Genomic DNA, 144,179 nt, shown 5'->3' on the forward strand with positions numbered 1-144,179 from the left:
TACTGTTTATGTGAGCACAGAGAGTAGGAGAGAAGTAAACAGATAAAGGACGATATACTAGGTTTTTACCAAGTCTTGTTTAAAAGGGCTCAGTAATTTCATAAAAAAGCTGGGCCCTATAATTCTTAGAAAATGCTAATCATACAGGAATAAATAGTGGCTTGACTGGGGAATAATACATGCTGGTACTTTGGTGAATGTGGGATTTACTCAAAATAAACTAGAGTGTGTGTGTTCATAGTAATGAAGAAATGTGTCACCCAGTGCAACAGCGTGGCTCAATGATGTGTGTTTAATAGTTTTTGGAAAACAGTGGAGGTCTACGGAACAGAGAAAAAAACCGACAGTATATCAGATTTTTGACATATACACAATACTTGTTAGTATTCATTGTTGTATTTGTTCTAATCCCATGAAATCCTCCTTTAAGCAGTGAAGGATGAGGGAAGATGTACATGTACTGTATCTTGTTCTGTCGATGATACATCTACCCAACTACAAATGGCAAAAAAAAAAACAAAACCCAACATGTCAAAGAGAAAAACACTCATGAATGATATTTACCCGAGCATCAGCGGCACCTCTTTTTATTTTTTTTTACTCATGTTAGACTCACTTGCTTGATTGTGTTTTTAAACTTGACACAGTGTTTTGCCATCATTAAAGCCACGTTGCTATTCCAGATCCATTTTCCACAACAATTATGATGGATATTAACTGACAACAGAGGTCTGCGATGTCATTTATAATCAGGTGGGTGGTGAGGCTGTCTCTGCTCGTAGCGCTGCGGTCTCATCAGATCACTAATCAGGGAGCGGGCCACTGGTAATTACCCAGCCCACCGCCAGAATGCGGCAGGAGGCAGCGGCAGAAAGTCGCCGCTCTCTTCACGTGCCTCCTCTCTTCCTACCGATTGCTGCTGCTCTATCTGCGCCCAGGGGCATTAATCAACTCTCTTCATTCAGGTTGAGTGCCGGTTTATTCACAACACTTGACACCAGCCTTGAGTGAGCGGTGTGTTAAATTCAATTATCAACCCAGTGACTCATGGAATGCTTAAGCCCACATGTTACATTAGAGATGAGCAGAAGTAGTGATGGTATTTAGGTAATTTTGAATCACGTAAGCATGTAGTGACACTGATACAAAACGGTTATTCAAAAAATGACGGCAGCTGTGAAGGGAGCTCTGAGGGATTGCAAAATTATCCGTGACGGGCACGTCGATTGAAAAGCCAAAAAAAAAATCCAGGAGGTCCTGTTAGAGTGCTTAGATGGAAAAGAACTTTGAAACGTTAAAATGACCACATCTGAGGAACAAACTCAAGCAATGACACGCATGGAATACACAGAGGTCCACTTTTCAAACTTCAAAAAAATGAATCCAAAACCTCTCTCCGTGTCAAGGAGACAGGGTTTAGTTTGTTGGTGGATTACCAGATGAACAGCCCCAGAGAGTCGAGAAGCAGTGGAAGGCTTAGACTCCCTCCTTGATTAACATTCAACCCACTTCTTTAGTTCGGTGCAACTCAAATGGCTCCTTAATTGTAGAAAACAATGAAAATGAGCAATGAATTGATAAAGAGATTAAATAAAAGAAATAATTTTACACACTCCTTTTAAATTGGTCACTGTCCAAGTTCCTTTGCCTTCAGTGTCTAAGAATAATAATTATAATGATTAAAAAAAATAAACAAATGTTAATTACTATGAATTTAAGAAGAATTCACCTCTGGATTTTTGGCCAGTTCTGTTCACTGCCAAGGACACCGCTGATGAAAAGCTGGAGTTACTCACTCGCAAATAAAATCCCCGGAGATCGTCCGATCGCAGCGGCCCCGCATCATCTGATGAAGTCCAGAGGGAGAGCGGCTCCTGCGCATACTAACCACAAGAGAGATGAATGAATGAATGAACAAACAGTGACAGGCAGGGGGGCAGTAGTGCAAGTCTGGGCTCCCTCTCAACAGGTCGCTTGCCCCCTGTGAGACTTCACGGTGTCTGTCACATATATGGTATGGTTTGGCTACACAGCAAACACATCAGGCTACTGTGGTAAATTTGAACACATCGATTACCCTCTGTCTACCTCACGCGCCCTTCACCTAACCCCCGTGCCCGCTGGACACGGATGTGTTGCGACTACTGGAGGCAATCCGCTGTGCCAGCAGGTGTGCCAGTGTCCACTGAACCAGTGTGCATCATACCGGTGGCTTTTTAGTTTGCGACGAGTGAAATTCACTTGTAAAGGTGCGTAAATGCCAACAGGTGAAGGCTATCTTCTCACCGGGCAGAAATCCGTCAAACTCTACCCTCTCTGGTTGAAAGTTTCAAGTCTGCCGCACCTCCGACCACACCCAGCATCTCACATCAGGGTGGATTTTCCTCCCGCTGATATCCAACGCTCAAGAAACACAGACACAAGAAGGCAGATTGCATACGGCAGTTGAAACGAGCATTTGCTGTAACGTATTGATCAACAGATGAGCTGCAACATGCTTGTAAAAAAGTGCTAAAGCAGCATTGGAAATGTGGCTGCTTAAGACAAAAAAAAAAGACATTTGAACCAGGATGGAGATGCGACTTCTTATTGGCAGTTCAGATTTTTATTTTTTATGCGTACAAAAACGAATGGCGATATAACTTACAGAGTTGAAAAACAACTGATGCGACACCTGGGGGGTGTTGCATTGTCAAGCTGATCCCACTTTGTCAGTCCCGGCCCTCCAAAATCTTCCTAACCTACCAAACTGCCAGACTCACAAAAGTACGCAGACGGAGTTCAGCGGGACAACCATGCCGCATCTGATATCACTTGATGCCCCCTTGATGGCAAGTTGTCAATTTTTTTAAGTGCGTTCTATCAAAATCATTTTTCCCACCCAGGAAGGTCACGATTCAGTTTTGCTGTGTGTAAATATCGGAGTGGGTGTGTTAGAAAAAGCTGAGGTTAGAAAAGAAGAAAAAAACAAAAGGGTGGAGGTCAAGCATTTGGAAACACACAGCATGTCCATTTCATTTAGTTTGCTAATACCATGGGTTCAAATTACCCATTGAATAGGATTTTAAATACCTGTGGGACTTATGGAGGATATTGTACCACAAGAATGAATGATTTTCTTATTTCTTTCTTTCCTTATTTCTGCTACATTGGACTCTATCGGACCCACAGTCCCCAAGGTGCCATTACTGGATAATTAGATGTCACCTCGCTCTGTACAACTCCGCTTTACGTCTGCCCTCTTCAAAGTTTGAGGTCCTATTAATCTCATTCGCACAATAGGAAAAAAGGGTAAAATACTCAATCTACGTTTTTGCAGGCATCTTTGCTTCAGTAACAATCCAATTCATGAAGGATTCTCCGGAGATGCTGCAGATTTTTTTTTTTTTTCCACCCAAAATAAAGTTGTAGAGTTGAGTCCCGGGTGATGAACTCAAACTGAAAGGTGAAATGCAAACAGCAGCAAGAAGTGCTCCTTCCAGACAAGGCTGCAATATTTATCAGGGATCGATCTTTTCTCTCTCTGCTCCCCTTTGGTTTTCACTCATATAAAGCACCGGGTCAGTTAAGTGAACTCGCTGTGTGCTGTTTACTGATGTCATGTCGGACGGTATCAGGGTAGTGAAGATAAGGTGCTTGACAAAAATGCCACCGAAAGCCAGTGTTTGGCCCGCACACTTTGGAATAGAATACGTAAAATAAAGACTGCAAGGAGAGAAAACACCTCATGGAAACAAAGGCGATAGAATAGACTTGCTGTATTGGCAATTGGATAAAGTCGTCCACCGCGTTCTGTGTAGAGTTAGTTAATTTCCTTATTAGTTAAAGGACGTTAAAGTCAAAAGCTTCATTTGTCACGATTTATTTACAACGACTGTTTCTATTTCACTTTGTTGTATTTTGATTTTATGCACACACAGTTTGTTTTTGAGTTTTTGGTGTTTCCCCGCAGATTAAAAAAGAAAAAGCAAAACGTTATGTGTAAGTTGAAGATGCATGTGAAACAGCCGGGCGGTTATGCTCGGGCTATCTGCTCCGAGTCAGGAGTGGTTCACTGCTACCGACAAGAAAGGAAGAACGTGGAAGAATGGTTGTTTTCACAGAGCTTTACACACCTATACAGCAGCTGGTCCACACAGGCGTTTGCACTTTGGCCGACTAAACCTGCTGTCGGGGCCGCCCGCAGAGCTCCAGCCAGCTTCAAGGTGTTCAGGTCTCAGCGGAACCGGTGAGAAGGAGCTTTGTGAGTGTGCAGTGCAGGACCTTTCCCTTGCCCGTCAATTTGGACTCAAGCCAGAGCAAGTTTTTGTTTCTCATTCTGTCCAACTGTGATGTCGTTGACCTGTGGGGCCAGTTGTGGAAAGTAAATAGGTACATTTACTCAAGTTCTGATCTTAAGTACAATTTTGAGCTATTTCTACTTATTTTTTTAGTACTTTACTAGCATTTCAATTTCATGCTACTTTGTAATTTTACTTCACTACATTTCTAAGGCAAATGTTGCCCTAGATTTATTTAGCAGACACAGTCAGTTACTATGCAGCATAAGATTTTTCAGACAAAACATATGAAAATAAAATCCATTGCTTTAGTTTCTAATTGAGTCTTATTTTCTTCAATTAAAGTGAAAAAAAAAAAAACCTGACAGAGTAGTAAGAAAATTCCAGCCCGTTTTTAATACAGTTTTTGAAAGTTTGAAGTATGCTTTTGAATGCATGACTTGTAATGGCGCATTCTTCACGGTGCGGCACTGCTACTTTTACTCAGCTAAAGGAACCGAGTGCTTCTTCCACCTCTACATGCTGCAGAGCATGACTGAAATCGGCTGAATCACGTGGCGTCTGGAATGAAAATACAAATCTTATCTCGGATTGACGACATGGTTATATTCAACTCTTTCTGATTCTGATATTCCACAACTACTTGGAAATAACTACACACACATTTTTGCAGAGGATTATTGTTTGACCTTATATTATTATAATAACAATAATATAATATTACCAAATACAATGAACTCTGATATAATCTAATACGAGGTACAGTAAGATATTTGGTCATTCGGGTCTATAGTTTCACATTCAGGTCACTAAATGCACTCAGTAATTGAGCGACATTGTTCTGAATACTCTGCTGAAGTGATTTTGACATTGTGGTTTACTGCTCACAAGCTAATCCTCCGGCTGCCTCTAAATTCGGGGGAAGTGTCGCTGCCTTTTTTTCATTGCAGAGTTGTAAACAGTTCAAATTGATTGGGGCAAATTTCTTGGTTTCCTGACAATGTAGTCTGACTTGGTCTTGATTGTGTGCCCTTAATTAAAAGCGGGTCTGGCTCTTTGTTGGAGATTTCACACTACTGCAGTGGGTTTGCTTCGGCTTAGAAGTTATTGTAGCTAATAAGTTCTCGTACTGAAGTTTTATCGGTGATTAGATTTATTTTTTCATTATTTGCTGAGGCTGAGATGAGATATATATTCATTTCCGTAAAGGGAAATTCTTGGTGCGAGAAAAAAAGTTTTAGCTGTTTCACTTGTTTCAATTTAGATATGACTGAACTGTGAAAAAAAAAAACCTCCCTGGAAAATGTGGCTGAACTCCGCTCTGAACTACAAACATCAACTCGGCATTTATTTCCACTGTCAGAGCTGTTTCTCAATCAGTCTATAACTTCCAGCTTTTGAAATTGGCAGGGAATTTCGTCATCATAAAATAATGACCCTGACATTTCCATCTCCTGGATGTTTCAGTTTTAGTCATTTAGTCGGCCTCCTTTATCTACACTCCGCAGACAGAAGCATATTAATACCCATCAGTAATTTCATGTAGTGCATAAAGAGAAACCTCCCCTTAAAAGTTTAGGAGGAGCAATAATCTGTGATGTAAATTTATGTTAATTCAATTTGCTCTAGAGAGGGAAAGTGTTGCTGTGTTTCAGCTTCATTTAACAGGGAAACAAAAGACCCCAGCTGCCTCTCAACTATGTTTTTCCACCGCATTTTCTGCTAGTAAGTAATGATCCTTTTTTTTCCCTCTCTCTCTCTCTCCACGACAGGATTTAAATTTTCCCACAGTCCATGAAAGTTTACTCTAAGGCCATCAGTGACGATTATGGGTGAATCCACCGTGCTGGCGGGGTAAAATGTGACGCATCTTAAGTAGTTGTTAAAGACCGGCTACACTGAAAGACGGAGACTCCACGGAGGAAGCGAAACACCTGTAGAAATAGACGGGAAGAAGTTAAGTAGCTGTTATGCCAGTTATATAGTTCATATCATCTAATTTCTTCAGTTGGACCCGGGAGGAAATGTATTGCCCTTTACCCTCTTTAGCCGCCAGCGAACAAGCCCCTCAGCAGACTCCTCAGTCATGTGTCTGAACCATCCGATTCGCTCCCAACATCTGGGCCCACGGTAACAACAGCCAGTCCTACCGGACATTCATAATGAAAGAAATACTACGTGTTTCCATTTACTCGTGTATGTCTTGTACTCTCTCTCTTTTTGAGTTGAAAATTTGAGTCTACGATCTTGAGATTGAGGGCGTTTTAGGGAAAATAGGACATTTAGCCCCATCCTCACTTTCTCAAGAGCTGTGTGGGGGCAAAGTTTACAGTTTAAGGTTAACTAGGGTCACTGTTAGGGTGGGAGTAAGGATTAGGGCCAGGCATGTGGGTGCGATAGTTAAGACCAGGTTTTAGGGCTAAAAATGGCCTTCTTGGCCTTTTTTTTGCAAGTACTCACAAGTAAAACATAGATGCTATGAGTGTGTAAATGTTTGAGGACCTTCATTGACATATGGCATTTCTGAGACCTTAACCCTAACGTAACCCTGACGTAATTCTAACTATAGCTCTAAAATCAAATGTTAACGCTCAAACAGACAAAGAAAATGTAAAAAAAAAAAAAAAAAAAAAGCACACTCACAAATGCAAACACATTCACAAACCATTCAGGAAAGTGAAAATTCAGCAACAACAACAACAAAAAATAGAACCTGAATATACGATGTGCTGCTGATGATGATCATGCTGACTCGATAATGTTTTGGTCTCTGCAGCCACGTCTTCGTGAACTACACGGTAACCCCCTTATTGTTACTTATTGCTTGTTGTACAATATGGCCCTTTACAATATACCGCATTTTAGCCTGATGCTGCATTTCAGCGTTTTCATAACGATTAAAACTGCACCTGACGTAACGACCAATGGGCATTCATTTTAAACACCCAGTTTTGGCTGTTACTCAGTCCAAAAATCTTTCTACGTAAATTAAAAAAAAAAAAAAAATCAATATCTCACTGTCACATTTCAGTATCTCAAATTCTTTTCAACCAATTCTGATTTCAATTAATTAGTTTCGAGACTTTTCGAGAGAAATGCCATTTTCAGCTGCATCTACTTTGTCCTGTCATGTTTCGAGATACAGGCTCTTTTCTTGAAATCTCAGGTGAAATGAAACACATCTCATTATTTGGAAAAAAAAAAGGCTTCTTTATTATTATTGAGCAGAGATTTGCAATTAATCAAACCGACTTAATAGAGAAAACTTTAGATTGATTTACAGAAAATCACTCAATGTCACTAATAACTATTACAACTGTTCACAAATACAGCATTGTTACATTATTGGAGTTGCAGTTTTTCATTTCTATGCTAACCAGGAGCGCGTCAGCACAGGAGGGTATTCGAGCGTCCGCCATAAAGGAACGTGACTCCATAAATGTTCAGGAAACAGCAGCAGTTCAGATTTCAGTTCAAATACGAAAAACCGCTCCCTCATCCTTGTCCTGGCCGCTGACAAGGCTTTGACAGATGCCGTCGAGGCTGCCGTGACATTTCTGACTGAAGAATGCCTCACGTGAGCAACTTGGTCGCAGACTCACAGTCAGTAAGACGTGCAGAGTGAAACGTTAGTCACATTGTAGGGCAGTTTGTAAACACCATACTCGTTGCGTAGTTGTGTTACCCGAAGAAAACATTTTTTTTTATACTAAAGCCAGCGTGTCTTCAGTGATAGCTCTGAATAGATTGTGTTTTACTGTACCGATGTTCCAACAAGAGGGAATCCTTTGCTCAAGACAAGACATTAATCCAACACTATCGAGTCAGTGTTGTAGCTGCAGTTCACATATTTGTGACTAGGATAAAAAGATAGATATATGCATACAAACATAGTCGCCACGGCAGGTTTCCGGGTGCAGGGTCATTGTACTCTCATTTATTGATTTACCGCTGCCTACGAGCATTAGTGAATTCCACATGGGGAATTCTCTCATAATAAAATTGATCGGACATGGTTTTAGATTCATGCTCTGGAAATTGCTGACAGAGACACATTTCCCTTTTAGAACAACTGAAGCATGTCACTGTCGATATGTAGCAGCATTTCCACGTTGACACTGACCAGAATGACAATTTTGGCAGGAGAAAATACTGCCTGTACTCTTTTTCATTGCCCATCGCGACACGGCAGATGAAATCAGCCAAAATGGGGCCAATCAAACATCCTCTCTGCTCCTCTTTTTTTTTTTCCCTCCCTGGAATTTCTATGATAAAGTTTGGATCTGTTATGGTCGTGCTCTTTTCTTCTTCTTCTTTTTTTTTTTCTTCACCCCCAGTGTTATTCTGTACTCCTGTTAACTACACAGGAAAATGAAAAATGCATCTCTTTATCTCTTCGCCATAGGAATTTAGCAGACAGCAGGTGTTTAGATGAGCAAAGGTAAATCTTTTCATGAACCGTATATCATTAGTGTGTGGGATTATTCTGTGCTGAAGATTATCAGAAAAGATAAAAGACAATCAGTTAAAATCCCAGCGCATGAAACATTATGAGATGGGGAAAAAACTACTTTTTTTTTTTTTTTTTTTTAATTTTTTTTCACAACTCCTGCCTTTAAATCCCAACCACAATCCAACGTATTGCAGAGACAGTGAAGTATAAAGATCCAACTTTCATATTTGAGTGGCTGGATTTCATTGCATCATTTATATCTCACTGTCAGCTTCTTTTCAGTCCTTCTTCTATTTCATGTTCTGATTATCTCGTGTTCCACCTGGTAGGCCAAAACAGATTAGTGCTTCAGCAACAACACATTAAATGTAGGAAACAAAAAAGAAAGAAAGAAAGAAAGGATGACAGTCGGTGTTTTATAGCCCGTGCTTCACTGTTGAAAGCTACTTTCAGAGTTCTGGTGTTGGCTGCTCGTGCTCATGATTTAAAGAAAAGCACAGTGAGTAACATAAAAGCTTTCTGACTAACTCAAAGACAAAGTGCGGAAGTAAAGAATTTTGTATTCATATATACAGCAGGTGTTGCAATTATGTTCAGTTGGATTTGAGTTGATTCTGGGACTGTGCTTTGGCTGAGATTTTACAAATGAAACGCTCATGTCAGTCTTCCGCTCGGCTGAATCCATCTCTTCATGTTTTGACACATATGGCTCTGACATCTCAAATTTCACAGAAGGTTCATCATCCTCGTAGAAAAAGTGCTGCTTATAAATCGAGTCCAAAAGTCTGGCTTCACTGGAACAAAGTTGTTTCGATCATCACATCTATTTGCATCTGCATTTTGCCTTTTAATAAATTATTTATAACTTTTCCGTATGGCAGAGAAATATAGTGTTGTAAGCAGACAAATCAACATCTACATTTTTTAATATTTACATTCTCAAAATAACATCATTGACAGCTCAAAGTTTTAACACCTTTGCCAGTTTGTGCAAAGTGTACAATATGTACAAACAGAGGGGAATAAATAAAATTGTGAATTGCTCTGTTTCTGACTTCACACCTTGTTGATGCACTGGTACCAGTGGCCGAAGGGCTCTGCGCTGTCTTGTAAAGCAGAGCGCGCTCTGTAAGTCGTCCCGCGCTGTCCCGTCAGGTCAGGGGGAGGTCGGGGCTCCTGCTAAATGAAATACTCCTTTTGGTTTTCACTAGGAGCGCTCCGAGGGCCCGCCTGGCTGCTGAAGGGGAACTCCTGGCTGTCCTCGGGCTGTGCTGCTTTGACTTCTTGGTTCCGGTACGTCTCCTTTCTGCTGCAGAGGAATCTGGCCGTGATCGCCAACGCGGACACAGTGACAAAGATCACCACGGCGATCACCCCTAAAAAAACAAAATACGTAAAAAGTAACGTGGAGTTTTTGACCTGCAGTTTCGCTATACAGCAGTTTTTAATTAGTGGGTTCCCTTTTTGTTTGTCTTGTGCACTTGCACGAGGATGCATTTGCAGTCTTGCCAATGGTTTAAATCTGTTCCACTGATTGACGGGTGGCTGTAATGTGCCGAAGAATGAAGCAATGAAGGAAGAAGAAAACCGCCATCAAGTAAACAATGCAGGTTTTCAAACTTTTAAGTAAAAACAAGCTTTACAAACGTTCTATACGGAAGGACATACTGCACATTCGATAAGTTTATTGGACCTCAAGATAACAGACTATGTGTTTTGATGTGACACAATCATTATAAGCATAAACTGCGTCTGTTTACAAGAAAACTTTACAAGAAAAGGTCAGAGGGGACCTAAGTATGGAGCCATAGGCAGGAGGCAGTTATCCTTGCTCAACATGAAGACTAGAAGCACGGTGAAACAGTTAGTCTGGCCCTCTGCAAAGTTCAAAAATAACCACTTCTAAATCTCACAAATGTACATGTTGTATCGTGCTTGTTTAATCCGTACGCAAACAGAAATGTAAATTTGTGCTTTTAGAAGAGTTACGTGCTTCGACTGTTTACCTGCCAACAGCTGGCCCAAAATGTTGAACTACGCCTTTAAACATTATGTTAACAGGAAACCTGTTTAGCTGGAGGTGACTGCTTGGCCATGTGTGACTGGCCAAGCGGTGTTTAAATATGCTCACATTTGCATGGCAGAGAGAGTGCAGGGGACCATTATCTACCATCAGACTCTTTCTGTCCTCTATTGTGCGTTAATTAATGCATCCGGCGACAGAGACTTCATGTTGCAGCTCAGCACTGATATCTGCATGTGTATCTTTCAGGGGCAATGTGGGTTTTGTCACTCTCCACCCTCCTGACATTTTCGCCTAAATCCAAAATAGCACACCACATAGCAACAGTCAAAAGTACTGCAGTAACTGATAAACTGCCTCCTTGCCTGGCATTTTTCCAAAGGTTTGTTCCAGCTATAAACCAACTCAAGTACTTTGAAAGGAGCTTCTGGTTTTATTTAGAAGAGCTAACGAAATTTGACGGACAAAACACTGCTTCTCAAACGAGCCAAATGCTGCATTAGTGGCTCTAAAATGGAAAGGCAAGTCCGAAAAGTTTTCATGTGTTTTGTGAATTCAGTCTTAAACATTAAACAGTCAAGCCACTACATCTCATTTTTTCCCCTTTGCCTCCAACTTTCAGTCTAACACCTTGTTTGCTTGTTACATGATATTCAGCGACATCTTCCCAAACAGAAAGTTTTGAGTCAACTATTAGGGCATTGAATGAATTGTTCTTATTCCTGCTGAGATGGATTGCACTACCTCCGATCAGAGCTGAGTCGCTCCTGATAGCGTTGACCAAAGGTTGACCTGGATCCACCGAGCCAGGTTGGTCTGTGGGGAGAAAGACAGAGAGACCGAAGGAAAAAATGAAAAGGAAGACAGGGGTCAAATGAAGACAAATAAAGATACAGAGGAGAAAGAAAGTGGAGCAAAGATGAGAGGGAGAGAACAAAAACGGGGAGAAGTTGGAAGAATCGAGAATACAAAAAGAGGAAGGATGAGGTAAAGCAGTGTAAGGACGGGTGAGGAGAAAGTTCGAGTCAGCGTGAGAACCATCAGTCAGTGCAGACGGGTCATGCTGAAAGCCGCAGCACAGCCTCAAAGGACTCACTAGAGGAGTCTGACTACTCTCATCTTTCATGGCGCCATCATCCTGTCTGCTTACCGAGGAGGATAGCTAATGAGCCCACTAAAAAGTCTAATGAAGAGCCCTGAGAATAATACGAAAAGCACAACAGATCAGGTGGTTACCTAATGATATACTGTATCCTGTATATAGTAAAGTATGGGATATAAATGCCGAGTCTTCCCCTCGTACCTGATAAGGAGTGAGTGGTTTCTGCTGTGTAGGGCTTGGCTGGAGAGGAGGAACCACAGCTCGACTGGACCAATGGGCCGGTGACAGTGACGGGGCTGTCGGAGTGCAGCAGGGCAGCTTTCAGAGGACTGATGGAGTTGAAGCGAACGGCCGACAGACAGCCGGTGAACCCGAGGGAGGCCAGCCCAGCCAGCTCTGCGTCCAGCCCGTCAGACTCTGGAGACGGAGAGACGGAGTGAGAAGACGGTGAGAAGACCCGTGAGATCCCACCGCACACCTGATGGTTCGCCTTTAATGAACATTACATGCGTCTTGATGAGACCATGCTTGTGATGATGAGCAGCACCTATCTATGTTGCACTCCTCTGTGCGGTGGTTTTCACTGTCACATAATCTAAAATTGCAGTAGTCACGTGTACATCCACAAAACCTCAGTGGTATAACTGCTGGATACCAAAGGGAAAAAAAAATCAATACATTTTCTGATCCGAAGAGTACCCTCAGACCGGAATCACAGCGCCCATTTATTTTTATCAGAGGACATTTCATACAGGTCTCCCTCAGGCAAATACCCATGGGACCTTCACACACCCAACGTGTTCACAGGAAACGATGCATGTACAGTATGTAATCCAGCATACTTGTTTGTAAGTATTTTTTTATCTCAATAATATCCACCTCACAGGTTTACTCTTCACTCTCCCACAGCTGTATCAGACCCGTATTGGAAATGTGACGTATTTTTCAGCGCAGTCAGTGCTGACAGCAACGCTTCGTCAAAAATGCGTTTACAAAGTAAAACAATGGCAATTTTTCTGCATTTTTTCATCAGTGGATCATTTTTAATTTTCCCGAGGGGAGTGAATTAACAGGAAGGAGCAGCCCTGTGATGCTGCACGCCAAGGCCTCAGCATGGCAGTCAGCTTTACTCTGCACTGCTGTCGTGTGAGGCATGAAATCAGATTTCAATTATTAGTGTCTGACTTCTTTATTAGGACGACCACGGTTTGTTTGGCACCAGGTGCTCTTCTGTTCCGTGTCTGGCGAAGTGGCTGCTCGGCGAGCGTTTGCTGTAGGATCAAACTGCACTTGCTGCTGCCACAGTGAAACCACGGGTGTCGCCGAATGGAGGAGGACTACAATCTTAAGGGTTGTATGTTTAAAATACAAAAAAGAAAAAGATTATAGCAGTGGTGGAAAGTAACTAAGTGCAGTTACTCAAGTACTGTACTTAAGTACATTTTTATGGTACTTGTACTGGAGTATTTTCATATTCTGCTACAGTAAATTTGTACTGAGCTACATTTGACAGATATAGTTACTAGATACATTTCAAAATAAGATTTGACTTTCAAAACATATGATGAGCTGAGAAAATATGACGCATTTCTTTAGTATCAAACTACCCAGTAGTGCATAAAAAGTGAATAATATACAAAATTAAGTGAGAATGTCTAACAATACAATAGCAATTATTATATAATATACCATTAATAATTATATAACACCTGGAAATTAGTGTTTCGGCACAATGACTAATGACCTCTGATACTTGAAATACATTTTTTGATAATACCTCTGTACTTGACTAAGATTTTGAATGCAGGACTTTAACCTGAAGTGAGGTATTTTTAGACAATGGTATTTTCAGTTTTACATAAATAAAGGATTGGAATAGTTCTTCCACCATTGCATGATGGATAAGTATTTTTATTAAGCCAACATCAATTCATGTTTGATAATGAAAGTGAATCCCATCGTCAAATTTCATTACCTTCCATACTTTTTGCCGGGTACATAAAGGGCACACTACTTCCTGTGTCAGCACTAAACAGTTGACCTTGACGTCGTGTAATACAGAATATACTAATATGAACATAATTTCGGGGGGGTTTCCATAGATGCTTCCCCCCCGTTACGCTGCCGAGGTTTGAGCTAAGAGGACAGCACTCTCTCTCTCCCTCTTACGGCACAGCACAACTGCTTTTATGGCAGTCGAGTGGACTCCACACACAGGCAGGTGGCACAAAAATGTAAAATGCAGTGGAGGGGGACACGGAGAGAGGTCACCAGCTGTCTCTAGGTGTCGGTTTGTGTGGATGAAATGCGAGTTATCTTTTGATTGTAAAATGCCACATGTAGCAGTTACAGTTATTAAGCAACAAGTCTACAGCCTCCCCAGTAGATATATTAATCTTCATTATACCCTATAATATAAAAGTGCTTGGTAGAAAAAAAAATATGCAAGAACTTCGCAGCAGAATGGCTGTGGGGGTCATTAAAATTGAAAGGATTTATTCCCTTTGGAGCCTGATTAAACCAAGCAAATTTCATGTAATTTCTGCCCTTTATGTTACTATATTTCTTGTGAACAAGCGCCGGGTTTAGTCCAATAGTGTTGGTGGAGGAGAAGATCCGAGGGGTCACCAAAATATATGGACTCATCTCCGGGTGAACCATGAATGGCCACAGCAAGGTTAAAAAAGTTTGGCTGTTAGTTTTCGAGAGACCTTGTCCTCCGCAATGCTGGTCAAGGATCGTTTTTGAACTGTCGCTGAAACAGAGGGTTAAAAGCCTTTAATATCTCCCCAACGGACGGCAGAGTGCCGCGAGCAGCGTATGTGCGGTGAAAGCGCCTCTAATTGTGTGTACAAGGAACATGAACATACGTAACTCCTTCGGGAAAACTACCAGTGGGTCTCACCTCTGGCTAATGCACTCCCAACAACACTATTTGTGACAGCAGCTGCTAAATAAAATCTTCAGCAGCTATAAATGTCAGTCTGAAGTATGATTATTCCTGCTGTACGACTTGATTACGGGGCACATCATTGCCAGTCGTCTAAGTCACTTTCAGAGAGAAACAACTTTTCAGCGCATAAATGAGACACCGCAGTGGCTGTTTATCAGCTGTATATGTGATCAGGCTTTGACTGAGGATTAAATTGAACGTGATCCTCTAGGCAGCAAGAAATAATAAGTCTTTGAATTATATATCTTACGAAGTACGCGTGCCCATAGATTAGCCTGCAAGATGGGGGGCAAATGATTGAGATGGGAATAAAAATGTATAAAACGACAGATTTAGGTTACAGCTGTAGCATTAGATTTTCTGGCGGTGCATTAGAGTACCATAATATTTCTCCATTCTTTAAGTGGACGCACTTTTTCTCTATCTCTACCTTTTACTTTTTATAATAAATTAAAGCACATGCAGGAGCGGGTGTTTGTTTCCGAGGTATTTTAATGAAAAATACATTTGCTTCACCTACCATGCATGTGCACATGTTTAACTAACTTTATTAGGTCAACAGTGGTTAGGGTTCGATGCATTTTAACTTGATTAAAACGAGCAATACAGCAGTGTAGAAATACTCTGTTACAAGTAAAAATCATGCATTCAAAATTTTACCTCAGTAAAAGTGCAGAAGTATTAGTATCAAGTAAAAGTACTCATTATGCAGAATGGTCCATTTTAGAAAAATGGATATTGTAGTTTTGGATTACAATTAATTATAATTATTGATGCATTAATGTGTTGATGTTGCAGCTGGTACTTCATTTTTTTTTTTTTGATTAAATGCTGGGAAGCTTGTGAATCAATAACGTCTTATCCTGACCTATAATAATAATACATAATAATTTATTTGTTGATTACATTCTGTATTATTAATCCGAATCTGCAAAGTATCTAGTAACTAAAGTTAAAAAAAACAAATGTAGTAGTATAAAAAGTACAGTAGTATAGTATAATGACTCTGAAGTACTGAGGTAAAGTACAAGTACTTCAGAACTGTACTTAAGTACAGTATTTGTATTTTTAATTAGTTACTTTCGACCACTGGTCTTCAAACATGTTCTCCTGCTGATAAAGGAATATCCAAGAATATAGACAAAACAAAAGCCAAAAACTCGGAGCTAAAACCACAGATATGAGATCCCAGAATGCACAGTGCCCCTTTAAATGAAGATTCATGAAAAAATACAGCATACAAAAGAAAAGAACACCGGCTGATGTGGTAAAATTTCTAATATTGTTCTAATAATGTTTTTTTTTCAGTCAAATCCCACTGACAGCTGTGGCATTGTATCCACGAACTGACGATTACTGTCCACCTCCTCCTGGCTGCTGCCCTTTACCTCCACCCCTCTGTGAATCACTATCTCTCCCTCTCTCTCCCACTGCGAGCATCTCAGTCTCTCCATTCTTCCCTGGTCCATTAGTTAGGCTGATGGATGACAGGGCTGGCAGGGAGTGACAGTATATCAACTATCTCGCTGCCTCTCCGATACTGATATGACTGTCTGGGTCCTCTGGCTCAGCAGAGGGAGGGCCGGGTCACATACTAAACACGGGCTGGGTCTAAACCTAAGAATCAATTCATATCTGTTTCTTACATCTGCACCATGTGCTGGCCTGTGTAAAGCATGAGACCTATTTAATTTTTTCCAATTCTGTTTATCAGTTTTGCTTATTGTTGATTCTAAGTTCCAATTCTTTGTATAGTATGTACACTAAAAATTAAACCAAAATACTATACGTTGAGTACCAAAAACACCTTTATTTCAAGTAAATTCCGGCTGCCTTAAACAGCTAGTTGGCCCTTCTCGACCAGTGTTTGCTAAGATAGGCTACAACAACTGGATAAGTGGGTCAAAAAAACAAATGGATGGATGGAAAAACAACCAGCTGTGCTAAATGACAGATATTTTGCGATCCTTCTGTGTTTCTGGCACCAAGTGGCACCTGGCACCTGGCACCTGGCATCAACCCACCAATCTCCATCAACGATCAGGCAAACTCACTGTTTTTTTTTCTTTCTTTCCCCCCAGTCTGCTCTGCTCTGCATTTTAATGAAGTCTGTATAACTTATGTTAAAACAAACTGCTGGTTGACCCTCCACCTGCTAACCACTGTACAGCTTTTGTTGTGAGGCAGCTACAGCCTCCCGTGGCTTTAGTGACCAACTCTAGCGAATGCTGACTAGGTGGTGTGGAAAAGTAGGTCTACATAAAGGTAAAGACATTTTACTTCACATTTTACTACACTAGAGCAACAACACTTACCATTGGTCATTCGCACGTACATATTCAAAAAGCTTGGACTGCGACAGCTGCTTTTCATCAGGAATGAGACCTACATTGGCAGCCCCAAACCTCCTCCTCAGCCTGACAGATTCAAAAAAGGACCCGGCTACACTACAGGTGAAAGTTTAGAAGGCTCAATTTTTAGGCAAAAATCCTCTGACGCAGTGCGAGCGACGGCCAGGTGACGGCTGAATTAATAAGCCAAAGGCGATCGTCTCGTTTCCGGCAGAAAGGGAAGCATGGAGTTGTTTACTACTCCACTCCACTTTCAACAAATTAAAGGAAAAAGCTGATTGTCACAGTTTCTGGCTTCCCAATTGTCTCTAACGAGTTACCAGGAAGTGAAAAAGAATCACAGACATTGTTTGTGTGTCTGGCGGCCGTGGATACATCAGAAAAAGACTGTCCAGTCGAAGCAGAGTAGGCATATTACGTGCTCAACACTACAAACCCCCAGAGCTACAGATTCGTGAGAGGTCAGGTACTGCCAATTGCTTTGTAACCGTTTGTATGAACGCACCGTTACTGTGTCATTGCATGATGTTTGCACACTTTCGCTAGTTGTCACTCTTCACTTGTTTGTAACTCTGTCACAAAATTGTTCCCCTTTAAAAAAGGCCCTGGGCAGAAAGGAGTGTCAAGAGTTCTGTGAACTGTGAAGTACAGTGTTCTGTCGTGCAGTTAAAGGTTGCACCGTACCGTCTGACTTCCTGCTTTAGTTTGCCCCAACCCTAAGCAGCTGAGACATATTGGTTGTTATGCTGAATCGCAGGGTGCTGACTTCAATCTCCTAAGTAATTTGTTCTTTTCAATCTCTCCTCATTACCATACAAAGTGAGGGACCTTTTCTGAAGTTATTACCATTACAGCTGTTTGAAGCCCCGCTCAGCTAGACAGACATAAAGACTGGATTACTCACCGCTTCTATAATACAGATAACAGTTCACCAATATTTACTGCATTTTCTGAACTTCTGCGTTAGTGAAAAAACAATGCTATTTACACGGATACTTTACCCACCCGTACGGCTCTAAAACCCATCTAATGCCAAATAACTGCGACTTCAGTGGGTGGCTCCACCTTTAGTCGTTTTCTAAGAGTGCTCTTATTTTGTATCTCCACACTGAAGTGCTCTCTCTGTCAAAATTTGAATATGGATGTCAACTTGTTTTCAAAGGCACCACAGCTGTTGGACTTGACTGCAGCTCTCCCTCGGGTCCACCCAACATGAAGAACAGAAAAACAGCAGAAAGCTCAGGAACAACGTTTTGCCGCATGAGTTCAAACGTCTCGGCGCTGTTATGCAAATGAGTCTGTCTAAGTGGTGGAGTCTGCACCGTGAGAGCCTCCCTTACCCTGCACTCTGCCCAGGATGAGTGACTTGATGTTATTGAATTCCACATCAGACGTCAAGTTGAAGTCCTCTCTGGCATTCTGGTCAATCTGAAAGATAATGTGTGCCAGATATGTGAAGGTTAAAAACTTAGCAGGTAGAAAGCAAGGACTGATATCAATGACGAACTGTTGACTTCGTACTCGTTTAGTGTTTAAATGAGGGCTGCTCTGCGAGGAAACTTCAACACATGGCTGCAGAGAAGTGAGCAATTAAACAGGAAAAGAAAGCCGGAGGCTGGACCTCAAGTCTGCAGTGCATAGTTAAATGGGATTCGGCTGGAAGTCAATAGACCTGTGAAACGCTGTGGTTCACAGTGGCTGAGCAGAGAAGTCTAAGGCCCTGCTCATACACAGCAATGACATGCATCTTGGGTGATCCGACCACAAGTGGACAGCTCTAGGTAAAGGTGGGAACGCACCCGAGATGCACTGAAGGAGCATTTAGAACCGATGGCTCAGACCAAATTTGGAAGTAGTCTGAGCCCCATATGGCCACACTCTTTTAGCAGTGTGTGCACGAACGTGTCTCGGGCCACACTGAAAGACCTGCTCCTCAACTGACGGCCTCTGTGTAAGCGGATGTACATATTCGTTCCCAAAGTAATGCAAATCATACAAATCGTGTAAGCTGGCTTTGTCTACACCCTCTGAAATTTTGAAAAGCCCCAAGGAGCTATGTTACGAATGCCTCAAACATCTTGGGTGATTTGGTTTGTCTGGAATACACCCAGTCTGTAGTGTTTTGATTTCTTCTTAATCTTATTTTAATTTTCTGGCAGACAACCAACAACAACAATGCATTTGGTTTTTGCAAACGGAATTGATGTACATGTTTATTTGCATATAGAGAGGAGAGGTGAGATTTGAACAAATCTGGTCACTCGAGACGCATGTGGAGACGCATTCTGATGCCAGGTGTGAACTGACGTACTTAGAGCCGCCCACTCGTGGTCGGATCGCCTGAAATCCATTTTAATGCCAGATCAGGTGAGTGGAGCAGGTTCTGAGGTGGTAAATGCCTCAGAGAGAGACACTCTTTATGATAAAAGAGTTTTTGGTGTATTGCTTGCAAAAACAGAGATTTGGGTTTTCATGAATCGTTTATCAATAGAAGATCTGCTAATGTTGATCGACCTGGACTGAAATGGAGCCACAGAAAACAGAGAAACAGAAAGTAGCTTGGACGTGTATTTTTCCGTAAGCATCCGTGCGTTCAGAGCCGTTTCTGGACTTTTTGGTGCCCTAGACCAGACATCCATTGGCACCCCCGAGGGGATTTAAATTTTTTCAGTACTCTAAAAATTTGATAATAATTCATTTCATAATTTGTTCTCTGTTGCTTGCTGTCACATCAATAATTGAAACTGCTGGCTGCTGTTTCTGTATTTTGTGGCTCTGCGGGTTACTCGCTCACACACTGCAGTCAGTGTTTTTCGGCGAGCACATGGGCGGGTTTTTGACAGTTGTCAGTCACGGAGCAAACAGCCAGATTTATAGCTGAAACCTACACGCCTGGATCGGCCCCGATCTTGTTCCCGTCGATCGGCTCAGGACGTCATTTTCATTTCCGGTGTGGATCGTTGTTTATCATGGAGTCTTTTGTTGACTTGAATTGAGGACGCACCCGCTGTTTTATGCCCAGTCTGTATCATGTGACTGCATGGAACATAAGTAAGCTGAGGATTCTTATCCCCCTGTATTTATGATTCATTTGCAGCGGGAGACTGAACCGCGGGGTCACAAAGTAAGTGGTAGCCAGCAGTTCCAGTTAGTAAGATGAAAATGAGAATCAAGTCCAAATTGTGTCCCCTTAGAGTCTACCTACAGACCCCTCTCACAGTATCAGGTATTTTAGTGTAGTGTGAACGGTGGCTTTATTTGACAATGTAACGTGTCCATTTGATATCATTGTGACAGACTTTTAAAGCTGTAAATGGATTACAAAAGATGATTTCTTCCTACTCTTTGGTTCCCAGTATCTATGTCTAAAAATGGCCCCGGCTCGTGGTGATCTGTGTGACACAGCGTGCATTATTTGCTGTGTGTGTTTACCTGCACAGAGACTGAGTGTGCCACTCTCCTGACGGTAACTGTGTGCAGGCGTCCATCAGCCAAGTTCATAACTCTGCTGCCCAACACCTCCACGTCTCTGCCGCCGTGCAACTTGTACCTCAGCTCCAGCTCATCTTTGCAAACACAAAACAAACAAAACACTCTTACTCTACAATACAAGAACGAATTCAAGAGTGCATTCCAAAATGTCCAGTCTTGTTAGAATCAAGTTGCAACCCTGAAAGTGTTTTCTTCATTGCTCATTGAGCCTTGTTTTTAGTATATACTTGAAGAGCCACATTCTATTACTTTACATCTATTGAATATTGGTCTAACCTCAGATTATACTTATTACAGTAAAGTAGAACAGAGTAGAGCTTTATTTGTCCCTAAGGACCGATTTGGTTTGAAGACAGAGGCCACCTCAATGATGAATATTATGAGCATGAGATATAAAACAAATCTAATACAATCTGTTGCCAAAAGCGAAGTAAAGCACAACCATAATTATGAATACGCAGCATTTCTTTTTATATATTAAAGAGAAATTTTAGAAATTGCTTCATGGGTTTAGATTTACATAAAGTGCTGTTTTTGTGGACTGCAAAAGTAAAGAACAGCCCATGCTGTGAACACTAAAAATGCAAAATATCAATCTCATCTAATTTTGTAATGATGCTAATTGGTATGAAAAAAAATTAAATCAGTCTTTAAGTTTAGCCATTTTACTCAACAATTTCCGCATTCTTGGCTCACATTTAAAGACATCTTTGGAGACATGTATTCACTCCTTCAAAGAAAGAACATTTCATCCAGATATCAATGTTCCAAGATACAAGCTGCTGAATTAATAAACTACAAACCATTTAAATACTGCATGGATTAATACTTTATCTCTACGAATCACACTCCATGACATAAAATTAATTTCCAGATTCTTTTACAGTGTTAAACTTAATAAATTCCACGGCTGAGATCATTTGAATGCTCTGAGATCTCTGCAGATTTTACAAATGAGCAGAAATGATAGTTAATAATCTTTCTTAAAAAACCCAAACACATAATACTTGATACCCTATCCATTTTTTTCAACTCTTTTGAATTATGACTCACTTTTTTCTCCCCAAATACATGCCAATAGGGAGGAATTCCACTAAATAAAAGAGAACATCTTGATAATAAAAGCAGTCTTGAAGACGGTACAGGCTGTTTCAGGCTCTCGGCAAGATACTGAGATACTAAAGTTTCTCTGTGTGCAGGATTCTGTTACTGCAGCAGCAAAAGGAAACAGGAGAAAAGCTTTTTTTGGAGCCTCAAAGTGAAATCTCTCTCTGGGATTTAATTAGATACTTCAGCAAAAGTGCACATACCTGATGATGACTTGATTAGCCATTCAATACCTGCTATCCTCAGCTTTCTCTCAGTCATTATAAAAGCTACTTCCAACAGCAGAATTTGTAAGATTTTTAGTTTGTTTTTGCCATCGGGGCAACAGATTTTGTTCAAAATTACAGAAGACATCTCCCACATCTGAGCTGTAGTTCGCACTAGATGAAAATAACATGTAATTCCGCTGTATTTACAAGTTACAGACACTGGATAACAGCAAATCCTATTGCACAATGCAGGACTGCTGGAGCTGCTCCCTGCCAACTGCAGCTATGTAAAGCTCTGCAGTGAGGCGAGTGATGAAAATTTGAACACAATAAATGATCACAAAGGCAAGAACACAGCTGAAAATGCTGAAAGAAATTATCATTTTATTGTGACTTGACCAAATGTTTTCTTTGAGCCTGACACTCTGCATAACAATTAGCCAGGCTGCATAGAGAAGGAGGAAGCAGAGGATGGCACACGGATTCCAGAGGGAGGAAGAGAGCAGATGAAGAAAAGTAAATGCACGAAGGTAAGAAGATAAGAACAGGGGCTGCCGAAGGAAATTTGGACAATTTTGCCAAAAAAAGAAAGAACAAATATCTTTTTTCATGTTCTCACCATGTTTGTTGATAAGCAGGGCCAGATATTCCCTGTAGAAAGAGTTGATGTAGAGAAGCAGAGCAGGACTCTGGAGGGTCCTGAAGCTCAGGGTGATGTTTTCTCCTCTCGGTGTCATATCAGAGTGGATTGATGAAGGCCGGGCACTGCTGTTCCTGCTCAGTTCATACGGATCCTTGAGAATGTAGGCGATGGACATTGTCGACTTAAAGCTGGCAGAAACCTCTGAAAGTTAAAAAGGATGAAAGTTTTGTGTCTTGGCGGATTGACATCTTTAAAAGTGTTTCCTTCTCATGGTGTGTGGTATCACGTTTCTCTGATTTGCAATTTGTTGTTGCAAATTAGTAGTACATACACATCATTTTTAGGAGACAGGGGAGGACTAGTGAAGCAGCCTTTATTGTTAGTATTTGATTTATGCTCTTGTTTGCTGTCCCATGCCCCTTTCTATTGACTCTGCAGTGCCTTGTGAAACTGCCTGTAACTTGCTCAGATGGGGAAGAGAACAAAAGAGATTAGCTTAATTTAGTAGGCCTATGTAAAAATAATTCCCTTGTCTAATTGCATGTGTCCTGGAAATATGATAATACTCCAGTTGGAAATACATTCTATCAGCAAAAACCAAAGGCTAGGGAATTGCACTTTATTAGGAACACCTGTACACCTGCTCATTCATGCAATTATCCAGTTAGCCAGTCATGTGCAAGTGGCATCGTGCAGATAAAGATAAGGAGCTTCAGTTAATGTTCACATCAAACAGAATGGGGAAAAAATTTGATTTTTGACCATGGCATGAGTGTTAGTGCCAGATAGGCTGGTTCGAGTATTTTTGAAACTGCAAGTCTCCTGGGATTTTCACACACGACAGTCTCTAGAGTTTTTACTCTGTGAAGTGACTGACTGAAGCTGACAGAAAGGCCATGGTAACTCAGATAATCATTCTTTCCAACAGTCCAGGCTGGTGGTGGTGGTGTAATGTTGTGGGAATGTTTTCTTGGCACAGTTTGGACCCATTAACACCAGTCAATCCTGGTTTGAAAGCCACAGCCTATCGGAGTATTGTTACTGACCCTGTGCATCCTTTTATGGCCACAGTTTACCATCTTCTAATGGCTACTTCCAGCAGGATAATGCACCATGTCACAAAGGAAAAGCTGTCTCAAACTGATTTCATGTACACGGCAATGAGTTCAGTGAACTTCAGTGGCCTCCCCAGTCACCAGCTCTGAATCCAGTAGAACACCTTTGGGATGTGGTAGAAAGGGAGATTGGGGAGATCATGTTACTTTGTGGGTTATTTGGAAAATTAACTGTCTTAGAATTTAAATTATTTATGGTTTAACAACATAGTAGAATATGTTTCTACAGCACTGACTGACTTTGACATTATGTTGATTTTTAACACTGGCCAATCACATGGTGGACACAATGGCATGGTGGTCTAAAGGAGTCCTTAAAAATAATCCTGATGCTTGACCGTCAGGACAGAATGGGCTCAGTGTGATCGAGTCAATAGGGGCCGAGCTGTGCAGACAGTGAACCAGACAGTCAGGGTCAGTCTAATGTCTGCTGACTGAAGGATCCTCTTCAGAAGGCTGTCTGATATCTACTCTCTCCACCCCATTAAAGCAACATTGCATGATAGGTCTCTATAATTGTGTTTTGTAAAGCTTTAACATAAAAAGCTCTGTCAGTTTATAAATGAGAGTTTGGATAAACCTAAAATTAATATATATATAATAAAAATGTTTTTAATTTCGGTTTAGTAGCAACTGACGCTAACTCCTTGCTTCAAACAGTGATTGGCGAATCAAGGCACAGCAGGCCTGTCAAACTTTGGATTTCTCTGCTTGTTTTTTTTTCCCCTCTCCAAAACTAAAAACATAAGCAAAGATTAAGTTAAAAAAAAACTAGCATATCCCCATAATGTAGTATTTCCCCAGTGGGCCCTGGATGCTATGTCAGGCTGTTGTTAGCAGCTCTGCGCTGCAGCTAAACCATGGTATTTCACAACAAAAATAACATACAGATCCTAGATTTTTTTTTCTTATCAGACTTAAAACAGTAGAACTAACTAAATATACACTGCATCACGAGAGTGTGCTGATTCTTTATTTCCATCCTCTACATGGACCATCAACTGGTGTGGGTCTTGGACCTACTAGCTGTAGCCTCTGTCTCAGCACAACATAATTTATGCAGTAATCAAGTGCATGTTTAAGACCCTTTTGTAGGATTACCGTTTTAAAAGTCAGCTGGAAACCTTAAGAAGTCAGCCGGAGACAGTGCTTTAAGCTTAATAAGCTAGCTAAGGTAGGTAAAGATGATACCATCTGGTAGCGACAGTTGTCATTTCAGATGACAAAATCAGTGGTTGCCGGCCACAAATGAAAAGTCTGCTTTTGTTTTCTTCTGTACAAAATAAAACAAAACATTTCTAGTAATTTCGAGTGTTAAAATCGGCCACTGTTGTCACCATGTAAATTGCACATGTGCCCTGTGAGAACGAAAAGCTTTGACTGGCAAAGGAACAGTGAGCAAGGGCGGACGGGGCTCAGTGAAAGGTCAGTTACGTTACTGCTCATTAATAACATAAAGAACTTGGGACAGTGAGTCGGATGAAATCTTATTATATTTCAACAATTTAAAGAAATTGCTAAATGTATGTAACAAAGAGACAATTCAGTGCCAGGTGCCAATTCATAAAGCACCATTACAGTTGGAGTGATGTAGGTATGTTATTCCTCCGTGAGTTTGACAACTGCATCACTGCCTGTGACTGGCAATATCAAACTGGCAAACAAATCTCTTCTCCTTTGTTTAGAGAGCCTCCTTCGTTTGACGGGACACACAGACCGGGCTGGCAAAGTAAAATCAAATAAAAAGCAGGAGACAACAGTCGCAGCAGTCACAACACTGATATTATACTGATTCCGTATGGGAGAAGTATAAACTCACTGTTGAATACAAAAGAACGTGTTTAGGTGTAACATAACATATATGATGTCTTCTATATATGATAGAAGACAGTAAGGTACTAGGGTATGAATTTCATTGGCAGAAAACACCACGAGGAACCATGGAAAAAATATACAGTATGCATTACTGTAATCACTAAAATATTACTTTTAACATATTACTTTCTAGCTTCTCTAATAGTACTTGAATATAACACAGGGCTTAAAATTATACATTTTAAAATAGTATTATAGAATAAATTTTATTTTTAAAACCTGCAGTAATTGTCAACACTCTTTTTCATGCTTTATCCCAAAAAATTATATCTGGAGCAGTTTTGTAGCATACACTCTGCCTTCTTTAGACACAAATGCAGAATGAACTTCATGCTCAATTAGCTTATCATCTTTTATGCACAATAAAACTAAATTTTCGAGGCAATTGTCAGGATGAAAAACTAAATGAGCCCATTTGAAGTTGGAGGAGAGACGTCTCATTATTTTTTTAGATGGTTTAAGACCATGTTTCCCTCAGGTTTTTTTGTCAAGTGTGTCATTTTCTCAGAACAGAACAGAAATTTGCAGATCCGAAATAATGTTATCTTTAGCTACGATTAAAGTTCATGTTACCAGTTTGATAATGGGATATGGGATATTGGTTTCATCACTTTTGTTGTATCATTAAATATGGAGTCTAGTAAAACTGCCATTCACTGACATTAAAGTATCATTGATTGCTATGGAAGACACAGAACACAAACCAATCAATGGCTTTGTGTATTTATTGGCAGGAGCATCTGTACCTTTGTGACAGAAGGCTCCGGTGTAGGCAGACTGACCACAGTTGCAAGAGAAACCGTTGGTTTTCTCCACACATCGACCCTGGTTCTGGCAGAAGGAACCATAGCTGCTGCAGTGGCCCGGGCAGCCGGGTCGGACCCCGGGGGTGATCTTCGCCCTCTCCTCCAGGTCCAGGGTGACGCCGTTAAGCTGCAGAGAGCGGATGCAGCCCAGAAAGCCTTTCTGTCTGGAAGCAGTACCTCCTGTCAACAAAAAAACAAATACTCTTTTTCTGTATGTCACATCCAGTGTTGCCAGATTCGGCTGTCACCAAGCAGCCCATACAGAGCTTCCAACTCACCCAGCTCTCATATGTTCAAGAGTTTCCCCATTATCTACCTTTGTAAAGTGTAATTGGACTAAAATCGACAGTCACAATAAGGAAAAAATGATTTCCGCTGAGTCTTTTATTTAACGTTGGCATAAAAAGTATTCATGTGTATGAACAGATGTGGTCATGGTTTTGAGTGTCAGTCTGCTCGTTCATCCTTTTGTACATTCAGTCCAGTGGCTTGTGCATCCATGTTCTAACTCTGCTTTCATTTCAGCGCCCTGATATTTGCCTGCTTGTTTTGATCCTTATTGGGTTTTTGCGCTTACCTGTGTTTTTCGGAATTGCCTCAGCCCAACTCTTTGCACTTTGTTTTCCTGATTTTTGTATCCTTGATTTTTCTAAGTAAAGATCATTAATTTTACATCTGCCTCCTCAGTCATGCTCTTGGGTCCCCTTTTCTGAGACCCATGGCAGATGTAACCTTTTACAAGACTTTTCTCAGAGTGCTGGCTGAATAGTAATTTGAAAAGGGGAAAAAAAAAAAAAAAAAAGTTTCCGCCAAGTTGTAATAGGTTTAAATGTCATTTGGTTTTATAAAACCAAATCAAAATGGGCTCTGTGTCAAACCTATTGTACCAATCTAAATGAAGGGTCTAGTTATACTAATGGGAGAGGAGAAGGATCTGACGTATTAAAATGTAGTGTGACTTTTCTGCCGAGGGACACTGCCCAAATACTTCTAAAAGTAGCCTACATCAACAAACTGTTTTCACCTGCCCCATAAACGCCCATTCTTTCTCTGTGTGTCTGTAGGTCTAATTGTTTCTGTCGACTCTGCAGTAAAATATGAGTGACAGTCACATGTTGTCACTGCAGCACAACCAGGCCAAGTCCGCTCTGCAGGGAACTGAGACACTGACACTGCTCAAATCACTATGCTGGCTCTTGATTGTCTAACTGCGTGGTTGATTAGACATCTGGTGTCTGCTATTCATCCAGGCGAGGGGAAAGAATCTCTTCCTTTCACTTGACATTTAACACTCTAACGCAGCAACCTCACACTGCTCACAGAGTTTAGACTTGGCTAAATTTCATTTTCTCCTGGAGTTCCAAGCTGGCGACATCTTATTTTATATCCACGCACGACAGTTGTTATTGTTCCCGCAGATTGGAATTGGCAGGGTATTACTCTAGCAGTTTGAGTCTGGAAAAGCTTCAAAGGTTCAGCTGGAGCAATCTTTCATACCACTAAATCACTAACCTCTGTGAGACTGTAGTCTCCTTCTGCAGCAAGGGTTATGAAACAGATAAGGAAAGAAAGGACAGGAACTTCCAGAGAAAGGTGTCCGATGGGAGTCGAAAAGAAAACCCTGTGTGATAGTGAGACTTTCAGCCACTTAAACAGCCTTAGAGTCTCACTTTGTGGCGTTAGAACAAAAAAGAGGTGTGGTATTGCAAGGCTAAATAACGGTGTTTTTAATTAACATACTGCATCTGACCATCTATTTTCTAATGTGACACAAAGAACTAAGCAAGAGAACAGAAACACACGTCTGTTCATATCAGCCAACACAGACACTGTAACAACACAATGACTTGTTAATATGAGTATTATTTTAAGCACAGCTCGTACAAAGATCTGTCACAGTGTGTACGCAAAATTAATTCCTTCCTATGGCAACAAATTAAGTTGGACCATAATAGCTTTGTGTCATATACAGTAAATTCAACCAAGGCAATATTACGGTTTATTAACTATTTTCTGGAGCACGTTACTCCTCATTCGCCGAAACAAGAGTGCGGAGACACCCAGATGCATATTGCTTTGCTGTAACTCGAGTCTTTTGTCAACACAAACACCCTCTCCCACAGCAGTCTATTTCAAAATCCCATCACATTTCCATTCGAACATATAATTCCCTCCGCATTTCCCGCAAACACCATCACTTCTTTCGAGCTGTTCGGGGAGGATTATTAGCTTAACACAGCCAGCCAATCAATGCCCACCTCCATCTCTCTGAATCTCTCCAATCTCATCATTATTTGTTGGTTGCTTTTTTTTTTTTTTCCTTCAAAAATGTGTGTTTACAAATGAATGAATATCCATAATATTTGCAGAAAGATAAAGCCTCATAATACAAGATGGATTTTCATGCCCCTCAAACGCAGTTTGACAGATAAGAGCAAGCGGTTAAACAGAATTATGAAAGTCTGTGGAAGCAATGAAGTGGAGATAAGAGTTTGAAGTGATGAAGTTCAGAGGAATAAATTTGCTGAAAAGTGTATAAAAGTCCTGAGTTCCTTTTTAAAATAAGCATCAAAGTCTGTCCTTTTAGGTCTCAAACAGTCAACCAGCTTGAATGTGAAATTTACCATATATTCCATTCACTGTTCAAGTTCAAAATGTTCATATTAACCAGGAAAAACGCTGGCTGACAGTTTGATGTGGCTCGAACGTTATGGCTGGTGATATTCCGTATTTTTCTTTTTGTCAATAAATCCCCCTGTAAAAAACAAAGCCAGCCATTTATCTTATTCCTGTGTCACAGAGCTCCGTTGCGGTACTAAGGGTTTTCAGTGAGCCAGACTGCTGCACTGGGTCACATGTTCCACCACCACTAACAAGGCCACTGTAGTATTTATGAGTGCATCCCCACGTACACCACCCTTTTGTCGTAAATACACACTAAAGTGTCAAAAGTGTATTGGGCTGCAGGTGAAAATAGCCGTCGACCGATGCAATATTTACCCCAGTTTCAAAAACCACAGTGGCCAGCTGTGTTAGGAAATTATTTAGCCCTTTTTGAAAATAAAACTTTAGATTTGTAACCCTGTTTTTAAAAAAGAACATCTTCAGTGGGAACCAGAGTAAAGATATCAGAGAGGGATGTCTTCTCATGGCTTCTGCTGACAATAAGAGAATCATGGACTAACACCAGCCTTATCCTTTAACTTTGAAGGTGCAAAAGTTCATGTGTCATCGGGTGAAATGCTTGCATAGCCTCCTGTCCTTAACGAGTATAGGATGACTATTTTTGTGCAAATTTGATCAAAGCGGAAAGTGTGCGATCTTCCAGTCAACAAGCCAAGATCTTTACAGGCTACACACGCACAGATACACGGACGCTGCATAATCCACTCCGCTAGCACACCATTCCGGTGCAGGACCAAAGACTCAACCCAGCCTATACCAGCCGCACTTGTTAACGCTGCTCACCACTTTCTAAGCACCTCAGGCCAGTTGGGCTTAAAAGGAGGAGAAGATGAAGTTTATTTTTATTAGACGTATGCAGCAGCGTGTGCTACTGGTGGTGGAACTCCAGCGGCTTGCCCATTTGAGACTCGTGTGGTGCAGTAGCAAAACTTTTATCTACTAAAAACCTCATGGCAGAGTAGGCAGAAACTGTAGCACTTACTGAGTCCGAGGAAAAAGCTCCGCTGAGGTTTAATTTCTGTGAGCCGCTGCCTACTTCAGGATGAGTTGGTGAGACAAAAGGACTCTAATCTCCTTGCTCCCTCCACATGTAACATATCTTTTTCTCAGTAGGCCTTTGTGTGTGTGTGTGTGTGTGCACGCGCCCGTGGACACATTTGCATGCCTGTTTGTGAGTGTGCGTCTAGAATCAGAGGTAATGGCAGATTAGACATGGCAGCAATTATCAATAGTAGTCAGCTGCTAATGAGGTTAATGTTCAAATAGCATAACTGTCTGAACATGAGCCCAATCTTAATCCTTACCATAACCTTAAACGAACCTTGACTCCTCTAACTAACACTAATACGTCTTTAAAATGCTCTCACTTTGAATTTTCCTCATCTAACATTTTGAAGGGAGTTGAAAAACACACATACACGCAAATTCACACTCTTGCTCCTCACCTATGAATAACTGGCTGTTGAGCTGCAGATGAATGTGTCCGTCCACAGGAGCCTCCTGCGTGGCGGCGGGGAACTCGTCGACGCGGAGCGACGCCTCCTTCACGTTTCGCTCGGCTCGCACGCTGTGCCACCGGTTGTCGTTCAGCGGGACGCTCGTCTCCACCCGCACCTCCAGCGGCCCGTTTCCCACGTCGAAGGAGAAGATGACCTCAGAGGATGCTGGGAAGGAGGGTGAGAGGCAGGGGATTGAGGAAACACAGAAGAGGCGGTTGCACACGGGCTCTGCGTTGGGATGCCTGGGTGACCGTCACACCAGCAGAATGAGTTTGACTTGGTCTTGTTGAATTCTTAGCAGGCTGATTAACAAACCTTCCCTGACACTTTGAGATAATTGTGTCCTCTGATGAGTGAGACATTGTAAATCCCTTATGTCGCTATCAAAGGCACCACAGCTCCTTCTTTACGCTGAGACAAACAGACTTTAAACAAACCATCATGACCCTGCGTGTAATGGTGTTGACACTCCTCCGGCTGTATGTTGCTGCAGTTCCGTCGTTTTTCTGATGTTCCACTTAAAAGGTGTGAACTCCATCCAGCCAGTGAGGAACAGTCTGACCCAGCAGGAGTATGAGGACTCTGCCCTATTGATTATTTCTACAGTTAACTATGTGGGTGTAGTATGAGGAGTTTGGGGGATTGTATTCTCTCTCTGTGTAGCTGTCAGATGTTGTTACCAAATGTAACAAAAAGAGCTTTAAGACCAAAAGTTTCTTTCAAAAATCTCATTTGCTTTTCTAACTACATTTTAGTCATTGTAAAAATGTGACAGATTTTGATAAAAAAAAAAAAAAAAAAGGAGGGTCTTTTTTTCAGCTTCATTATTCACAAGAAAAGCATTTTTCCTCACTTTGGCACCAGACTGTGCCATATTTCAATAAGCCCATTACTCAGTCGTCTACCTCCATCATCATATGTTGGCAGAAGAGCGAAATGACTCTCTCCCACCCGTCCATCTGTTGGCAGAATGGACAGAGAGCTGGACACAAATCTGAATGATTTAGAGACCAGCCCAGGGCAGGATCAAGAAAAGACTGCAGCTACAGACTCTGCGTGTATGTGTGTGTGTGTGTGTGTGTGTGTGTGTGTGTGTGTGTGTGTGTGTGTGTGTGTGTATACCACTTTTCATCGTTCTGAGAGCATACAATTGTGTGGTATCAGCTGTGTCGATAATTATCTTCTTCTTCACTCCAGCTCTGCATTGTCGGCACACAAGCCCCTTTTATATTTATTGCTCTTTAATTCAGATCTTCATCCTTTGCAACATTTGAAGGCTCACTTCGAATGAGAAGCACTGTGTTTAATCTGCTATAATTTGCTTACTTACTTCCTTTGGATCAAGTCGCATGGGAAAAGATTGCATTTACTGGTCAATTGATTTTTTTGGTGATGGCAGTATCGGTGGGTTGGTCCACCACTTTGGTCCAGACTGCCAGATTTCAACAAATATTGGACAGATTGCCAGGAAACGAGGGGATGGATCCCGTTGATTCTGGTGATGCCCCGACTTTTCCTCTACTCCCACCGGCAGGTTGACATTTGTGTTGGTGTTATGCGTCATGTCTCAACAACTATTGCACGAACTGCCATGAAAGGTGCTACAGACAATTTGCGGTACGTCCCCGTCAGGATGAATTGTACTCTGACAGCATTTGTCACTCCTTGAACTTTTTACTCAGCCCAATCATTAGGTATAACATTTATTTTGTTTGTGACCAAATCCCTGCAAACCTAATGACATTCTTTTCAGCCTCAACTGCACCTAGTGATTCGTGCTAATTACCAAATGTAAGCATGCTATCACATTAAACTGAGGGTGAACATCATAAACACGATACCTGCTAGACATCAGCATGGTAGCATGCTAATTGTGAGCGTGTTAGCGTATTGCGCCTGTTGTTTAGCTCAAAGCCAAGCTGTGCCGAGGTACAGCTTCAGAGAGCTAACAACGCAGCTGCGGACCCTTACCCGTATTTTTCCCCCACCTTGTTCGTACATCGCACAGAGAGAAAACATTCAACTCTTGCAGCGACAAAGCAGTTTAAAGAAATGAGAACGTGCTGTATGTCGTCTGAGGGACACAAATCCAATTCAAGGCCCTTTCTTTTTAAGACATGTGCTATATAACTATGTGCTGCCTCAGTGACACTGAAACCCCAAACCAAATCTAGGCCTGCACGTTGTCGTCATTAATCCTCACAGCATTTACACAGCCCCGTTAGGTTAAAAACTTCACCTATAATAGAGAGAGGTGGGCTGAAGGCCACATAGAGTCCGTTCATCTATCATAACACTGCCGGCATGCTTACGCTCCACATTTAGGGACGAAGTTAGCAGAGTGGTGACATCTGCGTGTGAACAAATCCTCATCCCTCACAGATGATGCTGACGGTTGTGGGAGAGGCCGCACCGCTGTGGGACTGCGGAGCCCTTTTGATAGAAAAACCCAGAGGCATAACTTAATTCAGGCCTGGCTCCAGTCACGGTAACAGCAGTAACAATGACAGAGTCATCTCAGCACCAGCCGCAACAGCTATAACAGCTGTAATAGTGCTGCGGCGTGATAAGAGACACGCGCCGCCGTTACAACGCCGGGGTTTCCCCAAGGAGGAGGGGTACCATTTGTCCTACTGTCTGAACATGTACGCACGTGCATGTGTGTGTGTGTGTGTGTGACACAGAGACAGAGAGAGAGAGAAAGACAAAGTAGGATATTAGAAAGAGATTACACCTTAGTATCCACAGATCCCCTGTCGAAGAGTGTGGCCAGTAATGTAACATCTTTTTCTTGGACTTCATGCCACGGACTTCTTCTTCTACTTACACCAAACATGCTAACATAAATGAATCACTTTTTGCATAAATGCCCTCCCCACTACCCAAAAAGTCCCTCCAAATTAAACAACAGCATACATCATTTTTAACTGCCTGACAGAGAGACACATAAGAATTTTCCGATCTAACGCCACAATTGTCAGGGCGTCATTACTAAGTAGGGCCCTCCAAAAACATACATGGCTATCGTTAAGGCTCGGTTGGTTTTAGGTTAAAATTATTTCTTGGATAAGGTCAGGGAGTGTGCATGGTCGTGGTGAATTGACTATCGGTAGTAAACGGACATTGAACAGCGATCTCTTCTGTTAAAATCCAATGTTTTGCTGACCCAAGCATCCACCATGACACTACTTTCTCATTTCTCATTGTTCTGATGGACAAGAATATTTAAGACCCTCCCCAGACACAATTTGTGTCTAAAAATGGTTTTCCCACAAAAAGAAAAAATTCAATTTCCTAGTTCAAATTTCTTAAAATCTACAACTACTACTTCTCGCTCATTGAAAAATCCAGATTCTATGAATATGCAAATATTTTTTGTTTTGAAAGTTCACCCTCTGGACTCCAGATGTCTCCTACTTCACTGACAAGTCTGTTGTAAGTGTGTGTGCTCTGTAGGTTTCAGGTTTCCACTTGTTTGTACTTAAACTTTCCCCCTTCATCAGATGAACGTGAAAACAAACTTCTGGAGTCAAACTCTTCACTTACACTATTCTGCATGGTGGCGGTCAAACATGCAATAGAAGTAACAACAAGCAAAGTCTACTGTTGAGTGAAGGGTGACTTTAACTCATTTTTCTTCAAATCAAGAATAAATGTACATGGTAAGGAGGGGAGAGTATTCCTACAGTCTCACTTACAGCTGAGTTCAATGCGGATGAAGTCCTTGATACCAAGGTTTTCCAGGAAGACTCCAGAAGAGGATGTGGTTTTAAACAGAAAGGATATGTCTGCATTCAGCTCCCCATTGAAGGTGGGGAAGTGAAGGTAATATGTCTCCTTGTCAAAAAATGCAGCGTTCCAGAAGTTCTCTGCAAGACAAAAAAAAAAAAAGGTCCTCACCTCTCAAACGCTTCATTGCTTTCCTTATTTGATGTTTTCTTATATGAAAGTAATATAATTTTTTCCAAAATTGGATATATCACTTTGAAACAAAGCTCATTAAAGTAAAGCTCATTATGATGGTTGTATGATAAAAAATCGTGTAGTAAACAAATGAACCAACTGTTCGGCCAATTAGCTAAGAACAAAAGCATAACTCCAGCTACGCAATCTCATTTATGTTGATTTATCTTGCAAGGCGTTTAATTATATATTTTTATTAACTCGTTGAACTGAAGACTGAAATAAGAGGCAATTAGAACAAAGTAAAATTTTTCACTTAGATTAGTTTATTATATGTCTGCTCATCAGAAGTTGTTATTAAAGAGGATAAAGGCAGTCATTGGTTTGCTAATTAGCAAGTACATTTGGCTGCGGCCTATTTTTCCATTAACCAGTTAATCACTTTCTTTGTTTTGGACCTTTCTTTGGTTTCTGCTTGATTTTTCAAACCTCTGTTAAATTCTTAATAACTTCTCATGTAAACATCACAGAACCATTAACCATGGTTAATGCCTGATGTCGCAGTATGTCATGTCGTACCGCAACATCAGACATGTTAACCCAGAGGATCTCGTCAATTCAAGTTCCTCGAACCCCATTCCCGTTCCCACCGCCTGGCTCCCGGGTTTAATGGACTACTACAATAATAGCTGATCTTCTGCAATTGATACTCTAGCCCCTCTGAAAACACGGGTTGTCTCATTTGCCCATACTACTTCCTGGTACACACCTGAACTACGTCATTCAAGGTTTTAGATCGGCACCTGGAGAGGCTCTGCACTAACACTGGACTTGCTGTTCATTACCAAATGTATCTTGATCTCGTACCCCACCACAAAATGCTCTCCAAATAGCTAAAACCTCCCATTATGCAAATATCCTTCAGTACAGGGGAAGGGAATACTGGAACTCTTTTTTTCCACTGTGAAAAGGTTACTCAAACCACCTGAGATCAATATGAACCGTAACCTCTCTAATGAACAATGCTCTGCTTTTTTTTGTTTTTCAACTCGATTAATTGAGTTGAAAACTTAAGAAGCAAGCAGGTACTTCTGTTGACAGTAGAGGAACAGGTGGAGATTATGATATGCTTTACATGTGGAGTGTGTCAACATTGACACACGGTACGTGTAAAGAAATAACCCTTGACTGAAATGGACTTACTGTCTCCGTGACAACGAAGGGGTCCAACCCTGTAGGCAGCCTCTGACCCCGGCCGCTGGATGTCACCCAGTACCAAAGACCTGACTGGAAGGGACTCCTTATGGATGAGCAGCCCTGAGTCATTAGCCCTGTATGTGGAGGAGGAGGAGGAGTAGAAAAAGTAGGAGTAAGAAAAGAAAGGGGATGGAGAAGGAGGTGGAGGTCAAGGAGAAGAGAAAAACAAGAGGAAGAAGGAGGAGGAGAAGGAAAAAGACAAGAGGAAGACGGAGAAGGGGAGAAGACAACAGATGAGGAAAAAGAATGAAGGGGAGAAGGAGAAAGACAAGAGAAAGAAGAAGGAAGTGGAGAAGAACAAGAAACTTAAGAGGAAGAAGGAGGAGGAGAAAAGGAGAAGGAGAAGAAGTATTGCAGGTAGAAGAAGGAGAAAGAGAGGAAGAGGAAGAGATGAGGAGGAAGAGAGCAAAGAGGCACAGGCGGAGAGAAGAAATAGTGGCAGAGGAGAGGGATTAGAAGATGAAAGAAGGATGTGGAGGAAGACGAGGTGGAGAAAAAGAGGAGGAGGTTGATTAGAAAAGGATGAAGGAGAGAAGGAATTGGAAAAGAAGATGTAGACGGAGAGGAGGAGGGGCAGAAGGAGGTGAAGAAGAGGACATCGACATTAGCAAGCTGAATGAGCATGCACACAGATTGGGTGGTAAAACTTGTACCCAGCTGAAGTCAGACTACACCGTGTTCACATGGAGACGAGAGTTTCATCTGACACAACATGTCTCAAACGACATTTTTTGGAACCATTTCTTGAAGGAATGTAGGCTGAATGATTCATCTGCACATTCAGCACGCACACACTCAGCTCTGTGGCGTTTCAAATCCCAGCAATCTGCTTTGTTGTTGCAAATTTTTGTCAAAAAATAAATCTAGGACTGTAGGCGCATGCAGCGCCGGTGAATCCGATTTGATACTGATGGCAGGAGAAAGTCTATAAAAATAGAGTCGTAGTCACACAGATTTAGGAAGGGAGATAATAGGAAGAAAGACCTTTGGCTATGCAGACAGTAGCAAGATTGGTTACAATATGGGAAAATGGGTCTAACTGCAGAATTGGTCACAGGATTGGGGAAGGTGACCTAAATACAGAATTGCTTACAGCATGGATAAAAGGATTTAAATACAGGATTGGATAAAAACTGAAGAGGGATATTTAAATATCTTGGGATTTGTCGTGGACGTCTTGTGGCTCCTTTCAGTCCAGTAAGGCGGGATGTGATGTAAAACACTGAATCGTATTAATGACTCATGATTAGAGCAGTAACACAGATTTCATTAAACCATTTCATTGTAGAGCCTCAGAGGCAATTTTCTGTCTTTTCAGGGTAGGTATCTAGAGTATTTTCATATCAGTCTTTACAAGAAACATTAAAATATTTCTTTTTTTTTTAAAGCTGGTCCAACCAAATAATTGATTTTATGGACATTAAAGTTGAGCTATGGTGACATGTTTAATCATTTACTATGGCGAAAAAAGGAAGTTTTATTCAAAATAAGACAAGCGGTGCAAAGCGGTTCTTTGAGCTAAATGGTTAATTTCAACATGCTGACATGTTTAGCAGGTATAATGTTTGACATGCTCACCATCTTATTTTAGTATGCTAACATTGCTAAGTAGCACAAAGCACAAAGTGCAGCTGAGATTGAGACTGTTATTAGTTTTGCAGGTATTTTGTCTTATGCCAAAGTATGTGACAAAATCAAATGACCTGATGATGCTGCTAGATGAAAAGCCAGACAATCACCAAAGTGATTACAACGAAAATGTCCGTACCAAATTTCATGGCAATTCATCCAACAGTTGTTTGTGATATTTCTATCAAAAGTAGATGAAAGCCTCATGGTGGCGCTAGAGGGAAAAGTCAAGGTATCACCAAAGTCGGTAGGGTTCGTCCTCTGACAACTAGGAATGTCTGAACCCAATTCCATGGCAATCCATCAAACAGTTTCAGTCTGGACCTAAGCAGTGGACGGACTGACATTCCCATCCCTGAGCCATAATTCCTTCTATAAAACACCGCTGTGAATCACCATACAGGTATGTTAAAGTGCAGGAAACCATAGAAACATCTTAAGCTTCACGCTATATTACCATTTATTTCCCCCGGTGCAATATGGTGTCTCAATATTGATACAGGAAAGAGCTCGGCGCTTCATGTCGCGGTGCTCTTTGCACCCATCTCAACCTTCATTTTTCACACCTCATCATTTGTTGTTATACCCTGGCTATGGAAAATTCTCCTTTCTGGTTGGTTATAATAGGCCCTCCTTCCTCTTAGTTTTAGCCAACAATTTTAAAACCAACAAAAATGATAATCTCTCAAAGTGTAATTACCAGTTAATTGTCACTGAGGAAACAAAACTAATGACACAGCTTCTCTTTTTGTCTTTGGTAGGTGACCCTGGTGTACATGGTATCCTGGTGTGATAATGCAGTCTGAGGTTTCCCGATGTGGAACATTATCCAGTTTATGTGATGTTTTTGTTTGTTTGTTTTATTTACCTCAGCTGGATTCATTATTTTATTATAGTGTATCAGGGTACCTCAGCAGGCATTAAAGCTCACTTAATAATGAGTTTAAATGAATTAGATTGTAAACCCACCTACGTTCTGATAAACACACACAGCGACTTTATGGTGTTTTTGCTAATACAGAATTCATTAATACTTCCAAAAGGTTTCCTAACTCTTCCTTCAAAACAGTGTTCATGTAAAGGACATAAAGAAGGGGCACAATACAGTACCACTGGTCGTAGTCAGCATCGCAGTTGCAGTAGTGATTTGAATCCAGACAGCTGTCCTGCAGACCGCAAGCACACTGATGGCTGCCCGGCTGAGCTCCGCCCCAGTACGTCTGGACCTGACCTGGATCCGGACCTCCCACCCACCAGCTGAATGGAGCACTCTCTGACACACACACACACACGCACACACACACACACACACACACACACACACACACACACACACACACACACACACACACACACACACACACAACACAAATTAATCATTTTTTGCTACAGGGACCTGTTACACTGCAAAACAGAGATTCACATGAATTTTACACCTGAGGTAAGACAATGAATCCTACGAGGACACAATAGATGTATTTGTTTAAGTCTGCACGTGGTTTGCATATAAAATGTGACACACAAAGAGCCTACTCATTTTTCATTACCCTTTCTATCTGTTCCTCCCTCTATCTAAAAACACTCATCTCTGAAGGATTTCAACACCAACCAACACCGCCCTGTGACTGCCCCTCAGTGAATTCTTACAGCCATGCTGCCCAGCCTTGACAATGACCTGTCTCCCTCACAAGCATCCCGACAAGTGTAAGCGTAGCCACAATGGCGGTTCACCGGTCAAAACAAGACGGGTGACTTTTTTCGGTGCAGTTTGAAACTCGAGTATCCCATTTTCCAGTCCGGAGAAGAAAGAAAGTTAAGAAGATGTTTGAGGTCCGATTCTTCTTGCGAGAAGAGGAGCATCAAATGTGTGGTAAAAGAGTAGCAAACACACTTTGTTGTGCAAATTAAGTCATGTTGTTAAAGACACAATGACAGAAACAGCCTAGCAACAAGAGCAAACTGATGATTTACTTGAGCAATCGAGTGGTGCAGATAACGTTTTAGCTGCTGCAGCAGAATAGGGCGGAGAAAATGCACAACAGAAAATGGAATTGATGTTTTAGTTAGTTACTTAAATTAGCTAAATCAGCAATTCACACCACTCCTCTCTGGTGCCAGATATAGATTCCTCAGATACAGAAGAAGAACCTTTTGTCTGAAGCCCCTTTCCTTTTACCTGCACTCTCTCCTCCACCTTCAACAAACACAAACACAGTTGAGATTGCTTCACAATAACCAGAAAACTTGAATATCTCAGTTTCTTCTAAAATCATCTCAGTAATTCAGGCCTCACCTGGAGTGTTGAGCAGGCGGGACTTCCTGCAGTGGTAGGACAGCTCCTGCTCACAGTGCTCCGACTGGGTGATGATGGCAGCTAACTGCTCCTCCTCAGAGGCGTAGTCAAAGTGGGCTGAATGCTGGCTTCTCTCCGGAGACGAATGAACTCTGGTCATCTCTGTGTTGTTGTGCTGGATCACCATCCATGCCTGGTCCTCTGGAGGAAAAGAAGAGAGAGAGACAGGGGAAATAATTAAATAAATTCTAAGAACGCAAATCCAGAAATGAGTGAAAACAGGAAGTTGGGAGAAGGGAGTGGAGGGGGATTTAATGGGTTTAAGTGTGATATGTACTGGTGTTGTATGTGTGCGTGTGTGTGTGTGTTACCTGTCATGTTACAGTAGATGAGTTGGGGTTTGATTGGTCCACTGCCGTCAACATCTATGTAATAATGTCCTGACGTGTTGCCTTTGTGTTTGTACGCCTCACACGACTGCTCGTAAGTCGCTGGGGAGGAAAACACAATGAAAGAACAACAACAATAATAAAGTCTTAAATGTTTATCCTACAGTATAGTATATACTGAATCAGCAGCATGTCAGTAGGCGGTTTTTGGCTCATGGGATGGAAAGTAGGTTATTAAACTGTTTTCGTGTGCCGCTTCAATTTCAAAGGAGCATTGTGATATCTTGCGTATTCTGACTTGAAACTGTTTTTAACTCTGTAAGAACCAGAGACTCGTTTGCCTTCAGTTTCCATCAAACTTTGAGACAGCTGCGTTTCCATCTATGCTTGTGCAAGTCAAAATACAGCGCATTCAGATGTGTGGTTAAGCTTCACAAAAGACAGCAGTGATTCAGTCAGACTGAATTCAAATAATTCAATGCGGAATAGATTCAATTGAGAAGTAGTCCAATACACAGCTGTCCTCTAGAAATTATGTTCTCTACCAACATAATGAGGAGATGTTGTCAGTTATAATACTATTTGCCACGTTACAAAACATTTTTCAATAAGTAAAACAACCCTGTGTCCCAGAAATTACATTCACATACAATTAAAACCGCAACAGCAAATATGTTTTGTAGGAAACGCGGCCGCCGGCTGGATTATTATTCTCAGAGGCAATGTGTTTTTTGAATTAATGAAAGATACGTTTATTAATGGCAGCAAACACCAGCAGGAGTTTGGGCTTTTCCGCTTCCCTAACCAACGGGCTTTTGTTGACTGAACCTAACCACATGCCCACCAACCACTCTGACTATCTGACTCACATGGTGGTACATAAATAAATAAAACTTCCTACATTAGAAAAAACATTACCAAGGAACATAATCCATGTTATTTATTATACTTGTCTGCCCACCACAGTCAGCCAAATAAAGATGAATTTGTTTTTTCATCTTAGTCATATAATATGTAAAGAATCAAGTTAGGATTTGATATGAACTGATATTTATAATCAGAGTCACTACCTATATTTGCATTAGCGCCCTATTCTAAGTAAGTGTAGAAAAATGTCATGCAAACAATAAAAGAGCACTGAATGCCAATGAGATGAACTATTTAAAAAAAAAAGGCATCAATCAATTAATAACAGTTATGTAACAATGAAACTGGCAACTATGGAACTAAGAGAGGTGAAAACAAATTATGTAAAACCCTCTGATTATATAATGTTTTCTTTGCAGAATACACAAACACACACACACCCCGACACCCATAGAAAGTTTTTTTTTACCCAAATATGACAAGGAAACACAGAGGTGAGCAGTGTGTGTGTGTGTGTGGGAACCTGAGCTGGCCCCGATCCAGCCCAGAGCTGATCACAGCACCAGAGCGTAGAAAGATTCAATCAGTGCTTGGTGGTGTTATCAAAGCCACAATCTCTTTAATTTCTAATTTGACTCACCTAAAATACTGTAGGCCGTCTCTAAGTTGAAATCCATTTATGTGGAAAGAACAGTCTGCCTTGGGACTCACTCTCCTTTTCTGACGTGCTTTCTGCCTCCATCTCCTCTGCCGGTTAACTCCCTCTTACTCTGATCCTCACTCTCTCTTTATCTTTCTGTCCATATGACGTCTTCTGGTCCTTATTTCTCTTTTGGTTTCATCTCTCTACCTCTTTACCTTTCTCTACTGTTCATTGACACTAAATATAACCCTTGAGAGAGAACTGTTTGAGCCCTCCCTCTTAAAAACTCTCTCGTTGCAACATTAAATAAGGAACCCCAAGGGTGTCTCCCCCAATTTAAAGAGCTCTTCGCCACAAAAAAAGTTCAAAATTAGATTTGCAAATACAGCTATTTATGCTTAAGGAGTTTTTAGCCAATGGAGGGCAAAGTTACAAGCTGTGCCTAGGTAGTCTGCAGTGACCCAGTGTGGGTCATCCCAGGCTGGTGGCTGTCGTAGCTCAAGTCAGCGTTTAGGCTGTATTCAGGCTGCCTAAAATACAGACGCCTTTTCGCTGTGCGGTGTCAGTGCGTCCGCGCTTTCTGCTACTACCGCACCTGTTGCACGAGATGGAGTTGTAACGCTGACGTGTGCGAGAGGTGGCCTTTTCAACCATTTCACTCTAGACACCAATACCTCAAACATTTGACAACAAAACAATAAGATCACAGATATTCTATTTTGCTGAAGTCTGCGGAAGCCGACCAGCCCCTACACCGAGTCATTTTTCACAGCAGGCTGTAGAGGCTGTGACGAAGGCAGCGGATCCTCACAACAGAGAAGCTGGAACCGGAGAATGTTAAAGCATATTCGCTTGAAAAACAAAACTTCAACAACTTATCGGTTCTCAAAATTGTTGAGCATGTTTTTATCTACTTGCATTTAAATAATTAATATATTAAGGTGAATTTATTTGCCCGTGTCTAGTAAGTGTGTGTGCTCCATTACTGTGGTTTATTCTGTTAATCTTTTAGTGTTTGAGGTGATCTACGTCATTATAAGGAACCGTAAAAAATATCCCATGACATCTCTAAGACTTCAGGGGTTCTTTATTAAGAACCCTGTAAAATGGTGCTACACTGCACCCATGGTTTTTTTTGTCAGTTCTTAATTGCCTCTTTTTATTGTTCTACTGACAAACTACCAGGAAAGCCCAGACTTCTCAAAATCAAAATACCAGGCATGTAGAAAGAAGTTCACAGCAGTTTCTCTGACGCTGCGGTTGATGTGCGCTGTTTGAAGTGAGAAGTGGGAGAAAACTGTCACTTTCATCTACAGCGGGACGCCGTCCCTTTGTTCTTCCCTCAGCTTTCTCTCAGTGGAGAGAGTGGCACTTTATTTCTGCATTATGCATTACCAACCAGGCTATTTCTGTTAAGAAGCGGCATAACAAATTTAATGCAAACTTACCCACGAGTCTCCACAGGGCCTGAAGGTGATGTGTAACTTTGAGTAAATAGCCATTACGGTTTTTTTAAGCTGACTTGGTACTCGAAGCTAGTTAAACTTAATTTGCACTTGAAGTATCCGGTGTAGTTCGGAGGAAAACGGGCAACTTAAGCACTCGGGGGTAATCATTGTTTTGTGTCTTTTTTATGTGGTAGCTACAGTTTAGGAGTCAAATAGTATCATCTCTCAAAACAGCGCAATCTGGGCTCAGTGGTTATTTCCAACTGGTGCCTTCCTCTTGAAATAACACAGTGGTTCTGCAAAACAAATCATTTTCCTTTTTAGGTGTTTTTGACTAACGCAAGGGGTCATTTCCATGTTTTAGTTATGCATCGTTTTTAGCTCCCACAATATCCGAAATCACTCATCTTAGTTACATTTGTATTATGGAGAGTGCTCTAACTTTTAGAATTGGTTCTTTTGTCCGTGACAAAGTGACACAGTGTGAGTGGCGGGTGTTCGACACACACGCGCACGCACGCACGCATACATATCACACAAACATGCAATCCCATTTAAAATGATAGCGATAAGGTGTGAGAAAGCCAAAACTAAGACCTACTTAAGACATTCAGTTAAATGGAAGTCTAATTTTCTCAACATAATAAAGTACCAGCAATCTGTTTAGTCTATTCCTGATTGAAAACAGCAAATTAAAGTTCTGAAACACTGGAATAAGAAAAAAAAAGGGCAAAAGGAAATTAGCTGTTAGGGGACATGGGGTCTCACTGTTATTAGAGCAGATGAAATGAAAACACGTCTGGAATATTAACCACATCCTCTGTTCAGTGAAGGCTTTGGTAACAGGTTTGTTTCTCCAACATCTGCTTTTCTGCTGAAAACAGAACACTGCACACAGAAACAATATGGAGAAATGCGATGACTCCATATGTGTTCACACTATCGCATTTACAATTATCACCGACTGGACACAAAACTTTGTTGTAGCAACCTAATGGCTCATCGGTCACCTCCCTAACATTCTCACTGTCATCAAAACATACATTTTGGAATTTACTGAAATAACTTTTCAACTGTAGTTAACAGAGTGACAAGATACGTGACATAACACACAAGCTGGATTTTTCCATCATATCCATCGTTTTGTCCTACTCTGTCCTCTGTGAACACAAACTCTATTATTTTGTGGCTATTGGCAGGGTTTAAAGGGTTATTTTATATAATAATATAAAACGGTTTCAGACAGAAAAAAACCCTTTTTAAAAAAAAGACACTACTCGTCCAGCACCAGCCATAAGACAGACCGAGTTAGCTACTAACTGGTGAACATAGCGGATTCAGATATTGAGCAATGATAGGGGAGGTGAATTTTGGACTTCCATTCACATAGGTGGCCAGAAACACAACTTGTAACTGAATGCTAATGTTGGTCTATTTCTAAACAAAACATAAGTCAGTTACTGCAGCTTTAAGTAAATCATCTTCTGTGAAGTATCTGTCAATGGTCTGTATTTACATAAGACTTCTGATTTGACTAAAACCTGTCCTTAAAGAGTAAATGATGACAGAAAATAAGACAATTAAAAGTATTTCACACTTCAACACTTTAGCAACTTCTATATTTGTCATTGTATTTTCTGCTTCTGAGCATTTTAAAGACCTTCAGATGCCCTGTGGCTACTTGCTTACAGCTGTGGCAGGTTGCTCCTCTGTAGCCACTGTTGGAGCAGTTACAGTGGAAGGTGCTCCATGACTGAGTACATCTACCTCCGTGTTCACAGTGACTTGGGGAACACCTGGGAGACAGACAGATAGAGACATACAGAGAGAGAAAAGCTTAATGTCTGTCAAAAGTTCTCCAAAAAGTTTCTCAAGGATGTCAGTATGAAAAGAAGAAGGAACAATCTTTAAGCACACCTGACTGTTCTGATGAGCAGGTGTGTAGGAGGGACCTGAATAGTCAGTCTTAAAATAACAAAGAAAAGTGAAAGTCTTACAAGAAAATTTCAAAAGACTATTTTCCTGTCAAGTGAAAAAAGAAGTAGCTCGCTTGAAACCTCCCTTTGTTAGTATGGTTAACTAACATTGCATCAAGACAAGACTCCTGAACTCCTGTCTCTAAAAGAATAAAGTCTCATTTTATTATTTATTTTCATGTTCTGGGGTCATAGAAGAAAGACATTTTATCAAGATGCAGAACCATATTTCATTTCTTTTCTTTCTTTTCTTGAACATGCAAAAAAAAACAAAAAACAGCACGGCTATTGATTCATCTTGTGCAGACGACAGGATGAGGCTTTGTTTGTGGTGCTATTTGAGGTGAGGACTGTCATTTGCCACCGGGAACATATAACATTTAAGATTCAGCTGCAAAAACAGTTTAATTTATTATAAATTAGGCTGAGACCCACTGCAATTAAATCAACTGTAGCTGGTTACTAATTAGCTAATTTGTATCTGTATTTCTTTTCCCAAATCTATACAGTTGCACTAATTTAAGTCACATTTTTAATCGTATTTCCTTGCAGAGTTAACGGAGCAAAATGACAAAAAAAATACATTTGGGTGAGTCACCAAATGAAGTCTTTACTGTACCAGAGGGACACAGTCCACACACTAATACATCTGTCAATCTAATTACCATAGGCCATTTTGCAATAATAAAGTTGCTCAGACACAGCCTGGGTTCAGGTTCATTTCCTGTAATCTTCTACATTAGCGAAAACTAATATAGTGTTGGCTATAAATAGAAAATAACTTGGACCCATTTAGAATATTAATGTGTAAAACGGTGAAATGTTGTTCAGATGCTGCATTACGCAATGGTTGACTATCAGGTGTGAAAATGAGTTCCACAACATTCTTTCCCCCAAAACTATTTTAGATAAGTGCTGTCAGCACGCCTACAAACTCACACATATGCAGTGCATGTCTGTGAGTACACTTTTTGATATAATGCATTCCGTCGCCGTGGGTCTGATATTAACCATCATTACTACTGAAAACTCACAATTGTCCTCACAAAGGTAGACATACAAAAAAAAAAAAAAAAAAAATCATGATCAGGCAAAGCTAGGTCTCGGAAAGGATGAAAGAAAGGAGGTAGGGCTGGAGGACTGAGGAATTGGGATACATCGACTTTGCAGGACGGCGGGAGACAGGTGGCGGGAATGGAGAGGTGAAACAGAGGGCTGAGGGGGACGGAGGGAGGGATGGATGAGGAGAGCAGCAGCAAGATGCTGGCAGTGACTGGATATCGGCTCTATTTGGACAGTGAACCAGTGGAAATGAGGTCAGGGGACCGTAGATAGAGACAGCAGAAGAGGAATCACGGTATGTCAGTCAATATATATGGAAAACAGATTTCTTATTGTTTATTGTTTCCTATTGTATATACCCCCGATCTATTTTCATTCCAGACACTTGTTTGATTGTTCAGGTAGACTCTATGGTTTGTTCTTCCAAATGTGGGTCTAAATATGACAGTAGCTGCTTTCAAATTTTAATGTGATCTTGTTGAGACTTTTCCTGCACTGGGACCTTCTTCACCTGTATCCCTGCGGATCTATCCTGACTATAGGGAAAAGCTATTAAAAACGATTTAAAAGATTTTTTTCCCCCAGCATTCAGTTTTATTAGAAGATGACTAATCTTTTATAGCACACGACCAGACCACAGTTTACCATCAGACTATTTCTTCTACCGGGCTCTAGCATTAATAGCCAGAGAACATTTCTTGTTTATTCACTACTTCATCTTCATTGTAAGAGCAGACAAGAAGAGCAGGTAGACAAATGTCTGTGCATGCAGCCTTTTTTTTTTTTAAATGTTTTTTAAAAATCCAATTTTCTCCTTACCCCCACCGTAGTCTGCAAAAGTCGGGAAAACTCAACTTTTCTTGGCCAGAACCATCTCTAGCCACAGTGGGCAACTCTTTCCAGCAGAGCTGGAGGACTTTGCTGTCATTGCCTCAACATCCTCAACATCCAGTTTGCTGCCGGCAGCCTGCAGCCCACATGAAGCCTCAACCAGGAACACAGAGAGCGAAAATTGCAACAACACGCCTCAGTCAAACAGTGAACTGAACCGTGACCTGTATCACTAGGTCTACCATAAATCCTTCCAGTGCTAAAAGTTCCACACTTTGTCCTCCATAAATCTCCGGAGGGCTCCCAGCTTGACCAGCAATTTGCAATGCAAGTGACAGTATCCTGCACCACAGCTCAGATCACAGGACTCTGGGATCAACTGAGAAAAGAGACTTTGCAGCTTATCTAAAAGTTTCTAGTGCAGTGTGACAGTGTCCTATAATGTAGCTTGGATCACAGGGCTTGCATCCAATCTTACCGGTTTCTATCACTGCCTCCGGCTAAACTAACACAGCACAGCACCTCCCCCTGATCTGCACACTATTACTGGACAGGTAGACCAGGATGTCCTACAAAGACTTCAAATAACTGCAGTGTGCTGAGCAGCATGAGAGAGAGAGAGAGGAAAGGTGTGTATTTTTATCCTTTCAGTCGGCTCTGCTTCTGCTCCTAGATAAGCTGCTGCATCTCCCCCTCTCACACACACACACACGCACGCACGCACACACACGCACACACACACACACACACACACACACACACACACACACACACACACACACACACACACACACAGAGGGGACAGTTTGGGAATGACGCAGCTGTGTGAAGGGTAAGATGTATGTGTGTGCGTGTGAGTCACTGGTAACACAGAGCACCAGACATGTCGTAAAGTCAGTGGCTGATTCAGTCAGGCACAACAAGAAGTGTGGACCCTTTGACCTGTGACCTGTGTTTCTTTTTATTTGTGGGTGTGTGTGTGTGTGTCTGTGTGTGCTTTGACAAGATGTATTATTAAGTTGTCAGGAACCTGACAGAAGCAAAGAGGTCAGAACTACTGCCTCCTGACAGCTTCATCCATCTCGCTTCAAAACACACACACACACACACACACACACACACACACACACACACTGTGGAGAGCGGAGGGGGTGGTTAGTTCAGAGCTTTGGAAAGCGAGCGAGTCCTAAATGTCAGATCTTGGGCTGTGTAGAACAATTTTTGTATATTCCAGAACTGACAAATATAAGAGTGGTATATCATCTCATTTAACTCTCAGTAGGAAAGCAAATAAGTGCCGAATGCCGAATTCCCTAAATGCCGAACTATTTCTTTAAAAGGCCTTCTTGAATTGTTTATTCCTCTCATTTTTTGTGTTCTCTGTGATGTGTTTAACATTATTTAATGGACAAAACATGAATAATGGAAAAAAAAAAAAAAACCCGACAAAGGTGGATAAAGTTTTTGGAAGTTTTTGGAATTTGGAACTGAGCAGGACTTGAATGCCTTGTTTTGGGAACAGTGGGAATCCCCAACACTCATCGAAAGAACAATGGATCCCTTCCATTGGCATGTATTGAGTAGTGGCAGGACTTGAAGCCCACCGCCAACCCCTTACTGTATACATTGGCCGTGTCCTTTGGTGGTCCTCTTCAAGTCTATTGTCTTCTCAAGAGAACTTGGTAAGAAGCTACTTCACATTTTTGGCTTTGATAATCACCTGAAGTGAACAAGGGGATGAAATGCATTTCTGTCTAATCGCTAGATAATCCACGTCATTGCACACACAGCAAGTCTTTCGGCCTCCCCTCAGGAAGTAGCAGTTAGGAGTAGCTTGTGTGTTAAGTGGGCAAGAATGGGAGTTTTAGATTAATAAATGGCTACTGTTACCCTATTTTCAATCCTTGATTTCAAAGGCTGGCTCTTGTGCCTCGGGGGGGATTTTTCAACTTGATCTTTTCATTCCGTGTTATAAACAAGTGATTTAGCCACCCTCCCACTCCTGCGAGAGAAGGTTCAGATTTGGAAACTTGCATAACTGTGTGTGGAAGGAAGAGGTAGGGATTATAATAGATTTAAGACGTCCTCCTCCAGAACATGCCCTTAAGCAAAAAACCTCACTCAGCAAGTAGTCTGATATCACAATTTTTCTTTGTACCCCTTTAATCTTAATGTAAACCGATAGTCGATGAATGTAGTATTTTTAATTCACCTTTCATTCACGTTGCCAGGTATATTGCTTTGGTTGTGAATGTCTATCTGAGTGCAAGTAGGCATTGTTAAGAAATGTGAATTTGTAGTACTAAAAAATGACACACTTCATTTTGTCTGCATTGCCTCCATTGAATGAAATCCCTTACCACTTTTGACCTACCGACATCTCTTTTCTTTCCATGCTGGTATGCAACACCCAAACCTAACAAGTTTAGGCATTTTCAGTCAAGTAACGTTAGCCCACATCACAGAAACAGATCCTAAGGACTGTGATGTTTATTGCAATTTCAGCAACGTTTGCATTCTGTCTTTTTGAAAAAATCGACCCCGACATATGAATACATCTATGTTACGTGAATGGGCTAACAAAGACACAACTAGTCCGCAAGTGCGGTAGCTTCTGAAATGAGAAACAAGACTGCAGTAAGTCAGCAACAAGGGACCTGTCCAAGATACTAGCTTCTGTCCAAACTGACAGCCACTGGAAAGTCCTAATCATTATTCTCTACCAATGTCTAATCATTAATTTAATCTGTCTGGAAGGTTATGTACAGTATGCCGTGAACTAGTTTTGTCCCAGTTGTTGCGTCTCATTTAATGCTTCTCTAACAGCTTTGATAAAACATCAGGAAGTTGATAGTATTTTATGTTTTTTTTACTCTCAACAAGACCAAAACCAAAAATGTGCAGAGGAAGAAGTTATATATCCGGCTCTGGCTAAACAGACAATAGCCATGTTATCACTAGAGTTGTAGCGTGACAAGTCAACAGAAGTCACTTCAGTTCATCAGCACTGTCTCTGGTCACTGTCTCCACATGGGTTCTCATCTGACTTTAAGGAGGGCAGCATTCAATTTCCCATCTGTGTATTTTATTGAGCATGGTAAAGGGAGAAACACACTCTCTGGGCAATACATTTAGGATATGAACACTTGCTCCAAACCAAGAGTGAAATGCAAATAAATCTCAAGCTGAGTACTTATTCCTATCACTGTTTTCACAAATCCCAACATGACTGTGAAAACTACTTTGAACTCAAATTAGGCACAAAGCAGAGGAACTTCATGAGAAACGTTCAAGAGTTCAATCACAGCTGAAGAGAAAAATAAAAGCGGACTGGTGTCACAACAAACGTGTATGTGTGGCATCGCATTCAGACACCTGCAGGACGTGTGGGTTTCATGGTAACAGCAGTAAGGAAAATAAATTCAGATGGTATTTCTGGAGACTAACCTGTCGATGATGCCACACATATCAATCTGCAAGTGGCTATAGTTTCCCAGCAGCCGTTGCTGCACCTTAATCAGGTCCACGGATTGGTCATCCAGAGTCAAGAGACGCATGCAGCCCTGAAACATTTTGAAGGGGTTCCTGCACTCCTGACTGCTCAGCCGAGCAGGGCAACCTGAGGAGGGAAACAAATGACTCTCAGTCAGCGGTTGGACTCAATTTTTCATTTGTTTATATACCGTTTTCTTGGTATCATCTATAAACATTATATATATATATACATACATATATATATATATATATATATATATATGTTTATAGATGATAACAAGAAAACAGTATATAAACAAATAAAAAATTATATATATATATATCTGTTATCTGTTATATATATATAACAGATACGGTGGAGCAGTCAGCCAGTGTAAAAGAAAGGGGTTGTAGAGTTTTCATCATAAAAAGTCACTAATATATTTGTAAATGTCACAGATGATCTCCTATCTTATGAAAATATTGAGGTCAGTGTCGATATCAATAGAAACGTTGAAGCAAATCAAACTGAGGCACATCAAGCTGTAATGTAAAAATTAAAGTTAAGCTAAAATCATAAATGTCTACGGTAAACTGTTGTTATTCAGTGGTTGGAGATGCTTTTCATAATAAAAGATTTGTGAGGTGGCGATGATGGTAGTATATGTCTAACTTCTTCAGTTCATGTGGGAAGTTATGGATGCCTGCTTTAATACACGGCTTAAACTTCACTGTGATATACTACAGGGGTTAGGACTCACATTAATCGGTGTTAAAGGTGAGTGATTTATCGTTGCATGCCGCGGTGACCTCCCGCCTGACTGAATATTTCTCATCTCAGACACAAGTCGAAAATGAATGCCAACCAAGTCATTTGTGACACATGATTATATACTGTCATCCAGGAAACAGCTTTGCCAGGTCGTTATTCACAAGCATTAGCTCAAGTGCCAACTCTTTACTTGTGTATTATAACAGCTGTCATCTGTGGATATCTGAAGATAGTGAATATTGGCCGGTTCCTCGGTTAATACAAACTCAAAACCTCCTCCATGTTTATCTGTTGTCTTGATAAACTCGGTATAATGCTCATTCCCACAGCACTGCTTCCATCAATACAGACAGAGTCAGTTTTTTTGTCCCACTTTGCCTTTTCCCCCGAACAATGTTAAAGCACGCCACCCTGAATTTTTACGTCAAAAATCTTGCAGCCCTCCTTTTGTAGGTAGGCTTTTAATGTGAAAAATAAAGATTAGGAAGTGTTGCTTTTCATTGACGGTAGCTCAACATCAGTCAGCAGCACAGCAAAGAAGAAAACATTTATTTGTGTTAAAACGGAGAAACTCTGAGCAGCGTAGTGTTTGGTATAACAGGACTCTGTTGTACTGCTGGAATTATGTTTTGTTTTTTTACCTGGTCTTTATTTGTTCTGGCTATTTTTGTGGCTATTTTGGCTTTTATGGGTGATTTTACAATATTTAGAGCTGCAGATAGATTCTGTCTCTGAAGTCTGTGGTTTCCCCCCTTGGAAAAAACTTGTCTTTCTACTTACCACTGTCTCCCTCAGCAGCGTTGAATGTTCAGATTCAATGTAGGCAATGGGTTTATTATTCCACTATCACTGCAGAATCTGCTTATTAACCTCTTTTATCCTCAGAGGTTGTTTTTTTTTTGTTCGCCATTGGCCTGTATTATAAGCCTTGACACTGATGTCTTATTTGAGCCATTAGCAATAGGCAGACCTCGGATGGCTGTCACGTAAAAACCACTCCATCACACCAAAGCCTGTGAATGAGCTCCATGGCTTATCCATGAGTGATTCATGATGCCTGAGGTTGATCCTGGATGGTGGCATCCCGCGGCCAAATACAGCATTCATGCTCCAGGCTCTGCTATGCTCTATTTACAGTCAGCCCATCAGGCGCACAGTTCGACACCTCCCAGCAAATGAGGGGGGAATGATAACTCATTGCTTATTGTCACGTTTGAATTTTAGGAGCTCAAAAATTTTTTTGTGGGAGTTGTTTTTCTTGTGACAGTGACAGTGACACACCGAGGAAGAAATGCGACATGAATACACTTGGTCATAGCATCTAAGGTGCGTTTGTACCTATCATTTTACTTTAAGGGTTAAAAATTAATTTTAGTATTATTCATTGTAGTAGTCAAACTCACTTAATTCTTTTTCCTCATATGAGGACTGTTCTGCGTTGTTGAACTGGTAACACCTTAAGTCCCCCTGTTTAGCATTCATAAGTAGTATTTAAACATTTGTTAAAGGGTTCATACCACGCCATAATGTAGTTTCGAGCAGGTATAAGTGGTTATTAATGTAGTTGTCAAGACTTATAACTCCTCCTGTGTGCTCTCATAAGTAGAGGCTGCTGTATAAACAGACAAAGAATGAAAACAGACTGATGGGCTAAAACATTATGACCTTCCCCAGCCTAATATGCTGCTGAGCCTCCAAAACAGCTGCATGAAAGCTGTCAGGCCTCTAAAGCCGCCCTGTGGTATCTGGCACCGAGACATCGGTAGCAGGTCCTTTACGTTCTGTAAGTTGTGAGGCGGAGCCACCGTTGATCAGACATGTTCCAGCACATCCCCCAACAGTGGGAGCACCCCAACAAGCCTTGCTGTTTACTTGTAAAAATATAAAAGATGCCCTCATAAGAGAAATAACGATTGTTGCGAATGCTGCACATTGATAAACACTTAAAAATTTCCTTATATCTGCTTAAAACTACATTATAGTGTGTTATAAACCATTACTGTTGAAATTCCACGTGACTTATCTTGTGATTGGGAAAAAGGGTGTTCGAGGCCACTCTCATTAATCGACAATGATATGTGTGTAGTGGGATGATGTGTATGTCTGCCGCATACATTATGTCTTAATTTGTATTTTAGTGTACAAGAGTGTGACAGAGTGTGAGGGAGAAAATTCACAAGCCCTGCAAACAAACGGTAGGTGAGCTCGAGAAAAATTAAAAGGGACGTCATTTGGAGAGAGATGAATGCATGTATGCATGCAGAAAAAAAAACAGGGGAAGAGGCAAGAAAAACAAGGAGGAGGAGAAGGATAATTTGAAGGGAGGAAATGTCAAAGAGATAGAGAGGAGGAGAGGGAAACTGGCTCGAAGAGCGATGAGAGAGGAGGGGGGAGGAAGAGACAAAGCAGCTTTTTGACTTCATCCCTCTCTGGGGGGAGCACTAACCCTCCTAAGGAGATCTGGAGATGATAATTATTACCTGAGTACCTCCTTGAATTTTAACCAGTCTTAAATGTCAATTTCAGCAGTTTTTCCAACCCCACAGCAAAACATTTCAAGCACAATTTATAATATTTAACAAGAGAAGGCTTTTAGTTGAAGAAACATACCTCTTGGAAGCTGTCCTCAGACGCAGCTACGATGCCTGTGAACTGAACTTCTAAACTTACTGCATGTCTGTCTCAACATGTATTTTAACGGCTACAAAAAAGAAGAAGAACAGAAACAGCACACACAGTGCGGGTCATAATATCTTCTTACCACCAAAGAAGAGTTGACTATCTGTGGTTAGAGGAAGTGGGATGCTGGTGTGAGCGCTAGCGCCTTCGTCTTTGTCCACTGTGATGCTCAGACGATCTTGTCTCGAGTTCATCTCCACTGAATGCCACTGACCATCATTCAGACCAGAACCTAACAACACAAACATACAAACATATAGAAAGAATAATTACTGTTTGGAAAGAGAACTGTGTGAAGAGTTTTGCAAAAGTGAGCCCAGTATAGAGAAATGTGAGTTAGCAATTGGTTTCAACTAGCTAATGTTTTCATTTTAACATGACCTATGATTGATTCAATCGTCTTTCCTGACTAGATTTGGCAGCAAATCAGGTTCATAACTCTTACTCTCGATGGTTTCAACTAGCTAATGTTTTCATTTTAACATGACCTATGATTGATTTAATCGTCTTTCCTGACTAGATTTGGCAGCAAATCAGGTTCATAACTCTTACTTAAGTTCCTGAGGCTTGATGTGGATACTCCGGCGTTGTGGGGCTGTATGGAGCTGTAGTTTAAGTGTGGGGTCAGATTGAATGTTATGGGTTTTTTTTACTGTAATATCGCGTAGCCAAGCCTGGAGGAATACTGATACTGAAGCTTTTGATGCCCCGGAGTCTTAATTTAAAAAAACAGGAAAAAAATTAACACAACAGTATGTAAGACTTTGAGTTACACTTTTTTCTCAAACTACCGTTTCCAGGGTCAAGAATAAAGTATTATTGATCAACTTTATGTTGAAAATTCTCACAGAGGCATCAGACCAAACACACAAGACTGAATAGTTTCTGCAAGGTAGAGCTAGGATGCTATAAACTAAATCTTAATGTAAATAATTACACCATAATTTTGTAACCTTTTGTTCTCATCATCTCTGGTATATTCTGCCGTTCATAAGATTTTTTCACACAATGCTGATTGCATCTGAGATTTGAGTTGCATAGCTCCAGGAGCTCAGAAATGCACAAAATGAACTTTTTCTCACAATCTTTCTATTCTGTCAATGCCAGCATCCCATTGGATGTATGTTTTGGAGGTCGGTGTATTTGGGGTCAAAGTTCAGCTAAGTTGAGATTTGACCTCACAACTTGGTAGGTATTCAGCGTAGTGTGTGCTGCCATGGCTAAGCCACTCTCTCCACCGAAATTATGACCTTTCTCTGCAACATGTCAAACTTTCTCTTTTGGAGTGAAAGCCCTGTCACACAAAAAACAACTCACCTAGTTTGTTTTTCTGCTTAGATAGAAATTAAACAAATAAATGTGGTAATGTTTTATGTCTGTGTCATGAATCTGAGCTATGACAACATGTTATGACATCTCTGTTATTGACCTGAACGACACGGTCAACAGATTCACAGAATCTGTTCAAAATGAAAGACGCTGTGCAAGGTCATGGTGGGACGTGCCTGCGCTGAGCTCCAGTGTGGTCCTGCCTGCTTTATTGATCTGTAGGCGGAGTCTGGCCCCACTCAGGTACAACCAGACTGTGCTCTCCAGCCGAGGGAGGTCGAAGGTCAAGAGAAGCCCCACCCTGTTCCACGTCCTGAACTGCAGCGCTACAGCGACAACCCCTGATGACCACGATGTCAGTCCGGGCAACTGTAGGAAGCTCTGGGAGTCAGTGAACGTCACAGCGACTGACACTGGCTCAGCACAAGAAAAGGTCACATTGCCCTGGGAAAGAGAGGGAGGAAGAGAGAGAGAGAGAAATGATTATAAAAGAGATAATAAATCATGAATATTCATCAGTTGCAGCGGCTGACTCGGTTTAACTTGATGTCACAGAGGTCTCATCGGCAGCTCCCGGAGAAAGGACACCTGTATTACCATATTGGTATTAGCTGAGCAGCTAAAATAAGATGGAAAACCTGAAGCATCAGGGTCACAAAGCGTTTGCACCAACTTTCAATATTTCACTATCTCTTAATCCCAGCATGGCATTGGGAAGTAGAACGGATACAAAAAATAAACTGATTTAAAGCTGGAAGACTTCACAAGCATTAGCATGACTGAAATTTCCATAGCACATTATTAAAACTAAATAAACTGTGCATAGTATCATTCAGGGAGCTCTCCTACACAACACAATGCAAGCTACATGCAAACCTAAAATTCATCATAATAACGTTTCAGTGGTGATTAATGCACACCAGAGAGTGCTGTTTTCTGTATCTTTGCTATCCTTGCATTGGAGGCGGGGCACTGGTTCATTTGGGGCCAGCAGGGCGAAGCCCCACCTGTTGGCAGCGGAAAAAATGCGTGATTTAGTGGTACTGAGTCATTTAGAAACTAATATAATTCAGAATTAATTCATGGGGAAAAAAAAAAAAGTTTGGTTGCTGTTGTTATTTATCGTTACTTTACAATTCAAGGAGAGTCAGTGGCTGGATAGAATATTTTTTTAAAAATGGGGTTTTAATTGCTCTTGGCTGGATAGGCTGCCATGTGGGGATAGTCCCCTGTCTGCAATGTTAATTGGGAAAACAACAATATGCAAGTCTTTGGTATTGAAAGTGAGTGGCACAAATTTGATGCCAGGTGGGCCTGGTTACCTGATGCCTGCTGCAACTTGACTGGCTATTTGCCGAGTACTATTGCTGTCATCCGCTCGTAGTCATCATTAACACAAACCGGGCATTGAGCAGCATAACAGCAAATTGAGGAGAACAAGTAATGTTACGTGCTCAGTCAGACTATCACCTGAATTAAACTGGCTAGAAAATGTGAAATAGCACATTATGACAAACTGTAAAATTGTGTGATTTTCTGGTTTTGCATTTGTCCAAGGTAGTTGATGCCACACCATTATTTTCCACCTAAAAATGCCATTGTACTCGACAATGGCTTGAAATAAGCTTGAAACCATCCACCTCCACATACACATAGGGTTTCATGTATATGTTGTTGCTAAGTGTAATGTTATATTACATTATTAAATGTAACATTTGTTTAATTTTTACAATTAAATCAGTAAATATAATTCATTATAAACAGCAACGCGGTTTATCCTACACAGTGTGTAAACACAGATATACTTTATGAATATCACCATAAACAGTAGTAGAACTATAACACTAAGTTTTATTAGTACACAATATTTCCCAATATACATTCTTTACAGTGATATAATGTACTATGATACAAGTCCAAACTGAAGAAAGAAGAGAGAAAACTTCTGTCTGTCTTGTATTTGACTGTTTTTTAATCAATTAACCAGGTTTTTATTCTACGGATTCACCAGGAAGGCTTCGTGCTAATTAAAGAATTGGAGGTGCTCCAATACCCAATCACAAAATGTTGTCTATGACAATGATTTCCAATCTGGTGTCTAGACCTGCCAAGTAGTCTCACGATAAATCTGAGTGGTTGTACGATGATTAACAGAAATGGGATGGGGGCAAAAACCACTTCTCCACTTCTTGCACTTGATATCTTGCTTATCAACTCTTTACTGTTTTGCTTTTGAAATACTGGAGAATTTTATCCTTACGTGACTAAAAAATATTAAAATGAAGCAATGTAAGAAAGGAACATCACTGGATGAACTGTTAATAGACCATGTCAAAACATTGGTAATCACTGGTCTATAAGAAAAAAACAATTATGGTACTCGTCAGAAGTACCATAATTGTTACTCAATGGTAATGTGCCATTCAGTCCTTCTGACGAGTTCTGAATGGCACATTACCATAATGACATTCCTACGATGCTGAAACACAATAACTTACCACTACAGTGATCTGGTGGTTGTTTTGTTTAGCCAGGTTTATCAGGTTGAGGTCATTGTATAGCAGGTTTTCCAGGCAGCCATGAAAATTCCTATTGGACAAGATGGGTTTCTGCAGTCCATGGCTCTGGACAGCTCCTGCACTTAGCTGCACGCACAAGAAAACAACACACGTGATATATGTGAAAACAAAAGCATAAGTAACAGTCTTAGATATTTTGTTGTTTCCCTGCATAGCAAATTCCAGATAGAACCAGTTTCCAACAGGTTTTCCCAGCATGTCACTGGGAAAAACCTTCACGGCAGGACCTTCAGGACAGTCTGAACCTTTTCTAATGTCAAAGGTTGCAATGCTCCTTTTGAGTTATACAGCAGATGACTGAACGGTGATTCAGCCAACCTTACAACTACATTTAAATCATTTCTATCGCAATAGGAAACGTCAGACCAGTACACAAACTACAAGGTTGTCGGAGAAGAGAAACGGAGAAGTGGTTTGACAAGTGTCTTTGAATGTTTTGAAACCTGATCACTATTGGAATCAATTGGAACCAACATGAACTCAAGCTGCCATATTCCATAAATTACAAAAATAAATTGTTACATTTTAAATAGTATCACTTTACAATGTGTGTTTTTTGTGTGCTACTCACCTGGTGAATATCCCAGTGGCTGAGCTCAGCTGGTATGTGAACCTGCTGTGTGTTTTTATCCACGGTGAGGTTGAGGTGAGTGCTAAGCCGCTCCAGCTTTACGTGGTGCCAGTGCTGGTCGTCCAGCAGACTACCCAGAGAAACGAGGAGCTGACCACCAGAGGATGAACCCACACCTGCAAGGAAGGTGTCCGTCAATTATGTGTGTATAGCTGAGCAATCGCTCCAGATATTGCAGAAATCCTCTCACGTGCTCTTCTTGCTGAGGATCTTTGATTTTTTTTTTTTTTTTTTTCCTGAGGTGTATGACCTCAAAAACACTTCAAGGTCAGCAAACCACGTGTCCTCTTTTATAATGCCTAATGCATTTTTAACAAGGACAAACATGCTTGAGGAAATCAGTACTGTACCTCTTATTTCTGGCAAACTGGAAAAACTCAAGGAAGGTTCATGTTTGATTTATCAAACCAAAAAGAGTCACAGAAACGTTGCGGCTTCAGTGGGATATTTTCATCTTTATTTCAAGCGGGGAGCAGGTCACTGAGGTCACCCGCTCTCATTAGTGAGCACATATCTGTATGCTGGAGGGGAGGTGTACTGAGTGCGATAAATGATGACGCTGCAAAATGATTGCAGGACATAATTAATGACGGACCCAACACCAGCAGGTTCAAATTGGTGGATCCATCTCTGCATCCTCTAAAGTCCTGGGAAAGAAAAGAGTTTCTGCTGACAGAAGGAGACAGATACGTTCACTCATTAATTATGAAGGGCATTTTCTTCAACACAGACTAGACTAAACTACACTGGACTAGACTAAACTGGATGGACAGACAGACGGATTTGTTTCTGCTGTTGCAGAGTATGACTATGGCAAATTAAAATTTCATTGCCTCAGACTGAACCGTCAGGTGGACAAGTCGCAGATTTCGAGAAGGCTTTGACAAAGAGGAAAAAAGTATCTCCGGTTCTCCTGCATTGATTTTAATCTTTTTTAAACTGTCCATCGTGAGCCCAACAATGTTATCGGAGTGCAATGCTAAACTGGTAGGATACTCTTTTAACGGCTTAGTTATGAATCAAAATGTGACAGTCGTGACTGATCAAACCGCACCCACGCTGTCCTGATGAGGCAGATTAGCTGAGTGTTAAACACTTAATAAATAATGCTCAAGGATGTTTTTTTAAACTTTAACTCAGATTTTACTAAGTCAGGAATATCATTATTATTATTATTATTATAGAAAAATACTCAAGGTTTGAAACTGAGTTCAAAGGGGCTGTAAATATGGAGCTGGAGCCGGGACGTGACTAGCTTAGCTTAGCATACAAACTGGAAATGGGGGGAAACAGCTAGACTTGCTCTGTCCACGGTTTAAAAGATGAGCCTATCAACACCTCTACAGCTCACTAATTACCATGCTATCTTATTTCTTTAATCCATAAAAACACAGAAATGTAAAATTTACAATTTGAGGTTTTCAAGGGGAGTTACTGCACATAGCCGCTGTCTTCCACGAAATAATTAGAACATGCAACTCCCTGTGAAACCACAAATAGTTGTTTTAACGTTTCTGTTTGTGCACAGATAACATAATCAATATGCGTATCAATTAGTGAGCCTTACCGATTCTGAAAAGTAGAGAGACCCAGGCTCCCCTTTTTCTAGTCTATACGCTAAGGTAATCGCCTGCTTGCTCAGGCATGACAGTGGTGTTGATAACAGGTTTTTCCAAAAAAAGTCAAACTACTCCTGTAATGACTGGCCCATTTAACGAGATGACATATTTGGTTACAGCTTAAAAGTGGAAATAGAGAGGGTGAGATCAATACGTGAAGTCTGAGGGCAGGCAATTATAGAAACACTTAACTTTCATTCATGAAACGCCCTCTGTCTTTCTTACTCTCCGTCACTCTTAATATTCCCCTTTCCTCCTCTCCTTGACTGCGTGTTTGTGAGAAATCTGCGAGGAGGGAGTTTCAGTCTGAGAGAAAACAAACTTGCCATCATGTCTGCCGTCCAGCTGGAAGGAACCCAGTCCTGTTACACTGCAATAACTGCTTGATTTATCCATGGTGGATGGACTACTATCGAATGTTTTTGTCTTTAAACTGAGGAGTCTGCACTAAAAACTAGTTTCCACTTTCTAGGTGTCTACCGTTCCCGACAGCTCCCTGAGGCAATATCACCTAATCATATTCTGTCTGCTCTTCCATTATGGCTCTTTGCTCTAGCTCTAAATCTGTTTATGAAGGACGACAGTGACAGGTCTTATCAGGAGACAGACTGTTATAATTGTTTCAGGATTTCGGCATCACGTGGTGCCAGTAGTTGAAATAAAGCTTGACTGTAAAAATAATGTAGTTCCTCTAAACCAATTCTCAGCTTTAGTCACAGTAGGGAATTTAGTTTATTACCATATAACAAACTGGAAAAAAGGAAACAGCACAGAGATGTTCGTAGGATGAAAGTCACTGTTGTGTCAGGTCTCTCTCTGTATCCCTCTTTGATCAAAAAAACAGATTGGCAAATCATATACATAAACAGAGTGTAGTAAATAAGACATAAAATTAATACGTGAAAAATAGTGATATAAAGCATAGAATGAAACTTGGTAACAAGACGAAGAATACCACGCTAGCAACCCTGTGAGGATTTGACCTAAATTCGAATGCCAGAATGCTAACATACCCACACTGACAATGTTAACATACTGATATTTAGCAGGTATAATGTTGACCATTTTCACCATCTTAGTTCGGTGTATTATCATGCTAACATTTAACATTAGTTTTGCAGGTATGTGGTCAATTAAAGTATTGTTGTTGGTTAGCTTGCTGGTAGCTGGTGATATTGCAGAAATAAATGAATATCACTTGTAACGGAGGGTTGAGGGGGCAGGTTCTGGGTCGTTGGAACACACTGTTGAGCCATCTGGGTGTCTTGGCATAATTCAGTCAAAGAGGCCGCTAAGTAGTGGCCACTGGTGAGATTAGTGGAACCAATTACACAGTGCTGGTGTTTGGACATCTGAGCAGGCCTGCCTCTCAAATGACGCTGCCTCACTGTAGCTTAACCTGAGCAAATACATAGCAGATATAAAGCAGGGTCATGCTACCAAGAATCTGCTCTTTGCTTGGGTGAGAATATGATTCAAGAACACTTTAAAGGGGCACTAGGTAAGAGAGTGGGAAATTTGTCTGATATAACGAGCAACTACTACAAAGACTAGGGATTAGCAGTTGGACTACTGAGCGGGCCATGGCATTTTGATTAAACTGCCTATCAAATCAGTGGGGCCACCTGGGGCAGCTTAGCCTAAGAAGATACAATATGGATATGTGGCTGGGTCAAGCTCCCGAGTATCTGCTCTTTGTTTTCTAACAGATCTATTTAAATGTTGACCCAGATGGTGCCACTAGAGGAAAAGTTACAGGATTATGGAAGTCCATCCTGACGGGGTCATGAATTTCTGTCCAACATTTGTCAAGAAATTAAACTGAACAACAGAAAAGCGCCGCGGTGGCGCAGGATGAAAGGTCAGGGGATAACCAAAGTCAGTGGGATTCATCCTTTGAGGACCATGAGTGTCTGTACCAAATTTCATGGCAATCCATCAAGTAGTTGTTGAGCTATTTCACCTTCTATGGACCAAAGCAGTGGACTAACCTACAGGCCACACCACTAGTCACACTTGCAAGAAATAAAGAGTTTTGAAAATCTGACATGAATATATGTTGCGCTTTATGACACACGGTTACATTTTCCCTCGCCAGTTCTGCGGCATGACAAGTTTCACCCACCACAGATGGAATGAGCTCTTCTCCTGAAGGGGGAGGTCAGAATTTGTGGATAAATTTGGGGTGTTTTCAATTTAAGTTTCTGATTGTTTCATATTTCGAGAATTCTGTGGCGGCACAGATTCATATTCTGTTTTACCACTGTTTTATATGGCAGTCCATTTTAATAAGCCAAATATGCCAGCTGGCAATCACCATGTCTAGGTAAAATTTAACAATGTATAGGAGCATCCCGGTGATCTAGAGGTTTAATATAGTGACTGTGTTATCACAGTGTCCCTGAAGTCCGTGGAGCCTTGTTTTAAGTCATCTCTCCTCTCCCCCCTTACTTGTCACGTAATTTAACAACCACTATCAAAAATAAAGGCATAAAAAATTGTCAATGTATAAATTTGTTTCTTTGTCTCTCCCTCTGTATTCAGAGGATGACAGTGTGCCAGTCATTTACATTTGCCTTTTAACTATGTAACTGTGTGAAACTTATTATTTTATACTGAGAAACAAACTGTATTGCTGCTGCACAGAAGGACCCAGCGGTAAGCAACCTATTATACAGCAGGGGAGTGGAGTACAGTGAGAGTCCCTTTGCTATCTTTGCTGTTTCAGGCTCCTCTGAAAATAGTGAGCCTGCTGACTGAAACTCTTATGAGGATGTTTACAACAGAAACTCCTGGAGGCTCATTGTAAATCACTGTAGACTAAGCGGGATGGAGCAAGCAAATGCAACAGTAATCACCGCAATTCATAGTCTTCTATCTTCTCTGCCAACCTGCAGACTTTGTCCAGAGAGATTCATCTCTTTTCCAGAGCACTCTGCAGATGCCTGGGGGAGGATCCGGTGGTAGCTTTTGTTGCTCTGTGCGATTAGTGAAAACCTTTGTGATCGTGGTGATGTTTTGCTATTGTAAAATCTGAAATATTCTGTTTTTATGGTGCGAAAAACACAACCAGCAAACAGAAACCAACCTCAGAATGTCCTTGCTATTGAGCATACAGGCAAAAACGACAGGCTTTCACTTAACAAGCAGCTTGCCCTGCATGCCTCTTTGATGCCATCCTTATTTAGTCACCAACACTTAACCCCGTTCGTCCAGAACGCACTGGAGCAGGATACAGTAGCCCTCAGTGTACTTACTGCTGTGTATTACAGCTTCTTGGTGACATTTCAGAATTGAACTGAATTATGAAGAAGTGGGCTACATTATAGCAAACTGACATTTTGATAAATGGAAAGCAGAGAGGAAATGAGATGGTTTTGGATAGCGGACATAAATCTTAATGAGCCAGCCAATTTATTTCAACTGCTTAGACAGCTACAGGCAGATAGAGAGGGTCCAATTGTCTCACTGTTGTATTTATTTTTTTGTTTGCCTGTCTGTCTGCTTGCTTAATGCGTATTGGTCTGTCTGTCTGTCTTTCTTTTTTCATTCAGACATTAATTTATGCAAATGGGTTTTACTCACTAACGAACAAAAACACATCTGCTCTGCCTGAGATCTTTATGTTTGTTTCTATACGCTATACATATCCATGATGCTCAGTGTTAGCCATCTTTAGGTCCTCTGTGTCCAATACAGCTTGTTTTCCTCACAATGCAACATGCATCACTGTTAAAGAAAGGCTCAGCACCAAGAAGATCAGGTTGCCAAATGGGAGAGATAAGTATGAATAGTCTCACAGAATCTCTCACATCCTGCTATGGAGATAATACATCTAAATCTTCAGGTTTTATTTTTTCTAGTTTGAGATTCTCTCCTCTTCTCTCCTCTTCCTCTCCAGCCAGCAGCTGACTGTGGAGGAGCATGCTGTGGCTCAGGGTTGGTGCTCCAAGCTATTGATCTAAATTACACTGTCTGCAGACTGCAAAATCCTGAGAGAGTAAGAGGGAGGGAAAGAGAGGCAGAGGGATGAGAGAGAAAGACAAAGAGCATGCAATTGAAAAAGCCAAACAATCGCCTCTGAAAAAAAATGTAGCTGGGCCAGAATTGGGGCAACATATGAGAAAGGCTTTGAAAAATAACAATGGAAAGACAGCAAAATAGAAAAGGCAGAAAAAGAAAGGTTAGGGGGCAGCCAGGCAGGCACAGAAACATAGAGATCCAAAGAAAGAACCATGCAGTGACAGCACTGTGTTCGAGGCAGAGCATATTTTTGTTTTTTGAGAGAGTGTTGACTGTACTGCTGGATTATCATAGCTCAATCTAATCTCTGCTGTGTTACAACCACGAGGGTGTTTGTTTTCGTTCCCGGCTACACGGACTTTTTTCAGCGCTTTTTTGACTATCAGCTCGGGTCCAGCAGAGAGATGTGTCGCATATGGCAGGAGCTTCAGTCGCAAAGACTGCTCAACTGGCCAGTGTCTATAGGAAAGGCATAGGTATATAGCACTGGAAAGTGTGGTCGACAGCTCACGTTTGGTGACCGTGATGCTCGTGCGTTAGTGTGATATGTAAGGAAAAACAGAAGAGCAACTCTTCCTGAGATGACTGAGATTGTCAGTGCAGGACGTGATCAGACTGCGTCAGCAAGAACAGTCTGTCGACATTTACATAGAGAGAGGTATTATAGTAGGCTTGCAGGGCACAAACCCCTCATTACAAAGATGAATGCACATTTCAGAGTTCAGTAGTGCAAAAGCCATGGGCTCTGGTCTACACAGATGTGGAAAAAAGTGATATGGTCGGATGAGTCATCCTTCACCATATTCTCCAGTGGGTGAGAGTATGTGTGGAGTAATCACCTTTATCCTATGATGAAACATTTCTATCCTGATGGGGGTGGTCTCTTCCAGGATGACAATGCCCCTATCCATAGGGCATGAGGGTTCACTGAATGGTTTGATGAGTATGAAAACGATGTGAATCATATGCTATGGCCTTCAACCCAGTTGAACACCCATGGGAGATTTTGGACCAACATGTCAGACAGCGGTGTCCATCCCTCCAGTAGAGCTCCAGAGATTTGGAGGATCAATGCCAAAGTGCAATGACGCTGTTCTGGCGGCTCATGGTGGCCCAACACCTTACAAAGACACTTTATGTTGGTTTTTCCTTTATGTCACCATATCTGTCACCCGTCTGCAGTTCCACTAGTCTTACAAATAGATGATAATTAGTAACTCCTCCGGTATCACTCATGATTCTTGTCTTTAAATATGTCTTACGAGAGAAAAGTTATGATAAGCGGGTATTCTGAAAAACAGTATCAAACAGTTCTGAATGGTTGGTATTTTGTTTTGTTTTTTTTACATCAAAGATAGGATACTTTTAGGAGGAACTGCTGCTCTACCACAAATGTTACCACATAACTTAACAAACACAGTATGAAATAATAAGAAAGGTAGGGTAAACTCCACTTTATGATTAAGTACCCACAGCTCCCCATTTGAGGTATAACTTCATTTAGGACAAGTAGACCTGTTTTCCCTGGAAAAGTAGTTTGATATTCCTGGGATGAAATCATTTTAAAATTACAGAAAAACGTCAACCCTGACTGAAGGAAAGAAAGGAATGGTTATTGAGCAAAGTGGTAGAGGGCTCCAGCAGCCAGATGGCACCGTCAAGAGATTCGCTATATGGCAATAATACGACGGCTTGGCAGTCCGACAACACCTCAGGTTTAACCTCATTTACACCAACAAACACACACATTTCCCCCCACAGCCGCCACAGTGCTCCATTCTGTGCAGGCAGATGCCATGGATCATGTTATGGTGTGCTAGCCCGCTGTGCTCCGCAGAGTTCATCCTTAACACATGTTCCTAGCAGCCATCATAGATTAAAAGAGAGAGAATACGAGAGAGAAGTCAAGCTGTGAGAGAACCAGAGGGAGAGAGAGAGAGACCTAATTGATTGAGGGAAAGTGAAGAAAAAAGTCTGGGAAAAAATAAGACAAGAGTAAACATGTTTCCCCAAACAAATGATGCTGGCCTCCTTCACAGTCAATCAACAACATGTATGTTTCCTTGTAGTGACCTCTAATCGCAAGGCTGCAAAGGTGAAATGCACCAATTCCCCAAGTTTCTTCAAAGTCTAAGTAGTTGAAATGTCTGAATTCTTTCAGACATATGGATAAACAAACACCGGGGTGAGCTCATCAGCATAAGTAGAAAGAAGCATAATTCTCCCGAGTTTCTCAAAATTGGATCAGTGGTATCTTAGAAATCACTTCTGACAAACACGTAAGCAAACCAGCAGATGGATGGAGGCCGATTTGAAGCTCGCTGCTTTTCATTGTGGGGACAAAAAAGTATTAAATTCCTTATATAGAGACGGGATGGTGGAGGCTCTGGAGCCTGAATTAGTGCATAATTACGCTGCGCGGTTTCAGTGTTTAGCTGACATTTACCCAGAGCAATGAACAATGAATGAACAATGAATTCACAGATAGATAGTTTGCAGAGTCGTCAGTAAGAACTTCCAAAATACTTTGAATGATTAAATTCAAATATCCAAACTTCCCGCTGCCCTACAGTGGCTTTCAATCCTGGTTCTCAGGAAGTCGACAACTGCTGTTTTTTGTCCCACCCAAAAACTTAAATGAATTCAAGTGTAAAATACACGTAGTCCCTGATTATAAAGTATGTGAAGAATGAAAACCAGCAGGACGTAACAAAAACTTCCTCAGATATCACGTTGAAAGAATAATTGAAGATCCATCCAGACACCCGTCCAGCCTCACCAAAACCAGAACATGTTGAAGCGACTGCAATAGATCTCGTTAATGATACATTTCTAAGAGTTATCTTTTAAAAGAAGATTGAAGAGGTTTACACTCAGTGGCGACTTTATTAGGTACAATCTAATGCAATCCAATACAACATTCCTGCCATTATATTTATCTTTATAAAGTTTACAATGTCCAGTTCTCGGTGACATTGTCTGAAATGTGTACATCCAATCATATGCTTATTATTGAGGTCGTAGTTAGCGGTGATGCTGCACTGGACTGCGTTATATTTAGAGGTGTCTCTTCCATATTTATATACATGATGAGGACCAAATATTAAAAAACACCTCTTGATATAATGCAGTCTAGTACAACACCACCACTATCCATGCATCAAAACACGCCTCTGTGACAGTGTCAACTAGAATTACCGCCTTGCGGCTTTATTCAGCCAACCAGCCAGGTTGCAGTTTACATCCATGTCTGTCATATAATACATGTAGTGAAGACTTTGAAGGAATTTTTTTAAAAAGTATGAAATGTATTTTATCTTTAGTAGCATATGAATTCTTTAGTTATGGCCAAAAACGTGTTTTGTGAGGTCACAATGACCTTGACCTTTTAGTTAGATTCACACACATTCACAACTGGAAGCTGCCCAGTTAAACTACAGTCTGCCCTGCTGGCCACAGAGCAGCTCCACTGGAGCACCTGGGGTTAAGGGCCTTGCTCAAGGGCACCTCTGTGGTGGTAATGAGGGAGGACCAAGTGCTGTTTCTTTCACCTTGCCTGCCCAGAAACGGTGGCCCAATCTAGGCCACTATTTATTTTATTTTTTTTACTCTTAGCCTGTCTCTGTGCTGCTGTAACATGTTGATTCCTCCCCAGGGGATCAGCAAGTTCTGTCTTAGCTACAAATTGGAAAAAAAAACGTCGTACCTTGTTGGTGATAGAGCAGCAGCCGTCCTTTCTCCAGCACCAGAGTGAGCCTGCGATCTCTCTGTCCCTCTGCGTGGAGCAGCGTCCCGGAATTCTTCAGGGTCTTAAACTTCAGAGATATCATCTCTGTCGCCGTCCGGCTCGGCCTAACACTCAGCCGGAAGACCAGACTGCTGCTGCCATCGAAGTTCGCCACGTCAGAGGCTACAGAAAAAAACACAGTGCAGGAGGAATTGCATCATTATATAAACAGCGATTTGTTTAACTCTTCAATAACGGTAATAATTGAGATGTCACCACATTTATCAATTTAAATCACATACCGTGCAACAGTTTAATGTAAAATTATACCTATATAAGCTTAATTTTCCAGTAAGTGAGGTTCAAACAGAGACCAGCATCAATACAAACTGTCTGCCAAACAGCCGACTTCTTCCAGAGGAGCTGGACTCAAAATCAACAGGACTTTTGCAACTTTCTTACTATTTTTCCAAAGCACCACAGGCCAACCAAGCGTGTTGCGTGAACAGGTTTACTGATTTCGCTGAATGTGTAGCCAGTAGTATAGCTACTCGGCACGTAGCTTTAACCTCTTAACATCCAGCTTTCACCTTTTTTGATCCATTAGGTAGCTTGAAGATTGGAAAAAATCTTATTCCACACTATCTGACATTGTCACATCTATATAAAATAGTAAAGGTCTGTGAGTTTGAGCAATTTTTGGTTGGAAAGTACGAGTTTGTATCGACCAGCATGCAGGGTTTAAGAGGTTAAAGCGAAAAACCTCAAGCCCTGTTGTAACTTAAAGACAAAGCACACCAAAGGACGAGGTCTGAGCTGTGTAAATAAAGAAAGAGATATTACAGTAAAATACAGCACAACAGGAGCAGTCCAGAACATTTGTAGTTACTTATTGCTGTGGCCTAAAATGCTTGAGTTGCTTGTATCTCATTGCTTAAGCATCTTAAATGTAAATTTTGATTGTTTCGATTCCTCCTGAACACTATAAAGCGACAATGTGCTCCCAGTACACCTCAAAGACAACAGCCCATGGTTTCCAGTGGATTGGCATTATTTTTATTTGTTTGAACGGTATTGATTTTCTCTGCTTATTTCTCTCTAAGTGAATAGTTTCTGATGAGCTTGAAAATTTTTGGCCCCTTAAAGTACAAACACTTCAAACACCACAACAAAACCATATGGTTGAGTTTCTTCTAATGGCTACAGAGCAGCAACCACAGACCTTAAAAAGACCAGTGTGAGTAATTAAATTTTATTGTGGTGAGAGCAGAATTCATGTGAATCTGTATGATAAAAAAAAAAAAAAAAAGTTTCAACCGTGTCAGCAGTTTTTCCTTTACAGCTCAAAGCTCAAATTAAAAAGTGCTGTTATGCTTACAGCATAAAAAGTGGCCCAGGCAGTATTGAGTGTTTATTGAATGTGACCAAAAAAAAAAAAAAAAAATCTTCCAAACCGCTGACCGCTTGTACTCACTTTATTATGTTTCCGTACTCAGACTTTGTTCAGGTAAAACTCAGTTAAGATAAATTTTACTTGGTCAAGGTTTGAGGACCAAAACAGCTGTAATGAGCTCAGTTCAAGCGTGAGGGATTTTTTGGTTTCTTCACAATCAAGAGATTTTGTTCCTCAGGTCAAAAAGACCTTGGCGTAATTATTACCAAATATGACTCAAAATAATAATATACTGTGTGTATCCAATTGCACCTCATGCTTTCGAAGACTGCTGTTAATAACAGCCAATACGCATTTTCACAAGATGTGACGAGTCAAAAATGTGAAGTATGAAAAGAAGAACTTGAGTCTGTTCATGCCACGGAGCAAGCTCCCTTTGTGCAATAAAACAAAAAGACTCAGTTTCTTGCCAAACCCAACCCAGTATTAAATGCTGGCTGGGAGGAGGCTACCACTCACTCACATATCTCAACGTTCTAAAATAATGAGCATTTGTAGTATTTGAACACTTTTACAGGCTATAATGTAAATAAACAAACATGAAAACCGAAAATCCAGATACCTACTTGACATATTTATGCCCGAGCCCAAACTGACGTAAAAGGAGTGGAGGACTAGGAGTGGACTTACTGTATCTACAGCCATATATTTCCAGTCTGAGTCCAATCCGCCCAGTGGGGTTCCAGTCCAGAGGGATCAAGCGGAGGTAGCGAGCTATGACGGGCTGTTCCAGTTTGTACTGGACCACAGTGTCTGCATTACTGTTGCCTGGAAAAGCCTGGAGCAAATAGAACTACATGTTAGTTAGCTGAATCTTACATCCAAACATCCATGTTTTGCTGGTTGCTGCTAGATTGTATTATGTAACTCAAAATTATGCAGAGCCCTGAGGATAAAGCATTTGTAGTAATTAGTTCCTCGAGCACCTTAAACAGGGACACGGGATTTACTTCTTTTGTACTCAGGTGCTCATAATCAAGCTGTCTGATAAGGCGATGTATTCTCTTTTGAAGAGGCTAAAAGCTACAATCTTCTAACTTTCTCTTGACAAAAACTATGATGTGCACATAGACCCATGTTTGCAACGAAAGTGTCTTTAAACGTAAGAGGTGCACTAGTTCTTGTTGAAAACTCTTCCTCGCCGTGATGTTTCTGCATTTTCAAACTTTGAGCTCACAGAGGCAATTGATCCTAACTGCTGATTATGCCCCCCCCCCCCTCTTTCCTCATCTCTCTCTCTGTCCAGTGATCAATAACTCTGGGACCTATCCTGTCTCCATACCAAGCCTCTTAAAAGACTAATGGCTTCTATTTTCCCCAATCAGCTGCCTGTGGGAATCCAGTGGGATTTTCTGGTTGACAGGCCAACAGCACATAGAGCAACACATCATTAACATCTGTAAGGAGAGAAAAGATTTTTTTTAAAAATAAAACAACCTAGGTGCATTTGCGGTTATGTGTGCATGTGCTTTGCTTGTATCTGTCCTCCCTATTTGAGTGTGTGTGACATTGTCTATGCACGTGTGTGTGTGTGTGTGCGTGTGTGTGAGAGACCGCTGAGTGTGTACTGATGTGGCTACGTGAGTGAAATTGGCTCTCTTGGTACGGCATAATTGTGATCTCAGTGCCTTCCTCAGTGCGTCGAAGGGCTGAGCCAGCTGGCCAGCGGAGCGTTAAGCTCAACAAATGGCTCCCTTTCCTGCTGTGGAGGCGGAGGAGAGCCGCATCTCATTTACTTGCCCGAGCATCTTTTGAAATATGAGTAGCCTCTGACAAGCCTTTTTTTTTTTTCTTCACATCTCATTAATGAATTGCATTATCCTTGATGCTTTGGCGACATTGTTCATCTGACATTCATGCCAATAAAGCATACTGAATTGAATTGAACTGAAGTAAATTGAACCGAATTGAAATAAATTGATAAGAGGAGGAGGGCATAAGGAAGAGTCATAGAGCAACAGTGATTTTTCTTCAGAGCTGTAAGAAAGTGGACATTGAGTTAGGAATTTCTTTTGCAAACTATAATTTCCAAGGTCATCAATCTTGAACACATTTATAAACACTTTTCCCTCTGCCTTTGAATCATTTATACATTTGTATACAGAGTTAATACAACTTTTGTAAGCTTTGTAATCATTACAGCTCTTTTATACTGTGTTATCAATAATTAATGGGAAGAACTTTTGGAGAACAACTTTTCTCTAATCTTTGCTTTTTTGTGAAACATCTGAAGTCTAAAGGGGAAATGACTCTTTGGTTCAACTGCTAACCACACACAGACATCTGGAGCTTTAAAAACAATCTAACACTAAGTAGTTGTGCAGGAAGTATTCGGATCCTTTTCTTAAGTAAAAATAGCATTTAAAAAGTATTCCAACCCAGTTAAAGTTGTGCACCATGTGTAAAAGTATTATTGGCAAAAATTAGCAAAGGTACACAATGCAGCTAGATGAACCCAGTGAGTTATTTTCTATGATATTATTGGATTATCACACATTAATGTGTCATTAGAATTTTACTGTTGCAGTCGGTTGAGGTGAAGCTATTTTGCAAGTTATTATACAGTTTAATCGATGAAATTGCATCATATTCAATGAGCTCATCAACTTGAAGTTACCAAATAAATGTAGTGAAGTAAAAAGTACAATATAAAGATACTTCGTTACATTCCACCACTGGACACACGAGACAAGTGACCCCAACTAGACACTCCTCTCTTAAGGGGTCACAAGCCAAAAAAAGATGATTTTCAACAATGCACTGTATTTCATGAGCTAGTCCAATGTTTTATTGTCAGCAGTGAAAGGAATTACGCAGGTAAAGCGCAAGGACCTCAAAATTATACTTAAGTACAGCACTTAACTAAATGTACTCAGTTACGTTCCACCACTGGAGAGCAAGAGGAGAAAGATAAGAAGTCAGTGAGAGGCTGTGCCTGATACAGCTGTTTTTGCAGTCAAATCTCCCCCTTAACAGACCCACTAAGCTGGCCTGACTAATAAATGGGGCTTTAAAAACACTCTGAAAGCTGATCTGAGTTTATCACCTTTCATGCCGAGTGCGAAATCAACAAGTTTTTAAGCTGCAACCCTAGTCTCTCTTTTTAGCGATGACTCCCAGGCTTCAGAGTGTTCGCATCCTTCGCTGGGAGAGAGTTATCCTGTCAAATTTGACTCAACACCTGCCCTCCAGGCTGCTTCTGTAACAACAGGGGTTGTACTGTCTTCCGTTAAGGAGGGAGAAGAAGCCTGACTGCCTCTGAATCACGTCCAGTGCTGCTCAGTCAACTGAGGCTTGCAAGGCTTCCTGTCCGTCTGACGTTCATTAGTTTGCCTTTTGGTGAGCAGTCGTTCTCGCTCTCTACTGAAAAACGAGATGGCCAGTAGTTTAAAATAATGATGTAAAATGCTGGAAAAGAATTATTTTGGGGGCAAAGAAGAAACGCCGAGGAACATATGCAGTCATGAAGCAACCACAGTGCTGAAGGAAGTCTCTCCCCAGTCCATGTGGAGGACTTCACACGTCAGCTGCGCTACAGAATATTTAAATCACCACATGTATGTCTCAGACGGCTTTCTCACAGATGCCTCCTTCACATTTGAATTTGAGGCGCTGAGCTGACGCTCTTATCAAGAGCGGCTCACAATGACCCAGCTGGCAAGTCTTCATCCAGCGTCTTGCCTGGAGACCGTTGATGGACATCTTTGCCGCTGCTGGAATCAAAGCTGTGACTTTTTTTGTGGGCCAGACAGCCTTTCCAGCAACAGCACCACACTTCTGTCAGAAGAGGTTAAACTATTTGACAGCAGCTCCATGCAGTCAACAGAGCCTTGCCCAGGTTCCTTTCATTGTTCCATCCATTATTAATAAAGAGTGAAAGGCTCTGGGTGAGCAGGCTTGCCGCTGCAGGCAGTACCATTCCCCACAGATAACGTAAATTATGTCTGTGACAGGCATGAGGCCAAATGTATTTTAACTTCAAGGAACCCGAATTTTGAGCTGCGTTCCACCCCAGGCTGCATTCAGAGCTTTGAAAATATACAATAACAAATGTAAAGGTGCATGTTTTAACCCAAATGACAACACGTAGTGTAATACTTTGCATTAGTGCAGGGCATTTTCAAATATGTAGTTTAAGCTTTTAGATATCCGACATGCAGCCAGTGATTTTCATTTATTTTAGTACCAAATAGCTTTGTCGAGACATGAAATTGCTCAAGAAAGGTAATCCATCACAGAAGAAGTTTTACTATCTTGATTTTTCGGTCAGTTTTGTTTCCATTTTTGTCCATGGTACATTTTGATCCTAGGCATCATTTTGAAAACTCCCCTTTGTGCTACATTCAAGGGCACCCCAACAGCTGACAGGTATAGGAGCTATGCAACAATAATTTTACCATAATAAAAACAAAAAAGGGAAACAAAATTTCAAACACGTTTTTCTGCAAATTGACTGATTGATCTCCATTCCTTCGTGACATGAGTTATATTTCATCAAAATATCAAACATCCCTGTTAATTGGACTGTTTAGCACTATTGACCTCCTTTAATTAACCAGCTGGCCGACATGTGTTTTTAATCTATATTCAAGCTGTTTCATGCAGATAGGTTATCGCTGAAGCGGTCTCCTAACACAGTTTGCCTCACAGTGCCTGAAGCTGACTTTAAAACCCCAGATTTGTTTAAAGAGACATTTCTATCCCTACTGTATTTCCTTTAGGATTCAAATGAATCACATCTGAGTGAAAAGTTGTCCATTTAAGGACATTTGTGGTTCGCAGTCAGTATGCAGACATTACTTTTTCATTGATGCCGTTCCACTAAACTTGCAACATGCAAGCTGCATTTTGTAACGTGGGATAATTTCCCCTCCCTGCAACCCGTGCGTGAGCATGAAAGCCCTGTAGGTCTCGCAAATGTACCTGCAATCTGGAGGTGACAGTTACTGGTGAAACTACAAATTACACTCTGTCATGTAATTAATTTTCGGTCATTGGTACTTTTTTGGTTACTGACAATTGCAGGAGAGTTACCCCTAAGCTGTCTTCCTGTCGGTGTTGTCTCCAGTTGTGTCCCGTGTCGCTGAACATCAACAGGTAGGCTGTCAGCCAATCAGAGCTGCCGTATCGTCCCTGCGTGGCAACAGCTGTGACTTGGGTCCGCCTCCCCAAGTCCACCTCCAGCCACTGGTATCTGTCTGAGACAAGAGGAGACCAACCTCCAGCTCCTGCAGAGAGGACAGACACAAAAAGTGGGTTCTAACAATGAGAATCACCCTTAACTTCATGTAATAATGTGTGTGTGTGTGTGTGTGTGTGTGTGTGTAAGTAACGGAGATGAGGGGCGAGACAGAGGCTGGCAGAGGTTACAGAAAAGCGAGCGAGGATGAAAAGACAAAGTGTAGGAGTGAAATATGATTCATTACATTTTAATCTACCTGAAATTAAACTTTAAAACTGTCCATTTATAGTCTGGAGTAGTTGCTCTGTGCTAACATTTCAAAGCCAGCCAATAATAAATGTCACCGTTTGGACATGAATGCAAACTGCTTGTTTATACTGTATGTATGAGTAATGTCCACAGATTAGTGGTGAGGAGGTTGCAGATGACAGGAATAACAACAAGCTATATTACACAACGCCCTGAGTCTGGAGTTATTAGCAGTCAGCACATTCGGAGGTAGCACTGCTTCAAAATGCAGTGTAAATATAGTTTATCCCCATTCTAGCTTTGATTGAAGCCCACTTATATGCTCACAGACTTAAAACCTCGCAATATGTCAAACACTTCCCCGGGTCATGATGATAAATAATAAATCCTCATTATCAAAGACATTAAGTGGGATACAGTATTTGAGCCACAAACACTTGGAGGGAAAGGGTTCAACTGTGGAGCTCAGGGACGGTATTTAAAGCTATTTTATGACTCCCCAAATGATTTTCAAGATGTTTCCACCGTTTGTTTTAATTGGACCACCAAGGTGAAAACACTATGACGATGAACACTACCACACTGATGTGACCCAAATCACTAGGCGTTTGTCTTTTCGACAGTGATGTGCAGAACTGACATCCCTCCCATGTTTTTTGGGGTAATGTGCTCCCTTTCTGTCTTGGCGACAGCTGTTTGTAGCAGCTGTAGGGGGACATCCAGGGGTGTATGAGATTAACTGACACTGTGTTCATATTGTTAGTCCCATCAGCACTGCGAGATGTCAATGCCAGAAAAAAAAAAAAAAAAAATTCACCATACTTTCATTTATCATCTGGCAAGAGGTTGAAAAGTTTAACTGTTAAGCTCCATCAACTGGACACAATACACAGCTCTTTATATGGACTGTTTAAAGACAAAGACACATGATCAAGGACAGAATCCAATGTTTTTATGGGTAATTTGTCACTGCTTGGTATCCTATAAAAACATCAGAAATTAAATAGAAAATACAGTATATAAATAACAATAAATGTAAAGTAAAATAATAAGAAATTCCAACACTGGCTTGGTTCATTATGAGGCAAAAGTGCACATCTGTTGCACTTCAGACAATTATATTTTTGATATAGAGACGCTTGAGAGCAAATCTGGGAAGTAGCTGATAGGTTTCAGATTTTTTTTAATGGTGATAAGGCTGATCACTGATTACTTTTTTTTTAAAAACAATTTTCAGCAAACTTTTTTTAAAAAAAGGAGCAGGTAGGTTTACAGTGATTTCACCCGGATTTTGTATCCCCAAGGACCAAAAAGCTGTTTTTTCTGCTCTGAGAAGGCAATGTTCACTGAGGTTTACAGTAATCACAGGCCGCTTGCAATGCGCATGGCTGAGAATATGCTTACGCTGAAAAAAAGTGAAGAGAAAAATGTAAAGGCGCAGATGATGTATTGATAATGCACCAGAGTCCATTAAAGGTGCAGAGGGAAAAAATGTAGTTATTTGTGTCATGAAAGAGGGAGGGAGAGAGGGTAAACTGGTGTTTATGTGACAAAAAAACATTTTAAAATCTCATTTCCACCCTTTTTTCGCTAATCACTAATCAATTACTGGATTTTTTTTTTAATCAAAAAAATTAGAATAAGCACCAGTTGATTATCTTGGTTATGTCCAGCTAACCTCCTAAACCCAAGTTTCAAATTTTATCTTTTGGCACAGTAATCTTTTTAAAAATTGAACTAAATGTCAGTGGTCTTTAAATGACGGCTCAGCTAAAAGCCACGCGAGTAACAGAACGGCTGGATTCGAAACAAAGAAAGCTTTCGGACTTGAATTAGCCTCGTTGAGAAGTTCTGCTCTAAACAGGAAACAAGCGAGGAAGACCAACACCCCGTTCTCTACGCAGTCTGAACTCTGTCCTGTGCCATATCAGACACTGCACTCATAGGATGGGTTTTTTTCATCTGGGAATACTGAACCTGATGGAGAAGGCTGTGGGTTGGAGAGGGCGAGTGGAGGAGTGAGTTGGGCCAGAAAGCGAACATCAAGAAAAGACACATATATGGTTTGTGTCACGCAGCAGGAGGAGAGTCAACTGAGGGAAGGAAGGACAGACAGTTGTGCCGACAATGCTACAATAACCTTTGCAAAGCCACTGACAACGCTCATCCAGCTGCAATTTCATTTCTACTTTGGATGCTGCTGGCATCCTCTATTCAAAGGACTGTGGGTTTTATGTGTGTGTGTGTGTGTGTGTGTGTGTGTGTGTGTGTGTGTGTGTGTGTGTGTGTGTGTGTGTGTGTGAGAGAGAGAGAGAGATTGAGTGTCAGAGAGAGACAGAGAGAGCTGGGAGAGCTATGGCAGAACCTGATTATGAAGAAACACTGGGGTGATCGAAAAGGCGGCTACAAGATAATGACACTTTGAATACTGAGAAAGGTGTGTGTGTGTGTGTGTGTCTGTTTTTACACATGTTTGAGAAAAAGTGCTGAGTCAGGCTCAGCAAATCCGTGATGCCGGAACAGCAGATGGAGGGATTTCTTCCCTACAGACCACACACACACTCCCAGACACACACGCTCTAAGGCCAATACTAATTCATAACACAACACTTGAGTAAACACACAGCCAAAATGGGCACATTCCCTAATCTCATCACATCTATTATAAAGCCACTTTCTACTGAAACAGCACATGAGTGTTGTAGTAACACAACCCACCATGATCTCCATCTGCATTGTCTCACATGATGCACCGTTGAACAGATGTGGTCGCTGGCGCCGGAACAGGGGGGACAACGAGACTTTATGCCCCCTCCCCCGCTCTCAGGTTTCATGGTAATAAAGTGGTAACGTCTAAGCCGGGTCGAACGTTGGTGATTATGTCCTTTAAATCCAAACAGTGTCTGTATTTAAATTTAAAATACAAAACGGAAAGAAAAAAATGACAAGTCTTTCCTTTTTCGGCCATATGCAGTAATATTGACCACACAGAATTTTTCTGTTATTTAGCTCTGAAATATCAGTAGCCTAACTGTGCTGTAGTGTTTTATTTTGTCAAAGCCATGCTGCTGTCCACCATGGAAGCACCAGCCTCTGTCAGTTTTGTCCTGGACCTATAATATTCTCTAAACTATATACTATAAACACTCAATTCTACACTATATCGTAGCCTATATACTCTATAGAGTGACAATGATCAAAGTGACAAGTAGCGAGGTGCAGTGGCAGAGGAGCGAGAGGATCATAAAGACGCGAGACAAGACACACGACATGTTGACTGGTTGGTTGGATGATTAGTTAGGGTCTGTATCAACAGGAGCCCGGACGCTCCTTTCGAGTCAGCACCCTCCTGCCCTTACTTCTAATGTAAGAACTAGCAGGAAGCGTTTCTCAAAAGTTGTTCCTCTCATCGGATGTGCTTGAGACGGACGACTGAAAAACGTGGCCGAAAACACCTCCTGCGTAGCGACACCCTAACATTACAGTCCTGAGCCTGAAAAGCTGAGCCTGAGCTGTCCTGAAACGGCGACGCTTGTAGAAGATAAAACGTTCCTGATCTCACCCAGGTTTTATGTCCCGAGGTAGCAAAAAGGTGTGTTTCCTGCTTCAAGAAGGCAGTGCTGACTGATTGAATGGATTTATTGTAAACACGGGCCTCCTGCAATGAGACGACTAGAAAATACTACTGTCAAAACAAAGTGAATAAAAAAAAAATTGGAGAAAGCACAAATGAAAGCCGACTTGTCACTGCCTCAGCTATTTTTTAACTTTGGCACCTATTTTCCCTGTGTATTTGTCTGGCAGTTACTAACCCACCTGTCGTCAGCTCATTCCCACACCTACCTGCACCCCTAAATCCCATTCACTGATTAGGCTCCCAGCTCTGTATGTACCAGACCATTTGAGCCTACTCTTTTCTCACTAACCATCCCAGTCATAGTGTTGTCTATTTTCCGGTTTCCTGCCTACCCCGTTCTTTCAACCTTGCCTGCATCTCTGGGCTTTTGCCGTCTAGTTTTTGTGTATCTCAACTCAGTTGCCCGTTTTGATTCGCCAACCTGCTGCCAACCTCTGCCTGCCTTTTGTGACACAGTAAACTGCCTTGTACGTGAATCGTTATTCCGAAACCAAACCTCGCCATAATGAGCAGTTACACGACGACTGGTAATGATCAAAGAAAGGTCCGTCCATTTTCCATCCATCCAGCATTTGGATGAATAGAGTTTTAGTCTTGTTATTTCTGTAACTCATCAGAACAAAACTTTGATGCATAGTTTGCATTAATAAAGATGCATTAAGTTATGCCCAAATCCCTGGAGAATTTTTATTTGGTCGTTTCACGTACTCCAAGTGAAACAGGATGTTTAGGCAGGATATTATTTGAGGAATATGTTTAAAACTTAACAAATGCTAGGATAAATATATAATGCTCATGAAGAACGAGCTTCTAGGACTTAACTCAGGTGTGTTTGGGAAAGGAAACGGCTTTTACCATACTGCATTATGCCACTTTTCATGTCATCGTGACTTTTATTCCAACATGAATTCTTTCTGTGTATCACAGCGAAGTACCGTTATCTACCTAAAACACAAATAAACAATCCAAATTCGACATGACCTGATATTTTATTTTCATTCCTATTAAAATCAAATTTATGGGTAGGAAATAGATGTGGTATCCTGTGGGTTGTGTCTGAGGTCATCGTCCTTCCTCTTGTTTTTCCTCCACCGGCTGTTGCAGTGCCGTGCTTCCTGCTCGTTAGGGCAGCAGCTAAAGGTCAGAGCTAGTAAGTACCTCGGTAACAGGCGAACACCGACAGCACAACAGGAGCGAGTAGACACACTGACCTTTACTTATTATGGCTGCATCGGAGAGGAAAGAAGTGAAGAACACAGACAGAAGACAGAGGGAAAGAGAGGCGGAGAAATTGACATGGACTGCAGAGGAGGCATTAGAAAGGGGGGGGGGGGGCAAAGAGAAATGAAGACAGAGAGGCAGATACCTTTGTTCATCAAGAACTGCAGAAGTAAGCAAAGGGAGCCCAAATGAAGGAATCTTTGTTGAAAAAATTGAACACCAAATCCCCCATGTTAGTCACAGAGTAATTGTTTGATCACTAAAATAATAGTTTCTGTCACGCATGAGTGTCAGTTCTGATCCAGTAAATCTGCTTGTTTTCTCTCCCTAGCTTTCTGTGACAACACCAAAGCTTTTCTTCTCCGACTGAGGAGGGTAAAGACTGGTCAGGAGCTTTGCAACACGGCTCCGCTGGACGCTCAAATTTGCATTTTACCACGACGAAATAACTAATCAGGAGACCCTGACTTTTGGGGTCAAGCACATCAGAAGAGCAACCAACCAAACACCTTGAGGAACAGCAGGGGTCCGAGTCTGCAGAAGTTGGAGCCGGAAGGTCATCAGTCATCAGCTCCGAGAAAAAGTGTGTGTGAATAATGCTTCTTCCCACACTTAGAATAACCCATTTATGTGTCCTTAAACAAGACACTTGTGCTTTTTATCACGAGCTGTTCACTGACAAACAGTACTTATCAGTTGACTACCAGGCAGTAGATCACTTTAGTTCAATGCAAACACTTAAGTATGTGTGTTGATAAAAGGCATCCCTATACTACTAATTTGTTTTGCCAAATACGTTTTGCATGAAACATAATTGCTGCCTGTGTGACTGATGCTGTGACACCAGTTTCTCTTTGGAGTTTATCTCTGTTTATTCTGGCAATGACAAACAATAAAGCCTGTAGTTAAATAGACAACATGGAATATAAACACATGTACAGTAAAATTTGCCTGACAATGTCAAATAATAAAGAAAAAAACCTCCATGTAAATAAAACTGCCCACTCCAGCTACTACACAAATGAAATACAAACATAGACAAAGTGGGAGTTAGCTTAGTTTACCACAACTTTGAGCTAATAGCGCTCACTTGTTAAAAACAACTTTTTAAGTGACAGTACGCTGAAATCTATATATTGACATGTGAGGACAGACATTAAGATATTGTGGGGAACAAAAAATATATACACAATAAAAAATAAGTGATAGTAGGATGGATTATGATAATAACCTCTCCCACAGGAGAACTGTACAAAAGGGAAGAGGTGAACAGGCAAAAGAAGTTTATAGTGGGGACCACAGACAAAAAAATAAAGGAGAAGGGGCTTTGAACTTGTACCTTATAGATACACAGTGTACACATATTCCAGGTTGCACCAGGATTTATGTCAAGAGCAGGAATAAATTGTAAAATCTGCCAGTACACTGAGTATCAACATTTTGCAGATATGTTTCATAAAAACATTTCATAATTATGTTGATTAAAAAGTGTAACTGAGGTGGAATAACGATTCTTCAAAAACATTTTGCTGTTGTAAATATGTAGCACATAATTGTAATTTTTGGGACAGAGGGAAGTAATACATGGCTAAGAAATAGACCTATCTGTAGGTAATTAATCTATAATGATGTTTGGCTTGTCTAAGAGCTTTGTGAAATACGGTGTAAAATGGTTACATAAAAATAGAGCTGGGTATTATTTGAAATTTTTTTTTGTACTAGTGCTGATTTTTTTTTTTTTTTTTTGATGGTTTAAGAAATAGACATGTTCTTCTACAAACCCTTTTTCTCATTTAACACAAAGGGGCACAACAAAAGTCCTTGAATGTTAAATTTTGTATGAACATAAATATAAGTCTTTCATTTTCCTAATTAAAATAGTCCTCCGCCAAGGCAAAAGTCAAACAACATACACCAGACTTCACAGAAAAAAATTTCAAATTCATAGAAAATGATCTGGATCTGCCCCAAAATTTTATAGCTTCGGCTTAAATAATTTCTGTACTTTTTGTGTAATCCTCCTGACAAACAAACCAACAAATACACATGGGTAAAAACATAACCTCCTTGGTTGAGGTAATAAACCTGGCTAAACTGCAGTATTATATTATATATTATATTATGTAATATTGTATCATTGACACATATTCATCCAGACGCCAAAAAAGGCAAACAGTTTTTCTAATAAAACGTCAGTCGTGTGTTGATCTACTGAGCATACACGAAGTGAGTGTCCGTGTTCTCATTTTCTCCAGTTTTCCGACAAGTCTCCAAAAAATGAGTGCATTCCCACAAATAAGTAAATTCTGTGTGTGTCATTGCTGCTAATCATACAAGGATTTATTTGGGATAGCATGAAAGCATCAAAGGCTATGTTATTTTGGATGTTTCCTCCTGGCTCAGTGCTAGGATACAGGCCAAGGACGTGCGGTGTCAGGGCTGGATTATGATTTTTTTATGGCGGCAGGGGTGGGAAATGGAACAGAAACTCTTATCAGTTCCCACAGCAGCTAGTTCGTGCCCATCAGAAACCATAAGTTGTTTGTTTTTTTTACAAATGTCCTTGATTTAGTCTGAACAAGAGCAGCATCTCAGTGCCTGATAGCATTTTAGATCAAAATAAGAACCTGCATTGGTGGAACCAACTGGGAGACTTCCATATGCCACTGAGATTAGTTTAAATGTGTAGCAGATTTAGCTAAAAAAAAACCTTGTATGGATCAACGTATCACTCTATCATGCATGTTAAAGAAAAGAACAAAATCTGATACAAGGATAAAGCTTGTGAAACTGGATATCTTCTCTCTTGGGCCTTTCAACCCGTAAAGCCCTGTTTGTGTAGTACACATATACATGTATGGTACTACTCAACTGTCAAATGGTGGCATTTCTGAGCGGCCTAACCTGTCCTGATATGGTATGACTGGCAGAAAATGAAATATATGTATAATAAAAGGGGAATAAAGTATGAGCAAAAATAGCCACAAGTTCCAGAGGTCCACCCATCTCCAGGGTTTTGTATGCTATAAACTAAAGAAATAACAGATATATTCTACATTAGCTTTCATGGTGTGTTCTCCAGTGGTGGCTAAACATTTTAAATTTTTCAGCTGATAGCATTTAAGCACTTCTGCAACATTGTGGAGTTGTGAAAGCTTCTATTTTGTGCATGATGAATTGTGAACCACAAAATCAAAATATGTTTTTAAAAATTATGTAAATATAAGAGAGGTTTTGACTAGTGTTTTTGAAAAAAACAACAACAAAATACTTCAAATTACAAAACTGATTAGGCTACTAATTGACTCAATAGAGTCGGTGAGGTTAGCATAATAGGATACTTTCATTCTTAACTGCATGAATACTACTAACTGAAGCAAGTATTTCTCTATGTATGCATGTGTAAATGAAAAAGTAGTATCTACATTTACAAAGCATTGGCTGTTGAGTTTAATACATCACTGAAACTGTTGTTTCTGGCAGTTACATTACAGCTTGTGATGCTACTGCAACCTCCTATTTACACAGGTGATCACTTTTGAATGTACACAGCTAAAAATCTTTCCTATAAACCAACTCACACTTTACTAAAGTATTTAATAGATAAGACATTTGTTAAGTTTTAATGCAACCTTGTTGAAACTAGCTAGCAACTAAGAACCAGCCCTTTGTAAATACACACCTAGTTACGACATAAATGTTTGCCAAGGGAACATTTACTCATCACTAAATCAAAACAAGTGGCACCACACAAAGTAGTTCTTACTTAGAGATTAGTTATTAAATATCTAAACCTAGTAACTGGCAGGTGTAGTATAAATGTTAGCTAACCAACAGAATTTATGTTAACCTGTTAATATATTCTGATTAAAATGAAAAAGAGCAAGGTTAATATGGAATATCGTTGACATATGGCCTGATACTTAATCAAAATGCTGTTTAATTTCCCCCCCAAAAAAGAAACATACCTCAAATTACAAAATGTTATGCCAATAACACTAGACTAAAATGACCAAACGAAGTGAGTTAGTTTAGTGTAATTAGATATTTGCATCGAAGTCTAATCATGAATAGTGCGCTCTTAAACAGATTTCTCCATGTATTCATATACGTATATGAACAAAGCAAGGATTGGCAGTTAAGTTTAATATACGATTCAGGCCCCCTTATTTTTGGAAGTCATATTATAGTTTATGACACCGTGTCTTCCTGTTACGTTTGATTGGCGCGCTTTATATTTTCCAGCAACATTACTATAAAATCTTTACTTGCTAAGACATTTTTTACATTTTAGTGATATATTCGTATTTAGTAACTCACTAGTTTGAAACTGTAGTTAGAAGTCACTGAGAACTCAGACAGGACTTGACATACAAATAGCTGGTGCAATCTAATATTAATAACCAATACAGGATTGTTCTGCAAATAATGGCGGGTGGACAACAGAGAGACACTTAAAGTTATCAGCCCTCTTTTGTAACATCACACCCATGACTAGACCAGTCCCTGCCGGTGTCAGACAGAACAACACACAGAGAATTGACTGCAGTCTTTGTTTTTTCTTAATAAGACAGTAAAAGAACACAAAATCCAGCACATAATTTCTACCCGTTGTTTGCTACTTGCAGTCTCCACCGTGTTAGTGTCAACTGGGAAATAGGAGCTGACACAACTCTTGTCGAGGCAATGGCTTCACGAAAAGGAGCAGATGTGTGCACCAAATAAATGCGATGTTTGGTTAGCAGTGATGCACTACTGTTCCACCCAGGAGCAGGTGAAGGAACAGTGTAGATACACAGTGAACAAGAAGACAAAAACAGGACAAATGGGGAGAAGGATATGAGCCATTACAGGAGGAAAGATCTCCCAAACTCGGCAGGTCTCAAAGACAGGCAGTAAGAGACAGACGGCTGAGCAGAGACAGGCAGTATTACCAGGTCAAGATTTGTTACACGTTGCTGTGGGCGTAGGGGAATTTGAAAGCATTTTAAACAGATCTAAATTGGAGAGTCATATAGTTGCAGTTTATTTTAGCTGGAGCTTAAGGTGTTTTTATGACAGTCTGGGAGATAAAATGCAGCTACAGTATATATAAAAAAAATGACTCAGCAAGGGAGCAAACAGCCATAATAACATTGTCAAAGATGGGAAGTAACAAATCAAAATAGGAAACAAATACTAAAGGGAGCGGTTTTTACCAAGGCAAGTCACTTGAGCATGTGTGATAAGTAATGATCATCATAAAGATCTTAAAAGCAGTTACATACAGCTTTGAGACCAGTTTCAGGCATCTTAGACAACTGCTTCAGAGTACAATTAGGACTGGTCCCTGGAGATGCTGGCTTTGGGGAAATTCAACAAATTGTGGCAAATGGAAGATGAAGTAACAGGATCGCTAAGTATTGAGACTCAGACAAACAAGGAGTTTGTAAAGGAGAACAAATCGATGAAGTTCGCAGAGGCATCAACAGTGTTTTTTTAAATAAGAAGTATATGTGACAAAGCTGAGACCACAAATAATCATTGTTTAACAACAAAAATAGGAAAATAGAGCACTTGTATATTCTAAAAAAAAAACATGTGACCTTTGCAAAAACAAATCATGTTTACTCAGAAAACAACTTGAACATGTAAAGAAAAAGTAAGCAAGGTGCCTTATTACATCTGCATTTCTGGTGGTGAAATGGACAAACGTATTGAATTTGAAAGCACAGAAAAAGGCTTGTTTCAGTTTGGCTAAAAAAATATATTGACACTGAGCCAGACACTGCACTGATAGCTCCCAGTGAATTTTATTTGACAGAGCAAAGTTTCATTCAAACAGAGACCTCTGTCAGGCTCTGTCAGGCATTATCAGTACAGTGTGCAATCTTTTGTCAGACTCCTGCCTCCAGTTTGTTTATTAATCCAGCACGTGTAAAAGTTGTTTGAATGCCAATTATTGTTTTTGAAAATCAGCAAACCTCTATGGTTAAAGCAGCAATGATCTGTATTTTGTAATAACAATGTATGAAAGGACAATGTAAATTAAATGTCAAAATGTGAGTGGGGTCGTTCCTAGTGATGAACCATCAAAAAATTATCACCTGAATCTGCAGCTCCCCTCAGCTTTACGGAGCTTTGTTGTCGGTTTCCGGTCACTGATTAGGTGTCCGGCTTCAACTTTACTGTTCTGGGTCACTCGTACTGCTCTCATAGCGCCATTTTCAGCTACAGCAGCAGCTAGCGAATAGCTAGTGAACACAGTGGAGAATTAAGGCAGCTAAAAAGACATATTTTTCTCAGGAGCTGGTTGGGACCAAAAACAGAGCTAAAAGAGAGGGAATATTGGACCTGTGTTTTCAAGGTGGCCAGAAACACAACTCTAAATGAATGATAATGGTTTTCCATAACTGCTGAGTGTGTAAATAAGCAACCGTTGCCACCATAACGAGTAAAGGTGAACTTAAAAGGTTTGTGTTCACAACTTGTTTCCAGTACCCCCAAGTGGCGAGAAATATCAGTTATTGCAGGTTTATGGTTTGGTTAGGTTTAGGTAACCAAAGGCATACCTAAATGTCTAAATGCAGGCCCATGTCATCCGCCCAAGCCTACAAGGGTCTGAGCGGACCCCTGTATGGACGTCTGCATGCAGCCCAAAATTTGAGAACACGCACGCTACACTACAAACATTCGCTAGAAAAGTAAACTTGACCTATGTTCTGTGCACTGTATGTATGTACTTTTCATTTCCCACTATTCTTGTTAAGCAGTTGCATACGCAGATTCTTTTTTTTTTTTTTTTTTTTTTCATGTCGGTCAGCCAAATACAACAAACACAGGAACTTTTTTTCCTCTCGCAGGTGGCTATCATGTTTTCTAGTGCACGTGTGTGGAATGTATCCACGTATATGTACCCCAATTATAGAATGTATAGAAGCGTGTCTGTCTGCGTGCAAGTCTGCAGTATGATCAGGGATTAAAAGTTTTTGGTTAAGATTAGGGAGGGATCATGGTCATTGTCCAAAGTCACCAAAAAAAATTCTGTTTACTATTGGTACAATAGGGGACGTAAACTGAAGTCTCATGTGTCAAAGTCACACATGGGGTTCACCCAACCCAAGATATTTTGCGATAGTATAACATCACAGTGCCTCTGCCATTTACTCAGGAAACCTTAAAGATAGGCCGTTTTGAATTTTCTGAAAAAAAAAAAAACGACCAGTGGTATCATTTTTTTTTTGGAGAGTACAGTCTCCACTTATTCAGCCTTTAACTTATTTCAGCTTTTTAAAAAAATTTAATATTTTTTTTTAATGTTTCATGTATTTCATGAATGTGACTAAACATAGTTAAAGTAGATATCTGGACCACAGATGGTTTAGTAACCAGTAAATAGGTTGAGTAGTCACAGCGTAAAAATCTCTGTTAAAGGAGCTGTCATGTATTAATGACTCAGATTATTTTCAGCAAACTGAGGAATGTAGAAGGAACACAAGCAATGTATAAAGAAAGCTAAGGTTAGAAGCTCTTAGCTGTATTTTGTCAAGGAATCAGACAATATTTACCCATATAATTCGATTTATGGAGAGTTACTATCTCAGATTAACGAGATTTGAGTGGAGGAGCTGTGGAGTTTAAACAGATAATGTTTTCAAGGGCAGCATTAAATGGGCTCCTGGAGAAGCAGAGGTGGCACATAAACTTCACACAATGATCAATACCTGATTCTATGGGTCCCTCCACGCAGGCAATTTCAGCTTAAAGCTCCATGTTAATGTTTAAATCCCCTTTTCAAATCTAAATTACAACTTCCAGCAACTGATTACTGGGGACTCATGAAGTGTTACAAGCCTATTTCAGCATAATTACAGTGCTTCCAATGTGCAATTATCAGCGTGGCTCACTGAAAAACAGACACCGTTTAGATGTTAAATACTGCCATTAACATTTGCCTATAAATGTTAAATGCTCTCATTAACATTTGGCTATACGATGGAATTAAGTTGTTTCAATGTTTTCTTGGCATTGCAAAAGAGGCTGAGTTAAAATTACTATGACAACGGACCACACTCTACAAGAAGTATAACAAGTGAGTGGCTGGGCAGGGTATGACCAGGAGGTAATAAATGATGAAAAGAGAGAGGAGAGGTCATGCTTGAGGGAGAAGGGAGCAAATTTTGAGAAAGAAAAAAAAGTAAAAAGTTTTGGAGACATGAGAAACTTACAAGGACTGCTGGGTCTTTTCATCCTTGCTTGATGTCATGTCAGATTCTGTGCTATTAAGCTTCCATGGTGATCACCGAGATCTGTGCGCGAGTTGTATGTAACACAGCACACCATTTCACACAGGCCACTACGCTTTGCCACTGTACCGGAGATTTTTGGCATTACTGGCCTCATCGTTTTGTATTTTTCAGGATTGGCATAGTTAAGGCACAAGAATAAAGGGGAAGTTACTGTTGAAACTCACATGGTTTATGCTCTTTTCTGCCAGTGTATCACTTTCTTTCAGCTGCCATACAGTGATTGTGATGTAGAAGCAATATCAGTATTTTATTATTTATCCTCATAAATAATAAAATAAGTAAGACTGCAGACAGTGAGGATGTGACTCTTGTGCTGAGGACAGGACAGGACAGAGGCCATCAAACTGCTCAAACGTGTTTTTATGAATTGACTTTTTAAAATTCTTATCCTCACCACCATGCTCACATTTCTTGACCATAAACTCTGGTGAAATTTGAGTGACAACATTTATCTACTGATTTTGGCCCGGGCAGCTCAGAATGCTGACTGAACTCATGTGGGTCAACAATGGCAGCTTTGTTATTTTACTTATCAGCTGCTTTTGATAGAATGTGAGGTTTTACTGTAGTATACAGTTGTTCAACTCGGGCTGGTCTGCTTCTCTGTCCAGCAGTGTAGTTCACATCAACAATGCCTTCCTTTGTGTGTCGGTGACAAAAAAACTTCCTCGACATGATGAGGTCCGTTGCCCTCAGCTTTGAGCTTATGCCTCCTTGGCCTCTAAACCAGAGTCTTCTGTTGGACTTCAACAGGATGAAGAGAGGACCGAATCTCAGCGGCAGGGCATTTCCCAACTTAATTAAATGTCCACTTTACACTAGTGCAGGGCCATTGCTTCCTCCAGTGCTGTTGGCCCCATTCAGCGTGCAGCCATGCAGTAGGATATGCAGAAAGGCACAAAACTGGAAGTGGAGGCAGCACCCTGATGCCTAAATCGGATTAACCGGCCACCATTTTTGAACAGTACTTTCGGTGCCAGCCCCCATATGGGCTGGCCAGCCAAGATGGGACTAACTGGCAGTAGCGAGGGCCAAGGAGGCATGTAGGAGTTTTGTAACCTCCACATCCCAGCTGGCCACTTTGCCTCTGATAAAGATTTTTTTTGAGTCTGTTATAACTACTTTAGTTTGTGAGGACAGGAGACTTTAACAAGCACTGTTCTTCAGCTTTATGTTTCCCTGCCCCTGTTCACCAGTGACACACATGGCAGATCCTTTCTGGTTCTGAATTAATACACTGCACAAAGCCACACAACATGTTTTTACTCTATATACTGTAGTCTGTGGGAACTGGGCCAACTGGGTGACTGGCTTTATGTTTCAGCGGTGCCTACAGAGCCAAGAAATGATTTCTCTCTCATATTAATTTCCTACAATGTGTTGGAATGTGTTTACTGGGGGGAAAAAACAGAACTGTAGAACCTTTACTAATCAAACTCACTCAGAAAACAATATTCTGCTGGCTCTTCTTGAGTTTGCCTCAGAGTTGGTCGAATTATTCTTATAGTACAAGTACAAGAGAAAGAAATCCCAGAGTCCCTGATGATTTCTCTGCTCTGGCACAACAGTCAGCAACTGAGCTCTGTAAAATGGAGAAATCTGTACACCTCCAAAGCCATGATGGCCCTTCATAAAGCCCTGCGTCAGCATCCAGTAGAGAGCTCCCTCTTGAATTTTTATTGTGGTTAGTGAGTCACAGCTTAGATTTATAACTGAGGGGAGGTGGCCCTGTGGAGGGTTTTTGATGTACTAGTCTAATATAAACCAATGCATTTCTATGTATGACACAGGCAGTTGGCAGTTACCGCTGCCCTATCTATCTACCTACCTATCTTTTTTGCTTTTATCTTTATCTTATCTTATATCTCCCTCTTTCTATCCCCCACGACAACAAAGGTATCTCTCAGACGGTGTGAACCCAGCTGAGGTTTGCCTTTGATATTTTTTTTGCTCAGCATGCTGTAGAGAGGCACAGACTCTTTCCTTTCCTTTCCTGCACAACAAGAAAATGCACCACTGCAGCCCTCAGAACAGAAAAAGACTCAGATAGAGTATAGTAGAGGGACATCAGTTTTGCTATGGTTCAATTCTCAGTCTGTTCCCAGTATTTCACTGGCCTGAAGGAGCTTATTGACAGCTGGTGTCAACGACTGAGCAAGTACATAAAAGTTTAAAGGTGCACAAGGCAAAGTTTTTTATGGATAGCCTGCACCTCAAACCCCTCACTGTTCATGCTTTTTAACACGACTATGGAAAATGTTGAACGTCATTGCAGTAAGGATAATGGTAGAGAAGAGTGTTTACCAGGTAGTCTGAGCTAATAGGGAACCTCTTAAATTTAGCCCCTTTTGGACAAATAGTTCCGGGAAATATGGAACCAGCCATTTCTGCGCTTCCACCACATCTATAGAACTGTAAAGATTAGGTAAGTTAGACCACTGATGGTTTTTAAAGGAACAACAACAACAACAACAACAACAACGGCAGAAATACAATTTTCACCCAAGTGGAAACAACCCACCCAAGTGGAGTCACCTAGATGTTATTTTTGTTTACTGTTACATGGCTATGATGTTTGAGTTGGAAGTAGTGATTGAATGCAAATAATACATACAGAGATGGAAAAAGAGACTGAAAACTCCAGGAGTCAGTTGCACCAGCCGTTTGTAACTTCAAAGTTAGCCTAGTTATAGCGTAAGTGTTCACTAAGTTTTACACATCACTAAATTAATACAGGTTGCACCACACGGACTGGCTACTACGTAGAGATTAGTTGTTACTAAATATTTACACCTGCTAACTTGTAGGTGTAATTGTTAATTAAAATAACATTCTGTCCGTTAGCATGCTAGTAACGTTAGCATGCTATTAGAATTTCAGCTAAACAGTCTTTAAATTTGCATTCGCCCGCCATGATGAAAAATCTGTCAGGGTGTGCTGTGTTTGTTGATCGCTGATGCTGCTGTACAGCTTTTGCAGCAAGTAGAGTTCTACAATAACAACAGCGTTGGACGCCCTCGACAGATACTATGGCCGGCTCTTCGCGACCGTAAGCTCCACCAGAGGAGAACAGTCTGTGGACACAACCACAGTATTCTTTCCTGGATATAAGCACACAGTCCACCGCCGTGAGCCCCGCCAGTCAATGACGGTTCCCTGTCATGTCAGTAGCAAGGTAGCCCGTCCAGCTCAATGGCCGTGTCCTGAATGTCGGTGTGTAGCCATGTTTCAGTAAAAACAAAGATGCACCAGTTCTTCATTTCATGCTTGGTGGTCCAATGTGCTCACTGCTTGTGTGTTCAGCCAAATAAACAAAAAACTGTCATTTAAACCGCAATGAGTGAGCACTTTGTATGGAAACCTGGGCTCATCAAGGATGACTGGATGTCATCGCTGCCTTCATCTCCTTTACACGCTAAAATGACATTATGTCAAAGGATTTTACTGCTAATGTTTGATTACAGTCTGGGCAATGAATTTTAGGTAATACAGTCACCCAAAATTACCAAGTACAAACAATTTGGTGTCCCTGTGTGCAAAGTTCTGTGCCAAACAAATGAAGCATGGTCACGCACCACAGTCAACACCTGTACCAGAGCAACAATCAGTTATTATTTATGACAATGGCCTTGGTATAAGCCTGTCTTGAAATGCGCTATCATTGCAAGTAGTAAAATACTTAAGCTGGACAGTGAACAAAAGCAGTGATGATTTCTCACCTTCTCTCCGGTTGACCTTAGCAAAGACCGGCCCATGGCTGCTGGACAGCTGGGAGGAGCTTCTGAAGGATGACGGTGGCAAGTTGGACACCAGTGGGCTGTCACATACTTCTATTAACCAGTCACAAAAGCAGAAAAGACAAGGATATGAGTTGAGAATCTTGTGCATTTTATCGAACCTAAAGACCAATATATGACATTGTGCTATCTTGCTGCAATGTTTGTGAAAAGCAGACTGAAGGAAATATGGATGTTTTCTTCTAATTAAAAGGTTAAACTTTTGAGATAATTGTAGATTGGGACAGATCACAGCGGCAGTTACAGGAAAAAGTCGACTTAGCTCCAGAATTAAAGGTAACTGACGTGTCAATGGTGACCTTTTCATGCATCATACACTTTTGTACACAGTACAAATTGATTCTGAATTAGTGATTCATGAACGGTGAGTATCTGTAAAGGGATTTCACTGTTGCGTTGTAGAAAAGGATTTGAGTGCATATTTTGAGGTTATAGATGACACTGATATATGTACACACACATTATCCCGATACATCAACAAACAAGACCATGGCAACAGTCCTTCTACTGGGACCTACAGAAACATAACATTACGATCATCGTCTTCAATGTTCTCCTGTTTTAGACTTGTTACACGGCACTGGGAGCAGAGTTAAAAGCTCAATAAGCAATTTGTTGAAATATTTAAAAGTCTGATACAACCCATGGGAGCACTGTTAAAAAATAAATAACTGACCCTTTTATGTTGTGACAGTGTTACGGTAAAGGTTTGGTTAGGTTTAGGCACAAAAACATGGTTAGGTTTAGGAAAAGATTGTGGTTTGGCTTTTTCAAATAGTGGCAATAAGTACTAATTGTAATATAATGTTATTATGTAAAGTTTTAATGTATTGTTGATTGTGTGCATTTGTAGTTACTGTTTCATTGTTTCATCCTTGCCATCATCATCATCAGATAAATTTTTCATTAGCTGAACTGTCCGAGACGTGAATCTAACTTAAGATTTGAGACCTGACCCCTAGTACGTCCACATTACATCTTCCAGCATTTTTCTTCCCCCCAAAACTGGGCTTTTCCAAAACAGCCAGTGTGTAAGTCTTAGACCAATTTTTCTGTTATCACTCATTTAAAATGTCAAATTAACCAATGACAGACATTGTCCCGACCGTGAAATAAGGATTTGGTCAGAAGGCTGTCTGTCCCACTCCTTACCAGATGTTGGCTGTGAAGCAGTTTTGAATTTTGGCAAGAAATTGAGAGCTGTTGTTCTCCTTCTGACAAAAGCAGTTATAAAACAGATGCTGTGACTGAATTTATCATTTATCAATAGGGAAGTAGTTTTAACTGAAATACCTTATTACTAAGTGCAATGTTTGGGTGATCTAATGATAATTTTCTAAGTGTAGTCTGAAACTTCTTTTTTTTTAAATCCATGTTGTTTTCCACCACTGAGAAGAGAGCGCATTATGATTACTCACATCCATTCAGAGGTGACGAGTCCTGTCTGCTTACTCTGACAACAAGGCTTCAGCTGAGATTACTTTGTCAACATTATTGTACTTCATTTCAGGCAAAGAGGGATTTTCATCACCTGAGAATATAAACCACAGGCTGTTGACACTTTTGAGTAGCCTCTCATATCCACCTCGGTCCAAACCAGTCTGCAGTCAGTCCTCTCTGTACGCACTTCATTGTTTGTCTGTGTATTTCCATTCAAACTCGGGTCATTTACTGCATCTTCAGACAGAAATGAATCTGAAGGAAACTATTGGCTTTTCACTTCTCCCAACACTTCATACCAATTCCAAAAGTATTTCTAAAGAGTGGACGGTTCCAAACTGTGGTAGTACACAATTATATCTTGGCTATCATCTCTCACTAAATGCTCTTCTACTCACCTCGAATGTGTTTGGTGATTTGTACATTCGTGTATCAAAGAAGCGAAAGTGACTATACTGGCATATCTCGAATTTTGAAACCTCTTACGTTATGCAAAATAAAACTCCCTAAATGCAGTACTCCTCCAAGCAACAAACTCCAAGTTTGCACTGAGTACGCACGTAAAACTATGAAGAGAATACAGAAAACAACCCAGCCAGACCTCAAGGATTTATGGCTTTCATTAGGCCCGCTCAGACATTGATGTTGACAGATGGCAAAGCTCAGAAAGTCCCTCACAAAATGAGCAGAGAAAAAATGACTCGAAATTAATGTAAATGGGCTACAGTACATTTGCTATTTTTGAGTGTCAATTCACCCTACCCCTACCCCTCTGTTGGTACGCCTGTCAAGCTATCCATTCTTGCATGGCTCCTATGTAGTGATAATGGGAGTAGATTTACCACTGAAATTCTTGGTAATTTTTTAAACGATGAGTTCTTGACTCCAGACAGAGGTAGGCAGAAGCAGGCCTTCTCATTTATAGCTGCCAACTGTCCATTTCCAGAATTGAATTTTGCAAGTGTTGCTAGCAGATTTTTTTTCCAGCTATAGCTAGCTAGCTAATTAAGCTAACATTAGCTCCAGGAGTCAGTTAAAAACACAGCCTCCTGCTCACTTTTTAATGTTTCCATCAGTTTTCAAAGAACCATGTAAAAAGGTCTAAAATAAATTACACTCACGGTGGGTAGATAAATGACATTGTGCTAAAAGAATTAGGCTAAAAGTAACAAAGTCCAATGAAAAAAAAGAGACAGACATTAAAATGAACAGCATTGTGCTTGTTTTGCAGAGCAGAGACAGTTAGCCTCAGCATTATAAGTATGATAAGGAAAAATGAAAGATTTGACTTATTTTATTCTAAGGTAAAGTTTGGCTGCTTAACTGACATACTTGGACAAGAACTACAGATGTATGCTTTACTGTTTGCATTTTTAAACAAAATGTTTTTAATATTACAAGAAAAAGGCTTTCTCAGACAATGACTAATGTGTACGGCTATCTTGATGACCAGTTTGGGTTTGCTGAACCTGAACTTCCTAAAATCCAATAAAGAGCAGGACTGGGCTGCTAATGTTATTCTAAACTCTGATATAGCATCCAGGACCCCAGATACAGAGGATATGCTAGTCAACAACAGGATGCTTTTTTTTAACATAACCTGTAACCCCATAAAATAATCACACATCGCCTCAACATGTGGAGAAGTCCAAAGCTGGACAGGACTGACTAAAGAAAGCACCCTGCGAAGATGTTGGTGGATCCTAATGCCATTCATAATGCTGCTGTTTCCTCATCTCCATCCGGCCAGGCCTGAGGCTGACAGAGACACAACAAGCAGTGGGTAACAGTGGCTCGCCAACTGCAAAATACAGTTGAATTAGTTTAGAGAGGTGAAATGAGCACTGTAAAACCTCAGAGGATAATGTGCTGTGAGAGCATGGCCTTGGCAAGAAAAGCTGGATAGAAGAAGCAGAGGTGTGGGAACAGCTGAGGCTGATTTTCCTCAGAGGAATTGTGGAGGTAAAGCACAAACACAGAAGGCTTAGAGAAAAAATTGAAGGTAAAAGGTTGGTGAACTGCCAGCCGTTGACCAGGGCAGACACGGCTGCATGGAACTTCGAGGCATTTCTTAAACGAAGCTAAGAGGAATGCACAGTTCCTCTGCTAAATCTTTGACAGCTTACTAGACTAACAGCAGAAGGGAGCTGAACTGAAATACTAGTAATGATACAGCCTACAGCAGCGAAAATCCAATGTGACACCATTTTTAGTGTTACCTAAACTAACTGAACCTCTTTTTAGCCTGTGCAATGTTCCGGGGTGGGTGTACTGTAGATAGGTGTTTTTGGATATACAGTAATACAAGCACATGCTCTCGACACAGTACCCAGAGCTATATGTTAAATTGCATTATAATTAATTCTGCGCTGTAATTCATTATCATCACGTAGTACAAACCGTTGAACTATTTCAGATTATGACTTGCACACCCTAAAGACATGGCGGCCCCCAGAAAGGGAAGAGCACTAGAGCACTACGGACATCAGCTGGTCAAAACCAGTTCCAGCATCAACTGAGAAGGGGTCCGACGTCATCAACCCAAAAGCTTCAGGAATAGCCAAGATAGTGAACCCTGAGCTAAGAATTTTTCTTACAGTTCATTATCGTATATCCAGCGCAGTTTATGTCAGAAATGCTTCCCCCTTCTTATCCGATCTCTTTTCCTCTTCTTATGCTTTAGCGAACAAGTTCTTTAAAAAGCTAAGAAGCTTTGCAGTTGTTACAGCCAAATCTGGTTCAGTTTCATAACCTCTCAACTGGCCTCGAGTTCACCAGTTTAGCTGGCTCAGTTTGCAGGAAACGGTGTTTATTAAGGCTCACTAAATGAAAAATTGTTAAATAAACAATAATACCATTTATATATGAGAAATATCAGTTGTTACAAATGTCAACATAAATTATAACAGATTTACTTATTTCTGGAGCTGAACCCATAAAGTTCCGGTTTCACTTTCGTTTTCTATAGAGGACTGGAACACAGCAGCAGGATATGACGTGCGTCAAAACACTCAGACGGGTAGAGCACTGTGCAATTTTCCACCATCGATGTGCATCAAGTGTTTAGAAGAGCAGCCACTTTATCACATTTCCTCTCTGGATCAGTGGTTGAAAGTAACTAAGTACATTTACTTAAGCACTGTACTTAAGTACAATTTTGAGGTACTTGTACTTTACTTAGGTATCTTCATTTTATGTAGCTTTATACTTCTACTCCACTATACTTCTTCTAACTACCCAACTGTATATAAAGTGGTTAAAACTAGGTCTGACTTGACCAGCTACAACATTAAAAATGCTGACATGTTGTTGCATTAGTATTTAAATCTAATAAAGTCATATAATAATACATCAGTCACAGGGGACATTTTACTGCAGAATGAGCACTTTCACTTTAATATTTGGAATACGTTTTGCTGATAATACTAGGGATTTTGAGGGATTATGGGTTTTGAATACGGGACTTTACCTCAAAATGGAGCATTTTGAAACTGTGTTAATGGTGCCATTTTACTGAAATAACTTAACGCCCAGAGAGACGATAACAGATCCAGAGATGCTGAATACTGATGAGCACCATCCATCACTTCAAAAAACTAAATTTACAAGAGTTCAGCACAATATCAGTGTGTGAGACCATCAGAGTCAACTTGTTGATCAGTCTCCCTCCCTCCCTCCCTCCCTCCAGAGTAAGCAGGATAATGAAGGCTTATGATACTTGTTTTTGCTCCAGAGCACTAACAGCCGTTGTTTAGTGAAAAACGGCTCTTTATTTTTTGTCTCTTTGTTTGGGTCTTTACAAACTTCTCAACCTTTACCAAATAGGTGCCTTGTAGACCAAGGTTTATCTACTTTATACACTGTGTGACTTTTTGACTGTGTGCAAAAGAGCACAAACCTCCACCAACACTAAACAAACTTTTTTTTGAAAAACTAAAATCAATCATTTCTAACACTAAAATTCAAACTCAGGTTTATTACTTCTATCTGCAAACATATCCTCAAGGATTTGGAATCAGACATTTGATTATAATGGCTATAAACAATAACAGCCTATTTTTAGACAGTTATTGTTTGCCCTTTTTTTATGGGAAATCTCAGATCAGGAGCAGCATCATCTTCAAATCTCTATGGTTTTCAGATGGTGACAGGCACTCGCAAACTAAAATGTGTCAAAACATGAAAATCCACCTACAGCAAAACAAGTACAGATTCTGTCTGGTGGCACATTCATCTAAACAAACAAGAGTGAAGACAGAGAGAAGGGGAGGACAGCCAGAAAAACCGCCTTAACATCTGCAAAACTTTATATTTTGTAGTTTTAATGAGAAACATTCATCCATGAACGTGACAGTGGTTTTCTGAGGTTGGACTAACTGCAGGTGTTGAGCAGTGACTACAGTCTCAACCTGACTGACATTAATTGGCCTCTTTCAGACCACTTTGTTGAGACAGAGGTGGCTGAGATATCTGCCTGACATGTCACATTTAAAGTTTGACCCCACACTGTCTTATTGTACCGTAAACAAGTCCTAACTGTTGTGTGGGCTGTCAAAGTGGTTGTAGGTGAAACTCTCTGAATGTTGGTTGGTCCACCACCTTGGTCCTGATTGAAACATTTCAGCAACAACTGGATGGACCGCCGTGAAATGCTCAACATTCAGAATGAAACCTAATGGCTTTGGTAAATCCCTAACTTTCCAGTCAGAAACCATCATCAGGTAAAAATTCATACTTTGTCCGATACTCTAGTTTATGACCCAATACCTTCAAAAATGAATGAAATTTCCATCAACCTCATCTGTACTTGTGTGTAGTTCTACACTATTGGTGTTTAAACTGTACAGAAGTGACACCCAATAACAAAAATATTATAGCTAATGTTCAGAGAAACTAACTCTCCAGCTAATTTTTCACAACCTTGTTTACCCAAAACTGTGCTAATCTGCTATCAGAAAATCTCACAATTGACTTGACATGTTGACCTGTCTGCTTACAATATGCCCAAACAAATATAATAGAAACTGACCTATAATTGGACACCACCATCTGGCTTATTATTAAGTTTAGTCCGTAGCCACACCAGCATCTCCCCCTCACCCCTGTGCCTTAGTACAACCTTATAGGTACGCGTTGGTCATAAAAACTAAGTAAATTGAAATTTTGACCCGATGATGGTGCTAGATCAAAAGTCGGAATCACCAAAGTTACCTCAATTCATCCTGAGGGGCACATGAATATGTGTAGCATATTTCCTAGCAATTCATCCAATAGTTGTTAAGGCATTTCCCTCTAAACCACAAATGTCAACCTCACAGTGCTACTAGAGAAAATGTCAGGCACTCTCCAAAGTCATTAGAATTCATACACGGGGCACCGTGACTGTTTATACAAAATTTCATGGCAATCCATCCAATATTGTTTGAGATATTTCACTCTGGACCAGAGTGGTGGACTAACCAAATGACCCACATTGCCATGCCTAAAAACACGTTTTGCAATTCAACTTTTTATCCATCTAACATTTGCTGTCTTTACCATGGGTATTGCTGCCTCACAGAGCCACTAGCATGGCTGTAGACGGCCAGTCTTGTTTCTAAGTAACTGCTACTCAAAGTTTATAGTTTTCTCTGTAAAAACAGACCAAATCATGCTCACACTGAACTACAAGAGAGCTGTGATGGATGGCTAGGTCCCCACAGTCTTCATAAGTAAATTCCCCGCTCTGTCTGAGACTTTCCATCTTTCTTCCCTTTCCCAAAGTTGTCACCCAAAAGTATTTTGTGGAGTCATCCATAATCATCACTATTCTGTGCCTGCGTCAGTCAAAGTAATAGTTTGCCTGTAAAAGCGGTTTGGCTGAGACTGATGTGAACCCTGTGCCTGCTCTGGCTGCGGACCGGAGCCTGACAGTGTGACAGCTCCGCTGAGGCGCTGTGCTGCTGGGCTCACTGCTAACAATTAGAGAAATGTTTGTTCCTCGTTTCCTGCCCCTGCATCTGTGTGTCGGTGACACACCAGGCGGGCCAGTAATTCTGCTGACTCTCAGCATCCAAGACCTTCCTAGTTGGAATATTACATAATAGAGTGCCGAGCACAGAATATTAACAATATAGAGTACACTCATAGATAAACTGCTCTCTGCGTGCAACATAATTAACTACTTTTTCTCTGCGAAACGGTATAAAAACAGTGCTGCAATTTCTTCCGTGCTAACTACATTAATATGTGGCTCCACGGGAGGCAGAGCTAATCAGCAGAAATAAATGATCAAAAGAAAAATGCTCTGCCACAAAGCAGCAATTAAAACGTTTTCTGAAGTCTGCGACTTTTAACCCTCGCCACATTAGCACACACACGGAGTGCTGAAACGAGTAACAAAAGAAGGAATGCAGGCACCTTAGTAATGAGCCGCAAAATTCAAAATCACTCACGACGACATGTCAGTCTTCCGCAGATTTCGGGACAATGGCTGCAGGTTGCATCACTTCTACTAACGGACCCATGAGGGGGCATGCGGAGTGTGTGGTGAGCATGTCATCACTGGTTCAATATTTGCATTTCCATAGTAAATGACAAACTGAAATTTTTTTAGAAAAACGGTCACGGGCGTAATCAACGGAAACAAATGTTGACTGTCTATAGCAAATGGAAAACAAACGGCAAAGTTGGACGTTTTGTTGACCCAGACCTCCTCCCTTTGCCGACCCCGTGGCCTGATAACACCCCACTACTTCCTGCTTTGCGATCAGTGATCTTGTCACAAACTGTAATTAAGCTGCAGCGTGAACTTTTCGAGCGAATACCCTCACCTCAAATAATATTTCCCCCGATGTCCTGCTTCATCCTTGAATGTGTAAATATCCCCACAACAGAGGATGTGCGGTATTTCAGCCGCTGACTGAAAACCCACAGCAAGAGACTAAGAATAATAAACTGTAACGTGGTCATATTCTTCACACTCATAAAATTATTTAATCCCTTCAACATCCCCGGTATACGGAGAGAAATTAGTCTCAATAATGGGGACAAATGTGCGTTACATTATCTCCAAATAAAAACTAGATTTACAAACGTTTCTGACGGTTTGTGGGTAATTTATTGTGTTCACAAATACATCGTCCAGTCCACAAACAAATACCAAACCATTTGAACACGTAAAATCATTTTTACGACACTGACTCACCAGAGGACGGACCTTCCAGATACAGGTGTTGTTATACTGCAGTCAACTGAAACGCCTTGACTAAACACAGGTGATCTCCATTTTACTAATTATGATAACTTCTTAAACCAGTTGGCTACTGCATTAGTTGATACTAATGCAAACTAGTGCGAAAGTATTTGGTATTTTTTATTTTTAAATGATGTGTTTTTAAAAGGGTCTTTTTATTGTTGATCAGGGTCAAAACATCCACATTAAAGACTCTCATTCAAAAAATAAAACATGAAAACATCTGAGGGAATTTTCGTGGGCATTGTTCCTGTGTGAAAGGGCGTCATTTCCTCCATGTTTGATGTTTCACATTGAAATACTGTGTGTACATGCTCCTGTTTTATATTTAGTTATATTTATTGATTTGTTTGAAGGACGGAGGCTTCTTCCCCATCTCACAAATCCTAAATAATAGACCATACTGATAAATGCTTCATGTAAAAGGAAAATTTGGGGTTTCTCTTAAAAACTGGGACTTCTTTTTGTAGTTTTGACTCTCCTTCTGCTCTGTTTTAAATACATAAGTGGACTAAAACGGGACTTGTACAAAAACCTGCCTGGATGATTGCATAGTGCCAGGAGCAAAATGTTATGAAAAAGGAAACGGGGTGTGTTGGCCAACACTACAGAACGAAGATCCATAAGGATGAGGTCTGGTTTGGGCTGAGCAGAAGTTGGCTGACTTATACTTTTCAGAAAGAGGGGGAAGGTCAGAATGGAGTCACTACATATATAAGTGAGTAGCAATGAGCGAGGATGCTGAGACATGATAATGTGTGCAGGAGAGGCTGTGAGGCGCCATGTACTGCACCAGGCTTGCAGTAATGCATTACTATACATACATGCATTACAGTAATGCTTACAGAAAATTCTAGTTTGTTACATCTTGGGATTTATTTTGGCAGTTTTACCCGTAATTTCTACCAATTTTAAAATTTTCCTTCCTCGTGAAACATTTGCAAAGCTCTTTTTTGAAACAGTTTGAGAGCTGCAATTTTTTTTTTTTTTTTACATCCATGTTTTGCAGCTTGTGGTTTCTTCTTCACTGCCTTTCGATGGCACATTGCTGCATTGATGGCAAGTCACTACCACCTGTAGATCAGTGGAATAATGTGAAACCGTTGACAGAAATGCATATTGCATTGTGCGACATGTTCATCCTCCGGTGCGTGCACGAGACAATTAAAAGCTCAACAAGGTACCTTTCAGTTTGTGAGCACAATGCTATATATCTGATAGAAATGACGGCCAAATCTATGAAGATAAGACCGATGTAATAAACTCGAACTGAGTTGCAAAGGAAGGCACAATTTTGGGTGGCCCTTGATTCTGGTTCTGGTTTTGGTATCGACACATTTCATATGAATTCAGTTCTGCTCACAGATTGTTATGATGGTCATTGAGAAAGTGATGAAGTGCTTAACCTTTTTCACAACAGCAGTTTCTTCTTATAAGAAAACGTAAATGCACTGAAAAACCATTTTACAATAATGTCAGGAAAGGAAAGAAAGATTGTGACACAGAAGAACAGAAATTTATTGTTGAAACTTGCGCTGCCGTGCACCACAGAGCTGCAGCTGTGTGAAGGTGAGATGAGGGGAGTCAGGCGAACGAATCTGACACCGCACACACACACACACACACAGACAGAAGAAAACCCAGTGATGGGTGAAATGAGAGAAGGAGTTGGGAGTGTCGCTGCATGGCTTAAAGATGGCGGGCAACTACAGTAAATGTTCACAAAGGACAAAGAACCAAACTCCTCCACTTTGTTTTTGTACACTCCCCATTCCCTCTTCTCTACCAACTCCTGGACTATTTCCTCTTCCTCTTCTTTCTCCTCTCCCATTACACTCATAGAAGTCTAGTGTCCTTTAAATTCTCTATCTCTGTTTCACTCTTAATGTTTCGCTTGGGGTCAGTTTCTACCGCCTGTTTCCTCAATGACAAATGTGATTTTGGCCATTTCATTAGTTAAATTTGGCTGAGGGATCACACTGGTCTCTTTCAGTTAGAAAGGTCCAACAACCCTTTGGTATATTAAACTTTCAAAACCCACTGGAAAACCCCTACGATGAACAATAACCCAGGTGGTTTTTCTTTGCTCTTGGAAAAACGGATAAGGAGAAATACACAGGCTTAAGCACTTATATTTAATAATATTTCATTTAAACAATTTAAAAATTTAACTAGATATTATAATTATTGACTAGTTTAAAGCTGCTATGATCATTATCGTTATCAATATTATCAATGAATGAAATGACTATGTATACATCAAAAGTGTTGTTCGTAGTGACGAACCCACAGCAAGTTATTACCTAAATCTGCAGTTCCCCTCAGGTCTATGAAGCATTTTAGCCTCTTTCGGCTCATTGTTTTGGTTTGGTTCACACAGCAGGCAGCCGGTTTCAGCAAAAAGGCTCTGACAACCTACTGAGCACTTCTGGTATGGGTTAAGACTTCTAATATGGGTCTGCCCTTCAGAATAAAAGCAGGAAATGTATACATTTTTGATTCTTCAAGTTCATTCTTGATCTTGGGCTCTGTGCAGTCGAAAGAACAATCAAACCACAAGGTCCATTTAGTGGGTGTTCTGGAACTTTTGTTCGTATCACATGATCTTCATCAGCAGATGGAGTTTGACCATCTGACTGGGAAAAGTAGATTTTTAACCCTTTGAACACTGGATCTAAACTTTTAAGCCAACGTGAATGATGAGTCTTTAAACTGCTTAGAAAAGCTAAAAATTTTAACATTTTCAATCCAGTGACATCTGGGCAGGACAGCAATGACAACTTTTTCATCATCTTTTACAATAGTTTTGAAGTTATGTAGTGTGCAGTATGTTGAAGGCTACATCTGTATATAGTTTTCATCATCAGTACTTCTGAACTACCCACTTATTTTTTATTGTAAATGTACCAGAAAAATTACACATATATTTTCTTTTCATTTTCATTCCTGTTCAGAAAAGAAAATAAATGTGTTTTTTTATAAATTGGCTATACACTGAAATATTGAAGCACTGACTGGTAGTCACTTGCAAATACTTGACAGAATAGAAACACGTCACTCCACATTAATACACAGCGTGTTTTTGCTAATAGCTGATACCCACAGTTTCTGCTTTCCTGCTGCTTCAGAGAGTGACAGTGAATTGTGACCTCAGCAGAATGTGGCCGATTCTTGGACCGATAACAAGTCATCTGATATAATGACAGGGCCATTTGATGAATGGGCCTGTTTTTGGGGAGGCAGACTTCCACCAGGGAGTCGGCCTTGGGCACACACAAAATCCCACAGGTCACAAAGGCAGATGGATGGACTGCAGTTCTCTGTCACTTTTATCGCTTAACTACTTGTCCCTGGATTAATAAATCTAGATTCAAGACTGGCAGCTCCAGGCGCACGCCACCAGCTGCTGCCCCCTTTATGTAACCTTGACTTAATCAGAACCTCTTCATGACTCCGCTTCCACTCAACATTTTCATAAATGACACTAAAGAAGAAAAGTAAGGCCGATTTATCCACCACTACTTTGCTTTTTCCTCATGCTGGTTTCCTAAGACTCCATCTCATGAGGCATGAAGGACGGCATGGTTTGCAGAAAAAATGTCTCACTCATTCACACCAAATTGATTTTATTCAGAGGTTTATGTACTCTCAGTTCAAACGACCAGCTCTTGAAAAGTAATAAATTCTGATGAGACAAGGCTGCCCGCATATGAAGCAGGGCGCTAGGCCTAAATTTAAATCAACTCCTCTCCAAGAATATTACATTTGACCAACTTGTGCTCTGTCTGCCTCAGCCGTGGACTCGGGGAGATGAATTTCCAGCACTGAGAAAATAACAGCGACGTAAAGATCCTCCCCCGGCCTTAGCTAGTTAAATAATCAAATACATCTACCCGGCCCACAGTCGCAGCCATCTGAGAGATGAAACGCTCCTGAATTTACCCCGTTGCTTCCGCCACGGCAATAATGAAAATGAAGACAGAATTGCGTTTTTCTGTAATGCTTTGGAAAAAGGCAAAAGGAATGGGTCTGCCTGGGCGCTGCTCGTAGCAAAGTGCTCTCAAAACAAAAGGGAGGAGAGGTTTTGTGGGAGGAAGAAGGCACAGACCGTTCGCCAGGGACATTTTTTTAAGTGAAGGAGATGCTGATGACGAAGATGATGGTTTGATCATCACGACGTTGTGCTGAGAATCCTCACCGGAGACATGACAGCACTGATCGTTTGTTCAAATGCTTATGAAGCACTGACCTGTTCCTGAGACGTGACCCCCTTGCGGTCGTGCAAATAATTACTTTTCTTTCTCCCTAGCAAAGGCAGCAGTGCTTTGACGTTGTTACACTGTCACAAAACCACATAGAGAGAGGTCAGAGTCAATGGATGGGCATCCGACTTCGACACTAGAGGCCGTTCCGTCCCCAACCAACAGGCACCTTTCCTTTCTTTTTACCACGAAGGGAATTTTTAATTGTTAATTACATTTTTTGTTAATTAATTATTTATTTATTTATTTTCATTGCCTGAAGTTAACCAAACTATGACACTCGGTGTCGGAAACGTGATTCAATGCGTACAAAAGTATTTGGACAGTGACACGATCTTCGTAACTCTGCCTCCGTACAGCATCACAACCGCTCTGAGAGGAAACCATCAAGACGTGACTGAAGAGAAGACTTTCCGCTTGAATTCAAGGGGTTTAACAAAAATGTCGTATGAACTGGTTGGGAATTACAGCCATTAAGATACGCAGTCCTTCATTTTCAGATGCTCGACAGTTATTGGACAGTTGACCAGCGATCAGTTTCACGGCCAGGTGCGGCCCGTTCCCCCGTTAGTTCACGACACACCAAGCAGATAAAAGGTCTGGAGTTGATTCCAAGTGTCGACTTTGCTCTCGGTAACTGTCTACACTTCAATCCCCTCGTGACGGCCTCCTTTCAAATCCACTGTGTTGGTGTACAGAGGCACAAACAACGAAAATAGTGCTGCTGTCCAAATACTTACGTACCTAACTGTATAGGGGCCAGGTTATGCTGGAAGAGAACTAGTTCGTACGACCCATTTTCCAACTGTATCGGAAATCAAAAGTGTTTATAGAGGCGGCGTGAAAGCCATTTAATTATTGAGATAACATTGCAGAGAGTATCATCTGGAAGACATTCATAGTATTGCACTTGACTATCAAAAGTGATTTACAAAAAAAAAAAAGGAGATCTCGAGAGAGATGTTCAAACTCTGCTTTCTCTCCCACCTCGGCACGCTTGGCCAGTTGCGGCACGAAGCGGGCGTGAATGGAATCGGATTGTCGGTTTCAAAAGGTTTCGGAAAATAAAAATCGTCAGACGCCATCTGTTTCCAGAGATGTTCAGCTGCCCACCTGTGATGAATCATACCGGCAGCTGAAGTATGAAACGTGTGAGTATGAGTATGAGCCAGAGAGCAAGAGAGACAGGAAGACATACGGAGAAAGACGGAGAGAGTATCGCCGAAGATGGTGAGCGTGGCACTGGCGGAAAGCTCCTGCCCTCCACGCACAGAACCCGTCGAAAAAATGTTCATTCCTTAGATAGCACAATCTGGACAGAGGACAGGTCACGAAGTGGATGGTAAAGGCTCTGAGTGATTATTGTTGCGGCTGATTGGTGTATAATATGCTGCAGGGCAAAATACATGAAGCCCAGTGAAGGGATGAAGGGATGCGATAGAACTGCAGGTTCGGTCTCGGGCTCCGAGCGCCGAGGAAACTGTTGTGTCCGAGCCAGCGCAGACAATGTACCTGTTTCATCTGGATTTGGATCAATTTTAGTCATTGCTATCGACACGTCCCTTGAAAAACAACAACAACAACACAAAAAAAAAAAACTGTTGTCTTTTCAAACAATCAATACAGCTGAGAAACCACAGTGGCTATTAATCCTTCCATCCTTCCTCTCTATCCTCCGCACACAGCAGCACGGTCCATCCATTCTTCCATTCAACCATCTATCTGACAACTCGCACCTCTCCGTGCAGACCGACAACCAGCGTGAAAAACTTCTGATCCATCAAGCTTATTACTAGCTTGTTGTGTTTTGCGTTTTTTTTTTTTTTTTTTTTTTTCTTTTTTTCTCTCGATCCATCTGCGGGGACGTCGTGTAAAGAGGATGCTCTGGTGTACAGCACCAGTCCGGGGGAGTGCAGTAATTACAGTGGTGAGGGGAGGGTCATCGGATTCTACTGAGCCACTACTTCAATAGTGCAGCTCCCGGAACTATTCATTAAAACCTCCCAAGAGGAAAATAACCTAATACGCGCACAGGGACTCAACCACGGCATCTGTCTGCTGCATCCATCTCACTTGTTGCAGGGTAAATTCTCACTCTGTCCTTAAAATCAATCCTGTCATGCAGCTTTTAAATAAGCATCTTTTTCTCTCTCTTTTTTTTTTGTGTGATTTCTCTCCAACCCCCCACACCCACAAACCCAATTTTTAGGATCTTTTTCTGGAGACATTTTCTGACTATGAAACTGGGGCTGATCAGTGCTCAGCACTGTCCTCCTGTGCAGCTCCCCCCCCCTTCTCCCTTCCCCTCACCAGAAAACATCAGATGCTGTAAAAGGCTGAAAGAACTTGTGGGATTCGCCATCTCTTGAAACTTGACAGCAGTAAATCCCCGGTGGATTGTGCGCTCCCTTTCAACAAAGAAGCCCCCCTCCCCTCACTAAATTTACAGAACAAACTGCATGGAGCTACAGTGCCGCCTCCCAAAACTGGAGAAAAGGGTCGCAGATAAAAAAAAAAATTAAAAAAAATGAACTTGCAGCTGCAGCCTTAAATCCCATCTTTTGGAATTGAGCTCTCGCAAAATAAATGACGATAAAAATTTAGGCTTATGACTTTTTTTTTTTGAGAAAGAAAAGGTTGAAAGAATGAGTCAGTCAATCACCAGCTGAGCCGGTTAAAGTAGCCGAAGTCATTTTTTCCACCAAAATGAGCGAAGTTGCAGCTTCTCCAATGCGGGGACTCGCTGCCTTTCTCGGTTTCATGTCATTGTGAAGTGAATGTCTTTTGGACTGTGTGTCCGACAACACGGGACATTTTGAAGGCATCATCTTGGACTTTTTTTTTTTTTGACATGTTTCAGATTACACGATTAATTAATTAGCCGAGAAAATAACGGGCAAATTAGGCGATAATCAAAATTAGGTCTCAGTGCAGCTCTTGAGCAGGTACTTGAGTCTCTTGATTAATTTAAACATATTTCCGAGTTATCTTGTATTTTATTACTTGTTTTATAATGAAAATTGGCCCTTGATGTGTTTTCCATCTTTCATTAGGAAATGTGAAGATATTTTTCTTCTTTTGTCTCCTAATAAACTGATTTATCATTATTCAGACAGTTAAAAGTCTCAGCAACAGCCATGTGTGGCATTAACCCCCCACCCCCGGTTAGTCGAAGCCCTTATGGCTGAGTGATGTCTTAGTGCAGTAATAAACTGTGGGGGTCCCTTTTAATAAAACAACACACTCAACAGCCCTCTCTCCTTCCCAGGAGGCGCACGGAGCCGCTCACCTTCCGCACCTGTCCCACAGGAGCCGAGCAGCAGCGAGCCGATCAGCGCAGTAATCCCAGCGAGTCCCTTACTCCCCACAGGCATGTTGAGGCGACGGGATACCGCGGAGTATAATCCCGCCTGTCGGAGGAGCGACGGCGCGTCCTCCTCCTCTTCTCCTCTCCTCTCCTCTCCTCTCCTCTGCTCTCCACCAGCTCCGCTCCGGTGCGCTGCGCTGCAGTAGCCCCGCTGCCACGGTGTGGAGGGGCCGGCCGGTACCCGGTGGGGAGGAGGAGGATGCTGTCACACCGCCTGCCCTCCGTAAAGTGATAGAATGAAGAGAAGGAGCGAGGGAAAGAGGAAGGATGGCTTTAATGAGACTGGAGGTCCGAGTCGAGCGCACCGCCTCCCTCACTGAGATCCTGAAAGTGCTCAGAGTTCCTGGAGGGAGTCCCACCACCGGTTTCACTACAGCAGCCGGAGCATGTGGCTGAGAGATTTTTTTAACTCTTGATACAGTTGCACACTATAGGTGTCAGTCATCTCCAAGTAATGTCATTCTCACATTTCTATTCACGGGACCAGGGATGCAGAGGACAAAGTGATGGACAGATAATGAGACAACAAGCCCCTGGGCACAGACATGTGAAAGGACCCCCTATGCAGAAGGGAGTCACCCAGACAGAGAGCCTTTCTTCTGGGTTTTTTTGTCTCTTTGTGTTCATTGTACGTCTTCGTGGTCACTTTCCATCATTAAGGTTTCCTATGGAACTGCCCCTTTAAATATTATTCATCCAATTTTTCTGCCTTGATAGAAAATTAGAAAAGAAGAATAGAAGAGAGCACAGGCTGGATTTGACCCAGAGACCTCACAGCTGCAATGCAGCTCAACCAAATAAAGACACCTTTTGACAGCTGAGGAAATGCTCACCTCTGAGGTGAACATTTAGTAAGACCTCAGTGTAATGGCTATTCTAGTCTGGCTAATCTACACCAAATGAGTCATTTTGATGTTCTGGAGAGGAGCCAAATATGATGTATTGCATAACAATAACTTAACATTTGATAATTTTGCATGAACTTTTCTACCTACATTCATTTAGAGCACACTTGAATTTCAAAATTGGATGTCCAATCAATCAAATCTAGGTTTGTCCCCCAGGGTCACACAGAGGCCAGGAAAAGGACATTGTAAACTTTAGACAAATGCCCACAAATGTCGGTCATCCACAGATATCGCCGGAAACACAAAGCCAAATATACCATTGACCTTCAAATTGGGAATAAACAGCAGTGTAGTAGCATCAATAGTAGTAGCTTAGCCTTGCTAGTGATCACCCACAACAACCTTTGATCCTTGTTCTCAACTGCATGCTGTTCATCAAGGTCATGTTATGCTGGCTGCTAGCATAGTCTCTCTCTTTGATGAGGGTTTCTTCAGAAGAGGGCACCTTACAAAAGAGAAAAAAATAAATTTGTTGTTTAGGTCGTTGTCTCCAAAAAGTACCCAAATGAGTTTTCTGTTCTGGTGCCCCTATCAGTAAGACAACAGCAAAATGGCTAATGACAGCACCTCAAAGGATATGTTCAGATTTAAGTCTATCTTAACACATTACTCACATGCCATATGTGCATTGAGGGAGTTATTGTTATTGGTCGGTGTAAAAATTCCTCTGCTGGAGAGATCTGCTTGTTGCACAACTACACTTGTTAGGTTTAGTAGGTCTTGGACCCAAAATGCAGCACACACTATCAGAGACGGGTTTTATGATAGCGTTCACCAGAGATCCAGGAGTTGGGAGGCTGTTGTTTGAGGAGTAGATGAGCGGGGAATAGGAGTTGGGATTCACAGATTGGCGAGCAGAGCAGGGTGGGCTGATCAGGAGAGGGAGTCTTGGCTGTAGTCCACATGGAGGACAGGTATCGACGCTGAACCGAATGAAGGGAACTGGACAGGAGCAGTTGTGATTGGTTCTGAAGATGACTTGCAACAAGGAAGGAGCTGAGCGTGACTGGAATCGGGTGCAGGCTGGAGGTTTGTACCCTAAGCGTACTGAAAATAGAAGTTCAAGATGATCACAAGAAAAACTCACGAGGTGTATGATACTGAAGTTGGCCCTAGGGTCTGTACCATAGAGGTGACTGAACGATCTGGCGAAGATTGGAGACTTGAACGGGGTTTATATATAGTGGATTGGAAGCAGCTGTGCAGGTGAGTTGGCGGGAGAGGGACCCGGGTGGCCATGTCCAGCTCCTTCAAGAGAAACAACACAAAGACAAGACAACACACACAGACAGGGAGAGTGAACAACCTGAGGACGGACAGACACACGAGGAAGGGAAAACACAGGAGAGCACAGGGAAAACCAGTCCACCCATAACACTGTAAGAAATGGGGCCAAAATCCACTGTCCTCGTAAGGATTGGCCACGTGGTATAATCTTCACCTAGTGCATGGTTCATTGCTCAACAAAACAGCTCAGGCTGGTTGTAGTTGTGGCTTGTGGAAAAACTACATACAAGAATAAAATTTTAAAAAATTTCGTCAAAAGAACTTAAGCAAGCTCAGTAATCAGCGAAACAAAAACTAGGTCCAAGTCTGTACTGGGCAGCCGGCACATGCCGACTCCAGCAAACTGCAGCTGAACTGATTTGTACTCAACTCCAACAATGCTACCCCTGGCTTTTGTACAGGAGGCTCCCCCTACATACATGGACCAATGTCAGGGTTAATCAGTCAAGCAGTACAAACTTAAAACAATAAAGACAATGTGTAAACGTTGTTGTGATTGTAGTTACTTGACATTTTGACAATATAGGTTCTTTAGGGTACTTAAAAAGTTCATTGTCATAAAACAGCCAAAATCCCACCTCTACCTAACATGGTACAGTCTGGGTTGTCCCTACTACAAAACATATTGGATGCTCTTATTTACCGTCATGTCGTCTGGACCTTTAACCTGGAGATAATAAGGATCGGAGCACATAGAACAAACATTTGAGAGGCTGAAGTTGAAATATAACCAAAAAATGAATTTCACTGTGTGACAAAGGCGTAGTTACTTCAGTAACATCTACATGCTGTCAGTATATTTTAATATAGCCATGTTTTTCTGTTTCTGTTGTCAGACGATGGATCAAGTATGAAATAGTGACTGAAATGCAGCCCTTTAAGACTACATGTTATCCTGCAGTCACTTCCAAGCCATTTCCAGCTGCTGCTCTGCACCGCTAGAATCCTGATGTTATAAACACGACGTCCTGTCACAAAATCCCCATACACCTAAGTTAAAGACAACGGCTGTGGGGTAATTTTTTGCCATATTTACTCGTATAATCATCACTAGTGAGAAAGTTAGAAGCTCATTCACGTCTGTGTCAGCTGCCCTGCAGTCAACTGAACGAGATGCATAGAGCGGTGTGCCTGCGGAGGGGAAAGTCCGACCTCATGATCGCGGGTCAATACTGGCGACTCTCATCCACAAAATATAGCCATGGTTTGTCCAAAAAGGCGCTACGTACTTTTGTGAAAAAAAGTCACTAAAGGTGTGTGAAAAGTCTGTAAATCTAGCAACAAAGACATTAAGTTGGCAAAACTGCCTGTAAACGACCCCCTGATGACGTAGAAACTTTATGCGTCAGTTCATTTTGAAAGAGCAGTGGCCAATGTGGAAACTCCAACACCCAGCACAGCCGACTAATCGTGTTACTTCGGTAGTTTGAAAAAACTTATAGCAGTACATCAAGACTGGGGTCAAGCACTATAATTTAAGGTCACATACTTTAGAAGTTTAGAAACATTCCTAACTGTCAAACTGGATGAAGCTCTTCTTTCCGAAGCACCAGTGATGTTTGAAGCTTTGGACATCATCTGTTCTTCATCTGATAAAAGTTCCAACACAATGTGTTGAAACTGTGCGCTTCACACCAGAGCTTCGGTATCATCCGCTCATCTCTATGTTAATGTAACAGACACTGAAGCGAAAACACCCCAACCTCCTCCCTTCGCGGTTTTTAGGTGGTATACCGATGTCCTGCTACTTCCACCTTTTGCTCCTGAGAGAGGACCGTCATTATTCGCACGACCACAAAGAGCTGCTACTCTGGAAAACCTGAATGTAGGTTATTTTCCTGTAGGCATTTGAACAAGTGACTTTTGTCGTTTTTCTGGTGAGCACAATTTCGCTATGACACTGTGTATTAATCACAAGAGGACCAGGCTTAGAGTGAGTTTTAAGTACAATTCTGAATGACCAAACTCTTTACGACACATTTAAACTGATTTTTTTTGTGCTGCAGTGATGTGGGGAAGCTTACGTTTTGAAGCACTATCACAGTCTTGGCTCATTTAAAATATACAAAATATACATTTTGTGGCTGAATGTTGTATATATACAGTACGTGCGTGTATGTATATATATAACAGGATTTGCATATATATGATCATTCAGGTGCAAAGAGGCTTATTTTGGCGTGAATCCACTCTGCTTTGCTCCATTTCCCTGCTCTACTGTACCCCTGAAATTACCACTAACAAGACCTTAGCGCTGAGCCAGAATGATCCGCACGGCACCAGGTTCATTTCCCCACTGATACAGTGCACCGCCAACACTGATGAAGCTGCTGCATGATCGTATTCAACAAAGCATGCACGGCAAGGAATGAGAGCTGGCAGCAGAGATGAGAGGAGGCACATGTTCATACGCTGTAAAGGAGGGACGGCGGAGAACAATGACTCTGAAGTGATACATGAGATGAAGCACTGCGGTAAGAGAGAGCAGGTAATTTCGACCCGGGGGGAGGACTGAGTGCGGGAGTGACAGGGGTTTACACACACAAACACACACACACACACACACACACACACACACACACACACACACACACACACACACACACACACACACACACACACACACACACACACACAAGAAGCACGCAGCAACTGTTACCTCTCAGCGCTCCACCAACTAACAGCACATAGAGTATTCAGTGGACTATGTAATGACAATATCTTCTGTCTGATAACCAAAGAAGGAGAAAGGGGTGCACAGCCACAGCAGACATATGCCACGCATATAAAAAAAAACTGATGAATATTCACTAAATTTGATAGCTCACAAAAATTGTTATTTTACTCAACAGGTGTAATTATAATAGTAGAGTTAGAAGGGAAGGGACTTGGCAATGAAGACGTTTTCTTTATCTTGTATTTATCTTCATTTTAACGTTTATTGTTATAGGGCCAAGTCCATAGCATCAACCGACGCCATGTACCACAGCTCTGGTACAGCTTTACATTCCAGCTCAGTAATTACAACACAATAAGGGGGGTAATACCTTCTGTAAACCTGGCTGATACTGGGTTAATAACATGACATAATAATAATAATAATAATTTGATAATATCTCGGTAACAACGATCAGAAGAGCTTGGTATTATCAGGGTTTATCTTCCGTAAAAGGGTAATAGTGGGGCAAAAACATAAGTAATACTAAACATCTCAATAGGGCTTAAAATCTAAGTAATAACATGCTAGCCTGAGCCTAGTTGGTCTTTAATACAGATACATGTGAATCAAAAGGAAACACATGCAAAACAACACAGAACACAAACAACAGTACAATAAAAATACTATAAAAAAACTGACCCCATTCATGAGCCGCTTTGAGTTACGTGGGTAAGGAGTTTCACGTGTTATTTCCCCGACGAAAGAGCAGGAGGAAATTCACTACCTGTCACAATCCAACAGTCACAGTTCTCATCTTTTTTTTAACCGTAACCGCAAACTTCAGCTAACCTTATCCAAGTGCTTTAGTTGGCTAACCTTGACTACGGTTTATTTTTCCATTAGCACAGTCTTTCACGCACCTTCACCGTACAATAGTCGCCAGGCACAGATAATACAGAGGAGATGATTTGAAAGACCTTAGCTCTGAACGTTATCCAAATTTGTAGAATCTTTCTGTTTGGCGACAGAGATGAGTTTTGGAGGCATCTTTGGATACATTTAGTTTTATCAGAGGTAATGAGATTAAGAGTAATGTACTCGGTTTACTGCTCTCTTTGGTGGTGTCGGGAAGTTTGAGTGATATGTTTTGGTATATGCCACATCTGGAAGTTTCATTATTAGGCATTGCGAACCACTGCAGGGCGCAGTAACAGGTCAAGTGCCCTCGGGCATACAGGTGTCGGCAGCAAGTCCGAGTGCTTACTGTAGTTGCGCTTGCGGACCTGTTCCATACCAAACTTGAAAATCTATCAGAAAAAAAAAAAAAAAAAAGAGGAGTTCATTCATTTTTTGCGAGCACTGCTTCCTGGTTGAAAGTTTAAAGTCACATGGAGCAAACTTCTGCATCACTGCACCAAAGGAGAGAACATTTTCATCTGGTTTTAAGATTCTCTATCACAAATCTTATTTGTGCTCTTATCTCCTTCCCGTTCAAAACCTTTATCACGCTACTCTACATCATCTTCACAACCTTGATTATTGTAGACGATATCTGTGACCAAGACGTTCGATATCTTAAAGTCTCTGATGAATCTAAAGCTGTGTATTTTTTGAATGCGTGTATCTTCCAACTCTAAAAAAAAAAATCTATAGATTCAAAGCTAAGTAGTCATTCATGCTCTTTCCCTCGCTCAATCTGCCCTAGTGTGTCTATCGTTCTTTATCCCTCTTCTCTTGCCTGCTTTGGTCTCCCAAGGTCTTTGCTCTTCCTCTTCCTATAAAACACTCATGAGGTAGAGAAAACACTTCTGAAAATGCAAAGACAAACTCCCTCTCTCAATAAGACACAGAGGGGAACGTTATGCCGCCATCACCAACCTCTCCTCCTGTGAAAAGCAAAATTGAAAATTGGATTGATGCTATTTGTCCTCCTGATTATTTGTTCACATTTCTGAAAGATATGATGAAATTGCCTCAATTAAATAGAAGCCATTCTGTAGTGGAGGCGTGAGAAAAGTATTTCTCTCACATTGGGAAAATGCATCATATCATCTCAGCGGGCCGACTTGTTCGCTCTCAGAGATGTCTTTTAAATTATTACCGTGAAAATATCGCCCATTCTACTTTGAATAAAAATACGTTTTATTATTGTTATACTTGCGCTTTTTATTAAAATGGAAACTCCAAAGGAAACTGCAAAAAAAGACCAGAGTTGAACGAAATAGAAACCAGTACGGCTACGCAAACAGCTAAGAATTGATTCGCAGAAAAATTTCAATCTTTGTCTGCATGCTCGGCTTGTTTCCCTCCCTTTGTAGGCCGAGTGTGGAGCCTAGTCCTGACAGGAGGGAGCAGGCTGCAGCTTGATCTGAAGGTGCAGAGACAGTAGGTAATACTGGGCTCATATCAGATCTGTCTGTCTCAATCAACTCATTTGTGCAGGTTCCTGTACTGCAGACTGGAGTTTTAGCTATGCCAACACTCAGAGGCAAAGCTGCTCCGGAAGGAGAGTTAAACCGAGTAAAGGCAAAGAAGTGAAGGCATCCCGGCTTAGTAATAAGCCCCGGTAAAAAAAATGCCAGAAGGAAGAGAGGTAGCAGCTAATATTATGTAACCTACAGCTGTTACGGCCTGAAAAAGACAACCTTTTCTCACCATTAATTGCTAAGTGGATTCCGGTGTTTAACGGGGAGATGTTGTCTGTTGCCCATTAATTGTGTAGAACAATTTATCTCATCGAATCGCGATGCTGATGATTTATGGGCCGTCACTGCAGCAACGCTCTGTGCTTCTGCAAAAGAGGTCAGAAAGCGGGCAGGAGATTGGGGAAGAAGCACTGTTCGGAACTTCCTAACAAATAATGAATAAAACGTCATTTATTTAGCACTTTTCCTCACAAAGTGCTGTATAGGAAAGCACGCATCGCAGCAGGCAACCAAACAGTGAAATCATAGAACACAAGGATGATGAAAATAATGTCAAAAGTAAAAAATAAGTAAAACATAAAATGGCAAGACTGAAATTGTAAATCCAGAGACATGTACAAACACGTTCTTACAAAAGAATGTTTAAAGAAAGAAGATTCACAATAAGTTAAAGATGTTGGGTATCTTTATCTAAAGACAACTTTATTCTTTATTCTATTTACTATAACTTAAACTTGTATAAACTGACTTTTTTTTTTTTTTTTGACACTTGAGGGCAGTTTAACATGCGGAAACTCAGCACTGACGTATATAAAATTGTTGTGGTGAATGTTTCAGGAAACAGGTACCTAGTTACACATCTGGCAGAGACAGGGCAACATCAGCATTAAAGTGGGGTAGCGTTTTTGTCCATCTAAGTGCAATATTCTTTTTTGCATATCTGGCTACCTACTAAATCCTCCAATACGTTCACCAGCTGGTCGTTAACTTTGTCTTTGGTGCTGGGCAGGTCACCCACAGTGGGTTTTTAGGACTTTACTGCTAAAAAAAAAAAAAAAAAAGTTATCTGCTGCACCTGAAGATGGCGCTGATGAGAGCAGTGAGAGTGAAACAAAACAGTAAAATTGTGGGCCATAAAACCAAAACAATGACGCGAAAGATGCCAAAATACTCCCTAAAGGTTTTAATCATTTGTGGGATCAACACTCCAAGTGAACCATTTCACATTAGGGTTAGGGTTAGGGTATATATATATATATATATATTTACTTTTTTCTATATACTGTATCTTCCTCTTCGAATCTATTTAGAGGACAGAACTGAGCAGCTGTGTCAGAGAGCATCTACTGTGGGCATTCATTCCTTTCGTACCTGCTGAGTCTCAGCGGAGTAAGAGTAATTTATCCAGATATTCGCTTGACTTTGATATAGAAATATTTCGGTGCATTAATATGTAAACAGACGTATGCTCACATACTTGCTGCTCCCTCAAGCAGTTACAGTTACACACAATAAACAGACACAGAATTCCTCCACCAACCCAATACTTCTTTCTCTCTTTTGCGTCTCAAACATTAATCCGGTCAAAGCTAGCATTAGATTTCAGACCAGTGTGCCCAGTAATGCCCGCTCTCCACCGGGCATCTAGCGCTTCATTTGCACTGTTCCACGTCTTTCTTTCTTTTTTTAAATTTTTGCTTTCAGCATCGCCTTTTCTATTTCTCCGAACTCGCCTGATAACATCCTTTCAATAGATGAGATGAGTGGAGAGATGCTCTTTTTGTGAAGGAAGGCATCAAGGGTTTTTTTATTTTTTTTTTTCTAATGTCTCTGGAGTGCATTTCAGCATCCACTGCGTGACTGATTCCCAACCAGAGGTACTCCGCAGGGTACTTCTACAGTTGCCAGGGGATACATGGAAAGATTGTACCTCAACTAATTTGAAAAAAAATCAAAATTATAATTTGATTAAAATTATATTCACTAATTGATTCAGTTGTAAACACCTGAACACTACGTGTTTACAATCAAGTGTGTGTGAAAAGGTCTAAACATTTAGCTATGGATAAACTATTAAAACAGTTAGAAGTAATGGATAAACGGCTAAAAAGGCTCGAGGCAGTGGATAAAAGGTTGAAGTAAATGTAATGGATAAATGATTGAAATAGCAGTGGATAAAGGGTTAAAATGGCTAAAAGTAATAAATATACGGATGAAATACAGAGATAAAAGTAGCCCATTCAGAGTGACATATGCTGCAATATTCAGCTTACGTCACTCTAAGACTTCATATAGTCATATAGGCTCCTACCACTTAGAGTCTAAGTGGTAGGAGCCTATATGACTGCAAACGTGACCAAAGCAACCTAAACACTGACACTTCAACTGTATGAAAAATATACTGTAACCGTACCCACTTTTACATTGTCAATAGTGTTATCTACCATCCAGATTAAAACCAATTGAAATCCACGAAGGGATGCTTGGGTTCATTTGAAAGGGCTGTGTAGAAGAGGCCTGCCTCAGACAAAAAAGGCCGGGAACCAGTGCTATACATCATTAATGCTATGAAGAGGAAAAGATGGGGGGCATTTGGGGTGGGTTATCGCCCCTTATCTCCGTTTTGAGTGCTTTCCCTGACTCGCAAGCATTTCGCGCAGGTTTTACACTGCTCACTACACAACATGTTCCGACATGGAATTAGTGAGAAGGAAACATTCATGGCTGAGCACGTGAACACGGTACATTTAGCTCAGGAATCTTCGGCACTCAACGTGTCAGTTGATTCCCCGTCCGAATATCGATAGAAAAATTGAAGTTATTTCGCCCCAGCGTCCTTTATGGTCAAGTTCAGCTGATGTGAGATGATGAAATTTCAAACTGGAGCTTATAATGGTGACCATGCCTATCATCATAATTGGTCTTGCTCAATAATAAAAGTGTTTGGTGGTGCTGGTCTGCTCCCAGGTATAATTGTACGTAATTTCTACTGAAAAAAAGAGCACATGTGCTCAGCAATGCTCCACTGTAGAAGTAAAGTAACCTTAATATGAAGATGTTATCAAATAATCGACGTTTTTCAATTTTTCCAGTGTGCTCATATTCCACTCCAGCAAATCATGCGGCAGTGGCAGTTGATAAGGCAGTAATTTGAGGTTTAATGGACAGTTTGGCCTATCCAGCCAGTACTCTGGATATGATGCTTTAATTTGCGGCTAAAAAAAAAAAAAAAAGGATAATTTTGCTCTGCAGCTGTTCCTGAGCCACTCCACAATCTACTCTCCCCATTTTTTCCACATGCTCTTATTTATTTTGCAAACCAAATGGAGTCAGCCGAGTGATCAATGCACTCTTCCTCTAACTTTTTTATTCACAACATCGGCCGCTGGCTTCTCTGGCTTTTTTGGCAGGTCATTTGGCTGGAAGAAATATTCAGTGTCTCAATTGCCGCGAGCCCCTGGAAGAACCGCAACATGCCTTAGCTGTATTTTTCCTTAATTTTCGAAAACCTTCTTACTCCTGTTCAGGGTCACATGGAGCTGGAGGCCTAGCCTAGCAGGCGCTGGGTGGAAGGAGGAGATACGCCGCTGATATGCAGGTGCCCAATCCAACGCTCAGGCTCAGTTTGACACCTGTGGGCAATCGCTTATTCATTCTTCTTCTTCTTCTTCTTCTTCTTCTTCTTCTTATTGATGTCCAGTAATCCAGTACGTTTGTGCTGGGCAATTGTAAAATATTCTGGCCTGTGAAGGTTTTGTCGGTAGGCTGAAAGCTGCTCCACATCTCTGCCCAGTCACCCTTGTAATGAAAACAAACACAGCCTCAAGGTGTTACTTATCAAACTAGATTTATAAAGCAAGGTCAGACGAGGGAAGAGAAAACAACAGTCTGTAAAAGTGACATCAGTATTCATGTTTCCTTCGGCCCATCCTTGGGTAGGTTTACAAACAACACCTTTCTTAATTCCATTTTTTGTATTCCAGGAAAACACTGGCCTCTCCTGAATTTCTCCTCAGTTGTATTTATTATTGATTTATTTATGATTTATTCAGGATGAATTACTTTTAGATAAAGCTCACTGTTTTGGATCAGACAACAAACCTCCTATGGCCGACTTACAGGAACGTTGTTGCGATCCGCAGCCTTTTCCGGCTGCACGACTCTGCGCGCCGGACATTGTCTCTGGCTAATGTCATCACAAACCCTCATCATCTGATAACGAGCCTCACCCAAAAATCTGCTTGTCAAAAAGAAAACCAAGATAACACGACGTGACTACAGCTCTTTGATTGACTTCGATGGGAAGTGAGTAGGTGTTGTTTATCAGCAGGACAGTTAAATCTGAATCTTTTACTCCCCTCCTCCAGACACAGTTAAAGGCCCCGATGTGAGGGATTCAGCTCTTAAGGGATTCCTACAGATAGCCGTTTCCCCTCCATTTAGCCCCTATTGCTTTTATATTTAAGTGCCTGCCTTATACTACTGTATGTATGCAAGCTGTTTCTAGACAGGCATAACATCCATTTAACCGCAGTTATAGGATATCCTCACAGGTGCTTCACTGATCGGAGCTTTGGCAGCAGCTGCTGAGTTTCTTGCTTCCACGCTGAACGTTTAATTTTGTCACCCGCTAAAAGATTATAATAATGATGATAATGACGATGATCAGTCTAGCGTGTTGCATCGGACAACGAATTCAACAATGGTGACGATCCATTGGAAAAACACGACACGCCATTAATACAAACACAAACATACATGTAGAGTCTAAAGGAGTGAAGGTAAAAAGTTGGATAGATAACAGTTAGCCCGACAGTTAACCAACAGTTACTTACAATGTTGTTTTAACAACACATTAGCCTCATACAGCTTGTGTAACGGCTAACTTGATGGGCAGTAAACTGAAGGCTGAAGAACTAAACGACCAAAAGCCCAAATCAACAATCACAAAGGCATCTGCGTAAAAGACGTCCCTCCATATTTGCTTGGGCACAGATCTGACAAATGTAACGATAATGTAACATGTTGTGGGTGCTGTGTGTGCTCCATATCCCTAAAGCCGCGCTCAGACTACAGGAGTTTTAAAATACGAACCGATTTTGAAAGCAGGTGGCATCACGCATATAAAGAGAAGCTCCATCTTCTCTCATATCTCAAACACGCACACATTACAAGGTTTTGAAAATAACGGCCCAACACACACTACAGGGTATTATTAAGATTATCGTGCCAGAGGGAACAATCGGGGAGTACTGCAAAACCTCACATGACCTCCCGGGCACTGTTGTGCAACAACTTGCCGTAACGTTAGCAATACTTTGCAGTGAGCAAGAACAAAAGCCAGAAGGCTAAACGAGTCTGGATGAGAAAATGGCTGGGGAGATGCAGTCAGCACGGGTTGGCTATTCTTCAGGGAGAACTGGAGGCGAGATTCTAGTACCTGTCAACAGTAATATGCTAGCTAACGTTAGCCTCAAGGGCTAGAGTGTTTACTGATGCTTGACGACACCGTCAGCTGCTCCGGGACTAATGCAAGCTTGCAACGCTAACGTTTAGCTAGTTCAAAGGCAATTACTGGCCACTGTTGCAATGTAGAATTGTGTTGGCATGATGAAAATAAACCATCGGCACTACTGTGAAAAAAAATCAAGTGTTAACGTGTTCCAAAAAAAGAGGCAGGTGTATGTAGCTGTAACAGCGGTGACCAGCAAGTAACATTAGTAGTGTAGACAGAGAGTGTTTTTATTTAACACAAATAAGTGTTTTTCCCAAATTGCCTAATTATTTCCTATAAGTACAATTTGCGATTTGAAGACTGCTCTCACCCCCTCGAAGCATTGGCCTCAGTGGCTCATTATATCGTAAACAAGCAGAGGAAAAACAGTCAGTGATTCAGTTGGATACACAAACAGAAAGATAGATGCCCAGACAGATGTTTCTAGGGAGGATAAATATAGGTCTCATCTCATGATGAAGAGATTCTGTTGTTGTTGCGTTGTTGGCAAGCTCAGTTTTCTTTGAATGGAGAGGTTACTTTCAATTTGTCATCCTCTGTGTACATTAAAGTCCCCCCCCCCCCATTAAAATACCTGATACCTGAATTTAATTTGGGTAAAAGCTTATGTGAAGACAGTATTGAACTTCTGAACATCTTGATAAAGGATTCCATAGCATTTACATAGAGAATATCATTTGTGTAATATGTATTTTGCTACTTAAATTTAAGAATTTGATAGAATCTCACTGGTTATATCACACGGTTGATCTGCATCCATCCATTCATCCTATAAATGGGAATTAAAACATGAAGAATTAGAGGTCTCCTGTGGTCTGTAAAAAAATGATTTTAACCAAATTAGGTTAAAGAAAATATCACAAAAATGATATGTAACTATAAATCCTGTCCATTTAATACAATCTAATTTGTTTTAGCCAAAGCCCAAGAAGAATGAAGCCATTTAATTCTAAAACCAGAAATGTTTTCACCTATTAAACTATAATGAAAGCTCCATATTAATGAACCGACTGCAACAAAAGTCAGTACAGCCTTCAATATTGATTCTTTTAGTTCTTAAATATTTTGTATTTCCATCTTTATTTTTGATGACAGATTCGATCCTCCTGGGCATGGACGATACCAGTATTGTACAAATCTGTGGAGAGATGTTCTTCCTCACAGATGTTTCTTTTCAGCTGCTCTTTGATGGAGGGGTTTTGTTCCTCTACCTTCCACTTTAAAATACTTCAGAGGGTGTTCTATCGGATTCAGGTCAGGGGAAATACTTGGCCAATGTCATAGTTTTGACTTTTTTTATTCCTTACAGGAACAAAGTGTGTTTTCCGTGTGTTCGGGGTCATCATCATGTTGGAAAATCCCTCTCCTGCCAAGCTTCTTTAGACTGGGAGTCAGTCTTTTAATTCAATATTTGGGTACACAAACTTGCATTCACAGGGCTATCTATAAACGCTGTATGTCATCTCCCCTACACCTTTTGCACTCATGCAGCCCCATGCCAGCACACTCCCTCCACCAAGTGGCTGATCCAATTTATTTTGGTTTCATCTGACCAAAGAATGTGCTGTCAGTGTTCATCAAGCCTCTTTTCATGTTCTTTGTCAAAATTTAATCTTGCCGTTATGTGCCAGTTTTGTGAGCAATGGCTTTCCTGGACTCTGTCTGTGGAGGCTGACATCATGCAATGTCCTTCACACTGTCTGATCAGTCACTGAAAGACCAGTTTCCACAGATTTTCCTTGTCCCAAGTCCGAAGCACTTACCCATCGGTTTTTCAATGCATGGTTGCACAAATAGCGAATAGGGCGTGGCGTCACTTTTAGAGGATAGCCACTGTTCCTTCTGTTATCTGTAATAAGGCTCCTCCTATACCTCCTGTCATGCTCTTGTGTTGTAAGTCTCACGGTCTGGTTTCTTACTGGTTCAGAAAGTTCCTTACCACGTGAAGCCGTGCCGTATTAGACGCAACCCAGGCCAAAACTGAGAAAGCTGTGGTGTTCCAGGGTTGTTTTTTGACCTTGTTTATGCAGCTCGCCTTAAATGGAATCACTTTTGTTGCAGTGATCACAGGTGTATTCACTTTTGTTGCACTGAGGGTGCACTTCGGTGCTCCTATATTCAATGTAGTCTATCTAACCGGTTTGTTTTTAACTGTACCTAAGATCAAGTATGCTACACTTCAACTAAAAAATTGTACAACTATTGTAAGGTGTTACAATTTTGAATCATTTAACATTTTAGTTTAGAAACTCCATTCACTCCATTCACCTCCATTGTTGCGCTGCTACTCTGTATATCTATGTACTATATATGTCTAAACCCTCGTAAATAAAACAAGTGTGGTATCTTCATGGCTAGATACCACCAGGGGTAATTGAGAATTCTTTTCAGACAAACTTACCTCAGTTTTAAGGAGAAAGCAGCTGAAGCGAAATTGAAGCTACCTTGACATACTGCACTATCCTCCCATCCCTCCTAAGGACTCCAATTGAGATTTACTCTAAAATCCCATCTCTGCCAAAAGAAAATATCTCTCTATTCCAGTGATCTCTCTGTGTAAACACCAGTGTTTGCAGTGGGAGAGGGAGAGAAAGCTAGAGAGAGAAAGAGAGGGGTCGTGAAGTAGTGTTTACTGCTTTTTGAATCTGTGAGCTACTGTATGCTTTTGATTTTCAAAGACGGTCATCAGTACTGTTGAAAGGAAGAAAGCAAATCGATTTGAGGCAGGAAATGGACTGTGCTAAATTGAAATAGACAGAAAAATTCTCCTGTAATTATAACTGTGTTCAATTAGCCTTAACATGATTGCTGAAGGGCCCAAGTTCTTTGTAGTTTAAGCAATAGGAGCTGAAGTGAGACGGTTGTGTCTGCACGTAGATTACCCTTAGAGCAGCACATTTAAAGACAACTTAGTAAACGAGTAAAAAACCCTAGGGCAAGTCTGTCCCTGCAAAACCTGGACTTATAGCCACCGAAAGCACAGGCTTCAGGGGTGTGAGACTGTTCGAATTTCATTCCGGTAAGTGTTTCACCCAGCCGACATTGATCTTTAGTGTGTGAGCAAGGGGAACACGTGTATTGCAGTACTATTTGCGCACCTAGGAGGAGGTGAAGCTCCCCAGAAAGCTGCGGGGTATTGAGGGTGTTGTGGAGCATGATATTAGGGCCAGCGCTTCCCACCGAGAGGCCTCTGAGCCGTAACAACCTGCAAGCACTACCAGTCCAGTAGCTGTGACAGACGGGGCCTCTGAGCTGAAACAAGACATAGAAAATAACACAAGAGAGTTAGTGTTCCCGTCTGAACAGACACCCATCATTAATTACGTTCACAGAGGACTATTCTGAATCAGGGATTCATTTAGTCTCAGTGAAGGAAACCTTCTCCACACTGGAGGAGGTCGTACTCGTACTGTCTGTTGCCATTTTACAAGGAGAACCGTTGAGCTTGTGGTCCGTCCTCATTATCACCAGGCGTGTTGCTTCCAATTAAGGACTGAATTGTGGTTGTTTCCCATATCACACTCTGGTGAGTAGAGCAACAGTCTAATAAATGCCTTGGACCTAGTTTTTTTTTCTGCCTCCTTCGGGTCTTTTGGACATTAAGCATTGTGCAGATTCCTTGTTCGCCCTCATGTAGGCCCTAATAAACCATGACTGTGATGTTTCCCTGAACTGAACCTAGAGGTTATCAACTGCCCAAAATTCATAGAGACAGACTGAAAGACAATCGGTCCAGACTGACGAAGCAAAAGCCGAGACATCCCAGCTTTTTGTCTCTGGTATGGGTAAAGCACCCAAAACTCCGCATCCAACAATTTCCATCGCGAAACTCAATGGAAACTCTTGGTAAATGAATCCAACATTCTCACTGCAAATTCTGGGAAAAAGCTAGTAAGTAGACTGTGAGTCAAGATACTGTGTCTAATCATTCAGGTTATTTTTTTCAGAATTGAGAAAGCTTCTTTGGAGCCACAAAAGACATTATACAACTGTTTTCACAGGCCGAAAAGTACTTCCAGTAACTAGTAAACTTATCTTGATGTGTAAAGCTGGGCAGACACTGTATGAATTAAGCCCAAAATTTAAACCCGAATTTATCACCCTCCCCCCGACTAATTTTAGAATCAGACAAATTTCTTTCAGATGTTTTCTGCACAAGAGACAAGCTTTATTGTCCATAATTTTAGCGGTTCGGCATTTGGTGAAGTTATTGCACTTCAGTAACCCCAGCCAAATTTGCAAGCAGCATTACATCACTTAGCCCTCATCCTAAAAGACCTTTCTCTTGTGACATCAAACATCAAACAAACTTTTTGAAAACGTCTTGCTTACGTTAAGCCGGTTTTGTTTTACATTTTTTTTCCCATCCTACTTATAATACGAGGACTTACTAGTTCTACAGTGAAATACAAGAACAATGCTGTTTTCCTTATTTCCACATCTCCTACATGGATCATCAATTGTTGAAGTCGCTGGTTTTTTTTCTTCCTGGGACTTCAAGGTTTACCCTCACTCTTTTCACACGATCACATGTATCATTCACATATTTAAGACATTTTTACAGGATTCTTATTTTACAACGAGTCAGCTAGAAACATCAAAAAGTCAACAGCGTTTTCCACCAACACTAATGCAGCCTACGTTAGCTTACTTATCTAACTAACGACCACTGATAAAATCTGCTTGCAGCACTTGCCATTTCAGATGGGAAAATCAGTGGTTGTCAGCTAGAAATGATACGTCTGCTTCTGTGTACCTCTGCCTGGAATCAAGGACTTACTGTTTCAAAAATTACTATGAATTGTGATGGCAAATCTGCCACCATTATCACTGTAAACTGCGCATGCGCCATGCGAGAACAGAAATCTTGAAAGACAACGGCAGAAGCAGACTATGAAGAAATAGTTACTAAGATGTAGCCTGCTGTAATAGTTTGAGGATCTTGGCCTATTAAAGTAAATAAATTTTATGCATTTTTGGCAATTAGTATTTTCTAATAATGTTATTTCATTGTAACCCTGGGTAATAACATAACTGCTTGCTCCTATTGCTTTAAATACGGCCCCAGGCTAGATATCCCCAGTAAAACGAGGCTTCCTGCTCAGGAATGTAATTTATTTTTCTTGGCTGCCCTCTCTCCTCTTTCTCACCCTACCATCCGAGCTATTTTCTCCACACAGCACTTGTTTGTTGAAGAGGATAAATCTTTCATCTTAGTCAATCACCTGCTGACAGATGGAGAGCTGATCGACCGTGCTGATCTACTGAGACAGAGAGAATATACATACCTGAAGTGAGGGGCAGCAGGAGATTTGTCCGTTCAGAGGTCTGGTGTTTCAAAACTTCCTTCACAACGAAATAAAAAAGCTTTTTCCCCAGTCCAAAGTGAAGAAGATATCTCATAGATCATAATTCTTTTTTCTGCTCTCTGACGTTGATTTTACAGTATCGACTTGAAGCCTTGCCATTATTTTCTCTGACATGAAACTGGTGTTTTCATGTTCCCTGCATCACCCTGTTCGTGGCGTATGGCATGACAGATGAAACAGACTTAATGGAAGCACAGATGATGAAACATTGTACAACAGGATCTGTGTGGAAGGACAAAGGGCTTTTTTTACGCCTTGACACCGAGCTCCAAACTGTCAAATCCTTTTCGCTGATTCCTCTTCAGCCTTATCACACGACACTGCTCGGTCTCAATCTAGACTGACTCCAGTGTTCACATCTAGGCTGAATGTGAAGCACCCCACCAGACAAAGTACCCCATTTCCCGCAGCCACTTCCCCTATGGCCACAAAATGTCAAGCTACCATTTACCAATTTAGCTTCTTTGTGGGCATGCTGCAGCCCCTCAGTGTAAATGTGTTTCCAAACTAGCTGTAGAGGAGCGCATTACTTTGCTGTAATGAGATCCCCCTCAATAACCAGAAATCTGCATGTTTACACGCTGGACTGTTTGAAAAACCTGCCGCTGATAGTCTCCTGGAGATAATAAAATATGGAGGAGGTTAATGTTTCTCCTGACACTGCAGAGTGGTGATGGAAACATTTGTCCATCAGTGACCCTTGCATGAATATATATAATTGCCTAATGTTGATTTAGGTACATTAACTTTTCTTTCGTTATTGTTTCACTACATTAAACATGTCTTTCTTCTCAGATATGTTTTTATCTCCTAACCTTCAGATTTATAAGTTCTATATGGAAGCACATTCCTGCCAGGAAAGGAAGAAAAAAAAAAATGTCAGTAATGTCAGTAATGCCAAAATTAAAAAATACTCACAGGAAGTCAATCTTATGAAATAGTAAATTCAGATTTCGGTTGTTTGAGTAAAAAAACTATGATTATAAAAAATTATAAGGCGATAATTGTATATAATAAGGACTTAATATATCATACATTTGATTTATTTAAATAAATTTGATTGCCCGAGTATATTTCTTCACTTTTCTTGCTTTTTTCTTTTCCTAATGGAAATGGGCCTCCACTTCTCCACAGTGAGCAATGGTGTAACATGACACTCTCTGCAGTGCTCCTCACCTGTTTTACATACTTCTAATTTATATTCCCCCTTGGACTAATTATGCATTCAATATTCTTTTCCAATTGTGGAATTAATTCATTAGCTGACTTGAAATCAGAAATCCAGATTGTGTACAATAATGGCAACACTATTAAAAAAAAAAAAAAAAATCATAAGCATATCATCCTCTACAATTTTGTGCACTGTGGAATCCATATAAACACTTTCATTTTATCCAGGGAGTTAAGCTGCAATCTTGAAGATTTTCATTTAAATAAATGTCTGTTAAGTCACTATCGCCAAATAATTAAAGTATTGCTATATTTATATATTTGCAATATTACGAACTGGGTGTCTGTGGGGACATTGTCAGAAAAACTGCTGTTACTGCTAATGCAAACTGACCGTTTAATATTGCTGCAGCTTCACGTTAAAAGCATTTAAATGCGGAAACATGCCTTGACTTTTATCATGAAGTAATCAAACAATATGCAAGAATATGTGTTTGTCAGTGAGCTTATCACTTACTGTTATCATTCATCAGAAAGACTAGACAAGCGGTCATTTTTGAGCAGTTTTTTGGACAGCGGATCAGTTTGCGACATTGCAGGGAGCGATGGAACAGAAGGGAGCAGCCACAGTGAGCTGTTAGACGAGGAGGTGCAGGCGACAGGCCGCACACCTCCAACTTCTCCGCCAGATAACCGGCTCCTTTCGATGTGCCCTACTGTGGGTGGACTCATGCCGTGTGCGGCATAAAAATCAGATCACGGTTGCTCCCAGAATGATGGAAAAGGGCCGATTATTGTCTGACTTCTTTACTGAAACGACAATAGTTTGTTTTGCTGCCCCAAGAATTGTGTGAACTGTAGTGTTAAACCGTACTTACTGTTACCACCAGTAACTACAGGTGTGGCCACATCAGCCAGGACTGAAATCTTCCAGATTGCCACTTTAAATAAGCTTGATGAATGAAGGAATGAATGAATGAATATAAAAGAGGATCTCTGCAAATGTCGACCTCCATTCTCCTGACAAACCACTGCACGGTCCCAAAAACATAGATGTAAGGTACACTTGTTGTGGATAAAGTGCATACAATATCAGATATCAAATAAAAATTTAAATTATGTGGACTTATATGGCCAAAAAGTAAAAGGCCCACGGACATCCGGACATTACACCCTGTGATGGAAAGCCTGTGAGCTGCTGGAAGAAGGTTTCGGGAGACGCGGATGTCTTAACCAGAAGCATTTATAGACTGATGATTGATGCGCCGAGGAGAAGAGAGACGAGCAATACAAACGTTAACAAGCTAACCAGTGTAATGCCAACCCCAGATCTGAAGGAATCCTTCCTGGTAACATTTAACCCTAAAACTACATCATACTGCATGTTCAAATGAGGTTATTCTTCATGGGACTGCATCACATCCATACGTGTGAAGATTCTATTGGGTATCTAATCCTGAACACTAACTCATGTTCTTACCTAACTCACGTCACATACCCCAGTGACCTCTGTCGCAATGAGACTAACTGACCATGACACGCAGAGACACGGGCCGTTTGTTCTGTCTGTCTTGACTTATTCCATGTCGAACGTCACACTTCTATGGCGGCTACCCACAAGATTTTGGAACCTGGCTGCATCGATTTGATCCCTTTCATCCACAAGAGCATCGGTGGGGATGGGCGCTAATGTATGGGCGATAAGGTCTGGCTAACAGTCGGCAATCCAGTTCATTCCAAATGCGTTGAATGGGGCTGAGGTCAGGGCTCTGCGCAGGCCAGTCAAGTCCTTCCACAGCAAACTCAGAAAAACCATTTTCTTTAAAGCACACTGTTCTCTAAAATATCAGTCTGCATAGGATTCCCCTTAAATCAAACAAATTGGGACAAAACCTGAAAGTATGTAGACGGGAGTGAGAAGAGATTGAAGGACTAGACATGAGTGAGCTCATGCTGGTATGTTAGTCTGCTTATTCATGAAGCATACTTCATCATGAATTAATGACCAAGCTGGGGAGTATCTCCCATGCTAAAGGCTGGTGTCGAGAACCGTTGTTCTTCATAGTAATGGTGGATCATTATCCACCTGCATCATCTGTAACAGGCTGATGAGGGGCTGCGTTAGTAATGAGTTTCTCAGTGAGAGAAAGCAAGGCATTTCGAGGTTTTTCTTTCCATGTTTCCAAACGGCCCTCTCTTAAGTATAATGTCTCATTAATTCTGGGTCTGGCCTTGGCTCTGTCTAATTCTCACTTGACCCTATTTGAACTTGACTTTTTGAACCTGACTGATAAAAGCTAATGTTGTAAATCTCCAAGAACTGTATCACATGGGGCACGTTTGGGGCCTCAGTGAGCTTCACCTTTTTTTTCCTGCAGAAGCATGGAAATGGATAAATCCTCAGGCTCACATGAAATGGTAAATGCACATCATTTGGATGCATAGAGCTCTTATGGATCATGAAAAGGCTCTTTATGGTGCTGATAGTCTGACCTCCAGACGGAGAGTATGGGTGTGAGCCTGCCATTGGCTGCGTATATCGCGAAGCATTCTCCTGCCCTTCTGCTATGCGTGTGTTACCGTTTTGAAAAATCCCCTTCTCTACGGGAAACAACAACGGCAGAACTAGCGACCCACATGCTGAAAATGGCAAGTTTTGACGAAGATTTGGATCGTGCAGTAAGGCAGGCCATGTTTGGTTGTTTTGGCGAATGGTCGTCAAGAGCAGCAAAGAATATGTTTACAACATTTGCAGTCTAACAGGGACGTTCTAGCATGTTTGCCCACCTGTTATGGAAAAAGTTTCATTTTCCAAGCAGTGAGCTAGCGAGGGCAAACACAGAGAGATTGCGTGAAAATGCCATGGTTTTGGTAGTGTCCCCCTTGGTCGCAGTAATGGAGGACCAAAAACCAAAAGGGGGGGGTCCAAGCCCACGCCAGGCGAGAAATTAATTAGCCTTTTTGCACACAGTGCATGCAATGCACAAAAAAAACACAAAACAAGTTCCTTTGCTTTATTTTGGCGGGCGCGCTCTGATGACATCCTGATGCAAGACGCTCAAGACCACTGCGAAAAAAAGAAACAAACACAAGTCATTTTTTTTTTTTCCCCCTATAGCAGAATGAAAATTGGAGGCAGCCAGTCCATTCTCCAGCTCTGACTCAGCGCTGTGGAGATAGGTCTGGCTATGCGAGACTATGGTGTTGTGGACAGAATGAAATCCTTTCACAATCCCTACAAGCTCCTTCTACTCAAGGCCCACCTGCAGTGTAATAAATTGGTGTGAAACTGTGGTGATGGTGTCCACCAACACCTCCCACTGAGAAGAGAGTCATTTGAGCTCAGGTATACCCCTTTATTGGCACCGCCTGTCAGATTTGTTAATTTCAATTGATTTTGAAAGAGGATGTTAAGTAATACTATATAAAAGTGGATATTTTGTAATATAAGAGAGTATTAAAAGTAATTGTTGATTTTTAGGTCGGCTCGGTTGAGTTTGCAGTACTGCCCCAACCATACTAGGAGTGGCAGAAGCTAGACCTTTTACCATCCATTAGTTTTAAGTGTTTTAGTTTTAGTCTTTTTTTAGACATTACTTTTTGCTAGTTATTTCAACTCTCTGTTACCTTTGGTAGTTGTTTCAACTGTCTTGTCTGTGACCTTTGGTAGTTGTTTCAACTGTTTATCCATTACATTTAGCTAATTATTTCTGCTGCTTTATACAATACTTCTAGCAAATGGTTTCAGCTATCATCCATTACTTTTAGCTAACTGACTCAACTGTTTATCCATTACTTTTAACGATTTTAACTGTTTCTCTGTTAAGTTTAGTGAGGCATTTTAATTATTGTATATAATAAACCATTTAGCAATTACTCTTAGTTAATTAATTCAATTGTTTATTCAGTACTTTGAGCTATTTATTTCAAATGTGTATCTGTTAAGTGTAGCTAAGAATTTCGACTGTGTATAACTTAAATCATTTAAACCATTTAGCAATTACTTTTAGTGCACTATTTTGACCTTGCAGCTAGTAATTACTAGCCACTACTCTTCATGCACTCTCAATGGCAACACATGGCTTTAATGTGCACAACTAACTCGGGAGTGGTGTCCACTGTGTAGTAAACCAGTGGCTGGGAGTTTATTGGCTAGCGTGACAATAAGATCGGATCATTTAAGATCAGCATCAGACCATTCTGTAATCCTATTCGGATGTTGGTTTTTCTCCTAAAACACACTATTTAATCAAATCACAATTTCTGTTTTTTATTTTTCAAATGATTTGTGCTGCTCTACAACATTTCATGCCCTGGTAATTGCACAAGTACCCCTGGTTGGGAATCACTGCTCTCGAAGACGTGAGAAATCTCAACAGATAGGGATTGCTGGTCAAGGGGAGTAATTGTGGTTTCAGGAGCTTCTCTCTCATCACAGTGAGAACCCTGAGTCTATATGGAACGTGTTTGTTGGTTCACCACCACATTTGTCTCTCCTTAATTATTCCAAGGAACTCCACCTCCTCTTCTGCCCTCTTGTGTTCATTTTCAGAATCTGCATTGTCCCTGAAGCTCAGCCAGTTTCCACTGTTTAGTATTCTTCTGAGCTCCTCACTAAACTACTACGGCTCAGGTTGAGATAAAGAGACCAGATGACTACTTATAAACAGCCAGGATACCTTGTTCTTTATTACAGGCGGAATGAGGACTGTCTAGGAGCTGAGCCCTGACCAACTGCTCCGCAAGATGATCGCCAGTATAATCATAATGCTTTCTGAAGAACAGGGAAATTATGGTGGCAAAGTAAAAGGAGAGTCTGTCCGCCAAGTGAACTTTGCAAGCTCCCAAAACTTTTCATTGAGGCAGTGTTTTGACCTACAAGGTCTTTGTCAGGCAAACGCCCATGAGAGCAAAAAGCAAGCCATATATACAGACAAAAATGACAGCTCTGCCCAGGAAATTACACAATACAGAACAACCCCCATATCAATTTGCTACAAACAGAAAAAAACTCATAATGTCCTAAAGAGAGGCCTATAGCCTACAAAAGACCCATGTTTACATCCCTGCCCTGATCTATTTTATTGCCGAGGTCTACAGAGAGTCCCTTGGACTTCATGGCTTGGTTTTTGTCCGGATATGCAGCGTGAGCTGTGGGACCTTATGAACAGAGGTGAGTGCCTTTGTAAACTATGTCCAATCAATTCAATTTGCGACTGGTGGACTCCAAACACATAGACACACCTCAAGGATAATTAAAGCAAACAGGATGCACCTGACCGCAATTTGGAGTGCCACAAAAAAGGGTCTGAACACTTTTGTGAATGAGAGATTTCATTTAGTTGATTTTTAATAAATTGGAAAACATTTCTAAAAACACAGTTTCACAGTTTTTTTTGTCATTATGGGTTATTGAGTGTAGATTGATGGGCAAAAAATGGCAATTTTATCCATTTAAAATTAATTTTACAACAAAATAAAGTGTCCAAAACATGAAGGGGTCTAAATACTTTCTTAATCCGCTGCATGTGATACAAATTTTGAGTCATTTTTATGAATAAACATAGCAATAATTGGTTTGGGTCTTGGCACCACGGGGAGACATATCATCGAAGATGGAATAAAGGATTTGACACTTTGTATTTGTTGTTTTCCTAAGAAAGGTTTTATGTATTTGCTCATTTAGAGCATTGGGTAACAAAGTACTTAATGTATATATAAATCCAAAATATTTCATGTTGCAGAGGTTTTTTTTTTCTTCAGATCACGACCTCTTGGACCCTTTTTTTTACTTCTTCATCGCCAGTAACTTTAGGCGGCCGATGGCAGGACCCGCCTAGACGAGAGACGAGAGGACTGATACCTCTCTCATGTCTGTGAGCTAACTATGATGATATAATTTAGCTTACCTAAACATAAAGACTGGAAACGGGGGAAACAGCTAGCCTGGCTGCGTCAAAAGGTGTGCTAAGCTACGCGAACTGACTGCTGCTTACTGTACAGGCATGAGAGTGGTATTAATCATCTCCTCTAACTCTCAGCAAGAAAGTGAATAAGCGTATTTCCAACAATTTCAAACCACACCAACAGTTTAACAGTGCGCCAGGTTTTATACCAGGTAAACTCTGAAGCAGCAGGATGCACTGATTTTAACCTCATGGTTGGACTTGCCAGTGTTAAGAGTTTCGGTTGTGTGTCGTTGGTGCGAAAAAACCTGCAGATTTGTGAGCTTAAGTGCAAACAAACAAATGCAGACTTCACAGTAGCTGACTGGATTTTAAAGCTGCACAGAAAAATCTTGGTACTGCGTAAAACAGGTGCTTAGTACCTCATAACATGAGGTAGATATCAGTTTTATGAGATGTAACGGTCTAAATCTTAATTCATGGCAAAACTGTTATTCAAGCTTTCAAATCTGCCCTGTTGACCCTGACATCAACTCCACAGAGAAATTCTAGAATTACAGAGAAAGCTGTTATCAAGGGCTTGTTGGTCTAGGGGTATGATTCTCGCTTCGGGTGCGAGAGGTCCCGGGTTCAAATCCCGGACAAGCCCTTACACTGAAGACCTTTGTTTGATTGGAGAGCTGCGGTATCCTTAAGGGATGTCCATGAACTAGCTACATGCAGTGCAAATCACTGTTGATGAAGGTAACCAGCTGTTCCTCCTCTCCAATAAACAGATATAAGAACGGATGCGAATCGTACAGTGTAATGCGCCTGATGTCAGTAAGAGGGAAAATGTCCTGCTGGCAAACTAGTCCTTTAGGAAGACAATGGTGGTTTTTTTTGGAGGCATCAAACCATTACCGAGGCCCTTACAAAGAGAAGATATGTATCCAAATGCTGCCAGGGGAGACATGTAGATCAGGATACAAAACTATTCAGAGAACTCCCACTGATTTAGCGTCCAACGTTAACATTAAACCTGTTTTAACCGACATTTTTATATAAACAATAACTACATGCGATGTGAAAGAGGTTGGGAGTTTGTAAAGAGCAAAACAGAGGTAAAAGGAGAGCAAACATGCCATTAATTTGTGAGGTGGCCACAAACACTAGTCCAAATGGATGTTAATACTGCTCCGTGTTTGCTGGATGCGTAAATAAGCAACTGTTGACCTCGAAGTTCAGTGTTGTGTCTACAGCTTGTTTCCACTGCCCCCAAGTGGCCCAAAAAAAAAAAAAAAAAAAAAAAAAATTCTGTTGATGCCCGCTTAAGCTACTATATTAAACTTCATTTGCTTAATACACACAATACATAGGAGGGGTCAATAAATAAAAGTAAAAATCACTCACTAAATGTCAAAAATTCTTTACTTAAAAAAAGTATACACAGTTAGTGACACAAAGTTTCATTCATGGAAATCAGCACTTCAGCCGACTATTATTTGAGCCTGACATGGAGACTATACAAGATATTGGATACAGTTTTCCAGCCTGTGGGGAAATGTACATTATGGTATTTCTATCGGCAACATAGTGACAATATGACACAGTATTACACAGGGTCTGGCCTCTGCTACCATGTAGACTGATAGCAGGTATGGAAGTCTCAGAGGCAGTCAGAAGAGGAAACAAGCCTCCAAAAGAAATAAATAACAGCTGCAAATTTCCGGAGTCCAGCGATTCATGCAGGGCTGCTGTGGAGGGTTTCGTGGTAACACTGTGACAAACAATCTGTGGTGGCATGTTGTGGCATTGTTCGAGGATTAGTCCAGTCCAGGACTGACGACAGGGCTCTGTGCAGTCCAGGCGGACTGCTGCGGTAGGGTTAAGTCTAAAAACTATTACGTGAGTCTGTGGTTGGATGCTGAGCCAGCTTACCATAGCCACCTCTGGCCGGGTCATAGTCCTGCCTGTACTCGTCTCTCACCTACACAAGAAACAAAAACACAGCCAGAGGGCAAAGGTAAATACACACAAACACACACAAAAATTGAACAACAAAACCAACCTGTGTAATGGAAATGTCCACATTTGACGAGTCGTTTTCTAAAACTCACCTTTTCAAACTTGGTTTAACCTAGAAGCTTTTACTATATTTCAACCCACCCACCCACAATTTAATTCTCATTTACTTACTGTTCATTTCTGATCTATAGGTTTTATATCTCACTTTTTTTGTCTCTTAAATTATCCTTTTGGATTTTCTGATTCCAAAACTGACATTTAGTCTCAGAGGTTATCACATACACGATGAATGCTGGAGACCGTGTGGTGTAAAAAACAAATAAATAAATAAATAAATAAATAACCGACAGAAAAAAATAGCTGCAGTCCAACCCTCCAACAAAAAGACTGGCCTGCAACTGTCAATGAAATAAAGTATATGGAGAAACTGACCTTTACCTGACGCAATGATCAATATGTAAAATACTGGAAAAACTGGGCTCATATTTGTGCCTGTCATTGAAAGACCCTTTTTCTGTAGGAGTATAATGTTGCCCATGTCAACTCCCGTCTTTTTGCCTGAAAGTATTAATAAAACATTTTTTAAATAAAGTTTCAAATAAATTAATTAATACTTTTGGTTATGTTTTTAATTTTTATATAGTCCTTGCATCTGTATTTTGTGTGTATTTCTTGTGTACTTTTATGTGAAGCAAACTGAATATCACCTTTTTTTATAAAATGTGTTATATAAATGAAGTGGTTTTATTATTGTTTAAATAGCATCCATCTAATCATTTTTTATTTAAATTACTGATTATCTACACTTTCAGAATAAACTGTTATATACTGGATTACTGGTTTAAGTGGACCTTTAAGCTTAAATCGTGTTCCATGCTCAAACTGAATATGACTCGCATCATTGTCAAATCTTTATTTTAGTGGAGGGGTCTTATTCTACATTTACATACTGGAGGGTATTTTTTGTTTTTAAAGCAAACATGTCTCCCCCCCCGAAGATAGGCCAATATTTTTGTTTCCTTATTTACACACCCCCAGAAAGCTCACTGAGTACCCCTGCAACAAAACTGGACATGATTATGTATGTTGTATTTATTAACAGCATAATATACACTCTACCTTTTCAAATGCCATATTACAATAATACTGTCCCTTCAAAGGCCATGCCTAATCATGTGTAATTTACTTTGGAAGTTATATCACTTTCTAAATATCATACTGTTGTATTAAAATGTCATGATATAGTGTATTGATTTTTTTGAATGCCATTTCATTATGTTATTTTTCAAATGTCATAGTATGCTGTGTTTTACACCCCCCCCCCAAAATGCTGTACTGTAGAAGATCCCAAACTAGTTTCAATATGAAGGACAGACAAAACAGTTAGTGGGGAGACCCTGGACACCCGGATCACACGACCACCCAGAAGGATGTCTGAGTTTAGCAGTGATTTAGCATGAAATCGTGTGATAGACTGCACCTTAACCTTCGACCACAGCAACAGCCGAGAGAGAGAACATCAGAAACGGTTAAAACCACTACAATCACTACTCATCTTTTCCCCATTTCGGAGGGGAATCTTGTCGTGGACTCATGCTGGGAAACTGCAACAATCTCTATTTTATTTTATTTTGTACAACGTGACCTGTCTGATTGTTGATTGTTGTGAGGGTGGAGGTGGGCATAAGATGGGGCACTTCCAAAAATAATCACTCTGAGGTCAGCAGTCCGTCAGCATCCACAGTAGGATAATTACATGTACATCAGGTACTTGTAAGAAACAAGTGTCCGAATCCTCACCTGTCCTCCAGATTTACCGCGACCGTACTGTCGTCCCTCTTTGAAGCCGGCGTCCCAGTCTGTCCTGATGATACGGTCGTCCAGCCGTGTGCCATTTATGAAGCGCATGGCATGTTCTGCGTCTGCACGTGTGTAGTATCTGGTACACCCTTGGTTAAGGTCTGTCACACAACATGCACACTTCATTGCTATAGTGGTGAAATTGAGCTCATTACAAAGCGCGGTACTTTGGTGAGTAACCAGAGACACAGAGTGTTGACTTGGTGTCAACGTGCGTTTGCTGTGTAAGTGAATACAATTTTTTTATTTTTTTTTTAAACAAATACTATTTTTAATTTAGGTCTTGTATTTAAAAGGATACTCTACAAAACAGAATCCACAGGCTGTCTTCTTGATTTTATCCAGGCCAATGATGATTCGCTTGACGTCTCCACTTTTAGAAAACAGCTCGTGTACCTGTTCATTGGTCACAAAAACAATTGACAAAAGTGAGAATTGTGTAAGAGCAAAGAAGAAATATATATGTTAAAAATTAAAAGATTATACTGTAACTACCTTTAAAACCAGTACAATTAAAAAATGGTTTGAAATATGTCATCATTTCAATATAATCCCCTAGAAGTTCTGGGTCATACCGCACTCAGATTCACGTAACAACTCACTAACTGCTAAAGTCATAAGACTTTGGGGACCTGGGCCATAAAAAGATGAAAAACTAGGAGGACACCAGATCATTTAGTAACCCAGAGCTAGATTTCTCATCTTTAGCTTCTTGTCATAAAAGAATATGATGATAACCAATTTAAACCAATTTCCAAAGAAGCTGGCAAAGGGATTTAACGGATGATGTATTCTAATAATGGCAGTGTATCCTACCTGCTCCTCTGTGGTGTAGAAGGAGAGGTTCCCCACATACAAAGTGTGGCTCTGCTTCAGCAGCTTCTCCTGGTCATAGCGGTTACCCTGAAAACACAAGCCCCGGGGGAAAACATGAGTACGCTCCACTCTCAGGAAGCTGAGGACACTGGCCAGGGCTACGGTTTCCTCATTGTAGTTTACAGAGCTAGGCGGCTTATCTCTGCTGCTACTGAAGCTGTGATTAGATTATCTAATTTTATGATGCTAAAACGGGGAAGAATTTTTTTTCCCCTCGGTTTGGCTGCTCCCTTAGTGTCCCTTACTGCTCGGCAATCTGGTCAAGTGCTGCCAAAAAGAGCTGGAAAAGCTTCAGTTACCAGCACGATCAGCACTCCGCTGTTCAGTGAGAGCAAGTACAGATAAAATGCACACTAACGGCAAATGGCTCAGGGCTCAGGGCTGAGGATAGGTATAGATGTAGTTTATTAACTTGATTAGGATATATAATAGTTTTGAAACAACCTTAGTTAATATTTAAAGATATTACATTCTGGAATTGCGCACAATTATCAAACAAGACAGGTGAATGCAATGCTATAGAGAGTCAAAAAAGGGTGTCTGTAGTAACTAACTGGAACAGTTTGCCTTGCTTTATGTCTGGAGACATCTACAACACTAGGTTTTAAGAGGCAGTTCAGGAGCTTCTTGAAGACAGCCCTGAAAAATAAGTCAGTTCAATTTTTGCAATGTGGATGTGGACAGATGAGCTGAGATTGTTACCATTGTTTTGTTTTACCTGTTAATCCCATTTGTATATGAATTGTTTGATGTAATTTTATTGTTGGATGTGATGTTAATGTTGGAGCTTTGTTTACTATAAGACGTAAGAGCAGCGGAGCTGAACAATTAGTCGATTAATCGAATAGTAGATTGACAGAAAAGTGATCGGCAACGACTTTGATAATCATTTAATGTTTAGAGTAATTTATGAAGCTAAAATGACAAATACTTGCTTGTCTCTGCTCCTCCAGTGTAAGGATTTTCTGTTTTTCTCTGTTGTATATCATCGCAAACTGAACATTTGGGGGGTTGGGACTGCAGTTTGGACAAAAAGACATTCAAAGAATTCCCCCTGGAAATTGTGGAAACTGTGATGGCCATTATGGTGCCATTTTCTGACATTTTATAAACCCAACAACTAATCGGTTAAATCAAGAAAATCATCTGTAGATTAAATCTATAGTGTAAATCATTGTTAGCTGCAGTCAGAGTTGACTATATGTATTTTATTTGCCAGGGCAAAAACTAATGGGGATGCCAATTTTAAAAAACAAACAAAAACAAATCAACCTGTTATTAAAATGGCGCCCAAAATCCAACCTCAACAAATTCTGTCAATATTTTTGGGATAGCAACACATGTACATATTTTTGTGCAAGATGCAGAGAGTGAAGGGCGAAGACAAAGATAATCATCTGCCACTTTTTGGCTTCAGCAGGATATGTCCTTGTTAATCAGTAAGCAACTAATTCTGAGCTTTTTCATCGTAATTTTCTGATAATGTTGTTAAATAAACGCCCATCGACGTTGGAGAGTTACAGCAAACTGCACTGTTTAGATGCGAAGCTACTGCAAACCAAATTAGAAGGCGAGACACAGGAAGCACAACAGACAACAAACGCCGGTACCGTAGATAGAACGTTACCGCTTTAAGTCACGTTACAGCCCCGAACCAGGACCATAACACAGCATCACATATAGCTTTTTGCAGTCATGAAGTCAATATACGACGATATCGCTTTTCCGTAATGCCCGTGCCAAATCAACGCTCTTGTTGTTTGCTAACGGCTGCCAACTTGTGAGCTAGCAAGACAAAACCGCTACGTTGACGTTAAAAAACCCTCGGCTGGTGAAGTTCCTTCAGAATATTCTCCCACTCACCTTAAAATGCTGGTCTCTGTATTGACTGATATCAATGTAAGAATCGCTATTCAACGCGTTTAATTTAACAGACATGGCGTAGGAGTCGCGGAGTGGTGCTCTGCAGCTATTCAACCGTTAGCACTGCGGAGAACCGCTCAAGAAATTTCCGGTTCATGTGTCCGTTCTATGAAGAACTCCGGGTGGAACCACTGGACATTAACATCTACATCAGCCGAGTGGCGCCCCCTGTTGGTGCCAGATCACTACCTCCGCCAAGCAGATAACGTGATCACCAAAGTCTGTCTGTCTGTTTTGTCTGATTGTTTGTGTGTTTGTCGGGAGAATTACGCAAAAAACTACAGGGCCGATTTGCACCGAACATGGCAGAGGGATGGAAGAAGGTCCAAGGAAGAACGTGAAAAATTTTTGGGGCAGATCCGCATCATTTTCTATGAATTTGAGTTTTTTCTTCTGAAGTCTGGTGAATGTTGTTTGACATTGGCCTTACCACACCCATCATAATGGCACCTTTTGAGTCCCATCTATAATACACATCTTTAATCCAATCAAGTACTTAACATCGGTTATTGTAAATGTAAGAACTGTATTAGTGTCTAATGCTTTAACCACCCATTTAAGATTATTCATATTATAGTGCCCTATGAACACAGATAATACCTCACAGTCAGCGGAGACATAAACCAACCTTTGATGGAAAAAGAGAAAATGAGCAGCACATTTGACCTTTAAAACAAAGAAACAGACGCATGGTTCATACACTGATCTTTAAAAGACATTTTTAGTTAATTTTTCTTGCCCTTGTCTCTGAAAACTGGAGCCGATCAGCACCACTTCTGTAAGCTCCCCATGTTACACTACTCATGAGTCATGTGACTGTTGAAGCTGATGTTGAACTGCAGATGTGGTGCCCCACTATTGGCTGCAGTCATTTCAGGTCATAGGCCACTGAGAGACTGTACCTGTTGTTTCACGTACCATATTAACCGGTGTCTTTTCTTTCTTTTATTTTTTTTGCTGATATTTTTTTGCGACATTTCACAAACTATTTTAAGATTTTATTGGGGGGGGGTTGCTAATTTTTGGGCAGTATTACAATTTTTTCTGATATTTGACCTCTTTTTTTTTTATTCTTAACCAATATTGCTGGGATAATTTACTAATGTTTGTCAGATATTTTACTAATAATTTTCAAATATTTTGCAATTAAGAAAAAAAAAAAAATCAATATTTTTGAGATATTGTGAAAATATTTCACATGTATTGTACTGATTTTTAATGGATATTTTACTAAGATTTTTCTTACAATATTTGAATATTTTACTGATACTTTTACTGATATTGCATACATTTCTGTCAGATATTTCAATATTTTGGGAATATTTTACTAATAATTTTTGGATATTTAAAAAATATTTTTAAAAATTTGCTTTTTGTTTGAACTGCTCATAACGTACTTGAATTTCACATATTTCCCCCCATCAACGTGTAAAATTGTCATTTGAGAATCCCTAATGATTGGGTTTTACTGTACATTTATAGGGTCTAATGTCAGAATACTTCAGTGCATAAATTACAGATGACTTTTAAAACGGTTGACATAGTGCTCTATAGATAGCACTACCCAACTATAGATCCATTAAATACAAACAAATGTGAAGCCACGGAAAACTATAAAAACTTGTGTTTTCTTGTCTAACAAAACCACTTCAGACAGGAAAGGTTCCCGTAGGGTCAACATTTTATTATCAGAATTCAAATATTGTGAACAAAAACAAATGATCCTAATCCGTCCATTGCCTGACTTCTGACTAAATCAACAACCTAAATTATTTTTGTAAAAAGGACCTACAGATATGAATGAACCCACTTATAAATCACAGAAAATTAAGGGAGGGCATGATGTTATTATCAGACCCTGGCCAAATACTGGGCTGAGCTGCTGACTGTCAACTCCACTAATGTTTAACAAAGACAGCCTGTTCTTGTGTCATATAATAACCTCAGTCCAATATATCAGAGCATAATAAGCAAAGCCAGTGAAAGGAAGACAGTGGCTCTGCCGGGCAGTGCCAACTCTACTCCCAGGTTAGCCACGTGGTCTTCATCAGAGGTCAGATGATGTCCACTTGATGCTGCAGCACCTCCTGGAACCTGAAAGAACATCACTGTACACTAAGTATTCATGTCATTAAAAAAAACACCAAAAACAAAGTATTTTGACCAGTTAATGCTACTTTGAATAAGGGCCGGTATCTCTTCTGTTTTTCAGTCGACACTTATAGGGTACCGGAGTTTCGGCACTAACATCGAAACAGCACTTTTTTTCACATCCTGTCACCTGCAGCTCTTCGTCTACTGCCGGCTGTGTCTGCGGCGGCGGCGGATATGACCAAAAAACAACTGTCCAGTCAGGGCAGAGCACGCAGGTCATGTGCTCGACAAGACTCGACCCCCAGAGCTACAGATTTTATGGCAGGCCAGATGGTGCAAACTACTTTGTATCTGCGTGTGTGAGCGCACCCTTCTTGTTGGCTGCTTCACTCCCCGCAACATCCAAAACTGATGCGCTGTCAAAGAAAAAAAACAAAAACGCCGAAAATAACCTTGTTCTGTTCGGTTTCTGTGAACTAATGCGGTCAAGGGCATAGTTTCCAGAGGGACTTCTTCGCAAGAAGAACCACCCCTGTCTTTTGCTAGTTCATCGCTTTTAATGTGGAGCAGCAGCAGCAGCAGCAGCAGCAGCAGCAGGAAACGTTGGGTTAGCATTAGTGGTAACCTTATACAGTTCTCATATGGCCATGGGAGAGTGAACGGTAAACGGGGAGGCGAATATTAACAAGATAACACTGGATGACACACAAGAATCATTTCTTGTGAAACCTTTGTTCTCGTGAAGGTAATCTGAACCCGGCGCAAAAAATGGCAGACTCCGCCACTATCGATAAAAACTGCTACACGGAGGAGGTCATTCCTGGGTGTATATACATTGAATTACTTTTACTTTGTGGGGGTGGATTTCATGAAAATCTTAAGGTGGGTCTTTAAGGTGTTTAATCACCTAATACTGATTGCCCGGGTAGAAATCTAGTTTTTGAGAACTTCATGTTTCAGCTGATATTCAGCTTGCACGGTGCATTTTCCCAAAAAATAATTGGCATTTAATCAAATTACCACACAGGGAACCTGCGGCCATGTTACATTCCAGGAATAATGCAGAAAGGGAGGAAATGGGGGGGGGGGGGTTAATAAGGTCCCAAGCACTCATTTTTGCCCTCGGGACCCCAAGCAGGTTAATGCTTTTCCAGCCGGGAGGGTTTTTTTCAGGAGTTCATTCAGAGGCCAGGTGGCGCACACCTGCAGTAACCAGTGGTGGAGGAAGTACCCAGATCCTTCACTTAATCGTTTCAGCTCTACTTGCACATACACACGAGTAACTACAAGTAACTACACAGCCGTTTATACCCACAGCTGAATATACACTGGCGTGTAGTTGAATCCGTGATAAAAGCATCCTGTTTTATAAACTGTCTGTGTGTTTTCTATGCAAAAATCGTACTTCGCAAAGTAAGTCGAGCTGTCGGATGAATGTAGTTGGATAACAAGTACAATACTTCCCTCTGGAATGTAGTGGAGTAGAAGTATGAATTGACATGAGACGAAAAATACTCAGGTACCTCAAACTCGCCTGCCACCTCGTCCTCCTCACAGGTCGGATCTCCTCTCGATGCTGAGCAGCTCCACCTCGAAGATGAGCGTCGCTCCGCCGGGGATCTTCGGGGGAGCTCCCCGGTCTCCGTAGCCCAGCTCCGAGGGGATGACCAGCTTCCTCTTTTCGCCCTCGCACATGCCCAGCAGGCCCTGGTCCCAGCCTTTGATCACCTGCCCGGTGCCCAGGGTGAAGGTGAAGGGCCTGTCGCGGGGAATGCTGCTGTCGAACTCCGTGCCGTCCTCCAGCTTGCCCGTGTAGTGCATGTTGAGCACGTCCCCCTTGCGCGACTTGATGGGGCAGTTGTCCACTCGCTTCTTGATGCCGATCTGCAGCTTCTTCTTCTCGGCTCCGCTCACCGCCGCCGGGCCCAGGGACAGCACCGTCACCGCGAACAGCAAAAGAACCCGCATGGCCGCAGTCCGGTCAGTCCCAGTTTTCACACTCGTGTTCGCGGTGCAGTTCGGAGACTTCGCTCGGCGCTCGGCGAGAAAAATCTGGGGGGGGGACGAGGAAGGGAAATGAGCTGGGAAATCTGTTGCCGGAAGCGGATGTACGTAAGACGCGACCGGGGGCAGTTCACCGGCCGGTGTTGCCAGAAAAAGCGTCCGGAGAGACGTCTGCTTCGAAGTTGGCTTCGGATTCGTACCTTTTAGTTCAGATCCGAAAACCAATAACGGGGCAAGATCACCGATATCTATACTTATTTCTTGCTAAAAGCAGCTAATATGTCAGGATTCACGAGCTCAATGCGTTATTAACAAGCTACT

At 41.0% G+C, this 144,179-nt stretch overlaps 3 protein-coding genes and 1 non-coding gene across 4 annotated transcripts; 1 reads left to right on the forward strand and 3 right to left on the reverse strand.

Annotated features, from left to right (window-relative positions):
• Positions 1 to 9,651: 9,651 nt before the first annotated feature.
• Positions 9,652 to 107,861, reverse strand: LOC120790700 (contactin-associated protein-like 4). Its single transcript, XM_040128513.1, has 24 exons — positions 107,777 to 107,861; positions 91,474 to 91,584; positions 74,212 to 74,405; positions 69,808 to 69,955; positions 67,704 to 67,907; positions 58,296 to 58,471; positions 57,644 to 57,790; positions 55,322 to 55,589; positions 53,899 to 54,048; positions 50,339 to 50,510; positions 44,712 to 44,818; positions 40,047 to 40,166; positions 39,676 to 39,876; positions 38,493 to 38,655; positions 35,700 to 35,827; positions 34,292 to 34,462; positions 30,540 to 30,758; positions 26,350 to 26,589; positions 22,590 to 22,814; positions 20,595 to 20,728; positions 18,503 to 18,590; positions 12,060 to 12,275; positions 11,501 to 11,572; positions 9,652 to 10,109 (listed from the first exon to the last, which is right to left on the reverse strand). Exons 1-24 carry the CDS (start codon positions 107,859 to 107,861, stop codon positions 9,913 to 9,915), a joined length of 3,936 nt encoding a protein of 1,311 aa, XP_039984447.1. The 3' UTR covers positions 9,652 to 9,912.
• A 25,810-nt stretch (positions 107,862 to 133,671) lies between these two features.
• trnap-cgg lies at positions 133,672 to 133,743 on the forward strand. The gene has a single exon. It is a non-coding gene; the product is annotated as a tRNA-Pro (tRNA).
• A 743-nt stretch (positions 133,744 to 134,486) lies between these two features.
• ncbp2 (nuclear cap binding protein subunit 2) lies at positions 134,487 to 139,876 on the reverse strand. The gene is made up of 5 exons (XM_040127907.1): positions 139,701 to 139,876; positions 137,778 to 137,864; positions 137,263 to 137,357; positions 136,902 to 137,040; positions 134,487 to 135,063 (listed from the first exon to the last, which is right to left on the reverse strand). The coding sequence occupies exons 1-5, from the start codon at positions 139,773 to 139,775 to the stop codon at positions 134,968 to 134,970; spliced, it is 492 nt and encodes a 163-aa protein (XP_039983841.1). The 5' UTR covers positions 139,776 to 139,876; the 3' UTR covers positions 134,487 to 134,967.
• A 1,869-nt stretch (positions 139,877 to 141,745) lies between these two features.
• Positions 141,746 to 143,993, reverse strand: fkbp2 (FKBP prolyl isomerase 2). The gene is made up of 2 exons (XM_040127908.1): positions 143,378 to 143,993; positions 141,746 to 141,854 (listed from the first exon to the last, which is right to left on the reverse strand). Exon 1 carries the CDS (start codon positions 143,820 to 143,822, stop codon positions 143,406 to 143,408), a length of 417 nt encoding a protein of 138 aa, XP_039983842.1. The 5' UTR covers positions 143,823 to 143,993; the 3' UTR covers positions 141,746 to 141,854; positions 143,378 to 143,405.
• Between the last annotated feature and the right edge of the window lie 186 nt (positions 143,994 to 144,179).

The sequence above is a fragment of the Xiphias gladius genome, chromosome 6 (assembly GCF_016859285.1).
Source record: "Xiphias gladius isolate SHS-SW01 ecotype Sanya breed wild chromosome 6, ASM1685928v1, whole genome shotgun sequence".
Classification (NCBI taxonomy): Eukaryota; Metazoa; Chordata; class Actinopteri; order Istiophoriformes; family Xiphiidae; genus Xiphias; species Xiphias gladius.

Excerpts from the sequence above, each read along its gene's own strand:
- fkbp2 (XM_040127908.1), bottom strand. The coding sequence starts at position 143,822 with ATGCGGGTTCTTTTGCTGTTCGCGGTGACGGTGCTGTCCCTGGGCCCG.
- ncbp2 (XM_040127907.1), bottom strand. The coding sequence starts at position 139,775 with ATGTCTGTTAAATTAAACGCGTTGAATAGCGATTCTTACATTGATATC. Across the intron at positions 137,358-137,777 it reads TCTACACCACAGAGGAGCAG|GTACACGAGCTGTTTTCTAA; the intron begins GTAGGATACACT and ends ACCAATGAACAG. Across the intron at positions 135,064-136,901 it reads GCGGTAAATCTGGAGGACAG|GTGAGAGACGAGTACAGGCA; the intron begins GTGAGGATTCGG and ends TTTCTTGTGTAG.
- LOC120790700 (XM_040128513.1), bottom strand. The coding sequence starts at position 107,861 with ATGCCTGTGGGGAGTAAGGGACTCGCTGGGATTACTGCGCTGATCGGC. Across the intron at positions 57,791-58,295 it reads GCCACTGGGATATTCACCAG|CTAAGTGCAGGAGCTGTCCA; the intron begins GTGAGTAGCACA and ends TTGTGCGTGCAG. Across the intron at positions 50,511-53,898 it reads TAGTCAACTCTTCTTTGGTG|GTTGCCCTGCTCGGCTGAGC; the intron begins GTAAGAAGATAT and ends TTCCCTCCTCAG.